The following is a 144,179-nucleotide window of genomic DNA, read 5'->3' as shown; positions in this document are numbered from 1 at the left end:
TCTTGTTCTTGGTTCCCCACGAGGTAGCTTTTGTCCCATTATATTTGGTAGACCCTCCTTGAATACTGTTAATGCTAAGATAGACTACAATAAGGATATTGTTTCTGTTGGTTTAAGGGATATGTCTCATGAGTTTAATTTTGCTAAATTTCGTAGACAACCTCATGATAAAGAATTTCCTAGTAAAGATGAAATTATTGGTCTTTCTTCTATTGCCGTGCCTCCTACTGATCCTTTATAACAATATTTGCTAGACCATGAGAATGATATGTTTATGAATGAAAGAAGGGAAATAGATGAAGTATTCTTTAAAGAGGGACCTATTCTGAAACACAATTTGCCTGCTGAAATCCTAGGGGATCCTCCTCCACCCAAGGGTGATTCCGTGTTTGAGCTTAAACCTTTACCTAATACTCTTAAGTATGCTTATCTTGATGAAAAGGAGATATATCATGTTATTATTAGTGCTAACCTTTCAGAGAAGGAGGAAGAGAAATTATTGAAAACTCTGAAGAAGCACCGTGCTGCTATTGGATACACTCTTGATGATCTTAAGGGCATTAGTCCCACTCTATGTCAACACAAAATAAATTTGGAGAAAGATGCCAAACCAGTTATTGATCACCAACGACGGCTGAATCCTAAGATGAAAGAAGTGGTAAGAAAGGAAATATTAAAGCTCCTTGAGGCAGGTATAATTTATCCCGTTGCTGATAGTCAGTGGGTAAGTCCTGTCCATTGTGTCCCTAAGAAGGGAGGTATTACTGTCGTTCCTAATGATAAAGATGAATTGATTCCACAAAGAATTATTACAGGTTATAGGATGGTAATTGATTTTCGCAAATTAAATAAAGCTACTAAAAATATCATTACCCTTTGCCTTTCATTGATCAAATGCTAGAAAGATTATCCAAACATACACATTTTTGCTTTCTAGATGGTTACTCCGGCTTCTCTCAGATACCTATGTCAGCTGACGATCAAGCAAAGACCACTTTTACTTGCCCTTTCGGTACTTTTGCTTATAGATGTATGCCTTTTGGTTTATGTAATGCACCTGATACCTTTCAAAGATGCATGATGGCTATATTCTCTGACTTTTGTGAAAATATTTGTGAGGTTTTCAAGGATGATTTCTCCATTCATGGATCCTCTTTTGATGATTGCTTGAGCAACCTTGATCGAGTTTTCAGAGATGTGAAGAAACTAATCTTGTCTTGAACTACGAGAAGCGCCACTTTATGGTTAATGAAGGTATTGTCTTGGGGCATAAAATTTCTGAAAGGGGTATTGAAGTTGATAAAGCTAAAGTTGATGCTATTGAAAATATGCTGTGTAACAAGGACATCAAAGGTATAAGAAGTTTCCTTGGTCATGCCGGTTTTTATAGGAGGTTCATTAAGGACTTCTCAAAAATTTCTCGACCTCTGACTAACCTATTACAAATAGATGTCCCTTTTGTCTTTGATGATGACTGTGTAGAAGCATTTGAAATACTTAAGAAAGCTTTGGTTTCTGCACCTATTGTTCAACCTCCTGATTGGAATTTACCTTTTGAAATTATGTGTGATGCTAGTGATTATGCTGTAGGGGCTGTTTTAGGACAAAGAGTTGATAAGAAATTAAATGTTATCCAATATGCTAGTAAAACCCTAGACAGTGCCCAAAGAAATTGTGCTACTACTGAAAAGGAATTTTTAGCAGTTGTATTTGCTTATGATAAGTTCAGACCTTATATTGTTGATTCTAAAGTAATTGTTCACACTGATCATGCTGCTATTAAATATCTTATGGAAAAGAAAGATGCTAAACCTAGACTTATTAGATGGGTTCTCTTGATACAAGAATTTGATTTGCATATTATTGATAGAAAGGGAGCTGAGAACCCCGTTGCAGACAACTTGTCTATGTTAGAGAATGTTCTTGATGACCCACTACCTATTGATGATAGCTTTCCTGATGAACAAGTAAATGTCATAAATGCTTCTCGAACTGCTCCATGGTACGATGATTATGCTAATTATATTGTTGCTAAATTTATACCACCTAGTTTCACATACCAGCAAAAGAAAAAGTTCTTCTATGATTTAAGGCATTACTTTTGGGATGACCCACATCTTTATAAAGAAGGAGTGGATGGTGTTAATAGACGTTGTGTACCTGAGCATGAAAAGGAACATATCCTACGCAAGTGTCACTCCAAAGCCTATTGAGGGCACCATGCTGGAGATAGAACTTCACACAAGATATTGCAATCCGGTTTTTATTGGCCTACTCTCTTCAAGGATGCCCGTAAGTTTGTCTTCTCCTATGATAAATGCCAAAGAATTGGTAATATTAGTAGACATCAAGAAATGCCTATGAATTATTCACTTGTTATTGAACCATTTGATGTTTGGGGATTTGATTATATGGGACCTTTTCCTTCCTCTAATGGGTATACCCATATTTTAGTTGCTGATGATTACGTTACTAAGTGGGTAGAAGCTATTCCAACTAGTAGTGCTGATCATAACACCTCTATTAAGATGCTTAAAGAATTTATTTTTCCAAGGTTTGGAGTCCCTAGATATTTAATGACTAATGGTGGTTCACATTTTATTCATGGTGCCTTTCGTAAAATGCTTGCTAAGTATGATGTTAATCATAGAATTGCATCTCCATATCATCCAGAGTCTAGTGGTCAAGTAGAATTGAGTAATAGAGAGCTCCAATTAATTTTGCAAAAGATTGTTAATAGATCTAGGAAGAATTGGTCCAAGAAACTTGATGATGCATTATGGGCTTATAGAACTGCATATAAAAATCCTATGGGTATGTCTCCTTATAAAATGGTTTATGGAAAAGCATGTCACTTACCTCTTGAACTAGAACATAAGGCATATTGGGCTATTAAAGAGCTCAACTATGACTTCAAATTTGCCAGTGAGAAGAGGTTATTTGACATTAGCTCACTTGATGAATGGAGAACCCAGGCCTATGAAAATGCCAAACTGTTTAAAGAAAAAGTTAAAAGATGGCATGACAAAAGGATACAAAAGCGTGAGTTTAATGTAGGTAATTATGTATTGCTATACAACTCTCGTTTAAGATTTTTTGTAGGAAAACTTCTCTCTAAATGTGAAGGCCCTTACATCATACAGGAGGTCTATCGTTCCAGTGCCATGAAAATCAACAACTTCGAAGGCACAAATCCGAAGGTGGTGAACGGTGATACATCTCCAACGTATCTATAATTTTTTATTGTTCCATGCTATTATATTATCTGTTTTGGATGTTTATGGGCTTTATTATGCACTTTTATATTATTTTTGGGACTAACCTATTAACTCAGAGCCAATTGCCAGTTTCTGTTTTTTCCTTCTTTTAGAGTATCGCAGAAAAGGAAAATCAAACGGAGTCCAATTGACCTGAAACTTCATGGAACTTATTTTTCGACCAGAAGAAGCCCACGGAGTATCGGAGATGGACCATGAGAGTCCCGGGCTGCCCATGAGGGCGGGGGGCCAGCCCACACCCTGGGCGCGCCCCCCTGCCTCGTCGACAGCCCGGAGATCCACCGACGTACTTCTTCCTCCTATATATACCCATATACCCTAAAAACTTCGGAGAGCACAATAGATCGGGAGTTCCACCGCTAGAAGCCTCCGTAGCCACCGAAAGCTAATCTAGACCCGTTCCGGCACCCTGCCAGAGGGGGGGAACCCTCACCGGTGGCCATCTTCATCATCCCGGAGCTCTCCATGATGAGGAGGGAGTAGTTCACCCTCGGGGCTGAGGGTATGTACGAGTAGCTATGTGTTTGATCTCTCTATCTCTCTCGTGTTCTTGAGGTGATACGATCTTGATGTATCGCGATCTTTGCTATTATAGTTGGATCTTATGATGTTTCTCCCCCTCTACTCTCTTGTAATGGATTGAGTTTTCCCTTTGAAGTTATCTTATCGAATTGAGTCTTTAAGGATTTGAGAACACTTGATGTATGTATTGCGTGGGATACCTGTGGTGACAATGGGGTATTCTATTGATCCACTTGATGTATGTTTTGGTGATCAACTTGCGGGTTCCGCCCATGAACCTATGCATAGGGTTTGGCACACGTTTTTGTCTTGATTCTCCGGTAGAAACTTTGGGGCACTCTTTGAAGTACTTTGTGTTGGTTTGAATAGATGAATCTGAGATTGTGTGATGCATATTGTATAATCATACCCGCTGATACTTGAGGTGACATTGGAGTATCTAGGTGACATTAGGGTTTTGGTTGATTTGTGTCTTAAGGTGTTATTTTAGTACGAACTCTGATAGATTGAACGGAAAGAATAGCTTCATGTTATTTTACTACGGACTCTTGAATAGACCGATCAGAAAGGATAACCTTGAGGTGGTTTTGTACCCTACCATAATATCTTCGTTTGTTCTCCGCTATTAGTGACTTTGGAGTGACTCTTTGTTGCATGTTGAGGGATAGTTATATGATCCAATTATGTTATCTTTGTTGAAAGAACTTGGACTAGTGAAAGTATGAACCCTAGGCCTTGTTTCAACGCATTGCAATACCGTTTGTACTCACTTTTATCATTAGTTACCTTGATGTTTTTATATTTTCAGATTACAAAAACCTTTATCTACCATCCATATACCACTTGTATCACCATCTCTTCGCCGAACTAGTGCACCTATACAATTTACCATTGTATTGGGTGTGTTGGGGACACAAGAGACTCTTTCTTATTTGGTTGCAGGGTTGCTTGAGAGAGACCATCTTCATCCTACGCCTCCTACGGATTGATAAACCTTAGGTCATCCACTTGAGGGAAATTTGCCACTGTCCTACAAACCTCTGCACTTGGAGGCCCAACAACGTCTACAAGAAGAAGGTTGTGTAGTAGACATCAAGCTCTTTTCTAGTGCTGTTGCCGGGGAGGTTAGCGCTTGAAGGTATATCTTTAGATCTTGCAATTGAATCTTTTTGTTTCTTGTTTTATCACTAGTTTATCCTATAAAAGAAAATTATAAAAAAATGGAATTGAGGGTACCTCATACGCTTCATCCTTTTAATATATTTCATGAAAATAAGGATTCCGATAATTGTGCTCAAGTGCTAGAAGAAGAATGCATTGGAATGTTTGGCACTAAATATTTGAATGATGAGCATGATTGCAATGTTGTTAGTATGAATTCCTTGACTATCTATGATGCTAATGATATGCAAAGCCACAAGCTTGGGGAAGCTATGTTTGATGAACATGATATTTTTTGTCCCCCAAGTCTTGATGAGAAAATTTATTATGATGAAAGCAAGCCTCCTATTTATGATGATTATATTGATTAAAATGGTTTCGCAGAGGTCATGACTTTATTTAGTGATGAATCCACTATTCTGGAAGAGGTTCCAATTGATTATGAGAACAAAGTTGCTATTGTCGGTGTTCTGGGAACGGGGGTCCCCAGACTTGCCTGCCTGCGGCCTGCGGCGTGGCTCAAGTGGGGGCCCAGTGCGGCCCAGCTTCATCAGCTCAAGCTCAAGACCCTCTCAAGAGGCCAAGCCTTGCGGGGCGGACGATAGGAGGCTTCCTCAGGAGCAGCCTCATCAGGCAGGCTCGCGAGGAGGCCGAGAGATCAAGGCAGGGGCACCTCGCGAGGAGCCCGTGACGCAAGCCATGACGATCGAGATCAGGCGGGCGCCAGGCGGGCGCCGGCCTATGCAGTGTCCTTGTTTCCCCTTCGATGCAAAGGGAACAAGCACAGTCCAAGGCATCGGGCAAAGGTTACCATTCCGGTGCAACGAGACCAAGACCGGCAGAGCGGCAGGACGGAGGTCACCGTGGAGCCCAAGATGGCATCATCACCAGTGCTTTTGGCAGCTGAAGACCACCTTTGGTCAGGATAACTAAAACTAGATGTTCCCCTTCAAAATGGCCAATTGTTGGCGCCCTTCCCGCTCATTATTTGGGAAGAGGACCAGGGCCTCTATAAATAGGACTAGCCCTCGAAGAGAAAAAGGGGAGAGGGAAGAGAAAGAGAGAAAGAGAGATCCGGACCAAGTAGAACACACCGCACCAGCTGAAGAACGCATCTCGCGAGGCTGTTCTCCCCCTATATTGTTCTTCATCGGCCCCTGAGGCAATCCACTACACCACACACTGGAGTAGGGTATTACACCACATCGGTGGCCCGAACCAGTATAAACCTCGTGTGCTTTGTGTGTTCTTCTTTCCAGCCTAGATTTCTTGCGAGCCATAGAAGCGCGAGTCGGTAGGGGAAAGATCTCCGTGCACACCCCAGAGTTCGAACCTTAAGGGTCTGTCGGAACCTGAAATCCGACATTTGGCGCGCCAGGTAGGGGTGCACCGGAATCCTTCTTCCTCTGCGTCATGTTCCGTCGCCTCACCGTTCAGATGTCAAGCGACCCGGCTGCCAACGCCGACCGCTGGGCGGCATGGCCCGCCCACGCCGTGTCGCCGGCTCAGGGCGACCTCAACCTTGCACCTTAGGCAGCCCGCGCTCCGCAGGGCGCTGTGGGGCGCGGGCGACGCGGCCAGACGCCGCCTGCCCTCACACCACGGCAGGTGCGGGCCACAGCAAGGGCCTCAAATCACGCCGCAGCCACAGCGCCGCACACCCGACGGGAACAGGCGAACTCCAGGGCCGCGCTCACGGTGGCCCGAGAGCTGCTACAGTGCCGGCTGCTGGAGGGCGACTGCGACGTGTTGTTGGAGCGAGTAGCCGAGCTCCTGGATGCCGCCGCCTCAGGAGCACCTCCTTTCTGCATCCAGCTGCCGCCCCAGATCCAGGGCGGGCCGTATGGCGGCATTATACATGCTCACACAACTTCAAGCGGACTCCAGGGCCTGTTCAGTGCCAAGCCTCTATCGACACCGGGCGACAAGTCGCGCCGGCCCCATCTCCGGCCAGCGAATGGGTGCACGTCGCGGCCTTCGGCTTCGGCGGACCGCCATGCCATCACCCCCAAGACGACTTTCCAAGCCGGACTGCGTGGCATGCGGGGCGCTATGGCGAGGCCCACGAGGCGGTGGCCCCAGAAGCTTATGTGCCCCGCATGGTGGATTAGGGGTGCGCATTGGAAGAAGATCATGGCTCATTCCTCGGGCCAGGCTGGGGCGAGGAGGCGCCAGAAGCTGAGCTCTTCCAGGAACCCCAAGAGAGCATCGACAACCGCACCGGCGGCAGCAACTATCGGGTACCACTCATTCCTCAGGAGCAAGCTTATGCTAACCATGGGTCGCAGGAGATACAGGTCGTCGCAGCAGATGGCTGCCCCAATGATGCAGCCTCCTATCCCTCAGGAGGAGGGCGCTGGGGGTTGCAGGAGAGGGGCCGAGATCGGGGTTTGCCCCCGCGGCAGTCGGAGCAAGGCGCTCTCAGGAGGTAGGCCCTCTGCCGGGGAGGTGCCCCAGGGCCTGCCCCCGGCAGAGGACCCGTGGTTGTCGGGGGAACCACTGGCGACCGCTCTACCCCATTGGCGTCGTCCTTGGTCTCCGGCCGCCGTCAATGGCGGTAGAGTGAGGCGCAAGGTGGGGCCCTCGTCAGGCGATATGAAGCAAGGCCCAGTGCCCGTGAAGCTCGCCGTCCGTGACACTCTCACGTAATAATGAGTGGGGCTGTACACGCCCCGGAGTCTCCGGAGAGCCGCCCTCGGGCCGCAGTGGCTCCCTCCCACGCCCAGTGGCAGCACCTAGCTCCGCGCTGGTGAGAAGACGTCGAAGACTAGACTAGGTGCCGGACGCGGCCTTTTTCTTTTTGCTTCTTCCTTGTTGACAAGTTTCTTCGGTTTGGATTTAAGTTGGATTTGAGCTCGAGACTTGCGTGTGTTTGGGGAAGGGGTGTTTAGTCTCGTTCGAGCAATCTCTCGTGTTCTGATTTCGGCTTTGCGTCCAAAGTTAGCGTCAACTGCCCCCCCCCCCTCACGAGCCCCTCGCGAGCCGGGCCGGGCCAGGCACGTCTACAGACGGGACCACTGTCACCGCACCCTCTCCGGAGGTTCTCATCGCAGGATCAATAGGATAATCAGAAGACACCCGAGGCGCCGCGGCCCCCAGTTGTCACATCCCTAGTTCTGGCCTGACCTATGCTTGCTTCCATGTGTGCATCATGTTTAAATTCAAATGAAATTTGAATTCAGGAATTTTCAAAAGCCTCAGGAAACCTCTAAAAATAACCAACATTTAAATCTTCTCAAACGAGTCCAAGAAAATGTTCCTGTTATTCCATAGAAATATTGGTAAGAGGTAAAATTCAAACCAATATTTTTGGAGTCACAGAGATATTTATTTTGGCCATTTGAATTAATCCAATAACTATTTGCTTTGGATTTATATTTAATATATATTAAATATGACTCCAATAATTCTGGAAGTTTGTGAGTGGCTTTGTATATATTTTAGCAAGCCACATAAAAACCTACAGAATTTATTAAAATGATTTAGTTGCTAAACTAAATCAAAACAGAGGAAGAAAAAAATAGAAAACAATAAGTAAAAGGAAAGAGCAGAAGAACTACCTGGCGCTCACCTCTCAGCCCACCTGGCGCCACCAACCGGCCCAACACGGCCCAGCCCACCAGGCCTCCTCCTGTCGTCTTCCTCTCCTCGCCCCAAAGCAGCTCGGTGGCGAGCGCCGACGCTGCCCCGGCCACCTCCTGCTTCCCCGGCCACCTCCTGCTTCCCCGGCTCCTCCTAGACGACGCCACGGAGCGCCACGCAGCCCCTGGCTCTCTCTCACTCTCCCCCGGACCTTTCCCCCTTCTCTGCTCTTTTCCCCTCTCGCGCCCGTCGCCACCGACGTCGTTCGCTGCCACCACGCCCACCATGCTCCTGTCGCCTCCCCGTGCAGTCTGCAAGCTCCGCCACCACCCGTTACACCGCCTCGAGCAAGCCCCGAGCGCTCGGACGCCCCAACTCGACCGCCTCGACTCGTCTTCAAGCTTCGGTCGCCGGAGATCGCCATCGCCGTCCCGTCGCCCCAGGCCTTCCCCGAGCACGCCGACCGTCTCATCGTGATCTCCGTGAGCCCCTGCTTCGTTTCCCCCTAACTCCATGTCCGATTTCGAGCTCTAGCCGCCCCCTCCACCGGAGCCGAGACGCTCCGCCGCACGGGCTCGTCGCCGGCGAAGCCCCGGTGACCTTTTGGTCCCACGCGTGCGTCCGTTGCACTCGCAACGTCCCGTAGAGTAAAACTAGTGCGGCAACCGTCTCGTTTGCACACCGTAGCGCCGGTCCCGCGAACCCCCGAGCTCCGGCCGCCGCCTAAGTGGTCGCCGCCGTCGACCCCGGCCTCCCTGTGCCCAGCTGCGTGCGCCCCTAGATGCGCGGGAGCACGGGCTCCCTCTTGGTGCCCTCAGCGCGACCAGCCGCGGGCTGTAGCGCCGTCCCGAGCAACTAATCACCGCATCGTGTCACAGACAGCCGGGCCCCACCGCCTAATCAACCGGCTAACTAAAATAGATTAAGTTTAATCTAATCGCAGTGGCCCCACGCCTCAGTTCTGACCGCGCTGACGTGGCCGTTGACTGGGCCCACACGTCAGCGGCACTAACCAGCCCCAGTCACTGACCAGTGGACCCCGCTGGTCAGGTTTGACCCGGACCAGCCCCTGTTGACCTGCTGACGTCATGCCAACATCATGCTGACGCAGTAAACCCTTTTCTGGATTTTAAATAAATCTAAACGATTTATTTATTTTAGAAAATAGCTAAAACTTCTAAAAATCATAGTAATTCAACCGTGACTCCAAATCAAACAAATTATATATGAAAAATTATCAGAAAAATTCAAGGAATCCATCTGTACCATTTTCATGCATGTTTGAACAATGTTTGTCCTCTGTTTTGGACAAAACAAATAAAGGGCAATTAAATAATCAAATATGGAGTTTGAATTTGAATCTTGTATTCAAACCAACCCCATTTAACTTGTTGCCAGATGCATTAGCCCAAAACACATTCATATTGCCATGTCATGGCATGCATCATATTGTGCATTGCATTGATCGTGTTTCTTCTGTGTTTGCCGGTGTTGTTCCCCCTCAGTAGACGCTATACTGATGATGTGATCGTTGACACTGATGAAGACTCAATGTTATCTTCAGAAGTGCCAGGCAAGCAAACCCCCCCCCCCTTGTTCATTCCGATACAATCCTACTCTCTCGCCCTGCTCTCTTTTACTGCATTAGGACAACAACGAGTCATTTCTTACTTGCTGCGGTAGCTGAACCCCTTTATCCTCTGCATGACCTGTCATTGCCACAGTAAATAGATGAAACCCACTAGTATGAGTAGGAGTTGATTGAGCCCTGTTGTGCCTACTCATTCATGTTTGTTTGTCATGCCTGCTACTGCTTAGAGTTGAGTTAGGTCTGATTCATCGGGGATGAATCAGAGGTGTGTGAACATGTCCTACTGTGTGTGAGCTAAGTGTGTGAACACGATTTGGTAAAAGGTAACGGTGAGAGGCCATGTAGGAGTACATGGTGGGTTGTCTCATTGAAGCCGTCCTTAGGAACTGAGCTCTGTGTTTGTGATCCATGATTTCAGCTACTACCATGCATTGGGCCCTGAAATATGACCCCGCTCGACTTCTTATTCACCCTTGTCCTCTGCCCAGGAGTTGCAAGTAGTTTCTGGTGTTTGTAGTATGCTGGAGGCCGTGCGCAGCGCTGACCGTAGGGGTGGGCTGTGATGCGGTAGGCACGTGGCCGGGTATACCGGGCGCCCGTTTGGTGTCACAGAACCCTGTTCACATCGTTTGGGGCTGTGAGCGAAACTCTGGCCGGATCTCCTCATGGATGGAACCCGAATAGGCGATAAACCTGGACTAGAGACTTGAGTGTTTAGGCAGGTCGTGGTCTACACCCACGTCGGCTTTCGCTTGAAGTCTGCCGAGCACATGTCGGGTGCAGACGCTAAGTGGTGGAAACATGTATGAAGAAGTACACCCCTGCAGGGTTAACATGATCTATTCGAATAGCCGTGTCCGTGGTAAAGGACTTCTGGGTTGCTTATATCAGTTCATAGACAAGTGAAAGTGGATACTCTAAAATACGCAAGATAAGCGTGAGTGCTATGGATGGCGTTCTCGTAGGGAGACGGGAGCGGTTCCATAGTGGTGTATTGGTTGGTGAATATGTGGACTCGTGTGCGCCACCTCAAAAGAGTTGCTTGCATTCATAGTTTAGGATAGCCACCGAGTCAAAGCTGGCTTGCTGCAGTTAAACCCCACCATCCCCTTTGTTGATAATGATGCATATGTAGTTAGTTCTGATGTAAGTCTTGCTGGGTACATTTGTACTCACGTTTGCCTATTTTATGTTTTTGCAGAGAGACGTCAGTCTCGCTAGTAGTTCCGCGTGGTCTTCGACGTTTAGCTTGATACCTCAGCTACGATCTTGTGCCCTCGGCAGGATCTGGTAGATAGTCAAGCTTCTCAGCCTCTTTCATTTATAGCTGTCTGTACTCAGACATGATAGCTTCCGTTTGTGTTTTGACTTGTATGCTCTGAATGTTGGGTCATGAGACCTATGTTTGTAATATCTCGCTCCCCGGAGCCTATTGAATAAAATACTTGAGTCGTAGAGTCATGTTGTGATGCCATGTTGTATTTGCACATATCGAGCATATTGTGTGTATGATATTGAAATGCTTGGTATGTGTGGGATCTGACTATCTAGTTGTTTATCTTTAGTAGCCTCTCTTACCGGGAAATGTCTCCTAGTGCTTCCACTGAGCCATGGTAGCTTGCTACTGCTCCGGAACACTTAGGCTGGCCAGCATGTGTCCTTCTTCGTTCCTGTGTCTGTCCCTTCGGGGAAATGGCACGCGATGAATACCGGAGTCCTGTTAGCCCGCTACAGCCCGGTTCACCGGAGTCCTGCTAGCCCAGTGCTACAGCCTGGATTCACTCGCTGATGACCGACACGTTCGATGCTGGGTCATGGATGCCTGTCCCTGTAAGTTTGTGCCACTTTGGGTTTACGACTAGCCATGTTAGCCCGGGCTCCTTATCATATGGATGCTAGCGACACTATCATATACGTGTGCCAAAAGGCGCAAACGGTCCCGGGCAAAGGTAAGGCGACACCCGTGGGAATACCGTGCGTGAGGCCGCAAAGTGATATGAGGAGTTACATGCTAGATCGATGTGGCATTGAGTCGGGGTCCTGACAGCGTTGGTATCAGAGCCGGACTGCCTGTAGGTTCTCCAAGCCAAACTGGTCGAAGTTGAGTCTAGAAATTCTTTAGTTATATAAGGGAATTGATTGTGGGATGGAACGTAAGGCTCTTTTTACTCCTTATACCTCATGGCCTTCTGATCTGAGTCATCATCTTCTCTTCTACGGGGATTAAGAACTAGGCTATCTCTTCTTTCTATCAGGATCACGTGTTACTAATCCGTAGACTTATAGAATTGTTGGACTTAAGCCTCTGTTCAGTTTCTACTACTTCTGTACGTTAACTGTTGATCTCGAAACCTTGATATTGTGCTTCCGAGTGGTTATGCCACCATTTTTGTGAATGTCTCAAATCTTTTCTGAGCATTTACAGCCGTTATGCCGTCCGAGTCATCCCAGGTTTCTAAATAGTCTGATGCATTTGCAAATCCTTTCTTTCCGTTCCCGATGTCCTTTATGGTCAGAATAAGCACACTAACCGGTGCATTGAGGTAATTATTGCCTTGACATATATGTTGGAGCTATTATTATGACCCTAGGTGTTTTAGGGAGTCACCTAGTAATCTAGCAATGTTTTGTGTTCCCAGTGTGAAGATTCTGGCCATCATTCTCGAAAGCATCTCGTGGTGCTGCTTAGGAGTAGGTATTCTATTCCTGGGTTCTTGAACCCGAGATTCACTCTACTTACTTCATGTTGATAGTGTTGCTAGTTCCTTTAGGAAATTAGTAACTTTTGCATTAGTCCTCGAGGTCCATGGTATTTTCCTTCTTCCAAATACTATGAACCACTTATGGCAGTAGTTTGTTGGATCAAAAGATCATAACAGGAGTGCTCTCGATGGGTTCTCTATTCTATATTGCGACTCTACTAGTTCAACTTTTCTGCATGGGTTATCCGGAAGAAACATGTTGAACTTTGTTCGACATGCTAGTCCATGCATGCACAACTCAGAAAAACATATGTTCCTTTGAGTTGTCCCCCTTTAGTTGTCTTCTGACCGTCGTCTACCAATTGATAGTCAAGAGTATGCATGCATTCGTTCATCGATGCCTATTATTCTTGTGGTCCGTCAAGCCATTCTATTCTGGAATGACTAGGAGAAACAAACTCCAGAACCTGACCCATATCCAGGGTTGGGTCAAAGAAGTTGTGCTCTGCAGATCAAATTGCTAATCCAGCTTTTGTTCTGTTCTACCTTGGAGTATTACCATCTTTTATATCAGGATTATTATAGGAACTGCACACCATCTTATGAACTCTTGGTACAGTGATACTTCTTGCCATCATTGTTCATTCCTCGGTTCCTGTGTTATTGTAACCGGAATGCCGACAAGTGAATCATGGTGTGTGAAATCAATACTGCTAGCAACTCTGTTGCTTGATAGTTAAATGGACGATAACCTCATTCTTAGCGTGTTGATTATTGAATCGTCACCCTAAGGTTGACTGTGCTACCTAGTCCTTATTTCTGGTGCACTCTCCGATCAATGAGTTAGGATAGTGCCAATCCTTGCTTATTTGATCATATCGTCTTGCTCTGGAAAGCGAGATTGTTCTCAAGCTTACTAACATATCGGTGGTTCGTGATTTTCTGAATTCCTTCTCGGAAGTATCACCAGGTTGTCCCCTGACTGTTATGTTGAGCTCGTGAACAAGTTGGTTTTCCAATAAACCACTTTTTCTCCAAGAATCTGTGTTGGATACCCCTGAGCTAGTTTGTTAAGCCAAACAACAACTTGGAGAGTTGGAAGATAAAAGCTTACCTGACTTAGTTCATTTCAAAGGGATACCCTTTGTATGTGTGTGTTGAAGAAAGTTGATATTTCATCGACTGACCCTCGTGATCAGTTAATGGACCTATCATCTTGTCCAACCTTTGATTTGGGTGTGGGCTATCCTCAAATCAAGTCAGAACCAACAATGTTCGTAATGTTGTCTTACTCGTGGTTTTTCCTCGAGCATACACCATTATATTCTTTGGTCTGACCAATACTATCACCTTGTTCACATAGTTATGGAATTCCATCTCCATGGGAATCTGGATGAATTGTTGTAGAGCCCATCGACAACATCCTTGTCTTCTCCATAATTTTGCTGAACATTAAGCTAGTGTTGGAAACTTTTGAAAGCATTTGTTCATGCTAGTTCATGAAGCATATGTTCGGATGTAAGAAGCGACTTCCTCCAGTTCATGTGCATTTGATGCAAGTTGCCGCCGTGGATTCGAGAAAGTCAATGTTGTTTCCTTTGGAATCATCCCAAATCAGTCATGCATACGTGCGAAGTATTCTGTGGTTCGGAGACTTGCAACCTCCATTCTATATGTGTCCCTAGCACACCAAGCCACCGATTGATTTGTTCAAGGTTAATAAGTTCTAAGTGCTAGTCCCGAAGGTACCAGACGGATTTGTACAAAACTTCGATATCCTCGCTGATGGTTCCCCCTCCTGAACTCGGTAGTGTTTTATTATAAGACTACTTTGTGGTCATGCTTGTCTGGGACAACGTGTTCACATGTTTGTAGCAGAACCAGCTCATGTTCTGGAGCTTACTATCGTAGTTCATTCCCCGAGAATCCCGCAACGTCATCTCGTCGATTTGTGTTGCAAACTTTCATTTTTCTTCCTAGACTCGATGAGTCTGGAATATCCTGACACCAACCAGATCTGAATCTCAGGCTGATATGATGGTTTGGAACATTTCCCAAGAACTATAATATCGGTCCCTCGGAAACCGGTAAAGTGGATGTCGTGGCCAACACACCCAGCCGGAAGACCAGTTATTATAATATCTTGATTGAAGAAGTTGGCCACCTGCCCATAAGGATCTCGTAGAACTTATTCTAGTAGTTGTTCCTTATGGATTTTTGTGTTTCCGAAGTCCGACCCTTACTTGATGTTCTAGATACCAGACCATTTCAATAAATGGATTATGCTAGCACATTAAGGAGAGCATTAGAAGCGGAGTGCTAAATGTTTCTCGGTCGATCATCCAGATTATGTTTCCTTGGCCTCGCTAAGGTGAAATCTGGGAAGCTGTTATCTTCCTATGCATCTGCATCGTTCATCACTATCCGTCATGGTAGTATGTTGTGTTGCCAGGATCCTTGACACGGATATTGGTAAAATCTTGATGATTATGGAAATGCTCAAGTTCTTGAGAGCATGCACAAGCGCTAGGTGTTATCATCGACACTAACTGGGATGCTCTCAGTTTCCTCGGCAATGCTATGACCTTTCAAACATTGAATTCACTCTCTATTGTTGGGTTCTTCCCCAGTTACCAGAATCATTCCCAGCATTTGCATTTTGTTCCCAGCTTGCACCGCCAATGTGCCATTCTACCATGGGTCCCTTCCATTTCCGGTGGTAAGCAAATTCATCCATTACGTTGTCTTCAACAAGGTAATTCACATCATCCAAGTCCGAGTATGCCATTCTACCGACCCCCTCCAAACGATCGCTCGAGAATTGCCTTAGGCTGGTTTAGAGTTTCAATGATCTCTGAATCAAAGGTAATTCTTTTTGCCACTTAAGGGGATATATCTACGAGTCACCATCCCTAAGGTGCCTCGTTGTGGTATCATGGCAACTCAACTCCTCGCTACGTTGACAATCGTTTACCACCTTTTAAGTGTGGAATTGTAGTCTACCTGGTAAACCTCCGTCATTTGTTCCACTCCTTTCCGCTAGAGGTGTGCTTCATCTCTCAGCTCAAGAGATGTTGCTATGTCTCATTCCGTGAGTTAATCCTGAGTTGTTCGACCTTCGAGAAGAACGATTCTTTTGGGGTCTTTTCTTCCTCTCGTTGTCATGATAGTTGGAGTTCTCAGAGCAAGACTTCGAGACAATGATGGTGAACGAATCAACGTTCAGTTGAAGTGCAACCTGGATCGTGAAGATTGTGCTAGTTTGCGTTCCCCCTTCACCTTACCCTACGCTTGAATCTCGGGACGAGATTTTTGTTTAGTGGGGGTGAGTTGTCACATCCCTAGTTCTGGCCTGACCTATGCTTGCTTCCATGTGTGCATCATGTTTAAATTCAAATGAAATTTGAATTGAGGAATTTTCAAAAGCCTCAGGAAACCTCTAAAAATAACCAACATTTAAATCTTCTCAAACGAGTCCAAGAAAATGTTCCTGTTATTCCATAGAAATATTGGTAAGAGGTAAAATTCAAACCAATATTTTTGGAGTCACAGAGATATTTATTTTGGCCATTTGAATTAATCCAATAACTATTTGCTTTGGATTTATATTTAATATATATTAAATATGACTCCAATAATTCTGGAAGTTTGTGAGTGGCTTTGTATATATTTTAGCAAGCCACATAAAAACCTACAGAATTTATTAAAATGATTTAGTTGCTAAACTAAATCAAAACAGAGGAAGAAAAAAATAGAAAACAATAAGTAAAAGGAAAGAGCAGAAGAACTACCTGGCGCTCACCTCTCAGCCCACCTGGCGCCACCAACCGGCCCAGCACGGCCCAGCCCACCAGGCCTCCTCCTGTCGTCTTCCTCTCCTCGCCCCAAAGCAGCTCGGTGGCGAGCGCCGACGCTGCCCCGGCCACCTACTGCTTCCCCGGCCACCTCCTGCTTCCACGGATCCTCCTAGACGACGCCACGGAGCACCACGCAGCCCCTGGATCTCTCTCACTCTCCCCCGACCCTTTCCCCCTTCTCTGCTCTTTTCCCCTCTCGCGCCCGTCGCCACCGACGTCGTTCGCTGCCACCACGCCCACCATGCTCCCCTCGCCTCCCCGTGCAGTCTGCAAGCTCCGCCACCGCCCGTTATGCTGCCTCGAGCAAGCCCCGAGCGCTCGGACGCCCCAACTCGACCGCCTCGACTCGTCTTCAAGCTTCGGTCGCCGGAGATCGCCGTCGCCGTCCCGTCGCCCCAGGCCTTCCCCGAGCACGCCGACCGTCTCATCGTGATCTCCGTGAGCCCCTGCTTCGTTTCCCCCTAACTCCATGTCCGATTTCAAGCTCTAGCCGCCCCCACCACCGGAGCCGAGACGCTCCGTCGCACGGGCTCGTCGCCGGCGAAGCCCCGGTGACCTTTTGGTCCCATGCGTGCGTCCGTTGCACTCGCAACGTCCCGTAGAGTAAAACTAGCACGGCAACCATCTCGTTTGCACACCGCAGCGCCGGTCCCGCGAACCCCCGAGCTCCGGCCGCCGCCTAAGTGGTCGCCGCCGTCGACCCCGGCCTCCCTGTGCCCAGCTGCGTGCGCCCCTAGATGCGCGGGAGCACGGGCTCCCTCTTGGTGCCCTCAGCGCGACCAGCCGCGGGCTGTAGCGCCGTCCCGAGCAACTCCGGCGAGGTCTCGCCGATGCCGTCGTCGCCGGCGTCACTTGCTAACGTGGCTGGCTTAATTAGCCACTAATCACCGCATCGTGTCACAGACAGCCGGGCCCCACCGCCTAATCAACCGGCTAACTAAAATAGATTAAGTTTAATCTAATCGCAGTGGCCCCACGCGTCAGTTCTGACCGCGCTGACGTGGCCGTTGACTGGGCCCACACGTCAGCGGCACTAACCAGCCCCAGTCACTGACCAGTGGACCCCGCTGGTCCGGTTTGACCCGGACCAGCCCCTGTTGACCTGCTGACGTCATGCCAACATCATGCTGACGCAGTAAACCCTTTTCTGGATTTTAAATAAATCTAAACGATTTATTTATTTCAGAAAATAGCTAAAACTTCTAAAAATCATAGTAATTCAACCGTGACTCCAAATCAAACAAATTATATATGAAAAATTATCAGAAAAATTCAAGGAATCCATCTGTACCATTTTCATGCATGTTTGAACAATGTTTGTCCTCTGCTTTGGACAAAACAAATAAAGGGCAATTAAATAATCACATATGGAGTTTGAATTTGAATCTTGTATTCCAACCAACCCCATTTAACTTGTTGCCAGATGCATTAGCCCAAAACGCATTCATATTGCCATGTCATAGCATGCATCATATTGTGCATTGCATTGATCATGTTTCTTCTGTGTTTGCCGGTGTTGTTCCCCCTCGGTAGACGCTATACCGATCATGTGATCGTTGACACTGATGAAGACTCAATGTTATCTTCAGAAGTGCCAGGCAAGCAAACCCCCCCCCCCCTTGTTCATTCCGATACAATCCTACTCTCTCGCCCTGCTCTCTTTTACTGCATTAGGACAACAACGAGTCATTTGTTACTTGCTGCAGTAGCTGAACCCCTTTATCCTCTGCATGACCTGTCATTGCCACAGTAAATAGATGAAACCCACTAGTATGAGTAGGAGTTGCTTGAGCCCTGTTGTGCCTACGCATTCATGTTTGTTTGTCATGCCTGCTACTGCTTAGAGTTGAGTCAGGTCTGATTCATCGGGGATGAATCAGAGGTGTGTGAACATGTCCTACTGTGTGTGAGCTAAGTGTGTGAACACGATTTGGTAAAAGGTAAAGGTGAGAGGCGATGTAGGAGTACATGGTGGGTTGTCTCATTGAAGCCGTCCTTAGGAACTGAGCTCTGTGTTTGTGATCCATGATTTCAGCTACTACCATGCATTGGGCCCTGAAATATGACCCCGCTCGACTTCTTATTCACCCTTGTCCTCTGTCCAGGAGTTGCAAGTAGTTTCTAGTGTTTGTAGTATGCTGGAGGCCGTGTGCAGTGCTGACCGTAGGGGTGGGCTGTGATGCGGTAGGCACGTGGCCGGGTATACCGGGCGCCCGTTTGGTGTCACGGAACCCTGTTCACATCATTTGGGGCTGTGAGCGAAACTCCGGCCGGATCTCCTCATGGATGGAACCTGAATAGGCGATAAACCTGGACTAGAGACTTGAGTGTTTAGGCAGGTCGTGGTCTACACCCACGTCGGCTTTCGCTTGAAGTCTGCCGAGCACATGTCGTGTGCAGACGCTAAGTGGTGGAAACATGTATGAAGAAGTACACCCCTGCAGGGTTAACATGATCTATTCAAATAGCCGTGTCCGCGGTAAAGGACTTCTGGGTTGCTTATATCAGTTCATAGACAAGTGAAAGTGGATACTCTAAAATACGCAAGATAAGCGTGAGTGCTATGGATGGCGTTCTCGTAGGGAGACGGGAGCGGTTCCATAGTGGTGTATTGGTTGGTGAATATGTGGACTCGTGTGCGCCACCTCAAAAGAGTTGCTTGCAGTCGTAGTTTAGGATAGCCACCGAGTCAAAGCTGGCTTGCTGCAGTTAAACCCCACCATCCCCTTTGTTGATAATGATGCATATGTAGTTAGTTCTGATGTAAGTCTTGCTGGGTACATTTGTACTCACGTTTGCCTATTTTATGTTTTTGCAGAGAGACGTCAGTCTCGCTAGTAGTTCCGCGTGGTCTTCGACGTTTAGCTTGATACCTCAGCTACGATCTTGTGCCCTCGGCAGGATCTGGTAGATAGTCAGGCTTCTCAGCCTCTTTCATTTATAGTTGTCTGTACTCAGACATGATAGCTTCCGTTTGTGTTTTGACTTGTATGCTCTGAATGTTGGGTCATGAGACCTATGTTTGTAATATCTCGCTCCCCGGAGCCTATTGAATAAAATACTTGAGTCGTAGAGTCATGTTGTGATGCCATGTTGTATTTGCACATATCGAGCATATTGTGTGTATGATATTGAAATGCTTGGTATGTGTGGGATCTGACTATCTAGTTGTTTATCTTTAGTAGCCTCTCTTACCGGGAAATGTCTCCTAGTGCTTCCACTGAGCCATGGTAGCTTGCTACTGCTCTGGAACACTTAGGCTGGCCGGCATGTGCCCTTCTTCGTTCCTGTGTCTGTCCCTTCGGGGAAATGTCACGCGATGAATACCGGAGTCCTGTTAGCCCGCTACAGCCCGGTTCACCGGAGTCCTGCTAGCCCAGTGCTACAGCCTGGATTCACTCGCTGATGACCGACACGTTCGATGCTGGGTCATGGATGCCTGTCCCTGTAAGTTTGTGCCACTTTGGGTTTACGACTAGCCATGTCAGCCCGGGCTCCTTATCATATGGATGCTAGAGACACTATCATATACGTGTGCCAAAAGGCGCAAACGGTCCTGGGCAAAGGTAAGGCGACACCCGTGGGAATACCGTGCGTGAGGCCGCAAAGTGATATGAGGTGTTACATGCTAGATCAATGTGGCATTGAGTCGGGGTCCTGACAGCTCGGGACTCGTCCGAGTCAAAAGGTAAACAAGTCAGCTGACCCATCACCGGGCTAGCTGCTAAGCTCACACGCAACTTTGTTTTTACCAGGGTACTGATCGCAAACCTTTACATGAGGGGCCTCCCCTCCCAAAATGCTCTTACATTCTTCAGGGCCGAGCCCGAACCTTCTTCGTGCAGGGTAAACAGAAGGGACATACGGTCAGTCGGACATATCACTCACCGTGTCTTCTGGGGCACCCCCGGAGGCATCACTGGTGTCGCTGACATCGTCGCCGCCACCGCCAACACCTCCGACAGCGCCAGGATCGTCCACAACGCCGCCTTCATAGGTGGCCACGATCACGCCGTCATCGTCAGACATAAAGGCCCTGACGAGGGTGTCCATGTTGTCCTCCACCCATTGCACCAGGTCGCCCCGGACGGCTATGGGCACGGGTGCGATGGGCGTCGAAGTCGAAGTGGGGGTCCCTGCCCTGCAGATAGCTGAATACACGGGAGAAGGCACGCCTGAGCAAGGCTCAGCTCCTCTCTTCGACAAGCCAACGGGACCTCTCAGAGCGGTACTCCAGAAGCGCCACCACGTCGGTGAAAAACAGGAGGTTGCCGGCGTAGCTGGCCTCATGCAGCTCCTAAGCGGCAGCCTCGCAAATGTTGCCCAAAGCTGTGTTAGCCCTCTCCCTGAGCGTTCGAAGCATGGGGGCATGCACGTGTTCCAGAACCCGCCGCTGACGGATCTCGTCCTCATTCCGCCGCGCGATGGCCTCGGCATCATCAACCCTCTGTTGGAGAAGAAGCAGCTTGCCCCGGGAAGAGGCCAGCTCTGCCTATGCTGTGCCAAGGGCAGCTGCGGATGAGTCCGCACGCCGCATCACTTCAGCCAGTCTGTCCCTGAGGGCCGCAGTCCTACCCTCAGCCTCGGCCCTAATCAGCCCCAACCTCGCTTCGTATTCGCGCTCGAAGGCCGAGCGAGCTTCCTCCACGCGGCGGTCGACCTCTTCCTGTCCCGTACTTCGCGCGCAGCAACGTCATCCTCCGCCTGAGCCACTAGGCGCTCCCTCGTCTCCAACCGCTCAAGGTCAAGGTTGCGCTCGGCGGCCTCCAGCGTCAGTGCCTCCTCGCACTTCAGCAGCTCCACTGTCGATGGAGGCCCCCTTCAGCGACTCAAGGGCCGCCTGGCGCAGTTCCACTTGCTGCTCCAGGGAGTTGCTCCAAGCTTGGAGCTCCCATGCGCGCTCCTCCGCATCTCTACGCCGATGGTCTGCTTCCCGAGCCTCCTCGACGGCCTGGGAGCAGGCCTCCCGCGAAGCCACCAGCGACGCTTCAGCCTTCGCGTTGTCAAGATCACGTTGGTGACGTGGGAGGGCGACGGCTACCTTCAGTTTGCGCCTCTCCTCAGCAAGGCGCAAACCTTCGGCCTCGAGGCGCGCATCCTCGCCAGCAAGCTCTCCCCCGATCTGGCTCACCGCATCTGCCGCCCCCTGGAGAACTCTTGGCGAAGGGCGTGACGCTCCCGAGCGCGCCCGAGCACGTCTTCTGCATCACCCTCTTCCACTGGAGTATGCGGAGGGCCCCAAGGCGGCATGCCCCCTCCCGGCGCGGGGCTGGGGGCTGGCGCCCTAGCCGTCGCCGAAAGGACCCCTTTGGGAATCTAGCATGGCGTCGGTCCACCCACGGAGGAGGAGCTGAAGGCAGACTTCAACCATTCACCCTCTATGATTAGAGGAGGAACGCGGGGCAAGCCGGATGTGCCCTAGGAGGATTCATGAAGAAAGGACAGTGGCCGCGTAGGCTCAAGGTGCCCGGTGGAACGGACCACTCCACCGACCGGTCTAGCTGCGGGGGTGCCACTCGAGCTCGGCGTGCCCAGAGCCAGCGGAGAAGGCGAAGCTTTGGGGGCTGGCTCCCGGGCCGACTCGGCAAATTTGGCAGGACGGGGCCTGAAAGGCCACAATCAGCCGCAGGGATAGTAAAGTAAATGAGCAGAGAAATAAGAGGACTTACTCGTCCATGGAGAAGTACTTCCCACGCTTCAACAAGCGGCAAGGGCGATCGTCGCCACCCAAGGCCTCCTTCCTCTTGCGGAGGGCCTCGAAATTTACATGGAACCAACCTAAGCGCCCGACGCAGGGGTCGGCCTGGGGCGCGGAAGAAGCGTCAAGATGATCAGCGCCGAAGGAGCCGGCCTGGGGGACGCCATCAGGCGTCGCCTCGCGAGGAACGGCCGGGGCCTCGGGAGCCCCGGCCTCAAGAGCCGAGGGCCGCAACTCCGCGCCAGCCGCCGCTCTAGGGCGGGCCTCGGGAGGCACCGCCTTCAGGGCTTCTCGCGGCATCGGCACCTTGACATTAGTCGCCTCAGCTCCCGCCGGTTCTCGTCTCCCCACTCTATCGCCTGAGGAAGGACCACTGTGGACGACAGGGGGAGCAACCACGATGGCTGGGTTCTCACGGGCCCCCGTGAAGCGAGCCGAGCGCAACCCCCACTCGTCGAAGCTAGATATCTGCCTCACAAAATCGGCCCTGCCAGGGCAAAGACACAAAAGGGCACCATCACGCTGAAGGCTGCTTGGGGAAGGATCGCCAGTCAAGACCCTAAGCACCGTCTGCAGCACTTCAGGCGCCAAGTCCTCCTCCTGAAGTCACATGCGGTCTCTATGCCCCGCAAAGTCCCACATCCGGTGAGAGTGGCGCTGGAGAGGAGCAATGCGGCATTGGAGGAACTCCTTCACCACCTTGGGTGCAGTCACATTGAGCACCCTCAAACTCTGGAAGCGGCGCCAGACGAAGGCGAGCCGGGGGCTCGTGAGCATCTCATGGTCCCAGCCTGAGTGGGGAACAACAGGCGAGGTCGGGTGCGAGAGCAGAGGGTTGGGCACTCCGACGTCCACATATAGCCACCGCTCTCCGAACCTGGCCTCAGAAGGAGGAAGGCCAAAGTCGATCCCTGAAGCGTCTGTCTCCGGCACGGCGAAGAAGCCCACGCACCCTGAGCACTGAGTGGGGTCGCTCAAGCGCAAAGAAGAGAAGTGGCGCAGCAGGGCAACGGAAGGAGGAATGCCTACCATTGCCTCGCAAACAAAAGCAAAGACAGCCAGAAGGGTAATGGACTCAGGCCCGAGGTGCATCATGCGGATCTGATAACGGGAGAGCACCGCATTGAAGAAAATGGAAAAGGGGGGAACCAGACCCGCCCACAGGGCATCGACGAAGAATCGGACCTCCGTGACATGCAGGCCAGACTGTGGTCCTGCCGCACTCGTTGAAGATAGTGGCAAGGGCAGAGCGGACCTTGTTCAAGGCTTTAGGATTGAGTATGATCGACCAATCAATGGCGGGGGCCACCACCGGAGGTGCGTGGGGCGAAGGTGCGGGCTTCTTCCCCTTTCCTTTCTTTGTTGGCACCATGGTGACGGAAAGAGGGAAGAGCTCGAGCCGGATTGGTGGCGGAGGTTGGAGCTCGAAGAAGAAGGAAAGGTAGGAGGCGAGCGGGCAGCGGAAAGGGGAACAACTATGTGCAACTACGGGCCTGCTTAGCCGGGCGCGTAACAAGCCGTCGTGGGGAAGCGCAGACGCCCGTGTCCAACCAATTGCCACGCGGCGCCCGAGGTTGTAGGCTATTGGGGCCCACGGCGCTTCGCGCTTGCCCCTTCGCTTCTCTGCTAAGCCAAGCCCGAGCGCGCCTTGGGCCCGGGGGCTACTGTCGGCGATCTAGGAATGGGGGTCCCCAGACTTGCCTGCCTGCGACCTACGGCGTGGCCCGAGTGGGGGCCCAGTGTGGCCCAGCTTCATCAGCTCAAGCTCAAGACCCACGCAAGGGGCCAAGCCTTGTGGGGCAGACGACAGGAGGCTTCCTCAGGAGCAGCCTCATCAGGCAGGCTCGTGAGGAGGCGGAGAGATCAAGGCAGGGGCACCTTGCGAGGAGCCTGTCACATCCCTAACTTCTGGTTTGCTCTGAGCTAGCTAGTCATGTGTTGCATCATGTTTAAATTTTGCCTAAAATTGGAATGGGGATGTTCAAACCCTAGCATTAAATCAACTCAACTAGGGTGAATAAAAATATTTTCAATAAACCCAGAATGCCCTTTAGAAAAGTTCATTATTTTTGTTAAAGGTGAAAACCCCTGCCATCAATGATGCACATATTTCTAGGCCATTCTGGATTTTTGAATTAAATCCTATTTGTATTTGACCTTGGGCATTTAAACACTATAAATAATTTAAATGTTCAAATAAATGTTGGAAATTGTTAAGGGTCACTGAAATAATTCAGAAAGCACCCATAATTGTTTCCAGGATTTTATTAAATGATTTGGTATTTTAAATCAAATCAAAAACAAAATAACAGAAATAGAAAAGAAATAAAAGAGAGAGAGAGAAGGAAGTTACCTGGCGCCCACTCACCTGGTAGCCAGCCGGCCCAGCTCCTGTGCGGCCCAGCCCATCTCCACTCCCCCCCTGTCGTCTTCCTCTGCCAGTAGGCAGAGGCGAGGCGTGGCGCGCGCCCGAGAGGCCCCGGCCACCTCCTGCTTCCCCTGGCCACCTCCTGCTTCCTCCTTGACGCCCCGGTGACGCCACGCGCCTCCCCGACCCCCTCTCGCTCTCCCTCGCCCTCATCCTCTCCCCCTGGACCCCATCCCCTCCTCTGCTCCCCTCTCGCGCACACCACCGAGCGGAGCTCGCCGTCATCGTCGCCGTACCCGTGGCCACCGGCCACCCCACGCCTCACCGACTCCCCAGGAAGCTTTGCCTCGACCTACTCTTCCTCCCCACCGCTCCAAGCAACACTAGGAGCCCTGCAGTGATGCCATCGCCGCCATCTTCACCGACGGGCATCGAAGATCGCCGGCCCGATTCTCCGTCTCCAGGTCGCCCCCGAGCCCACTGAGACGCGCTCTGCAACCACAGTGAGCTCATGGACCGACTCCCCCTCTTCTCCTGCTCACGTTCTTGCTCTAGCCCCGTTCCCCACCTCCGCCGAAGCTCGCCGCCGCCACGGCCGACGAGCTCCATGCTCCTGAGCTCGTCCGCTCGCCCGAGCATCACCAGCGTGCTCGCCGCGCTCCTGTGAACCTGCAGCACCCACGGGTTCTCCCTGTTGTGCACCGTAGCACCGTTTCCGCCAACGCCCGAGGTCCGGCAGCCGCTGAGCTCGTCGCCGGCGAGGATTACGGCCACCCCAGCTCGCCCCGGTTGCACTGTTGGATGCGCGGGATCGCCAGCTTCCCGTAGAGCCCAGCGGCGCCTCAAATGGTTCCCTGTATCGCAATCCCGAGCTACCCCGCCGCTTCTGTCGTCGCCGGCAGGTTTGACCTGATCGGCCCGGGGTTTGACCTCCCCTGACGTGTGGGCCCAGGCGCCTGCTTAATTAGTGTTAGGTTAGTTAGTGTTAATTAATTTAGTTAATTAGGTGAGCCACTAACATGCGGGCCCTGCCCGGCTAACTAAGTTAGTTAGGGCTAATCATATTTAGGTTAGTCACTGACCAGTGGGCCCAATCCAGTTACTTAGGGCTAACTAACTTGGTTAGTTGACTGGGTCACTGACCAGTGGGTCCCACTGGTCAGGTTTGACCTGGTCGACGCCTTTGACCTGCTGACGTCACCCCGGCGTCATGCTGACGCAGTATATGCTTCTGGGATTTTAAATAATTCAGAAATGATTTATTTATTTCAGAAAATGCCCTAAACTTCAATAATTCATAGAAATTCAACCGTAACTCCAAATTAAATAATTTATATATGAAAAATTATCAGAAAAATTCAAGGAATCCATCTGTACCATTTTCATGCATGTTAGAACAACTTATAGATGCTGTTTAGCACAAATCATATAAAGGGCATTTAAATAATCACATATGGAGTTTGAATTTGAATCTTGTATTCAAACCAACTTCATTTAATCTGTTGCTAGTTGCATTAGCTCAAAACACATTCATTTTGCCATGTCATGATGATGCATCATATTGTGCATTGCATTGATTGTGTTCCCTTCTGTGTTGCCGGTATTTGTCCCCTCTCGATAGACGTGATACCGATGATGTGATCGTTGACACTGATGAAGACTCAATGTTATCTTCAGAAGTGCCAGGCAAGCAAAACCCCCTTGTTCATTCCGATACAATCCCACTCTCTCGCTCCTGCTCTCTTTTACTGCATTAGGACAACATCGATTCATCTGTTACTTGCTGCGGTAGCTGAACCCCTTTATCCTCTGCATGACCTGTCATTCCACAGTAAATAGATGAAACCCACTAGCATGAGTAGGAGTTGTTTGAGCCCTGTTGTGCCTACTCATTCATGTTTGTTTGTCATGCCTGCTACTGCTTAGAGTTGAGTCAGGTCTGATTCATCGGGGATGAATCAGAGGCGTGTGAACATGTCCTACTGTGTGTGAGCTAAGTGTGTGAGCACGATTTGGTAAAGGTAGCGGTGAGAGGCCATGTAGGAGTACATGGTGGGTTGTCTCATTGAAGCCGTCCTCAGGAACTGAGTTCTGTGTTTGTGATCCATGATTCAGCTACTACCACGCATTGGGCCCAAAACCAATGGACCCTCTCGGCTTCTTAATCACCCTTGTCCTCTGTCCAGGAGTTGCAAGTAGTTTCTGGTGTTTGTAGTATGCTGGAGGCCGTGCGCAGCGCTGACCGTAGGGGTGGGCTGTGATGCGGTAGGCACGTGGCCGGGTAAACCGGGCGCCCGTTTGGTGTCACGGAACCCTGTTCACATCGTTTGGGGCTGTGAGCGAAACTCCGGCCGGATCTCCTCATGGATGGAACCCGAATAGGCGATAAACCTGGACTAGAGACTCGAGTGTTTAGGCAGGCCGTGAACGACACCCACGTTGGGCTTCCGCTTGAAGGTTGCCGAGTACATGTCGTGTAAACAGCGGTAAGTGGTGAGAGCGTGTGTGAAGAAGTACACCCCTGCAGGGTTAACACCATCTATTCGAATAGCCGTGTCCGCGGAAAAGGACTTCTGGGTTGCTTATATCAGTTCATAGACAAGTGAAAGTGGATACTCTAAAATACGCAAGATAAGCATGAGTGCTATGGATGGCGTTCTCGTAGGGAGACGGGAGTGGATCCATAGTGGTGTATTGATATGGTGAATATGTGGACTCGTGTGCGCCACCTGAAGAGTTACTTGCAATCATAGTTTAGGTTAGCCACTGAGTCAAAGCTGGCTTGCTGTAGTTAAACCCCACCATCCCCTTTGTTGATAATGATGCATATGTAGTTAGTTCTGATGTAAGTCTTGCTAGGTACATTTGTACTCACGTTTGCCTATTTTATGTTTTTGCAGAGAGACTTCGGTCTCGCTAGTAGTTCTGGGTGGACTTCGATGTTTAGCTTGATACCTCAGCTACGATCTTGTGCCCTCGGCAGGATCTGATAGATAGTCAGGCTTCTCAGCCTTTTTCATTTATAGATGTCTGTACTCAGACATGATAGCTTCTGCTTGTGCTTTGATTTGTATGCTCTAAATGTTGGGTCGTGAGACCCCCTGTTTGTAATATCTCGCTCCTCGGAGCCTAATGAATAAATTACTTGAGTCGTAGAGTCATGTTGTGATGCCATGTTGTATTTGCACATATCGAGCATATTGTGTGTATGTTATTGAAATGCTTGGTATGTGTGGGATCTGACTATCTAGTTGTTTATCCTTAGTAGCCTCTCTTACCGGGAAATGTCTCCTAGTGTTTCCACCGAGCCATGGTAGCTTGCTACTGCTCCGGAACACTTAGGCTGGCCGGCATGTGTCCTTCTTCGTTCCTGTGTCTGTCCCTTCGGGGAAATGTCACACATTGAGTACCGGAGGCCTGTTAGCCCGCTACAGCCCGGTTTACCGGAGTCCTGCTAGCCCAGTGCTACAGCCCGGACCCACTTGCTGATGACCGACACGTTCGATGCTGGGTCATGAATGCCTGTCCCTGTAAGTCTGTGCCACTTTGGGTTTACGACTAGCCATGTCAGCCCGGGCTCCTTATCATATGGGTGCTAGCGACACTATCATATACGTGTGTCAAAAGGCGCAAACGGTCCCGGGCAAAGGTAAGGCGACACCCGTGGGAATACCGTGCGTGAGGCCGCAAAGTGATATGAGGTGTTACATGCTAGACCTATGTGGCATCGAGTCGGGGTCCTGACAGCGTTGGTATCAGAGCTTGACTGCCTGTAGGATTACCAAGCCAACTGGTCGAAGTTGAGTCTAGAAATTCTTTAGTTATATAAGGGAATTGATTGTGGGATGGAACGTAAGGCTCTTTTTACTCCTTATACCTCATGGCCTTCTGCTCTGAGTCATCATCTTCTCTTCTACGGGGATTAAGAACTAGGCTATCTCTTATTTCTATCAGGATCACGTGTTACTAATCCGTAGACTTATAAGATTGTTGGATTTAAGCCTCAGTTCAGTTTATACTACCTCTGTATGTTAACTGTTGATCTCGAAACCTTGATATTGTGCTTCTGAGTGGTTATGCCACCATTTTTGTGAATGTCTCAAATCTTTCTGAGCATTTACAGCCGTTATGCTGTCCGAGTCATCTCAGGTCTCTAAATAGTCGGATGCATTTGCAAACCCCTTCCTCATGTTTCCGATGTGCCTTTGGTCAGGTTAATCACACAAATCGGTTAGTTGAGGTACTCCGTTGCCTTAACATATATGTTGGAGCTATTATTATGACCCTAGGTGCCTTAGGGGATCACCTAGTGATCTAGCCATGATTTGTGTCCCAGTGTGATGATTCTGGCCTTTATTCTCGAAAGCATCCCGTGATGCCACTTAGTAGTAGGTATTCTATTCCTGGGTTTTTGAACCCGAGATTCACCCCACTTACTTCATGTTGATAGTAATTGCTAGCTCCCTTAGGTTATTAGTAACTTTTGCATTAGTCCTCGAGGTCCATGGTATTTTTCCTTCTTCCAAATATTATGAACCGTTTATGGCAGAAGTTCTTTGAACCAAAAGATCACAACTAGAGCTCTTGATGAGTTCTCGATTCTATGTTATGACTCTGCCAGTTCTACCTTTCCGCATGGATTATCCGGAAGAATTATGTTGAACTTGGTTCGACATACTAATCTATGCATCCACAACTCAGAAAGTTACATGTTCCTTTGAGTTGTCCCTCTTTAGTTGCCTTCTGACCCTCGTCTATCATTTGATAGTCAAGAGTATGCGTGCGCTCGTTTATCGATGCCTATTACTCTTGTGGTCTGTCAAGCCATTCTATCGCGGAATGACTAGGAGAAACAAACTCCAGTACCTCTTCCATATCTAGGATTGGGTCAATGAAGTTGTGCTCCGCAGAACAAATTGCTAATCCAGCTTTTGCTCTGTTCTACCTTGGAGTATTACCATCTTTTATATCGGGATTGTTATAGGAATTGCACACCATCCTATGAACTCTTGGTACAGTGATACTTCTCGCCATCATTACTCATTCCTTGGTTCCGTGTGGTTATAACCGGAATGTCGACAAGTGAATCGTGATGTGTGAAATCAATACTCCTAGCAACCTTGTTGCTTGGTAGTTAAATGGACAATAACCTCATTCTTAACGTGTTTGTTCTTGAATCATCATTCTAAGATTGATCGTCCTACCTTGTCCATCTTCCTGGTGCACCCTTCGATTGATGAGTTAGGATCTTGTCAAGTCCTCACTCATTTGATCATATCGTCTTGCCCTCAAAAGCGAGATTGTTCTCGAGCTTAGTAACATACCGGTGGTTCGTGATTTTCCGAATATCTTCTCGGAAATATTACCAGGTTGTCCCCTGACTGCTATGTTGAGCTCGTAATCAAGTCGGTTTCTTGTGAACCACCCTTTCTCCAAGAATCTGTGTTGGATATCCCGGAGCTAGTTGGTTAAGCTAGACAACAACTTGGAGAGTTGGAAGATAAAAGCTTGTCTAACTTAGTTCATTTTTCAAAAGGGATATCTTGTGTTTGTGTGTGTTGAAGAAAGATGATATCTTCATCGATTGGTCCCTGTGATCAGTTGCTGGACCTATTGTCTTATCAATCCTTTGATTTGAGTGTAGGCTATCGTCAAATCAAATTAGTACCAACGATATTCATAATGTTGTCTAACTCGTGGTTGATCCCTCGAGCATACACCATTATATCTTTTTGGTATGACCAATGCTATCACCTTGTTCACATAGTTATGGAATTCCATCTCCATGGGAAGCTGGATGAATTGTTGTTGAGCCCATCGACAACATCCTTGTCTTCTCCATAATTTTGCTGAACATTAAGCTAGTGTTGGAAACTTTCGAAAGCATTTTCTTCATGCTAGTTCATGAAGTACTTGTTTGATGAAAGAAGTGACTTCCTCTTATATACGTGCATTTGGTGAAAGTTGCCGCCGTGAATTTGAGAAAGTTAGTTTTGCTTCCTCTGGAATCATCCCAAGTCAGTCATGCATACGTGCGAAGTATTCTGTGGTCTGGAGACTTGCAACCTCCATTCTATATGTGTCCCTAGCACACCAAGCCACTGATTGATTTGTTCAAGGAGAAGAAGTTCCTTCTTAAGAGTATACCTTATGCAAGGACTTCGATATCCTCGATGATGGTTCCCCTCCTGAACTCGGTAGTGTTTTATTATAAGACTACTTTGTGGTCATGCTTGTCTGGGACAACGTGTTCACATGTTTGTAGCAGAACCAGCTCATGTTTTGGAGCTTACTATCGTAGTTCATTCCCCGAGAATCTCGCAACGTTGTCCCGTCGAATTGTGTTGCAAACTTTCATTTATCTTCCTAGACTCGATGAGTCTGGAATATCCTGACACCAACCAGATCTGAATCTCAGGCAGATATGATGGTTGGAACATTTCCCCAAGAACTATAATATTGGTTCCTCGATAACTGGTAAAGTGGATGTCGTGGCCAGCACCACCCAGCCGAAAGACCTATTATTGTAGTATCTTGATTGAAGAAGTTGGCCACCTCCCCATAAGGATTTCGTAGGATTTACCTCCGTAACTGTTCCTTATGGATTCTATTGCTCTCGAAGTCCGACCTTTACTTGATGTTCTAGTTATCAAACCATATCTAGGAATGGGATACTCTAGCACGTCGAGGAGAACATTAGAAGCGGAGTGCTAAATGTCTCTCGGTCGATCATCCAGATTTTGTTTCCTTGGCCCCGCCAAGGGTGAAATCTGAGAAAGTGTTATCTTCCTTTGCATCTGCATCATCCATCATCATTCATCATGGTAGCAAGTTGTGTTGCCAGGATCCTTGACACGGATGTTGGTAAAACCTTGATGAATATGGAAATGCTCAAGTTCTTGAGAGCACGCACAAGCGCTAGGTGTTATCATAGACACTAATTGGGATGCTCTCAGTTTCCTCGGCAATGCTATGATCTTTTCAAACAGTGAATTCACTCTCTATTGTTGGGTTCTTCCCCAGTTACCAGAATCTTTCCCAGCATTTGCATTTTGTTCTCAGCTTGCACTGCCAATGTGCCATTCTACCATGGGTCTCTTCCATTTCCGATGATAAGCAAATTCATCCATTACGTTGTCTTCAACAAGGTAATCCACATCATCCATTCTGGCCCGAGTATGCCATTCTACCGACCCCCTCCAAACGATCGCTCGAGAATTGCCTTAGGCTGGTTTAAAGAGTTTCAATGATCTTTGAATCAAAGGTAATTCTTTTTGCCACTTAAGGGGATATTTCTACGAGTCACCTTCCCTAAGGTGCATCATTATGGTATCATGGCAATTCAACTCCTTGCTACGTTGACAACCGATCACCACATTCTTAAGTCTGGAATTGTTGCCTACCTAGTAAACCTTCGTCATCCGTTTCACTCCATCCCTCTAGATGTATGCTTCGTGTCTCAGATCAAGAGATGTTGCTATGACTCACTTTGTGAGCTGAACCTAAGTTGATTGATCTTCGAGAAGATCGATTCTTCCGGAATTGTCCTTTTCCTCTTGCTGTCATGCTAGTTGGAGTTCTCAGAACAAGACGACAAGACAAAGATGGTGATTGAATCAACACTCTTATGAAGTGCACCCTGGATCGTGAAGATTATACTAGTTTGCGTTTCCCCTTTCATCTTACCCTACGCTTGAATCTCGAGACGAGATTCTTGTTTAGTGGGGGTGAGTTGTCACATCCCTAACTTCTGGTTTGCTCTGAGCTAGCTAGTCATGTGTTGCATCATGTTTAAATTTTGCCTAAAATTGGAATGGGGATGTTCAAACCCTAGCATTAAATCAACTCAACTAGGGTGAATAAAAATATTTTCAATAAACCCAGAATGCCCTTTAGAAAAGTTCATTATTTTTGTTAAAGGTGAAAACCCCTGCCATCAATGATGCACATATTTCTAGGCCATTCTGGATTTTTGAATTAAATCCTATTGTATTTGACCTTGGGCATTTAAACACTATAAATAATTTAAATGTTCAAATAAATGTTGGAAATTGTTAAGGGTCACTGAAATAATTCAGAAAGCACCCATAATTGTTTCCAGGATTTTATTAAATGATTTGGTATTTTAAATCAAATCAAAAACAAAATAACAGAAATAGAAAAGAAATAAAAGAGAGAGAGAGAAGGAAGTTACCTGGCGCCCACTCACCTGGTAGCCAGCCGGCCCAGCTCCTGTGCGGCCCAGCCCATCTCCACTCCCCCCTGTCGTCTTCCTCTGCCAGTAGGCAGAGGCGAGGCGTGGCGCGCGCCCGAGAGGCCTCGGCCACCTCCTGCTTCCCCTGGCCACCTCCTGCTTCCTCCTCGACGCCCCGGTGACGCCACGCGCCTCCCCGACCCCCTCTCGCTCTCCCTCGCCCTCATCCTCTCCCCCTGGACCCCATCCCCTCCTCTGCTCCCCTCTCGCGCACACCACCGAGCGGAGCTCGCCGTCATCGTCGCCGTACCCGTGGCCACCGGCCACCCCACGCCTCACCGACTCCCCAGGAAGCTCTGCCTCGACCTACTCTTCCTCCCCACCACTCCAAGCAACACCAGGAGCCCTGCAGTGACGCCATCGCCGCCATCTTCACCGACGGGCATCGAAGATCGCCGGCCCGATTCTCCGTCTCCAGGTCGCCCCGAGCCCACTGAGACGCGCTCTGCAACCACAGTGAGCTCATGGACCGACTCCCCCTCTTCTCCTGCTCGCGTTCTTGCTCTAGCCCCGTTCCCCACCTCCACCGAAGCTCGCCGCCGCCACGGCCGATGAGCTCCATGCTCCTGAGCTCGTCCGCTCGCCCGAGCATCACCAGCGTGCTCGCCGCGCTCCTGTGAACCTGCAGCACCCACGGGTTCTCCTTGTTGTGCACCGTAGCACCGTTTCCGCCAACGCCTGAGGTCCGGCAGCCGCTGAGCTCGTCGCCGGCGAGGATTACGGCCACCCCAGCTCGCCCCGGTTGCACTGTTGGATGCGCGGGATCGCCAGCTTCCCGTAGAGCCCAGCGGCGCCTCGAATGGTTCCCTGTATCGCAATCCCGAGCCGCCCCGCCGCTTCTGTCGTCGCCGGCGACATGTCGCCGGCAGGTTTGACCTGATCGGCCCGGGGTTTGACCTCCCCTGACGTGTGGGCCCAGGCGTCTGCTTAATTAGTGTTAGGTTAGTTAGTGTTAATTAATTTAGTTAATTAGGTGAGCCACTGACATGCGGGCCCCGCCCGGCTAACTAAGTTAGTTAGAGCTAATCATATTTAGGTTAGTCACTGACTAGTGGGCCCAATCCAGTTAGTTAGGGCTAACTAATTTGGTTAGTTGACTGGGTCACTGACCAGTGGGTCCCACTGGTCAGGTTTGACCTGGTCGACGTGTGTGTGAACATGTCCTACTGTGTGTGAGCTAAGTGTGTGAACACGATTTGGTAAAGGTAGCGGTGAGAGGCCATGTAGGAGTACATGGTGGGTTGTCTCATTGAAGCCGTCCTCAGGAACTGAGTTCTGTGTTTGTGATCCATGATTCAGCTACTACCACGCATTGGGCCCGAAACCAATGGACCCTCTCGGCTTCTTAATCACCCTTGTCCTCTGTCCAGGAGTTGCAAGTAGTTTCTGGTGTTTGTAGTATGCTGGAGGCCGTGCGCAGCGCTGACCGTAGGGGTGGGCTGTGATGCGGTAGGCACGTGGCCGGGTAAACCGGGCGCCCGTTTGGTGTCACGGAACCCTGTTCACATCGTTTGGGGCTGTGAGCGAAACTCCGGCCGGATCTCCTCATGGATGGAACCCGAATAGGCGATAAACCTGGACTAGAGACTCGAGTGTTTAGGCAGGCCGTGGCCGACACCCACGTTGGGCTTCCGCTTGAAGGTTGCCGAGTACATGTCATGTAAACGGCGGTAAGTGGTGAGAGTGTGTGTGAAGAAGTACACCCCTGCAGGGTTAACACCATCTATTCGAATAGCCGTGTCCGCGGAAAAGGACTTCTGGGTTGCTTATATCAGTTCGTAGACAAGTGAAAGTGGATACTCTAAAATACGCAAGATAAGCGTGAGTGCTATGGATGGCGTTCTCGTAGGGAGACGGGAGTGGATCCATAGTGGTGTATTGATATGGTGAATATGTGGACTCGTGTGCGCCACCTGAAGAGTTACTTGCAATCATAGTTTAGGTTAGCCACTGAGTCAAAGCTGGCTTGCTGCAGTTAAACCCCACCATCCCCTTTGTTGATAATGATGCATATCTAGTTAGTTCTGATGTAAGTCTTGCTAGGTACATTTGTACTCACGTTTGCCTATTTTATGTTTTTGCAGAGAGACTTCGGTCTCGCTAGTAGTTCCGCGTGGACTTCGACGTTTAGCTTGATACCTCAGCTACGATCTTGTGCCCTCGGCAGGATCTGATAGATAGTCAGGCTTCTCAGCCTTTTTCATTTATAGATGTCTGTACTCAGACATGATAGCTTCCGCTTGTGCTTTGATTTGTATGCTCTGAATGTTGGGTCGTGAGACCCCCTGTTTGTAATATCTCGCTCCTCGGAGCCTAATGAATAAATTACTTGAGTCGTAGAGTCATGTTGTGATGCCATGTTGTATTTGCACATATCGAGCATATTGTGTGTATGTTATTGAAATGCTTGGTATGTGTGGGATCTGACTATCTAGTTGTTTATCCTTAGTAGCCTCTCTTACCAGGAAATGTCTCCTAGTGTTTCCACCGAGCCATGGTAGCTTGCTACTGCTCCGGAACACTTAGGCTGGCCGGCATGTGTCCTTCTTCGTTCCTGTGTCTGTCCCTTCGGGGAAATGTCACGCATTGAGTACCGGAGGCCTGTTAGCCCACTACTGCCCGGTTTACCGGAGTCCTGCTAGCCCAGTGCTACAGCCCGGACCCACTTGCTGATGACCGACATGTTCGATGCTGGGTCATGAATGCCTGTCCCTGTAAGTCTGTGCCACTTTGGGTTTACGACTAGCCATGTCAGCCCGGGCTCCTTATCATATGGGTGCTAGCGACACTATCATATACGTGTGCCAAAAGGCGCAAACGGTCCCGGGCAAAGGTAAGGCGACACCCGTGGGAATACCGTGCATGAGGCCGCAAAGTGATATGAGGTGTTACATGCTAGACCTATGTGGCATCGAGTCGGGGTCCTGACAGAGCCCGTGACGCAAGCCATGACGATCGAGATCAGGCGGGCGCCGGCCTGTGCAGTGTCCTTGTTTCCCCTTCGGTGCAAAGGGAACAAGCACAGTCCAAGGCATCGGGCAAAGGTTACCATTCCGGTGCAACAAGACCAAGACTGGCAGAGCAGCAAGACGGAGGTCACCGTGGAGCCCAAGACGGCGTCATCACCAGTGCTTTTTGCAGCCGAAGACCACCTTTGGTCAGGATAACTTGTACTAGATGTCCCCCTTCAAAATGGCCAATTGGTGGCGCCCTTCCCGCTCATTATTTGGGAAGCGGACCAGGGCCTCTATAAATAGGACTAGCCCCCGAAAAGAAAAAGGGGAGAGGGAAGAGAAAGAGAGAAAGAGAGATCCGTACCAACTAGAACACACCGCACCATCTCAAGAACACCTCTCACGAGGCCGTTCTTCCCCTCTATTGTTCTTCATCGGCCCCTGAGGCAATCCACTACACCACACACTGGAGTAGGGTATTACACCACATCGGTGGCCCGAACCAGTATAAACCTCGTGTGCTTTGTGTGTTCTTCTTTCCAGCCTAGATTTCTTGCGAGCCATAGAAGCGCGATTCGGTAGGGGAAAGATCTCCGTGCGCACCCCAGAGTTCAAACCTTAAGGGTCTGCTGGAACCCGAAATCTGACAGCTATCTATGATGATTATTGTGATGACTTGTATGCTATAAAGAATAATGATATCCATGAAACTTGTCATCATGATTTTAGTTTTCAATTGGATTATGCCTCACATGATAATTATTTTGTTGAGTTTGCTCCCACTATTATTCATGAGAAGAATTTTGCTTGTGTGGAGAGTAATAAAATTTCTATGCTTGTAGATAATGAAAAGAATGACTTAGGTGCTGGCTATATTGTTGAATTCATTCATGATGCTACTGAAAATTATTATGAGGGAGGAACTTATGCTTGTAGGAATTGCAATAATATCAAGTTTCCTCTCTATGTGCTTAAAGTTTTGAAGTTATGCTTGTTTTGCCCTCCTATGCTAGTTGATTATTGTTCCCATAAGTTGTTTGCTCACAAAATCTCTATGCATAGGAAGTGGGTTAGACTTAAATGTGCTAGTCATATTCTTCATGATGCTCTCTTTATGTTACAATTCTTATCTTTTATGTGAGCATCGTTGAAATCATCATGCCTAGCTAGGGGCATTAAACGATATCGCTTGTTGGGAGGCCACCCAATTTTATTTTTGTTCCTTGCTTTTTGTTCCCGTTTAGTAATAAATGATTCGTCTAGACATCTATTTAGATGTGGTTTTATGCTTTAATTAGTGTTTGTGCCAAGTAGAACCTTTGGGAAGACTTGGGGAAAGTCGTTGTGATCATGCTGTAAAAAAAAGAAACTTTAGCGCTCACGAGATTAGCTGCCATTTTTTATTGGAGAGTGCTATTTAGTTAATTATTTTTGCAGATGATTAATATATAAATTACTCACGTCCAGAAATTTATTTCATAATTTTTGGGGTTCCATAAGTATACGTTTGACACAGATTACTACAGACTGTTCTGTTTTTGACAGATTCTGTTTTTCGTGTGTTGTTTGCTTATTTTAATGAATCTATGGCTAGTAAAAGAGTTTATAAACCATAGAGAAATTTTAATACAGTAGTTTTAACACCAATATAAATCAATAATGAGTTCATTAAAGTACCTTGAAGTGGTGTTTTCTTTTTTTTCGCTAACGGAGCTCACGAGATTTTGTATTTTGAGTTTTGTGTTGTGAAGTTTTCATGTTTTGGGTTAAGTTTTGATGGATTATGGAACAAGGAGTGGCAAGAGCCTAAGCTTGGGGATGCCCAAGGCACCCCAAGGTAATATTAAAGTACAACCAAAAGCCTAAGCTTGGGGATGCCCCGGAAGGCATACCCTCTTTCGTCTTCGTTCATCGGTAACTTTACCCAGAGCTATATTTTTATTTACCACATGATATGTGTTTTGCTTGGAGCGTCATTTTATTTTATTTAGTTTTGCTTGCTGTTTGAATAAAAATACCAAGATCTGAAATTCTTAAATGTTAGAGAGTCTTCACATAGTTGCATAATTATTCGACTACTCATTGATCTTCACTTATATCTTTTGGAGTAGTTTGTCATTTGCTCTAGTGCTTCACTTATATATTTTTACAGCACGATGGTGGTTTTTATTTTATACAAATAGATGAACTCTCATGCATCACTTATATTATTTTGAGAGTCTTAACAGCATGGTAATTTGCTTTGGTTAAGAATTTAGTCCTAATATGATGGGCATCCAAGAGGGATAGAATAAAAACTATCATATAAAGTGCATTGAATACTATGAGAAGTTTGATACTTGATAATTGTTTTGAGATATGGAGATGGTGATATTAGAGTCATGCTAGTTGAGTAGTTGTGAATTTGAGAAATACTTGTGTTGAAGTTTGTGATTCCCGTAGCATGCACGTATGGTGAACCGTTATGTGACGAAGTCGGAGCATGATTTATTTATTGATTGTCTTCCTTATGAGTGGCGGTCGGGGACGAGCGATGGTCTTTTCCTACCAATCTACCCCCCTAGGAGCATGCGCGTAATACTTTGTTTCGATAACTAATAGATTTTTGCAATAAGTATGTGAGTTCTTTATGACTAATGTTGAGTCCATGGATTATACGCACTCTCACCCTTCCACCATTGCTAGCCTCTCTAATACCACACACCTTTCGCCGGTATCATACACCCACCATATACCTTCCTCCAAACAGCCACCATACATACCTATCATGGCATTTCCATAGCCATTTCGAGATATATTGCCATGCAACTTACCATTGTTCCATTTATTATGACACGCTCCATCATTGTCATATTGCTTTGCATGATCATGTAGTTGACATCGTATTTGTGGCAAAGCCACCGTTCATAATTCTTCCATACATGTCACTCTTGATTCATTGCACATCCCGGTACACCGCCGGAGGCATTCACATAGAGTCATTTTTTGTTCTAGTATCGAGTTGTAATCATTGAGTTGTCAATAAATAGAAGTGTGATGATCATCATTCATAGAGTATTGTCCCAAAAAAAGTGAAAGGCCAAAAAAAGAAGGCCCAAAAAAGGGACAATACTACTATCCTTTTTCCGCACTTGTGCTTCAAAGTAGCACCATGATCTTCATGATAGATAGTCTCCTATGTTATCACTTTCATATACTAGTGGGAATTTTTCATTATAGAACTTGGCTTGTATATTCCAATGATGGGCTTCCTCAAAATGCCCTAGGTCTTCGTGAGCAAGCGATTTGGATGCACACCCACTTAGTTCCTTTTGTTGAGCTTTCATATACTTATAGCTCTAGTGCATCTGTTGCATGGCAATCCCTACTCACTCACATTGATATCTATTAATGGGCATCTCCATTGCCCGTTGATACGCCTAGTTGATGTGAGACTATCTTCTCCCTTTTTGTCTTCTCCACAACCATCATTCTATTCCACATATAGTGCTATGTCCATGGCTCACGCTCATGTATTGCGTGAAGATTGAAAAGGTTTGAGAACACCAAAAGTATGAAACAATTGCTTGGCTTGTCATCGGGGTTGTGCATGATTTAAACACTTTGTGTGGTGAAGATGGAGCATAGCCAGACTATATGATTTTGTAGGGATAACTTTCTTTGGCCATGTTATTTTGAACATACATAGTTGCTTAGTTAGTATGCTTTTGTCTTGAATCTTATGGATCTAAATATTCTTGCCACAATAGAGAAGATTACATTGATAAATATGTTAGGTAGCATTCCACAACAAAAATTCTATTTTTATCATTTACCTACTTGAGGACGAGCATGAATTAAGCTTGGGGATGCTGATACGTCTCCAATGTATCTATACTTTTTTATTGTTCCATGCTATTATGTTATCTGTTTTGGATGTTTATGGGCTTTATTATGCACTTTTATATTATTTTTGGCACTAACCTATTAACTCAAAGCCCAGTGCGAGTTTCTGTTTTTCCTTGTTTAGAGTATCGCAGAAAAGGAAAATCAAACGGAGTCCAATTGACCTGAAACTTCACGGAACTTATTTTTGGACCAGAAGAAGCCCACGAAGTATCAGAGATGGACCAGGAGAGTCCCGGGCTGCCCACGAGGGTGGGGGGCGCACCCACCCCCTGGGCGCGCCCCCTGCCTTGTCGACAGACCGGAGATCCACCGATGTACTTCTTCCTCCTATATATACCCATATACCCTAAAAACTTTGGAGAGCACAATAGATCGGCAGTTCCGCTGCCGGAAGCCTCCATAGCCACCAAAAGAGAATCTAGACTCGTTCCGGCACCCTGCCGGAGGGGGGAACCCTCACCGGTGGCCATCTTAATCATCCCTGCGCTCTCCCTAACGAGGTGGGAGTAGTTCACCCTCGGGGCTGAGGCTATGTACGAGTAGCTATGTGTTTGATCTCTCTCTCTCTCTCTCTCGTGTTATTGAGGTGATACGATCTTGATGTATTGCGAGCTTTGCTACTATTGTTGGATCTTATGATGCTTCTCCCCCTCTACTCTCTTGTAATGGATTGAGTTTTCCCTTTGAAGTTATCTTATCGGATTGAGTCTTTAATGATTTGAGAACACTTGATGTATGTCTTGCGTGGGATACCCGTGGTGACAATGGGGTATTCTATTGATCCACTTGATGTATGTTTTGGTGATCAAGTTGCGGGTTCCTCCCATGAACCTATGCATAGGGGTTGGCACACATTTTCGTCTTGATTCTCTAGTAGAAACTTTGGGGCACTCTTTGAAGTACTTTGTGTTTGTTTGAATAGATGAATATGAGATTGTGTGATGCATATCGTATAATCATACCCACGGGTACTTGACGTGACATTGGAGTATCTAGGTGACATTAGGGTTTTGGTTGATTTGTGTCTTAAGGTGTTATTTTAGTACGAACTCTATGATAAATTGAATGGAAAGAATAGCTTCATGTTATTTCACTACGGATTCTTCAATAGATCGATCAGAAAGGATAACTTTGAGGTGGTTTCGTACCCTACCATAATCTCTTCGTTTGTTCTCCGCTATTAGTGACTTTAGAGTGACTCTTTGTTGCATGTTGAGGGATAGTTATATGATCCAATTATGTTATTATTGTTGAGAGAACTTGCACTAGTGATTGTATGAACCCAAGGCCTTGTTTCAACGCATTGCAATACTTTCCGCGTCCTGGGAACGGGGGTCCCCAGACTTGCTTGCCTGCGGCCCGCGGCATGGCTGAGCCAGCAGGCCGTACGACCCATCTTCACCTACAAGGCATCCAAGACCCTCGCGAGGAGGACGACACGAGACCTCCTTTGGAGCGGCCTAGCCAGGCAGGCTCACGAGGAGCGGAGATTTCAAGGCGAGGCGAACCTCACGAGGCTCTCGTGACATGAGCCATGACGATCGACACTAGGCGGGCGCCAGGCGGGCGCCAGCGCGCGCAGCGTCCTTGTTTCCTATTTGGTGCTAAGGAAACTAGTGCAAGCGAGGAGTACCGAGGCATCAGGCAAAGGTTGCCATTTTGGTGCAACAATACCAAGACCAGAAGGACGACAAGATGGAGGCCATCGTGGAGCCCAAGACGGCGTCACCACCAGAGCATTTCGCAGGTGCAGACCACCTTTTGTCAGGATGGCTTTTACTAGCTGTCCCCTTCAAATTAGCCCGCTATTGTTGGCTTCCTTCCCGCTCAATATTTGGGAAGAGGACCAGGGCCTCTATAAGTAGGACTAGCCACCATCGGGGGTGGGGAGACGGCATCTTAGATCACTCTCTCATCCACACAAATTAGCCACGCACAACAACACCTCAACCTCAGGAGACTGTTCTTCCCCTTTTATTGTTCATCATCAGCCCAAGAGGCAATCCACCACCACCACACTGGAGTAGGGTGTTACACCACAATGGTGGCCCGAACCAGTATAAATCCCGTGTCTTTCTGTGTTGCGAGTTCGTTGAGTTTGTCCGCGAGATCTTAGCGAGCTAGGGCGTAGATCGGTAGGAAGGAAAGACTTCATGCGCACCCCGGTGTTCGAACCTTAAGGGTTTGCTAGAACCCCACATCCGACATTTGGCGCGCCAGGTAGGGGTGTGCCGAAGCTTTCCTTCCGTCAGTTCGTCGCTCCACCGCTCCATCGTCTTCATGGCGCATGCTCACCGCGCTCGAGCTAAGCGCTAGGCTTCTATCACCGCCCGCGTTGCTCAGATAACCCCCATCGGCGGGCCACCATGTCGTTCTCCATCTCCCGCCGCCAACGCTGCCACCAGCCCAGTGGGGAACGAGCAGCAAGCGTCTTTGCTGCATCCTTCAGTGTGGCAGGATGGCCGCACCGCCACTCCATCGCTGGCCCCAGCCGGTTCTTCGTCTCACGCACACCACGCTCCCATGGAGGCGCGGGCCGCACTCCTCTCTGCAAACAAGCTCCTGCGCTACCGCCCAGTCGACGACCTCTACGAGGAGTAGCTCACCGCGTCACCGAGCTCGTCCGCGTCGTAGGGGGCTCCCCGGCGCCTTCCCTCTCTCGGCCTCACCCTCAGCCAGCCACGGGCGATGAGGCCCGAGGCACGCCTCCACCACCCCAGCCCAAAGCCGGTGCCTTGGCACCAAGGCGTGCGGCCTCGTGATGCGATCCACCACGACCGGTGCCCACGCACGAAGAGAGAAGCTGCCAAGAAATCCCACGGCCGTGAGAAGCTGCACCCACGCTTCCCGTGCCGCCTCGTCAAGACCGCGCGCCGCTTGCGGCGGCGCCGCGGACCTCGACAAGACCAAGCTCCACCTCCGATGTGGGCCCCAGTAACCATGGCCGGCTACCGCGCCTTCACCCCCGAGCTCCGCAGCGTCGCATGGGCAGGCAAGTTCAGGCCGGATCTGCCTCCTCGCTACGACGGCACCACCGACCCCGTAGTGTTCCTGCAGCTCTACAAACTGAGCATCGAAGCAGCCAACGGTGATGAGAAAGTCATGGCGAACTGGTTTCTCATGGCTCTCAAGGATGCGGCCCGCACCTGGCTCCTGAACTTGCAACACGGCTCGATCTCCTCCTGGGACGATATGCGTGAACGCTTCGTCGCCAACTTCTAGGGCACTCGCGACTGCCCGCCGGCCGCGACCAACCTGTGCCGCATCGAGCAACAACCAGGGGAGACCCTCCAGAAATACATCCAACGCTTCAACAACACCCGCTTCAAGATCCCCAAGGTCATGGATGAGGCCATCATCTCCGCGTTCTCCGACGGCGTCCGTGATGTCAAGATGAAGGAAGAGCTCGCCATCCACGAGGAGCTCTGCACGTCTCAGGAGCTGTTGAACCTGGAGACCAAGTGCACAAGAGCTGAGGAGGGGCGCCTTTCCCTCCTTGAGCTGCCAGCCACATGCATAGAGGAGAAGAAAGCCAAGGCCAAGGACGTGAAGCACAAGGAAGCGGTAGTGCTAGCTGTGGAGCCCGACACCAAATGGGGCAGAGATCAGCCCGAGTCATCCAAGAATAGCTGACAGTTCTGCGCCTTGCACAAACCGAACACCCACAACACCAGCGACCGCCAAGAGCTCCGAGCCCTACACGAGGGACGCTACGGTCGACGCCCCGAGCGTGCCGACCAGGGCTACGACCATGGACGAGGACGTGGAGGCGGACATTGGGACGATCGCGGCCCGCGCCAGGAATGGCGCGACAGGCCTCGTGAGGACCACTGGTAGGACCATCCTCCCGAGGGGCCCTGGAGGGACCAGCCTCATGAGGATCGCCCCCAAGGCAACACCGGTCTTCCTCCACTGCCGCCACCAAGAAGGAACGACGGCCATCATCAGGACGAGGGGGCTGGGTGCTTCCAGGAGCCACATGCAATCGCCTGCATCTTGGACGGTGCCCAGGCCCCATCCTCTCAGCGCATCTTCAAACGATTCGCTCGCGAGGTGAACGCGGCGCTCCCCAAGCTTGAGGCCGCGCGCCCGCTCAAGTGGTCCCAGTACACCATCACTTTCAACTCGGCAGATTAGCTCAAGTGCACGGCCACCTCCTGCGTCCTCCCAATGTTGTGTTACCTAGTCATCAGCAATGTGCAGGTTTCAAAGACTCTGATCGACAGCGGTGCATGACTCAATGTCCTGTCCGTTGACACTTTCGACAACCTCCAAGTGCCATATGAGCAGCTCCAGCCTACCAAAGCTTTCTCGGGAGTGACCGACGGCTCCACCACACCGATAGGCAGGTCCGCCTGCCTGTCACCTTCGGCACATGCGACAACTACTGCACTGAGCTCATCGACTTCGACGTCGCGCACATCCGCCTGCCATACAACACCATCCTTGGGTATCCGGCCCTGGCGAGGTTAATGGAGGTCACCCACCACGGCTACAACGTCCTCAAGATGCCTGGAAGTGGTGGGGTCATCACGGTCCCGTGTGAAGAGAGGAATGAGGTGTGCTCCCTCGAGCGTGCCTTCCAAGCTGCAGCAATCGACGACCCCGACAGCAGAAGTGAGGGTCCTCCGGAGGCCATTCCCAAGAAGAAGCAGCCGCGCCACGCAGGACCTCAGGAGGATGGCGTCGCAGCAGGAGCCTCGTCAGGATCAGCGTCCGTCCCAGGGGCGCCTCCCTCCATCGCATAGGAAGGCGCGCCCGGTGCCCTCCTCGGGCAGGGCTCGGGGCCTCTCTTTTGGAGGGCCTCAGACCTTGCCCACCTCATGAGGGAGGTTCTTGGGTACCACTTGGAGGCATGCTACGCGACATGTTTTCCTCAGGAGAACATCAGGCAAGGGGTGCCCACCACTCAGGAGTTCATCACCAAGACCACACAGGAACTGCAAGATGCAAGAGCCATGTGCGGCGATAGCCGCTCACAGGGCACGGCTCACCACCTAGGCGAGGGTGTCGAGCTGTGTGTCTGCATTGACATTCCAGGGCTCAACAGGGCCGCGTCTCAGGAGCGTTTCTGGCCTTCACATGTGGGCCGTTGCGGAGGCCCGCCACACAGCTACGTTCTGATGCCCCTCGGCTTGCCAAGCGTGGCATCGGCCTATCAGCGCGCCATGCCGCGTGACCTGGCGTCTCAAGAGGCCAGGTACCACGTCGTCCTGGAGGGAATAGAGACAGTCTTCAGGGAGCCTCCTGAGCCCCCAGAACCTCCCGAGGCTCAGGGCTCCGGTGGCTCATGAGGAGTCATTTCTTCGACGCACGCCTTCAGCTGCACCAACTCTACTTCAGCTACAGAACCAGGTGACATCTTCCAAGCTCGTTAAGCTTGAAGCGCCCCTTGTGCTGCATCATTCCCAGGTCGTGTGGGTTCGTCCCTACGGCATGCATCCCATTTGCTTATGTCTTTAGCTTACCTTGCTGGGGGGCCCCTCGGGCTGCATCATCCCTAAGCCCCTCAGGCCGGACCTAGTGGCATGTATCTTCCTGCATTTACCCAAGCTGATATGCCTTCCCTGCTTAACCTGCCTACGATCATCATCTGCTTGATCATCACCTCCCACAGGGCCTCCTCACAGGCACGATGCTGGTGCATGGGTCCGTCCCTGCCACGTCGAGAAACCTGAGCGGTCGAGCTCTAGCTCGCAGCACGCCCCGCGCACGTCACCTCACCAGGCCCTCAGTGCCTTCATTTTATCTAGACCAACCAACGGCAGGCTGACGGCTAAAACGGCAAACCCTGTTCTTCTTGTGCCTGTTCACAGGGATCCCGCGGGAAGGATATCAGGCGGCACCGCAAGTGTCCTTTTCTCTCGTGCAATTTGCTTGCGCGTTAAAAGGGGGGCTCCTGAGCATCGCGACTCAGGAGCTCTTACTGGCTCTCCAGCCCTCACCCATGGCCTTGACCACGGCATTGCGACCTGGCATACCAGCGGCGGCTGAGCTCCCACGAGGGCCGGGACCTGAGGACGTAGAGCACTAAGGAGAGCATGGGAGGAGGGAAACTTGTATGGGCCGGCCAGGCTATGCCGCACAAGTTGGCGCGCAGCCCCAGTGCAACGTCAGGAATCGTCATGAAGTTCGCAAGATAAGTCTCACCCTCAGATCGGCTAAATGTCTGGGCCTTATGGACACTCACGCCTTGCCGCAATCCCGTTGTGGCCACGTCAACTCTCTTTCTTCCCAAACCATGGCCGCTTGAGCGCTAAGGGGGACCTCCCGAGAATCGCACCTCAGGGGCTCTTACTGGACCTTGGGCCGCACACCTCCTGGCCTTGACTACGGCACGCGACCTGGCATACCAGCGACGGCTATAGCCTGCCTGGGGACCGGGACCTATTGGCGTAGAGCAACAATCTATCACGAGGAAAGAAAGGGGGGACCGAGCCTTAACGGGACGCGCATTCATCAACTCTTCATAACACGGAAGAAAAGCACAAAAGACATTACAGACCCTTACATGCCACCACGGGGCGCTTCATGATTCTTCGCAGGAAACAAAAGCTAAAACTGAGGAGGATCCTATCTACACCCCCCGTGGCAGACGCCATCATCAACAGTGGGCCACAGGAGGCCGGTGCCAACCCCATCCAGATCGGCGGCGGCGGCCGGACGCGGCAGAACTGCTCCGAGCGCGGCGAGAGTTCAGGGGCACGTAGCTGTCGTCGCTCGTCTCCAGAGTCTCGTAGAGCTCAGGGGAGCTGCTGGACTCCCAAGGGCTACTGCTGCTGGAGTGGTCACGAGCGGAGCGCGCATCAGCCTCACGCCCCTCTCCAGAGCAGCACTCCAGGCGGCGGCCCTCGACATCGAAGCCCTTGAAGAAGAGCGTGGAGATGCCTTCGTACTCAAGATGGATCGCAAGGGCGCCCCTCACATGGCAGACCCGCGCGATCTCGCCCCAGGCACGGGTCATGAAGATCTTGCCGGAGGGGACCACTTCGATCTCCACTCCAGTCGCAGGAGCACCGCTGTCGGAGTAATGGGCCACGGGTAGGCCAACTCGAGCCCCATAACCTTTCAAGACATCGGGGCAGGCTGTGCCCCTCAAGACCACAGGGCAAAGAGCCGCCTCCTGGGGAGTCTACGGCAAGGCGGCCGACTGCCCGCTCACCGCTGAGTCCCAGGGGCGACTTCCAGAGAAGCCGGCTTTGGGGAGTCGGCCGGCGACTCCAACAAACCGTGACCTCACCGAGGGGGACGGGGCAGGGGCGTGGCTACAATGAAGCCCACTCCCCGCCCCTTACCAAGGGCAGGCATGGCTACAGCACGCCGTACTTGGGAAGATCTCCCTGCGGCGTGGCACTGTTGCCCGGCCGGCCCTGACATCAGCACCATTGTACCTGGTCCTACGCCCACGACGGATTGTCTGTATGGCCTGGAGGCAGCGGGGCCCACCAGTCAGCGAGACCTCGGGAGACGGCGGGAGAGCCACCAGTCGGACCCATCGGGAGTCGGCCCGGGGGAGTCGGCCGAGCCCTCCCCCGAGGCCCACGTGCCATTAATGAAGAAGAGATGGGGAGTGGCCACAGTGATCGCCCGCCAGGCGACGGGGCTGTTGCCACGACCCCATGACCAAGCTTGCGTTATCAGGAGCACGGCTACAGTAATCAGCAGCCGGCAAGACCCGCCCGCGGCGGACGCGGCCTGTCGGCTCCATAACAGACCAGTCGGCAGGCCCCAGTAGTCGGCGGAGAAGTCGGAGGTCGGAGGCATTGACGGCTGGGCCCGCGCCCAGTAGAATTACCCTTGTACCCTTGGGGGGTAGGCCTATATAAACCCCCCAGGGCACCCATGCAAAGAGTTGGATCCCAGTAGTTCTACACCACACCAGATAGAAGGAGAGAGCTAGCCTTGCCCTCTTCTACCACCAGACGCAACTCAAGGAGCAACTGTGTAAACACTTGACCATAGTGATCATGCGCAGACCCCGCAGAGCAGTAGTAGGGGTATTATCTCCCCGGAGAGCCCCGAAGCTGGGTAAGATTCGCCGGCGTGCATGTCTTCAGCTCATCCCGTTTCCAGACACCGGCGACGTTCTACTCGTCCCCACGATGATAAGCCATCCGTTGGCATATGTCGCACCAAACCCCCGACATTTGGCGCCCACCATGGGGCCTGGTGCACTGCCGTCCGGAGATCTGTTATGGACGGGAACCCTTTTCCTCCCTGGCAAGCGCAGCCAGCCAGGCACGCCAGATGAAGTTTGCGTCGACGCGCTGCGCGGCGTTGAGATCGCCTGCGCAGCCAGCTCCTTGGCCAAACTTGTCGGCAAGGTCCGCCTCTCCGACAAACCTGCGTCCGACGCAGGCGCAGGCGGCCCGAAAACCTCCTCGTGGGCCTCCTCAATCAACTCCACCTTTCCGGCAAGCCTGCCGTAGACTTGGAGTCTGTAGGCTCCACCAACCCGATGCTGGTCGACTCCGACACCGCGTCGGTCGACGCGTTCCCCACCAACATGGTGGTCTACGACAAACCTCTCCCCCACGCGGAGAGCGATGGAAGCACCGTCACTGAGGTGCTGGTCATCAGTCATGACGAGTTCCCTGGCGAAGGGGCGCCCGACTCACTCGGCGCGGCGCTGCAAGATCTAGCTGCGCCCATTCCGGAAGATGCTGACGCAGAGACGTTAGAAGCGCGCCGCCTTCAGCTTGTTGAAGGCGCGAAGAAGCTGGCCAGCATGAGACGCTTGTCAGAAGCTTACCAGCGGGAGATGGATCGCGCTGTTGGCGGCTCGCCGGCCCCGACAGGTCCCAGCCGCCTTGGCGCGGTTCAGCAGCGCGGCGTAGCCATCGCCAGCCTGTTTGGGGCTAGCCGCCCCATGTATGCCATGCCAGCGGAGAACATTCGAGCCGCCCAGGCAGCGGCGGATGAGCTGGACAATTTCGAGGGCGAAGAGCGCCGCCTCATGATGGAGCGAGTCCAGCGGCTCCTCGACGCGGCCGCCGCGCAGAACAAGGCCGGATGCCGCACGGAGGCGCCGCAGCGGCCAAACGACGACCCACACCAAGATCAAGGCACGACGTCTCGGACGCCGACTGGCGGTGCCCGAGGAAGAAAGGACAAGGAGCCGGCTGTCAGCCACAGTCGGACTCGGATTACCATAGAGCGCGACCGAGATGTCCGCCCGAGAGCAGTGGAACAACGGGACGACTGTCCGCCTCCCCCTCCCCGCAAGGAGAGGCAAGTCTCCCTGCCGCCTGTTGACCATCCAACTCTCGGTGACCGCCTTGGCCGCCGAGAGGGAGTTGGAGAGAATGACGCCCGCCACCGGATCGACCGACTTCACCGGTCCCTGGCGCTGGAGGAAGAAGACGAGCTGGGTCCGCCTTGTTTCGGGCCCCGCATTCGGGACGAGCCCTTTCCCAGAGGGTTCACGCTCCCAAGAGACACACCCAAGTATACCGGCTCCGTGAAACCGGAAGACTGGCTAGTCGACTACTCCACGGCTGTCAGCATAGCAAACGGCAACAAGCATGTCGCCGTAAAGTACGTTCCGCTCATGCTCCAGGGCACGGCCCGGACATGGCTGAACAGCCTAAAGCCCCGCAGCATCAACAGCTAGGTCGACTTCACCGAAGCGTTCGTCCGCAATTTCACTAGCACGTACAAGCGTCCTCCCAAGCCTCGTCAGCTCTCCTTGTGCGTGCAAGGTCTTGACGAGTCGACCCGCGACTACCTCACGCATTGGGCTGAGCTCTGGAACTCCTGCGAGGGTGTACACGAGGTGCAGGCCATCGAGTACTTCACAGCCGGGTGCCGAGAAGGCACCCTCCTCAAGCACAAGCTCCTCTACGACGAGCTAGAAACCCTCGACGAGCTGCTGATCATAGCGGACAAGTACGCTACGGCCGACTCCTCCATGAAGATGGAAATTCAAATCAGCACGGCTAGCAAAGTAGCTCCTCAGGCTCCAAGAACTCCAGCCGCAGACGCCGGCCAGCGACAACAGCAGGGCGACAACAAGCGCAAGGCCCCGCAGCCGGCTTCCAGCAGCCGGCAGGTCGTGACCGTTGAAGCCCAGCAGCCAGAAGAGCAGCCTCCGCCCAAGCGACAGAAAGGCGGCAAGCCGAACTGGTTGCCGGCCTTCTCCTACGAGCAGACCTTGGATGGACCTTGCAAGTTCCACAGCGGCGCGAAGCCGTCGAATCACACCACCCGGAAGTGCCACTGGCTCACCAAAATCGCCAAGGGAGACGGCCTCCTGCCACCCCCGCCTGCTGGGCAGCCGCCTCCGCCCCAGCAGCCGGCAGTCAGGCCAGTCGGCGCAGTACAAGACGAATACCCTGAAGAGCATGGAGCCTACATGGTGTTCACCAGTGTGGCTGATGATCGACGCAGCAGGCGGCTGTAGCGACAAGAGGTGAACACAGTAGCCTCAGAGACGCCAGAGTTCATGCACTGGTCTGAGAGGCCCATCAGCTAGAGCAGGGCTGACCACCCAGAAGTGATGCCGAGTCCGGGCTCCTACGCCTTGGTCCTGGACGCCACCTTTGCCATGGACAAATGGGCCGCGCGTTTCTCGCGAGTTCTGATAGATGGAGGCAGCAGAATCAATATCCTGTACAAGGACACCATGGAGAAGTTAGGAATGAAGCAGAGACAGCTTCAGAACAGCCGGACTGTGTTCCACGGCATTGTTCTTGGGCTTTCCTGCTCACCAATCGGCAAGATCCTTATTGACGTCCTCTTTGGGGACAAAGATCACTTCCGAAGAGAGTATGTTTGGTTTGAGGTAGTGGACCTTGAGAGCCCATACCATGCGCTACTTGGCCGGCCCGCCTTGGCCAAGTTCATGGCGGTCCCCCACTACGCCTACCTCAAGATGAAGATGCCCAGCTCCAGGGGAATTCTGACTGTGGCCGGCGACTACCGGAAGTCGTCCGCTTGCGCGGCCGAGAGTAGTCGGCTGGCCGAGTCCCTGGTGATTGCAGCCGAGAAGCGACTCCTTGAGCGAGTTGTGTCGATGGCCGGCAAGCAGCCGGAGATATCGCCCGACCCGAAGGAGTCGGAAGCCGAAGATTCGTTCAAGCTGGCCAAAGAGACAAAGACGATACCCTTGGATCTGGAGCGCCCAGAGAGATACGCCGTCGTAGGTGCAAACCTCGACAGCAAATAGGAAGGCGAGCTCGTCGATTTCCTCCATGAGAATCGGGACATCTTCGCATGGTCTCCCAAGGACATGCCAGGTGTACCGACGGATTTCGCCGAGCACAATTTACACATCCGATCTGATGCAAAGCCGGTCAGGTAGCTCCTGCGCCGCTTATCAGAAGAGAAGAGAAGAGTTATCGGAGAAGAGATAGCCCGACTCCTAGCAGCCGGCTTCATTATGGAAGTTTTCTTCCCGGAGTGGCTGGCAAATCCGGTCCTGGTGCTAAAGAAGAACAAGCAATGGCGAATGTGTATTGACTACACGAGCCTCAACAAGGCCTGCCCCAAGGACCCATTTGCTCTACCAAGAATTGAACAGGTGATAGACTCCACAACCGGATGCGAGTTGTTGAGCTTCTTGGATGCATACTCAGGATATCACCAGATCAAGCTGAATCCGGCTGACAGATTAAAGACCGCCTTCATCACGCCATTTGGAGCATTCTGCTACCTCACCATGACGTTCGGCTTAAGGAATGCCGGCGCCACCTTTTAGCGTTGCGTGCAGAAGTGCCTCCTCAAGCAGCTCGGCAGGAACGCCCACGTTTACGTGGACGACGTGGTGGTGAAGACGGAAAAGCAAGGAACACTGCTGGAAGACCTCAAGGAGACCTTTCAGAACCTACGCCGGTTCCAAATCAAGCTCAACCCCGAGAAGTGTGTCTTCGGAGTACCAGCCGGCCAGCTGCTAGGTTTCCTGGTCTCTGAACGCGGCATAGAATGCAACCCAGTAAAAATTAAGGCCATTGAGAGAATGGAGGTACCTAGCCGACTGCTGGATGTGCAGAAGTTCACCGGCTGCTTGGCGTCCATCAGCCGATTCATCAGTCGGCTGGGCGAGAAAGCTCTCCCCTTATACCAACTCATGAAGAAGACCACTTTTTTTGAGTGGAACCATAAGGTGGACGAAGCTTTCCACCAGTTGAAGAAGATGCTGACTACTCCACCTGTCCTGGCAGCTCCGACTCCCAAGGAACCTATGCTCCTGTACATCGCCGCCACCAGCCGAGTAGTCAGCACAGTCATTGTAGTACAGCGCAAGGAGGAAGGCAAGGCGCTACCGGTCCAGAGACCAGTATATTATCGGAGCGAGGTACTGTCGACCTCCAAGCAGAACTACCCCCACTACTAGAAGATGTGCTATGGCGTGCACTTTGCTGCCAAGAAATTGAAGCCTTACTTTCAAGAGCATCCAATCACAGTGGTCTGCACGGCTCCACTTGCCGAGATCATCGGTAGCAGAGATGCCTCTGGTTGGGTGGCCAAGTGGGCCATAGAGCTGGCTCCTTACACCATCTACTACCAGCCCCGCACCGCTATCAAATCACAAGCACTGGCCGACTTCCTCGTCGACTGGGCCAAGACCCAGTACCTGCCTCCAGCGCCTGACTCCACCCATTGGTGGATGCACTTCGACGGCTCCAAGATGCGCACCGGCTTGGGAGCCGGCGTTGTCCTCACCTCTCCCAAAGGCGACAAGCTCAAATATGCACTGCAAATCCATTTTGCCGCCTGCAACAATGTGGCCGAGTACGAGGCGCTCATTCACGGGCTTCGGCTTGCCAAAGAGCTTGGCGTCCGCCGGATCTTGTGTTATGGTGACTCGGACTTAGTGGTCCAGTAGTCATCTGGCGACTGGGACGCGAAAGACGCAAACATGGTGAGCTACCGTTTCCTCGTGCAGCAACTCAACGGGTATTTCGAAGGGTGCGAGTTCCTCCATGTGCCAAGAAACGACAACGACCAAGCAGACGCCTTGGCATGAATCGGCTCTACCCGCCAAGCAATACCATCTGGTGTCGCCCTTCAATGCCTCCTCAAGCCGTCTGTCAAGCCTTCACCAGAATCAGACTCCATTTTTGTGCCGAATCCTCCCGAAGACGGCGGATCCGACTCCAGAGCTCTGGCAGTCGGAACGGGGACTTTGGCGGGCGACTTCAAAGCTGCCACAGTCGAGCCTGGCCTAGGGATTGCGGTGACGGACTCGAAGATTCCAGAACTCGGCCCAAGGACCGCGCTAGTCGGCCTGGGGACTTCATCAGCCCAGCAAGCGGCTGTTGACTCCAGCCCGCCGCCTCCCAGCCCAGCCGCCCTCGTCCAAGTCGTAGTTCTGGTAGTCGAAGAAATAGCAGCACCCTCATGGGCCCAGCCCATCCTCAAATTCCTGGTGAACAAAGAGCTACCAACTGATGAGACGTCAGCTCGGCAAGTACAACGCCGGGCGGCAGCCTATACCATAATCAACAGAGAGCTGGTCAGGCGCAGCGTCACTGGTGTCTACCAGCGCTGCGTAGAGCCAGAGCAAGGCCAGGCGATCCTCAAAGACATCCATCAAGGCGAATGCGGCCACCATGCGGCTTCAAGAGCACTCGCCGCCAAAGCTTTTCGGCTCTGTTTCTTTTGGCCAACTGCCTTGGAAGAGGCCAAGGAGTTGGTCCAAAAATGTAAAGGGTGCCAGAAGTTCAGCTTCAAGCCGCACCAGCCGGCTTCCGGGCTCAAGACCATCCCCATTGCTTGGCCTTTCGCAGTTTGGGGTCTAGACATGGTGGGACCATTCAAGACAGCACGAGGTGGTCTAACTCACCTACTTGTCGCAGTGGACAAGTTCACCAAGTGGGTGGAAATGAAGCCAATTAAGAAACTGAATGGTCCGACTGCCGTGACCTTCATCACTGATATCACAATTCGGTACGGCATACCACACAACATCATCACCGACAACGGCACAAATTTTGCCAAAGGTGCCTTGGCCCATTTCTGCGCAACACAGGGCATCCGACTGGACCTAGCGTCCGTCGCCCACCCGCAGTCAAATGGCCAAGTGGAGCGAGCAAATGGCCTCATCTTGTCTGGCATCAAGCCTTGATTCAGCGGCCCTGTGCCGCCTCCTCGCACCCACCCAATAGGTGCGGCGCTCGTCGCTTCGGCGTATGGAGCCGCCGAGCTGGCGGTGCCGGCTTCCAGGGGGCGGGGTGCCGAAGTCGCCTTCTCCAGACGACGGTGCGCTGGTGAGCCGACCTGGAGGATTAGCCTCGCCACGACCTCGTCTTCGGTCGGCGGCACCGGAGGGTCCACTGGCTGCTCGCCTTGCACGCCTTCAGACGGCGGCGGAGGCGGCGGCGGAACGTTCGCACCCGGAGTAGAGGGCTCGCCGCCTTCCCTCTCCTCGACGAGGTTCTCCCTGCCGGCTTCTCCAGTCTGCCCCGTGAACTCCGGGGGCAAAGGCGCAGAGTTCAGCAGGGTAACAAGCAAGGCCGACTGGCGGCATGTGGCTTCCTTAGCCTGCTGCTTCGCCACCGCGGCGGCTTAGGCCTCCGCTAGTTTTTTCTTAGCGGAGGCCTCCGCCCTGTCGGCCTCCGCCTTCTCCAGGCGGAGGGCTTCTTCTTCGTTGCGCTTCTCCTGCGCATTCCGGTCCGTCGCCTCCCGGAGGTCGGCAGCGGGGTCTATCCGCCGAGTGGTGGCGGGCGTCTCCGCGGACTCCATGACGGAGCCGGCGGTGACCCGCTCAAGAGAGAGGGGAGCCCTGAAGAAAGAGGGGCGAGCAGGGACTCAGACAAAACACGAAGAAATAATAAACTTTGAAGACAGAATACTTACGCAGAGATCAACGGCGACTTCTTCACTTCCTTACGGAAGCGGATGGCCTTCGCGGCTGCCTCGTCCCGCCGGGTCGCCGCAGCCGAGCCCTTGAGCTTCTTCGGCCGGCTGCCGAACAAAGTCGGCACAGCCCGGCGCTTCTTCCCGCCGCCTGGAGCGCCTGACGTGGTAGAAGAGCCCGCGCCCGGCTGCCTGGCTCCTGGCCGATGGCGAGGGGCGACTCCTCCCTCGACGTCGTCTTTAGCCTAGTCGGCGAAGGTAGCCGAGGGCCTGAAGTTGCCTGTCGTCCCTCCTCCTCCCTCGGTGTCGTCTTCCAGAGCCGCCGCCCCCAGATCGGGGTCATCGACGTCGCTGTCCGCCCGGTCGGCGACAAACTCACGGGCCGGCCCCGAGGTGTCGGCTGGTGGGTGAAGAAGGGGATTCTAACCAAAGCCGACTGATCAGAACAAAACTCGGCAAGAAGAAGACAATCCAAAGAACGAAAAGAAAGGCAACTCACCACAGGCGGCGGGTTGGCGCGAGAGTATGGCTCCTTGCCGAATCGCCAGTCCTCCGGGAGCCTGCTATCCGAGAGGTAGTTCACCATAAGGGCCACCTCTTCGTGAGGCATGTCCTTGGTGCACATCCGACTCGGGTCGCGGCCCCCGCTCATCTGGCATATCATGTGAGGGCGGCCCTGGAGTGGGAGAACTCGACGCGAGACGAAGGCGGCCAGCAGGTCCGGACCAGTCAGACCCTCCGACTGCGTCAGCACTCGGAGTTGCGTGATGGCGCCGGCTCCCGCAGGCGTCAGTGACCTGGCCCGGTACGACCAGTTGGGCAGTCTGCCAGCTGGCGGACCGGCTTCGAAAGCCGGTAGATTGACCCAGTCGCCCCTCGTGGCGATGTTCCTGACGTAGAAGTAGGACCTCTGCCACATCTTCACTGACTTCAACAGCGAGATGGAGGGGAAGTGGTTGTCGGCTCCTGTCCTTCACACGGCGATGAAGGTGCCGCACTGAGCCGGCACGCCCGCGGCTTGGGTGCCGAGCTTGGAGAAGAAGAACTCCCCCAGAGCTCAAGGGTGGGGAGGACTCCGAGGAAGCCTTCGCACAGAGCCACGAAGGTGGACAGTAGCACCACTGTGTTGGGGGTGAGGTGGTGCGGCTGGAGGCCGTAGAACTCCATGAACGACCGGAAAAAGCTGCTCGCCGGCAGCCCCAGCCCGCGCAGGCTTTGCAAGCGGAAGATGACTCGCTCGCCCTCCTGCGGGGCGGGGGAAATCTCCCCCGCCGGCGCAAGATGCACCCGCACGCGATCTTCGTCGGGAAGTCGATGGGTCCGGCGGAGGAACTCGATATGGTCTTCGTGGACTTCGGAGCCGTCCCAGGTGGCGGAGCGCACTGGGGGAGGCGCGGCGGCGGAGGAAGAACTCATCACGAGCTATCACCACAACGTTCACCGGAGCCTGGGCATGCGGCGGAGCGAGAAGAGAAGAGGAAGCAGGAGAGCGAGGAGCTGCGAGGAGGAAGAAAGCAAGGGGTAGTGGGAAGGAGGGGCGCGCGTGCCCCCCTCTTCCCCCTACTTATAGCCCCATGGGCTGCGAAGCCGAGTGGGCGGACGTGGGGATTTACTGCGCCCGGAACCCCACGACCCCCACGATCCACGTAAAGTTACTGCGCGCAGTAACTTCACGGGAATCCCAACCGTCCACCGCGGCCGCAGCGGATCCGCTCGGGCGCCGAGGCACGGTAGTGGCGGGCCCCGCCTACGGGCCTGTCCCGTCGCGCGCGTGGGATGGCAGGACGGCCTGGGCACGTGCCCTCGCGTGACAGGCCAAGAACGGGCGGCGGCCTGGAAGCTTAGCTAGCACGCCACTTGAAATCACGCCGTGACGTTCGAACTACTGAGCAAGTCGGAATTGAGTGAGTCCGAGTTAGGCGAGTCCGACTCCTTCTAGTCAGCCCGGCAGAAGTCAATCAAGACCATGTGTTGAGCACCCGGAAAGGGAAACTGCTGAGGCTTCTCGGCCGATCGTCCGCGTCGCCTCACCAGCTTCGGGGACTACTGTCGGAGTAATGGGCGACAGGTAGGCCAACCCGAGCCCCATAACATTTCAAGACATCGGGGCAGGCTACGCCCCTCAAGACCACAGGGCGAAGAGCCGCCTCCTGGGGAGTCTACGGCAAGGCGGCCGACTGCCCGCTCACGGCCGAGTCCTAGGGGCGACTTCCAGAGAAGCCGACTTTGGGGAGTCGGCCGGCGACTCCAACAAACCGTGACCTCACCGAGGGGGACGGGGCAGGGGCGTGGCTACAATGAAGCCCACTCCCCACCCCTTACCAAGGGCAGGCATGGCTACAGCACGCCGTACTTGGGAAGATCTCCCTACGGCGTGGCACTATTGCCCGGCCGGCCCTGACATCAGCACCACTGTACCTGGTCCTGCGCCCACGACGGCTTGTCTGTACGGCCTGGAGGCAGCGGGGCCCACCAGTCAGCGAGACCTCGGGAGACGGCGGGAGAACCACCAGTCGGACCTGTCGGGAGTCAGCCCAGGGGAGTCGGCCGAGCCCTCCACCGAGGCCCACGCGCCATTAATCAAGAAGAGATGGGGAGTGGCCACAGTGATCGCCCGCCAGGCGCCGGGGCTGTTGCCACGACCCCATGACCAAGCTTGCGTCATCAGGAGCACGGTTACAGTAATCAGCAGCCGGCAAGACCCACCCGCAACGGACGCGGCCTGTCGGCTCCATACCAGACCAGTCGGTGGGGCCCACCAGTCGGCGGGCCCCAGCAGTCGGCGGAGAAGTCGGAGGTCGGAGGCACTGACGGCTGGGCCCGCGCCCAGTCGAATTACCCTTGTACCCCTGGGGGGTAGGCCTATATAAACCCCCAGGGCACCCATGCAAAGGGTTGGATCCCAGTAGTTCTACACCACACCAGATAGAAGGAGAGAGCTAGCCTTGCCCTCTTCTACCACCAGACGCAGCTCAAGGCGCAACTGTGTAAACACTTGACCATAGTGATCAAGCGCAGACCCCGCAGAGCAGCAGTAGGGGTATTATCTCCCCGTAGAGCCCCGAAGCTAGGTAAGATTCGCCGGCGTGCATGTCTTCGCCTCATCCCGTTTCCAGGCACCGGTGACGTTCTACTCGCCCCCACCATGATAAGCCATCCGTTGGCATATGTCGCACCAAACCCCCGACAACCGCAGTCGGCGTGCTACAACCAGAGCTCGAGAGGCCCCCTCAGCGGCACCACGTCGGAGAAGAACCGCGGGAAGCGGATGCAAGAGCTTGGCGGCATCGGTGCCCACAACACCGATGAGTATGAATATAGATTCAAGAGGATGAGTTTGGCTGGAGATTTAAGGATACCGGAGACCCGATCATCCTTCTATGATGGTGAGCCTATGCCTTGGAAGAGTGACGACAAGCCTACATCATCAACAACTCCATCTCCTTCACCGGCAAAAGAGACATAATCACATGGGTCAGGGCACTCCCCTTGGCAACTGCCAAGCTTGGGGGAGTGCCCCGGTATCGTATCACCATCAAAACTTTTGGTAATATATTGATCTAGTAGAATAAAGTTTTAGTATGATCTAGTTGTGAGTTTTGCTTTATGATCCTTCTATGTAATCGAGTCCGTGAGCTATATATAATAAAGATTAGTGTTGAGTCAAGGGCTTGATTACCTTGCTATGATCTTGAGGGAATAAAATAAAAGAGAAGAAATAAAAAGAAATAAAGAGATTATATGGATCTTATGGAGACTAATGAGCTCACATATAAAGAGTATGATGAATAAAAGTTGTTGAGAGTTGACAAACATAGTTTTGGTCATCGTTGCAATTAATAGGAAATAATAAAGAAAGATAGGTCTTCACATATAAATATACTATCTTGGACATCTTTTATGATTTTGAGCACTCATTAAAGTATGATATGCTAAAGAGTTGACATTGGACAAGGAAGACAACGTAATGTGTTATGTTTTCTTACATCTGAGATAAATTATATTGTCATGGATCATCCTACATATTGGGCTTTCCTTTCACTCTCATGCTAGACAATTTCTTTGCACCAAGTAGAGATACTACTTGTGCTTCCAAATATCCCTAAAGCCGTTGTCGGTGTCAAAACCGGCGGATCTCGAGTAGGGGATCCCGAACCGTGCATCTAGGATCGATGGTAACAGGAGACAGGGGACACAATGTTTACCCAGGTTCGGGCCCTATCTATGGAGGTAATACCCTACGTCCTGCTTGATTGATATTGATGAATATGGGTGTTACAAGAGTTGATCTACCATGAGATTGTAATGGCTAAACCCTAGAAGCCTTGCCTGGCTTCAATGACGAGGAGTTCGGCGCACAGATTGTCTTCGGCGTTGCAAGGTGGGTTCCCTTTTATTGAACTTCAAGATAGTCTTCGGATGCGATGATAGTATCCGGACCTGTCACACACACCATACATCACCGTAGAGAGAATATATATTTTTACACGAGTCTAATCCGCTGACAGCTTTTACAATATGACATCACGTCTATCAGGTCATAATTTCGGACCATTTTTTTTCTGCCGCTCCACGTTTCGAGATGTGGTTGCCATTGGCACGTCTTGTCGAAGCCGAGATCATGCCCCCTTACTATGGGATTCTCATAAATACGGGCGTGGGTGACCCAATCGTGCCGTTAGCACGGCCCTTGGGAATAGGTGAGTTTAAGGCGAGTGGGGAGACGCTTGATATTCACGGCCTTTATAAGGGGATAAGGATTCCCTTTCCTTCAACCACACCTCAGCTCCTCCTTAGTCCTTCCGTCCCTGAGCTCCAGCACCCAAGCTTCTAGCTTTTCCCTCAATCGAGAAAGCACTCAGAAAATGTCCGGATCCGGAGCTGGGGGTAAGTGGATGGCCTCCTCTGTCAGGAAGAAGGATATCAAGGCGCTCCGGGTGGCCGGATATCTGGCCAAGGAGATCGCTCACCGACTCCCGAATAAGGGACAGATCGTCCCTACTCCAGAGCCCCACGAGAGGGTTGTGTTTCTCACACACTTTGTCCGCGGGCTGGGCCTCCCTCTCCACCCCTTCGTCTGCGGACTAATGTTTTACTACGGGCTAGACTTTCATGACCTAGCCCCCAACTTCATCCTCAACATCACGACATTCATTGTTGTGTGCGAGGCCTTCCTCCGCATCCTCAACGTGAAGCCGAAGGTGGTGAGCGGCCAACAAGCAGAGTGCGGAGGCGCCATGGTGGGCAAGATGCCCAACGTTACTTGGACCTAAGGCTCGTTCGCGGAGACGGTGAAAGGGTGGCAATCGGGGTGGTTCTATATCACCGAGCCACGCGACGCCAACGGGGTGGCGGCCCCTGAATTCAGATCTGGATTCCCGATGTGGCTCACCTCCTGGCAAGAGAGGGGCCTGACCTGGGGTCCCTCGGAGGAGCTGACTCGGCTCCAGACGTGTGTCCAAAACATGATGGATAGGAAGATCAAACTCGTCAACGTGGTCCAGGTCATGCTCATTCGCCGGGTCCTTCCGTGCCAATGCCTGGCTTGCTATCTATGGGAGTACGATCCAGCCAAGCACCAGATGCTACTAGAGCTCTTCGGCACGACGCACGAAGAAATCTGGAAGGTGCTCTTCAAGGCTGGTGAGATGCCACTGCCCACGACCGAAGATCGTGGGCTTAGCTTAAAACGCCAGGCTAACCCGGTGAGGTCTTTTAATGTTTTTAAGGCGTACCCTTTACCTGCATATTTTGAGAAAAAGCCTAAGCTTTTCTACCCGTGTTTTCAGGCCTGGGTCAAGATAGCGGAGGGGATTAACAGTCGGCTCCGCTGCCCGAAGACCAAGAATTCCCATTATTGAAGAAAATGCTTTTTCCAAGAAAGCGGCCAAAGGCGCTTCGGACGTGATGTCCGACGATGAGGCTTCTTCTTCGTCCGCCGACGACGATGACGAAGAGGAAGAAGAAAGCGACTCCCCACCTGAAGTGGGGAGGAAGAAGAGAGCGGCCCCCGCAGATCCAGAGGCGAAAGCGCCTAAGAGGGTTAGGGATTCCCACGCGGACAACTCTGTGTGGGATGTTGACAGCAGTCCGGAGCGACCTCGCCAGACCAAGCCTCCGGTCACCTCGTAAGTACCAGGATCCGAAAACGTCTAGCCTTCCCGGTTTGTAATATTGATACACATTAAACCTTGTTATTGCAGTTCAGCACGCGATGGCTCCCCGCGATCCTCGTCAGAGGGATCGCTAGACTCAAAGGAGATGGCTAGCATGTCTCCGCCACCTGTTCATTCTGTCTCTCCCAAGGGTGACGACGAGGTGGTGTCGCAAAAGACCGTCCCCAACCGGGGGGGGGGGGCTTCCGGAGACCATCGGGGTGGTGCCCCGGGACGATTCCTCAATTGCCCCGGGCGCATGGGGGAAAAAGCCCCTTTGGGGACTGGCGACGGGGCTAGGTTCCCTTTGGACCTAGGCCGGATACCATTCCAGAGACCTATAATGCTCTGGAGTCCAGCGAACGGCATGCCCCGAAAGGAGGGAATGTGCCTGTTCCGCCGGTGACCTCTATCCAAATAGAGGCACCGGATAACCTGCTGGAGGCGCTACGAGGTGCCTCTATTGTGGATGCACACCACACCCTTATGGGCACGGTAATAGAGAAGGTCCAGTTCGTGAAAAGCAGACTGACCAAAGCATGCACTAGCCTTCTATCAGGCTTTGAGGTAAGTAATGCGTTTGTAGGAAGAATATCATAGTATAGACAGTAGCTCCTGATGCTCTATTTAGTGTTCAGAAAGAAAAAGCCGAACAGAGGATCAAAAAGAAATATCGCATGAGTCTAACATAAGTTGTCTTTGTGAATAAGCAGGTGTCGCTACAGGTTGCCACCGCTCATGCTGTAGAGGTCTTCGGACTGAAGCGGAAACTGGAGCGGGCTGAGGAAGAGCTCGGCCTCGTAAAGAAGCAGCTAGAGGATAGCAGAGGTATGTGCTGACATGCTGGTACCTTTTTAAGAAAAAATGAATAGTCCATCCAGACTGAGTTGTCATGACCTTTACTAGGGGCTACGACCGAGGTGGCAGCCCTCAAGAAGGCCTTGGCCGAGACCGAGGACAAGGCGGCCAAGGAACGTGCCCAGGCACGAGTCCCAGGTCGGCGAGGTCCAGCAACAGCTCCAGGACGTGATCAAGAGATTTGAGTCCTTGGAGCGCGATTGTAAAGCCCAAGAGTCCGAACTGGCGAAGGCCCACCGAAGCGCATAGGATGCACGAGCCGAAGCCCAAAACGCCCTCCAGGAAATTCAGGCGGCCAAGGAGATTGCGGCGGGTAATTCTTTCTCCATGCAAAGCAAGTATGTAAAAGAAACATTCCATGTACTCAAGGTTGTGAGAATCGTGATTTTGAATCGGATTGGAGCTCCGATGGTAGGATCATAAATCATAGAATCTTCACTATCAGGATCATAGAAACGTATATTCTATGAAGTAAAATCGTAGAATTGGAGGGGTTGGTTTGGATCGTAAAGTCATAGAATCATATAATAGAATCGCGATTCTGACAACCTTGCATGTACTTATCCGAATTCGGGTTTTCCAGGGGCATTTGCGGATCTACCGCGCAGTATATCGGATGCTGCCGAGCATTACAGAGCCGAAGAAGGGATGTTTACGGAGAAGCTATTATGGTTCCAGTATCTTGGACCCGAACATCCATTGCCCTTCATCGACCAGCTGAAGCAGTTGGTCGAGCTACACAAGTTGGTAGAGCTAGCCATGAAGGACCTGATAGTCCGACTGTGGCCTGCCGAGCCTGTACCTAGCAGTTATTTCGGACTTGTTAAGCGGCTTGTAAATGCTTGTCCACGGCTCGAAACCGTGAAGTGGTCGGTCTGCATTGAAGGTGCGCGTGTGGCCTTTGCCTGCGTCAAGACGCATTGGGCAAAGTTGGATGCCAAAAAGCTGATAACCGAGGGGCCGCCGAAGGGCAAGGAGCATCATCGACCCTAGCTCTATTTTGATGGCGTCCTGGAGGGGTCCCACCATGTGGCGGAACAATGTTCGAAGGATATCATTTTCCCATGAGAACATTTGTGTTATCATGTCCTGTAATATGGAACAATGATGTTATGTATTATAATGCTTGTGATTTACATTTTACCTCCTGTGCGGCCGTTTATGAAATCTGAGGGTTGACCAGTCGTCGGCTTCTGCCCCTACGTAGATAGTACGAGGGTGTTCGGGATAAATCTAAACAGTCGTTACTCCGCAATCTGGTCCTTAAAGGAGGCGTTTAGCGCAACAAACAAGGCATTCAGACTATGCGGCCTTTACCGCCTCACTTAGCGTCTTAGCCATAGGACTTTGACAATTGAAAAGGTTGGCGAAGCCCCTGGTATTCGTAAGGCCGAACTAGGGGCGTCATACACTACTAATCGGAGGGACCGATTCTTTGCACGAAGCGGAAAAAATCTGTAAGAATTTGGAACCTCTCGAACAGCTGACCGGCTCTCGCCGCATCATGACAGTCAGTTTTCGGCTTTCTCTACTGAGGTGCTCGTCGGGAAGAACTGGGACACAATCGCAGTAGTTCTCCCTTTACTACCCTAGCCGATATAGCTGAACATAAGGTAGTAAGCATAGGAGCCGGGCAACCCAACTATTGCCCAAAGACATGATTCTGAGCCGATGCATATAATGCTAGAAGTTTGGGGTGCCGAACTATACTGAAAAAGTGTTCAGGCTTTTATTGCCGTAGAACGGGGTGTAATGAAGCCCCTGTCATAGTGATACATACCATAGTGTACCATGTAATAAGTAATATGCACAAATGTGAGGAAACAGGAAAGATTAAGTAAAAAGCTGACGCCACCATTTATTCATCATTGTGCTGTAATTGGTACGTCGAGGTGTACTTTGTGCCAGTAATGTGATAAGCAGGTAAAGCTTTTTAACATGTCACAACCAAGGGCGAGCTACGTGCAGGTATGTAAAAAAAGTATGGCAATCGTTAATAGAGACCACCTGGGGATTCCCTTGTATGTCAGAGCTTCTTGCCTCCTTGGTGTGTTCTGCAAGCGTGTCGTCCATATAGACCTCGAAAAGAGAAAAGACCCATGATAATAAAAAGAAAAAATAAAGGCATGCGAGTCTTAGGGTCGGTCAAGCCGCACTATGGATCGTGTTGGGTTTTGGGTTCCGACAGAACCTTGAGGTTCGAACACTAGGGTGCGCACGGAGATCTCTCCCCTACCGATCTACGTCTGATCCTCTCGTGCGAACTAAGATGAAAATGATGAAAAACACAAGAGACACGGGGTTTATACTGGTTCGGGCCACCATTGTGGTGTAATACCCTACTCCAGTGTGTGGTGTGGTGGATTGCCTCTGGGCCTCTCCCCAAAAAATGAGCGGGAAGGGCGCCAATAATTAGCCATTTCGAAGGGGAAGATCTAGTAGAAGTTATCCTGACCAAAGGTGGTCTTCGGCTGCCAAAAGCACTGGCGATGACGCCGTCTTGGGCTCCACGGTGACCTCCGTCCTGCCGTCCGGCTGGTCTTGCTCTCGTTGCACCAGAATGGTAACCTTTGCCTGATGCCTTGGCCTGTGCTTGCCCCCTTTGCACCAAAGGGGAAACAAGGACACTGCACAGGCTGGCGCCCGCCTGGCGCCCGCTTGGTCTCGATCGTCATGGCTTGCGTCACGGGTTCCTCGCGAGGTACCCCTGCCTGGATCTCTCCGCCTCCTCGCGAGCCTGCCTGATGAGGTTGCCTCTGAGGAAGCTTCCTGTCATCCGCCCCGCGAGGCTTGGCCCCTCGCGAGGGTCTTTGAGCTTGAGCTGATGAAGATGGGTCGCGCTGGGCCCTTGCTTGAGCCACGCCGCAGGCCGCAGGCAGGCAAGTCTGGGGACCCCCGTTCCTAGAACGCCGACAGTAGCCCGCGGGCCCAAGGCACGTACGGGCCTGGCTTCGCAGAGAAGTGAAGGGGCAAGCGCGAAGCGTCGTGGGCCCTAACAGCCTGCGGCCTTGGGCGCCGTGTGGCGGTTGATTGGGCGTGGGTGTCTGCACTTCCCACGATGCCTTGCTGCGCGCCCGGCTAAGCGGACCCGTAGTTGCACACAGTTGTTCGTCCTTTGGCCACCCGCTCGCCTCCTACCTTTCCTCTTCTCCGAGCTCCAACCTCCACCGCCAATCCAGCCCGAGCTCTTCCCCTTCCCCAACTCCATGGCACCGACAAAGAAGGGAAGGGGGAAGAAGCCCGCGCCTTCGTCCTGCGCACCTCCAGCGGCGGCCCCCGCCGTCGATCGATCAATCATACTCAACCTGGAAGCCTTGGACAAGGTCCACTCCGCCCTCGCTTCCATCTTCAACGAGTGCGGCCGGACCACAGTTTGGTCCGCATCCCGCACCTTTCTTGCTAGGACCGTCACGGAGGTCCGATTCTTCGCCGATGCCCTATGGGCGGGTCTGGTTCCGTCCTTTTCTGCTTTCTTCAATGTTGTGCTCTCCCATTATCAGATCCACATGATGCACCTCGGGTCGGAGTCCATTACCCTCTTGGCCGTCTTTGCTTTCGTGTGCGAGGCGATGATAGGCATCCCTCCTTCTGTTGCTCTGCTGCGACTCTTCTTCTCTTTGCGCCTGAGTGATCCCACTCAGTGCTCGGGGTGTGTAAGCTTCTTTGCTGTGCCCGAGACGGCTGCTTCAGGGATTGGCTTCGGCCTTCCGCCTTCTCAGGCCAGGTTCAGAGAGCGGTGGTTGTACGTGGATGTCGGGGTGCCTAGCCCCTTGCTCTCGTACCCGACCTTGCCTGCTTTTCCCATCCCAGGCTGGGGTCATGAACCGCTCGCGAGCCCCCGGCTCGCTTTCGTCTGGCGCCGCTTCGAAAGTTTGAGAGCGCACAATCAGGTCCCGCCTTGCTGAGTCCGTCGAGTCGACCCAGGAGCCAGCCCCAGCAGCTTCGCCCCCTTTGCTGGCTCCGGGTCCGCCGAGCTCAGGTGGCACCCTCGCCGCTGGACCGGTTGGTGGAGTGATCTGTTCCATAGGGCGCCTCGAGCTTGCTCGCCCGATGCCCTTTCTTCGCAAGTCTTCTTGGGGCACGCCAGGCTTCCTCGTGCCCCTTCTCTGGTCATAGAAGGCGAATGACTGAGGTCCGTCCTTGGCTCCTCCTCCATGGGTGGATCGACACCGGGCCGGACTCTCAGGGTGGTCCATCCGGCGATGGCTGTGGCGGCAGCCCCCTGCCCCACGCCTGGAGGGGGCTTACCGTCCTAGGGCCCTCTGCATGCTCCAGCGGAAGAAGGTGGTGTGGAAGAGGTGCTCAGGCGTGCTCGGGAGCGTCGTGCCCTTCGTGAAGAGCTCCTCCAGGGGGCGGCGGATGCGGTGAGCCGAATCGGGGCACAACTTGCTGACGAGGATGCGTGCCTTGAGGCCAAAGGTTTGTGCCTTGTTGAGGAGAAGTGCAAACTAAAGGTTGCTATAGCCCTCGCGCGTCATCAACGTGATCTTGACAACGCGAAGGCTAAGGCGTCGCTGGCAGCTTCGCGGGAGGCCTGCTCCCTGGCCGTTGAGGAGGCTCGGGAGGTAGACCGGCGGTGCAAGGATGCGGAGGAGCACGCACGGGAGCTCCAAGCCTGGAGCAACTCCCTAGAGCAGCAAGTGGAATTGCGCCAGGCGGCCCTTGAGTCGATGGGGGCGGCCTCTGTCGACCGGGTGGAGCTTCTGAAGCGTGAGGAGGTGCTGACGCTGGAGGCTGCCGAGCGCAACCTTGACCTTGAGCGGTTGGAGACGAGGGAGCGCCTGGTGGCCCAGGCGGAGGATGACGTTGCCGCGCGCGAAGCCCGAGCCCAGGAAGAAGTCGATCACCGTGTGGTGGAAGCTCGCTCGGTCCTCGAGCGCGACCAAGGGACGAGGTTGGGGCTAATCAAGGCCGAGGCCGAGGGCAGGACCGCAGCCCTCAGGGCCAAACTGACCGAAGCAACGCGGCGTGAGGACTCCTCCGCAGCCGCCCTCGGCGCGGCGCAGGCAGAGCTGTCCTCTTCCTGGGCCCGAGCAGCTTCTTCTTCAACAGAGGGTCGATGACGCCGAGGCCGTCGCGTAGCAAAGTGAGGACGAGCTCCGTCGGCGGCGGGTTCTGGAGGATGTGCATGCCCCCATGCTTCAAACGGTCCGAGAGAGGGCCAACACAGCTTTGGGCTATGTCTGCGAGGCTGCTGCTAGGGAGCCGCACGAGGTTAACTACGCCGGCAACCTCCAATTTTTCACTGATGTGGTGACGCTTCTGGAGAACCGGTCCGAGAGGTCCCGCTGGCTTGTCGAAGAGAGGAGCCGAGCCTTGCTCGGGCGTGCCTTCTCCCATGTCTTCAGCTATCTGCAGGATAGGGACCCCACTTTGACTTCGACGTTGCCATCGCACCCGTGCCCATTGCCGTCCGAGGTGACCTGGCGCGGTGGGTGGAGGACAATGTGGATGCCCTCGTCAGGGCCTTCGCGTCTGCTGACGACGACGTGGTTGTGGTCGCCAATGAAGGCGACGTTGTGGACGATCCTGGCGATGATGGGGATGCTGGCGGCGGTGGTGACAATGTCGACGATGCCAGTGACGCTTCCGAGGGCGCCCCGGAAGACGTGGTGAGTGATATGTCCGACTAACCTCATGTCTCCGCAGTTTATCCTGCATGAAGAAGACTCGGGCTTGGCCCTGAAGAATATAAGATCATTTTGGGAGGGGAGGCCCCTCATGTAAAGATTTGTAATCCGTACTATGGTGAGCACAACATTATGCGTGAGTTTAGTCGCTAGCCCGGTGATTGTTCGGTTGATTCGTTTACCTTCCGGCCCTGGCGTGCCCAGAGCGAGCCTGCAGGGGGATGCTACGCCTTCGGCGTCCCTCGATTAACCTGCTGATCCTATGACGAGGACCTCCGGAGAGGGTGCGGAGATAGTGGTCCTGGCTATAGGCGTGCCTGGCCCGACCCGGCTCACGAGGGGCTCGTGAGGGGGCAGCTGACGCTAGCTTGGGGCGTAAATCCGAAACCAGAACGCGAGAGATTGCTCAAACAAGACTAAACACCCCCTCCCCGAATGCACGCAAGCTTCAAACTCAAATCCAACTTAAATCCAAACCAAAGAAACTTGCTGACAAGGAAGAAGCAAAAAAGCAAAAAGGCGGAAGAAAAACAAAAAAGCCGCGTCCGGCGCCTAGTCTAGTCTTCAACGTCTTCTCACCAGCGCGGAGCTAAGTGCTGCCACTGGGCGTGGGCGGGAGCCCCAGGGCCTGAGGCTAGCGCTCTTGAGACTCCGGGGCGTGTACAACCCCACTCATTATTACGTGAGAGTGTCACGGGGTAGCGAGCTTCACATGCACTAGGCCTTCTTCACGGGTACTGGCCTTACTTCATATCACCAGACAAGGGCCCCGCCTTGCGCCTCACTCTGCCGCCATTGACGGCGACCGGAAACCAAGGACGACGCCAATGGGGTAGAGCGGTCGCTAGCGGTTCCCCCGACGACCACGGGTCCTCCGCCGGGGGCAGGCCATGGGGCACCTCCCCGGCAGAGGGCCTACCTTCGGAGAACATCTTGACCCGACCGCTGCAAGGGGGAGCCCGGATCTCGGCCCCTTTCCTGCAGCCCCTGCACCCTCCTCCCGAGGGATAAGAGGCTGCAACATTGGGGCAGCCATCTACTGCGGCGACCTGTACCTCCTGCGACCCATGGTTAGCGTAATCTTGCTCCCGAGGGATGAGTGGTACCCGATAGTTGCGCTGTCCGCGCGATTGTCGATGCTCTCTTGGGGTTCCTGAAAGAGCTTGGCTTCTGGCGCCTGCTCGTCCCAGCCGTGCCCGAGGAACGAGCCGTGACCTTTTCCATCTCGCGTCCTTGATCCACCATGCGGGGTACGTAGGCCTCCGGGGCGACCACCTCGTGGACCTCGCTGTAGCGCTCCGCATGCCATGCAGTCTGGCTTGGGGCGTCGCCTTGTATGTGATGACGCGGTGGTCCGCCGAGGCCAAAGGCCGCGGCGCGCATCCCTTTGTTGGCCTGGGGAAGGGCCCACGCGATCTGCCGCCCGGTGCCGGCGGAGGTGTTGGCGCTGGACCGGCCCTGGGGCCTGCCTGAAATCGCGTGGGCGCGCATAATGCCGTCGTGCGACCTGTCCTGGATCTGGGGCGGCAGTTGGATGCAGAAGGGGGGCGCTCCCGACGCGGCGGCGTCCAGGAGCTCGGCCACTCGCTCCAACAACACATCGCGGCCGGCTTCCAGCAAGCGGCACCGTAGTAGCTCTCGGGCCACCATGAGCGTGGCCCTGGAGTTTGCCTGCTCCCGTCGGGTGTATGGCGCCGTGGCAGTGGCGTGGTTCAAGGCCCTTGCTGTGGCCCGCACCTGTCGTGGCGTGAGGGCAGGCGGCGTCTGGCCGCGTCGCCCGCGCCCTGCAGCGCCCTGTGGAGCGTGAGCTGCCTGAGGCGCAAGGTTGAGGTCGCCCTGAGACGGCGACCCGGCATGGGCGGACCACGCCGCCTAGCGGTTGGCGTTGGCAGCCAGGTTGCTTGACATCTGGGTGGAGAAGCGGCGGAACGTGACACGGAGGAAGGAGCACTCCGGCACACCCCTACCTGGCACGCCAAATGTCGGGTTTCGGGTTCCGGCAGACCCTTGAGGTCCGAACACTGGAGTTCGCGTGGAGATCTCTCCGCTACCGATCTACGTCTGATCCTCTCGTGCGAACTAAGATGAAAATGATGAACAACACAAGAGACACGAGGTTTATACTGGTTCGGGCCACCGTTGTGGTGTAATACCCTACTCTAGTGTGTGGTGTGGTGGATTGCCTCTAGGGCTGATGATGGACAGTACAAGGGAAGAACAGCCTCGCGAGAGGTGTTCTTGAGCCGGTGCGATGAACTGCTAGGGTGAGTTCAGTCGCCTCTCTCTCTCGGCTGGGGTTCTACCAGATCTTTCCCCGGGGGTCTCCTGGGGTGTCTACCTGTCTCTACTCTGTGGTGGCTAGCTCTATTAATATAGGCCCTGGCCTCTCCCCAAATAATGAGCGGGAAGGGCGCCAACAATTGGCCATTTCGAAGGGGAACATCTAGTACAAGTTATCCTGACCAAAGGTGGTCTTTGGGTGCCAAAAGCACTGGCGATGACGCCGTCTTGGGCTCCACGGTGACCTCCGTCCTGCCGTCCGGCTAGTCTTGGTCTCGTTGCACCGGAATGGTAACCTTTGCCTGATGCCTTGGCCAGTGGTTGCCCCCTTTGCACCAAAGGGGAAACAAGGACACTGCGCAGGCTGGCGCCCGCCTGGCGCCCGCCTGGTCTCGATCGTCATGGCTTGCGTCACGGGTTCCTCGCGAGGTACCCCTGCGTTGATCTCTCCGCCTCCTCGCGAGCCTGCCTGATGAGGCTGCCTCTGAGGAAGCTTCCTGTCGTCCGCCTCGCGAGGCTTGAGCCCTCGCGAGGGTCTTTGAGCCTGAGCTGATGAAGATGGGCCGCGCTGGGCCCCGCTTGAGCCACACCGCAGGCAGGCAAGTCTGGGGACCCCCGTTGCTAGAACGCCGACGGATCGCGCGCGACTTATGACTCCATCAGTACCCATGAGGTTTTGAGTGCGTAATTATGTACGCGCGGCACGGATGCCCTTTCCTCCTCGGGGCTGGGACGGAGGCCGAATTAACTAATTTAGCTCTTGACGAACCGAGCTGCCCTTTTGCAGTGTAGTCCGGACCTTCTTGACGATGTCCAGGGGTTCGGCGGCCGGATTATGGTGCCGCTTGAGAAGGCCGCTTTGTACTTCTGCAGCTAGGGCTGCGGTATGTTCCTCTGTGCGGAGGGAACGTTCCGTGTTTCCATTTACTGTAATGATGCCGCATGGACCGGGCATCTTGAGCTTGAGATAAGCATAATGCGGCGTCGCGTTGAATTTAGCAAATGCGATTCGTCAGAGCAGTGCATGATAGCCGCTGCAGAAGGGGACGATATCCAAGATTAGCTCTTCCCTTTGGAAGTTATGCGGGGAACCGAAGACCACCTCCAGCATGATCAAGCCCGTACAGCGGGCTTCTATACCTGGTATAACTCCTTTACAGGTAGTTATCATGGGCTTGATTCGTGAGGGATTAATGCCCATTTTGCGTACTGTATCCTGATAGAGCAGGTTGAGGCTGCTACCACCGTCCATTAGGACTTGTGTCATGTGAAATCCGTCGATGATTGGGTCCAGTACCAATGCGGCCGAACCGCCATGACAAATGCTAGTTGGGTGATCACTACGATCAAAGGTGATCGGGAATGGCGACCATGGGTTGAACTTTGGGGCGACTGGCTCTACCACGTAAACGTCCCTAAGTGTGCGCTTGCGCTCCCTTTTAGGGATGTGTGTAGCATATATCATATTCACCATTTTGACTTGAGGCGGGAATTTCTTCTGCCGCCCAGTGTTCCGCTGCCGAGGCTCCTCATTTTCGTCCTCGCTCTGCGATTCCCCTTCCATGTTTCCGCTATTTACCTTGCTGGCTTGCTTAAGGACCCATCAATCTCAGTTAGTATGGTTGGCCGGTTTGTCTAGGGTGCCATGTATCTGGCAAGGACTATGGTGTTATCGGTGTTATCGCCATTGCTTCATCATTTGTGCCTGTTGCACCAGAGCTTGCTGGTGCTATTTTTGGCCTCGGAGGGGCCTGCTTCGTTGGTTGTGTTTGTACTGCGAGCCAGCCAGCTATCTTCTCCCGCGCAAAAGTGGGTCATAAGTACCATGAGTGCTACCATGGATCGTGGCTTTTCTTGGTCGAGGTGGCGGGCTAGCCATTTGTCACGGATGTTGTGTTTAAAGGCCGCTAGGGCTTCAGCATCCGGACAATCAATGATCTGGTTCCTTTTGGTTAGGAACCTAGTCCAGATTTTTCTGGCCGATTCTCTAGGTTGTTGAACTATGTGGCTTAGGTCATCGGCATCGGGTGGCCGGACATACGTACCTTGGAAGTTGTCGAGGAAGGCTTCTTCCAAGCCCTCCCAGCTGCCGATGGAATTTTCAGGTAGGCTGTTCAGCCAGTGGCGAGTTGGTCCTTTGAGCTTTAATGGGAGGTATTTGATAGCATGGAGGTCATCTCCTTGGGCCATGTGGATGTGGAGAATAAAATCTTCGACCCACACTGCGGGGTCGGTTGTTCCGTCGTATGATTCAATATGGACGTGCTTGAACCCCTCGGGGAATTCGTGATCTAGCACCTCATCTGTGAAGCAGAGAGGGTGTGCGGCGCCTCTATATTGGGCTGCATCACGGCGCACCTCTGATGGAGTGCGTCTGCGGTTATCGGCCCGGGTGTGACTAGGTTTGTCACGCCCGAATAGGTAGCTGTCATCCCGAGTCAGGAAGCGTCCTCGCGATCCGTAGATTCATCTGTTGTGTCATGCTCTGCTGTCCAGCTCCTGCCGAAGGTCGTATGTATGGTCTCGTGCCGTTTTGTCCCTGTTTTTGCGAGGTGGTGGGTGGGCTGTTATTCAGCCTGAGTTTCCGCTTTATCCAGACCGTGGGGTGGTCGGTCCGCCGCACTATCCCGACCGTGTGGTGGTCGGTCCGCATTGCGTGAGGGAGGTATGGGATTTGGTGCCTCCTCATCGAACTGTGGTAGCAGTCTATGCTTTGGTTAACTCTTGACTTGGCGCACGAGGTTGTATTCTTCGGTTGCCAGGACATCAGTCCACCTGTCAATGAGCAAGTTTTGATCAGCCTGGAGCTGTTGTTGTTCCTTTTTCAGGCTTCTGGCGGTAGTTATTAGCTGGCGCTTGAAGCGTTCCTGCTCTCGGGGTGCCTCAGGCACGATGAAATCCTCGCTGCTGATGCTCTCCTCATCTTCGGAGACTGGACGATAACTATCATCATCCGAGTTATTGGGCGTGGCTTGTTTATTAGGGTCATCTTGCCCGTTGTCTTGTTCCTCCTGTTCGGATGCGGCTCCAACAGGGTCTTCATTGTTTTCGGCGTTGCCTGGAGTACCATTTTCTCTCTTGCCAGTGTTGTCATTTTTTGAGCGACAAGGCTTAGAGCGGTGTTTGGAGCGCCGGCGCTTGGACTGTGTCTCAGAAGGTTTATTCACGACTGGATCCCCTTTGTCATCGTCGCTAGCTTCTTTAGGTGTGTCGACCATGTACACATCATATGAAGAGGTGGCCGTCCAACGTCTAGTGAACGGCGGGTCTTGTCCTTGCTCCATGTCGGCATCGTCGTCCATACCGTCGATGTCTTCGGAGCCGTAATCCAGCATGCCGGTTAAATCATCGACAGTGGCTATGAAGTGGGTGGCGGGTGGGAAACAAAATTTCCCATCATCAGCCTCTGGCTCGAACCGAACATAGTTCGGCTGTGAGTCCTTCTCCAAGGACAAGTTCTTTAAAGAGTTTAGCACATCACCCAAGGGCCAGTGCTGGAAGATGTCTGCGGTGCTAAATTTGAAAATCGATAACCGATCCAGGTCGGTGTCCGCAGGCGTACCCGATTTGGAACTCATAGCCGGAGACGAGTCGGAAGTTCCATTGACGTAGATATCGCGGGGTGCCGAGTCCGTGTGCGGATCCAACGCCAGGGACTCTGTGGCTTCGGATGGCATGATTTGCTCCAGTTCTAAGGCCGTTGAAGTAGCAGGGACCATCCGCTGGATGTGATCCGGTGACAGATTTTGGTCATGTTCATCGGAGCGATGGGGAGCGATCAATGCGGTCTCAAATCCATTGAAGATCAAGTCTCCACGGATATCCGCGACATAGTTCAAGCTTCCAAACCTGACCTGGTGGCTAGGGACGTAGCTATCGATCTGCTCCAGATGGCCAAGCGAGTTGGCCCGTAGTATGAAGCCGCCGAACACGAAAATCTGTCCGGGGAGGAAGGTTTCTCCTTGGACAGTGTCGCTATAGACGATTGAAGGAGCCATCGAACCTTTCGTGGATGGTATAGTGGAACTCTGAATTAAAGGACCAATATCGATGTCAAAACCGGTGGATCTCGGGTAGGGGGTCCCGAACTGTGCGTCTAGGATCGATGGTAATAGGAGACAGGGGACAAAATGTTTACCCAGGTTTGGGCCCTCTCTATGGAGGTAATACCCTACATCCTGCTTGATTGATATTGATGATATGGGTGTTACAAGAGTTGATCTACCACGAGATCGTAATGGCTAAACCCTAGAAGCCTAGCCTATATGACTATGGTAACACTACAAAAAAATACACTTCTGTGATGATACGTGTTTGTCATAGTAGGTCGCGTTTTTTGTCATGCATGTACATCCATGACAAATTTATGACAGAATCAAGATAGTCATACATGTGCTGTCGTAGAAGTGTTCCATGACATTACCAAAATTATCATCATGGAAGTGTCCACTTCCATGACGATAAATCGCGTGTCAGAGAAATGCTTTCGTTCAAGGCATCAGGCAAAGGTTACCATTCCGGTGCAACGAGACCAAGACCGGCAGAGCGGCAGGATGGAGGTCACCGTGGAGCCCAAGACGGCGTCATCACCAGTGCTTTTGGCAGCTGAAGACCACCTTTGGTCACGATAACTTGTACTAGATGTTCCCCTTCAAAATGGCCAATTGTTGGCGCCCTTCCCGCTCATTATTTGGGAAGAGGACCAGGGCCCCTATAAATAGGACTAGCCCCCGAAGAAAAAAAGGGGAGAGGGAAGAGAAAGAGAGAAAGAGAGATCCAGACCAAGTAGAACACACCGCACCAGCTGAAGAACGCATCTCGCGAGGCTGTTCTCCCCCTATATTGTTCTTCATCGGCCCCTGAGGCAATCCACTACACCACACACTGGAGTAGGGTATTACACCACATCGGTGGCCCGAACCAGTATAAACCTCGTGTGCTTTGTGTGTTCTTCTTTTCAGCCTAGATTTCTTGCGAGCCATAGAAGCGCGAGTCGGTAGGGGAAAGATCTCCGTGCACACCCCAGAGTTCGAACCTTAAGGGTCTGCCGGAACCCGAAATCCGACATTTGGCGCGCCAGGTAGGGGTGCGCCGGAATCCTTCTTCCTCCGCATCACGTTCCGTCGCCTCGCCGTTCAGATGTCAAGCGACCCGGCTGCCAACGCCGACCGCTGGGCGACGTGGCCCGCCCATGCCGTGTCGCAGGCTCAGGGCGACCTCAACCTTGCGCCTTAGGCAGCCCGCGCTCCGCAGGGCGCTGTGGGGTGCGGGCGACGCGGCCAGACGCCGCCTGCCCTCACACCACGGCAGGTGCGGGCCGCAGCAAGGGCCTCAAACCACGCCGCAGCCATAGCACCGCACACCCGACGGGAACAGGCGAACTCCAGGGCCGCGCTCACGGTGGCCCGAGAGCTGCTACAGTGCCGGCTGCTGGAGGGCGGCCGCGACGTGTTGTTGGAGCGAGTAGCCGAGCTCCTGGACGCCGCCGCCTCAGGAGCACCTCCTTTCTGCGTCCAGCTGCCGCCCCAGATCCAGGGCGGGCCGTATGGCGGCATTATACGTGCTCACACAACTTCAAGCGGACTCCAGGGCCTGTTCAGCGCCAAGCCTCTGTCGACACCGGGCGACAAGTCGCGCCGGCCCCATCTCCGGCCAGCGAATGGGTGCACGCCGCGGCCTTCGGCTTCGGCGGACCGCCACGCCTTCACCTCCAAGACGACTTTCCAAGCCGGACTGCGTGGCATGCGGGGCACTACGGCGAGGCCCACGAGGCGGTGGCCCCAGAAGCTTATGTGCCCCGCATGGTGGATCAGGGGTGCGCATTGGAAGAAGATCTTGGCTCATTCCTCGGGCCAGGCTAGGGCGAGGAGGCGCCAGAAGATGAGCTCTTCCAGGAACCCCAAGAGAGCCTCGACAACCGCACCGGCGGCAGCAACTATCGGGTACCACTCATTCCTCAGGAGCAAGCTTATGCTAACCATGGGTCGCAGGAGATACAGGTCATCGCAGCAGATGGCTGCCCCAATGCTGCAGCCTCCTATCCCTCAGGAGGAGGCCGCTGGGGGTTGCAGGAGAGGGGCCGAGATCCGGGTTCGCCCCCGCGGCAGTCGGAGCAAGGCGCTCTCAGGAGGTAGGCCCTCTGCCGGGGAGGTGCCCCAGGGCCTGCCCCCGGCAGAGGACCCTTGGTTGTCAGGGGAACCGCTGGCGACCGCTCTACCCCATTGGTGTCGTCCTTGGTCTTCGGCCACCGTCAATGGCGGTAGATTGAGGCGCAAGGCGGGGCCCTCGTTAGGCGATATGAAGCAAGGCCCAGTGCCTGTGAAGCTCGCCGTCCGTGACACTCTCACGTAATAATGATTGGGGATGTACACGCCCCGGAGTCTCCGAAGAGCCGCCCTCGGGCCGCGGGGGCTCCCGCCCACGCCCAGTGGCCGCACCTAGCTCCGCACTGGTGAGAAGACGTCGAAGACTAGACTAGGTGCCGGACGCGGCCTTTTGCTTTTCGCTTCTTCCTTGTTGACAAGTTTCTTCGGTTTGGATTTAAGTTGGATTTGAGCTCGAGACTTGCGTGTGTTTGGGGAAGGGGTGTTTAGTCTCGTTCGAGCAATCTCTCGTGTTCTGATTTCGGCTTTGCGTCCAAAGTTAGCGTCAACTGCCCCCCCCCTCACGAGCCCCTCGCAAGCCGGGCCGGGCTAGGCACGTCTACAGACGGGACCACTGTCACCGCAGCCTCTCCGAAGGTTCTCATTGCAGGATCAACAGGATAATCAGAAGACACCCGAGGCGCCGCAGCCCCCGCTCGGGACTCGTCAGAGTCAAAAGGTAAACAAGTCAGCTGACCCATCACCGGGCTAGCTGCTAAGCTCAGACGCAACTTTGTTTTTACCAGGGTACTGATCGCAAACCTTTACATGAGGGGCCTCCCCTCCCAAAATGCTCTTACATTCTTCAGGGCCGAGCCCGAACCTTCTTCGTGCAGGGTAAACAGAAGGGACATACGGTCAGTCGGACATATCACTCACCGCGTCTTCTGGGGCACCCCCGGAGGCATCACTAGTGTCGCTGACATCGTCGTCGCCACCGCCAACACCTCCGACAGCGCCAGGCTCGTCCACAACGCCGCCTTCATTGGCGTCCACGATCACGCCGTCATCGTCAGACGTAAAGGCCCTGACGAGGGCGTCCATGTTGTCCTCCACCCATTGCACCAGGTCACCCCGGACGGCTATGGGCATGGGTGCGATGGCAGCGTCGAAGTCGAAGTGGGGGTCCCTGCCCTGCAGATAGCTGAAGACACGGGAGAAGGCACGCCTGAGAAAGGCTCGGCTCCTTTCTTCGACAAGCCAATGGGACCTCTCAGAGTGGTTCTCCAGAAGCGCCACCACGTCGGTGAAAAACAGGAGGTTGCCGGCGTAGCTGGCCTCATGCAGCTCCTTAGCGGCAGCCTCGCAAATGTTGCCCAAAGCTGTGTTAGCCCTCTCCCTGAGCGTTCGAAGCATGGGGGCATGCACGTGTTCTAGAACCCGCTGCTGATGGGTCTCGTCCTCATTCCGCCGCGCGATGGCCTCGGCATCATCAACCCTCTGTTGGAGAAGATGCAGCTTGGCCCGGGAAGAGGCCAGCTCTGCCTGCGCTGTGCCAAGGGCAGCTGCGGATGAGTCCGCACGCCGCGTCACTTCAGCCAGTCTGTCCCTGAGGGCCGTAGTCCTACCCTCAGCCTCGGCCCTGATCAGCCCCAACCTCGCTTCGTATTCGCGCTCGAAGGCCGAGCGAGCTTCCTCCACGCGGCGGTCGACCTTTTCCTGGGCCCGTACTTCACGCGCAGCAACGTCATCCTCCGCCTGAGCCACTAGGCACTCCCTCGTCTCCAACCGCTCAAGGTCAAGGTTGCTCTCGGCGGCCTCCAGCGTCAGCGCCTCCTCGCACTTCAGCAGCTCCACTCGGTCGATGGAGGCCCCCTTCAGCGACTCAAGGGCCGCCTGGCGCAGTTCCACTTGCTGCTCCAGGGAGTTGCTCCAGGCTTGGAGCTCCCATGCGCGCTCCTCTGCATCTCTACGCCGATGGTCTGCTTCCCGAGCCTCCTCGACGGCCTGGGAGCAGGCCTCCCGCGAAGCAACCAGCGACGCTTCAGCCTTCGCATTGTCAAGATCACGTTGGTGACATGCGAGGGCGACGGCTACCTTCAGTTTGCGCCTCTCCTCAGCAAGGCGCAAACCTTCGGCCTCGAGGCGCGCATCCTCGCCAGCAAGCTCTCCCCCGATCTGGCTCACCGCATCCGCCGCCCCCTGGAGGAACTCTTGGTGAAGGGCGCGACGCTCCCGAGCGCGCCCGAGCACGTCTTCTACATCACCCTCTTCCACTAGAGTATGTGGAGGGCCCTGAGGCGGCATGCCCCCTCCCGGCGCGGGGCTGGGGGCTGGCGCCCTAGCCGTCACCGAAAGGACCCCTTTGGGAATCTAGCATGGCGTCGGTCCACCCACGGAGGAGGAGCTGAAGGCAGACTTCAACCATTCACCCTCTATGATTAGAGGAGGAATGCGGGGCAAGCCAGATGTGCCCCAGGAGGATTCATGAAGAAAGGACAGCGGTCGCGTAGGCTCAAGGTGCCCGGTGGAACGAACCACTCCACCGACCGGTCTAGCTGCGGGGGTGCCGCTCGAGCTCGGCGTGCCCAGAGCCAGCGGAGAATGCGAAGCTTTGGGGGCTGGCTCCTGGGCCAACTCGGCGAATTTGGTAGGACGGGGCCTGAAAGGCCACAATCAGCCGCAGGGATAGTAAAGTAAATGAGAAGAGAAAGAAGAGGACTTACTCGTCCATGGCGAAGTACTTCCCGTGCTTCAACAAGCGGCAAGGGCGGTCGTCGCCACCCAAGGCCTCCTTCCTCTTGCGGAGGGCCTCGAAATCTACATGGAACCAACCTAAGCGCCCGACGCAGGGGTCGGCCTGGGGCGCGGAAGAAGCGTCAAGATGATCAACGCCGAAGGAGCCGGCCTGGGGGACGCCATCAGGCGTCGCCTCGCGAGGAACGGCCGGGGCCTCGGGAGCCCCAGCCTCAAGAGCCGAGGGCCGCAACTCCGCGCCAGCCGCCGCTCTAGGGCGGGCCTCGGGAGGCACCGCCTTCAGGGCTTCTCGCGGCATTGGCACCTCGACATTAGTCGCCTCAGCTCCCGCCGGTTCTCGTCTCCCCACTCTATCGCCTGAGGAAGGACCACTGTGGACGACAGGGGGAGCAACCACGGTGGATGGGTTCTCGCGGGGCCCCGTGAAGCCAGCCGGGCGCAACCCCCACTCGTCGAAGCTAGGCATCTGCCTCACAAAATCGGCCCTGCCAGGGCAAAGACACAAAATGGCACCATCACGCCGAAGGCTGCTTGGGGAACGATCGCCAGTCAAGACCCTAAGCACTGTCTGCAGCACTTCAGGCGCCAAGCCCTCCTCCTGAAGTCGCATGCGGTCTCTATGCCCCGCAAAGTCCCACATCCGGTGAGAATGGCGCTGGAGAGGAGCAATGCGGCATTGGAGGAACTCTTTCACCACCTTGGGTGCAGTCACATTGAGCACCCTCAAACTCTGGAAGCGGCGCCAGACGAAGGCGAGCCGGGGGCTCGTGAGCATCTCATGGTCCCAGCCCGAGTGGGGAACAACAGGCGAGGTCGGGTGCGAGAGCAGAGGGTTGGGCACTCCGACGTCCACATATAGCCACCGCTCTCTGAACCTGGCCTCAGAAGGAGGAAGGCCGAAGTCGATCCCTGAAGCGTCTGTCTCCGGCACGGCGAAGAAGCCCACGCACCCTGAGCACTGAGTGGGGTCGCTCAAGCGCAAAGAAAAGAAGTGGCGCAGCAGGGCAACGGAAGGAGGAATGCCTACCATTGCCTCGCAAACAAAGCAAAGACAGCCAGAAGGGTAATGGACTCAGGCCCGAGGTGCATCATGCGGATCTGATAATGGGAGAGCACCACATTGAAGAAAGTGGAAAAGGGGGGAACCAGACCCGCCCACAGGGCATCGACGAAGAATCGGACCTCCATGACAATCCTATCAAGGGAGGCATGGGACGCAGGCCAGACTGTGGTCCTGCCGCACTCGTTGAAGATAGTGGCAAGGGCAGAGCGGACCTTGTTCAAGGCTTTAGGATTGAGTATGATCGACCAATCAACGGCGGGGGCCACCACCGGAGGTGCGCGGGGTGAAGGCGCGGGCTTCTTCCCCTTTCCTTTCTTTGTTGGCACCATGGTGATGGAAAGAGGGAAGAGCTCGAGCCAGATTGGTGGCGGAGGTTGGAGCTCGAAGAAGTAGGAAAGGTAGGAGGCGAGCGACCAGCGGAAAGGGGAACAACTGTGTGCAACTACGGGCCTGCTTAGCCGGGCGCGTAACAAGGCTCGTGGGGAAGCGCAGACGCCCATGACCAACCAATCGCCACGCGGCGCCCGAGGCCGCAGGCTATTGGGGCCCACGGCGCTTCGCGCTTGCCCCTTCGCTTCTCTGCTAAGCCAAGCTCGGGCGCGCCTTGGGCCCGGGGGCTACTGTCGGCGTTCTGGGAACGGGGGTCCCCAGACTTGCCTGCCTGCGGCCTACGGCGTGGCCTGAGTGGGGGCCCAGTGTGGCCCAGCTTCATCAGCTCAAGCTCAAGACCCACGCAAGGGGCCAAGCCTTGTGGGGCGGACGACAGGAGGCTTCCTCAGGAGCAGCCTCATCAGGCAGGCTCCCGAGGAGGCGGAGAGATCAAGGCAGGGGCACCTCGCGAGGAGCCCGTGACGCAAGCCACGACGATCGAGATCAGGCGGGCGCCAGGCGGGCGCCAGGCGGGCGCCGGCTTGTGCAGTGTCCTTGTTTCCCCTTCGGTGCAAAGGGAACAAGCACAGTCCAAGGCATCGAGCAAAGGTTACCATTCCGGTGCAACGAGACCAAGACCGGCAGAGCGGCAGGATGGAGGTCACCGTGGAGCCCAAGACGGCGTCATCACCAGTGCTTTTGGCAGCCGAAGACCACCTTTGGTCAGGATAACTTGTACTAGATGTCCCCCTTCAAAATGGCCAATTGTTGGCGCCCTTCCCACTCATTATTTGGGAAGAGTACCAGGGCCTCTATAAATAGGACTAGCCCCCGAAGAGAAAAAGGGGAGAGGGAAGAGAAAGAGAGAAAGAGAGATCCGTACCAAGTAGAACACACCGCACCATCTCAAGAACACCTCTCACGAGGCCGTTCTTCCCCTGTATTGTTCTTCATCGGCCCCTGAGGCAATCCACTACACCACACACTGGAGTAGGGTATTACACCACATCGGTGGCCCGAACCAGTATAAACCTCGTGTGCTTTGTGTGTTCTTCTTTCCAGCCTAGATTTCTTGCAAGCCATAGAAGCGTGAGTCGGTAGGGGAAAGATCTCCGTGCGCACCCCAGAGTTCAAACCTTAAGGGTCTGCCGGAACCCGAAATCCGACAGCTATCTATGATGATTATTGTGATGACTTGTATGCTATAAAGAATAATGATATCCATGAAACTTGTCATCATGATTTTAGTTTTCAATTGGATTATGCCTCACATGATAATTATTTTGTTGAGTTTGCTCCCACTATTATTCATGAGAAGAATTTTGCTTGTGTGGAGAGTAATAAAATTTCTATGCTTGTAGATAATGAAAAGAATGACTTAGGTGCTGGTTATATTGTTGAATTCATTCATGATGCTACTGAAAATTATTATGAGGGAGGAACTTATGCTTGTAGGAATTGCAATAATATCAAGTTTCCTCTCTATGTGCTTAAAGTTTTGAAGTTATGCTTGTTTTGCCCTCCTATGCTAGTTGATTATTGTTCCCATAAGTTGTTTCCTCACAAAATCTCTATGCATAGGAAGTGGGTTAGACTTAAATGTGCTAGTCATATTCTTCATGATGCTCTCTTTATGTTACAATTCTTATTTTTTATGTGAGCATCGTTGAAATCATCATGCCTAGATAGGGGCGTTAAACGATATCGCTTGTTGGGAGGCCACCCAATTTTATTTTTGTTACTTGCTTTTTGTTCCCGTTTAGTAATAAATAATTCATCTAGACATCTATTTAGATGTGGTTTTATGCTTTAATTAGTGTTTGTGCCAAGTAGAACCTTTGGGAAGACTTGGGGAAAGTCTTTGTGATCATGCTGTAAAAAAACAAACTTTAGCGCTCACGAGATTAGCTGCCATTTTTTATTGGAGAGTGCTATTTAGTTAATTATTTTTGAAGATGATTAATATATAAATTACTCACGTCCAGAAATTTATTATATAATTTTTGGGGTTCCATAAGGATACGTTTGACACAGATTACTACAGACTGTTCTGTTTTTGACAGATTCTGTTTTTCGTGTGTTGTTTGCTTATTTTAATGAATCTATGGCTAGTAATAGAGTTTATAAAACATAGAGAAATTTTAATACAGTAGTTTTAACACCAATATAAATCAAGAATGAGTTCATTAAAGTAACTTGAAGTGGTGTTTTCTTTTTTTTCGCTAACGGGGCTCACGAGATTTTCTATTTTGAGTTTTGTGTTGTGAAGTTTTCATGTTTTGGGTTAAGTTTTGATGGATTATGGAACAAGGAGTGGCAAGATCCTAAGCTTGGGGATGCCCAAGGCACCCCAAGGTAATATTAAAGTACAACCAAAAGCCTAAGCTTGGGGATGCCCCGGAAGGCATACCCTCTTTCGTCTTCGTTCATCGGTAACTTTACCCGGAGCTATATTTTTATTTACCACATGATATGTGTTTTGCTTGGAGCGTCATTTTATTTTATTTAGTTTTGCTTGCTGTTTGAATAAAAATACCAAGATCTGAAATTCTTAAATGTTAGAGAGTCTTCACATAGTTGCATAATTATTCGACTACTCATTGATCTTCACTTATATCTTTTGGAGTAGTTTGTCATTTGCTCTAGTGCTTCACTTATATATTTTTACAGCACGATGGTGGTTTTTATTTTATATAAATAGATGAACTCCCATGCATCACTTATATTATTTTGAGAGTCTTAACAGCATGGTAATTTGCTTTGGTTAAGAATTTAGTCCTAATATGATGGGCATCCAAGAGGGATATAATAAAAACTATCATATAAAGTGCATTGAATACTATGAGAAGTTTGATACTTGATAATTGTTTTGAGATATGGAGATGGTGATATTAGAGTCATTCTAGTTGAGTAGTTGTGAATTTGAGAAATACTTGTGTTGAAGTTTGTGATTCCCGTAGCATGCACGTATGGTGAACCGTTATGTGACGAAGTCGGAGCATGATTTATTTATTGATTGTCTTCCTTATGAGTGGCGGTCGGGGACGAGCGATGGTCTTTTCCTACCAATCTATCCCCCTAGGAGCATGCGCGTAATACTTTGTTTCGATAACTAATAGATTTTTGCAATAAGTATGTGAGTTCTTTATGACTAATGTTGAGTCCATGGATTATACGCACTCTCACCCTTCCACCATTGCTAGCCTCTCTAATACCACACACCTTTCGCCGGTATCATACACCCACCATATACCTTCCTCCAAACAGCCACCATACATACCTATCATGGCATTTCCATAGCCATTTCGAGATATATTGCCATGCAACTTACCATTATTCCATTTATTATGACACGCTCCATCATTGTCATATTGCTTTGCATGATCATGTAGTTGACATCATATTTGTGGCAAAGCCACCGTTCATAATTCTTCCATACATGTCACTCTTGATTCATTGCACATCCCGGTACACCGCCGGAGGCATTCACATAGAGTCATTTTTTGTTCTAGTATCGAGTTGTAATCATTGAGTTGTCAATAAATAGAAGTGTGATGATCATCATTCATAGAGTATTGTCCCAAAAAAAGTGAAAGGCCAAAAAAAGAAGGCCCAAAAAAGGGACAATACTACTATCCTTTTTCCGCACTTGTGCTTCGAAGTAGCACCATGATCTTCATGATAGATAGTCTCCTATGTTATCACTTTCATATACTAGTGGGAATTTTTCATTATAGAACTTGGCTTGTATATTCCAATGATGGGCTTCCTCAAAATGCCCTAGGTCTTCGTGAGCAAGCGATTTGGATGAACACCCACTTAGTTCCTTTTGTTGAGCTTTCATATACTTATAGCTCTAGTGCATCTGTTGCATGGAAATCCCTACTCACTCACATTGATATCTATTAATGGGCATCTCCATAGCCCGTTGATACGCCTAGTTGATGTGAGACTATCTTCTCCCTTTTTGTCTTCTCCACAACCATCATTCTATTCCACATATAGTGCTATGTCCATGGCTCACGCTCATGTATTGCGTGAAGATTGAAAAGGTTTGAGAACACCAAAAGTATGAAACAATTGCTTGGCTTGTCATCGGGGTTGTGCATGATTATATACTTTGTGTGGTGAAGATGGAGCATAGCCAGACTATATGATTTTGTAGGGATAACTTTCTTTGGCCATGTTATTTTGAACATACATAATTGCTTAGTTAGTATGCTTTTGTCTTGAATCTTATGGATCTAAATATTCTTGCCACAATAGAGAAGATTACATTGATAAATATGTTAGGTAGCATTCCACAACAAAAATTCTATTTTTATCATTTACCTACTTGAGGACGAGCATGAATTAAGCTTGGGGATGCTGATACGTCTCCAATGTATCTATACTTTTTTATTGTTCCATGCTATTATGTTATCTGTTTTGGATGTTTATGGGCTTTATTATGCACTTTTATATTATTTTTGGCACTAACCTATTAACTCAAAGCCCAGTGCGAGTTTCTGTTTTTCCTTGTTTAGAGTATCACAGAAAAGGAAAATCAAACGGAGTCCAATTGACCTGAAACTTCACGGAAATTATTTTTGGACCTGAAGAAGCCCACGGAGTATCGGAGATGGACCAGGAGAGTCCCGGGCTGCCCACGAGGGTGGGGGGCGCGCCCACCCCCCTGGGCGTGCCCCCTGCCTCGTCGACAGCCCGGAGATCCACCGATGTACTTCTTCCTCCTATATATACCCATATAGCCTAAAAACTTTGGAGAGCACAATAGATCGGCAGTTCCGCTGCCGGAAGCCTCCGTAGCCACCAAAAGCGAATCTAGACTCGTTCTGGCACCCTGCCGGAGGGGGGAACCCTCACCAGTGGCCATCTTCATCATCCCTGCGCTCTCCCTAACGAGGAGGGAGTAGTTCACCCTCGGGGCTGAGGGTATGTATGAGTAGCTATGTGTTTGATCTCTCTCTCTCTCTCGTGTTCTTGAGGTGATACGATCTTGATGTATTGCGAGCTTTGCTACTATTGTTGGATCTTATGATGTTTCTCCCCTCTACTCTCTTGTAATGGATTGAGTTTTCCCTTTGAAGTTATCTTATCGGATTGAGTCTTTAAGGATTTGAGAACACTTGATGTATGTCTTGCGTGGGATACCCGTGGTGACAATGGGGTATTCTATTGATCCACTTGATGTCTGTTTTGGTGATCAAGTTGCGGGTTCCTCCCATGAACCTATGCATAGGGGTTGGCACACGTTTTCGTCTTGATTCTCCAGTAGAAACTTTGGGGCACTCTTTGAAGTACTTTGTGTTGGTTTGAATAGATGAATATGAGATTGTGTGATGCATATCGTATAATCATACCCACGGATACTTGAGGTGACATTGGAGTATCTAGGTGACATTAGGGTTTTGGTTGATTTGTGTCTTAAGGTGTTATTTTAGTACGAACTCTATGATAGATTGAATGGAAAGAATAGCTTCATGTTATTTCACTACGGATTCTTCAATAGATCGATCAGAAAGGATAACTTTGAGGTGGTTTCGTACCCTACCTAATCTCTTCGTTTGTTCTCTGCTATTAGTGACTTTAGAGTGACTCTTTGTTGCATGTTGAGGGATAGTTATATGATCCAATTATGTTATTATTGTTGAGAGAACTTGCACTAGTGATTGTATGAACCCTAGGCCTTGTTTCAACGCATTTCAATACTGTCGGCGTCCTGGGAACGGGAGTCCCCAGACTTGCTTGCCTGCGGCCCACGGCATGGCTGTGCCAGCAGGCCGTATGACCCATCTTCACCTACAAGGCATCCAAGACACTCGCGAGGAGGATGACACGAGACCTCCTCTGGAGCGGCCTAGCCAGGCAGGCTCACGAGGAGTGGAGATTTCAAGGTGAGGCGAACCTCACGAGGCTCTCGTGACATGAGCCATGACGATCGACACCAGGCGGGCGCCAGCGTGCGCAGCGTCCTTGTTTCCTCTTTGGTGCTAAGGAAACTAGCGCAAGCGAGGAGTACCGAGGCATCAGGCAAAGGTTGCCATTTTGGTGCAACAATACCAAGACCAGAAGGACGACAAGATGGAGGCCATCGTGGAGCCCAAGACGGCGTCACCACCAGAGCATTTCGCAGGTGCAGACCACCTTTTGTCAGGATGGCTTTTACTAGCCGTCCCCTTCAAATTAGCCCGCTATTGTTGGCTTCCTTCCCGCTCAATATTTGGGAAGAGGACCAGGGCCTCTATAAGTAGGACTAGCCACCATCGGGGGTGGGGAGACGGAATCTTAGATCACTCTCTCATCCACACAAATTAGCCATGCACAAGAACACCTCAACCTCAGGAGACTGTTCTTCCCCTTGTATTGTTCATCATCAGCCCAAGAGGCAATCCACCACCACCACACTGGAGTAGGGTGTTACACCACAACGGTGGCCCGAACCAGTATAAATCCCGTGTCTTTCTGTGTTGTGAATTCGTTGAGTTTATCCGCGAGATCTTAGCGAGCTAGGGCGTAGATCGGTAGGAAGGAAAGACTTCGTGCGCACCCCGGTGTTCGAACCTTAAGGGTTTGCTAGAACCCCACATCCGACATTTGGCGCGCCAGGTAGGGGTGTGCCGAAGCTTTCCTTCCGTAAGTTCATCACTCCATCGCTCCATCGTCTTCATGGCGCATGCTCACCGCGCTCGAGCTAAGCGCCAGGCTGCTATCACCGCCGCGTTGCTCAGACAACCCCCATCGGCGGGCCACCATGTCGTTCTCCATCCCCCGCCGCCAACGTTGCCACCAGCCCATTGGCACCAAGGCGTGCGGCCTCGTGATGCGATCCACCACGACCGGTGCCCACGCACGAAGAGAGAAGCTGCCAAGAAATCCCACGGCCGCGAGAAGCTGCACCCGCGCTTCCCGTGCCGCCTCGTCAAGACCGCGCGCCGCTTGCGGCGGCGCCGCGCGGACCTCGACAAGACCAAGCTCCACCTCCTATGTGGGCCCCAGTAACCACGGCCGGCTACCGCGCCTTCACCCCGAGCTCCGTAGCATCGCATGGGCAGGCAAGTTCAAGCCGGATCTGCCTCCTTGCTACGACGGCACCACCGACCCCGTAGAGTTCCTGCAGCTCTACAAGCTGAGCATCGAAGCAGCCAACGGCGATGACAAAGTCATGGCGAACTGGTTTGTCATGGCTCTCGAGGATGCGGCCCGCACCTGGCTCCTGAACTTGCAGCACGGCTCGATCTGCTCCTGGGACGATATGCGTGACCGCTTCGATGCCAACTTCTAGGGCACTCGCGACCGCCCGCCGGCCGCGACCGACCTTGCCGCATCGAGCAACAACTAGGGGAGACCCTCCAGAAATACATCCAACGCTTCAACAACACCCGCTTCAAGATCCCCAAGGTCACGGATGAGGCCATCATCTCCGTGTTCTCCGACGGCGTCCGTGATGTCAAGATGAAGGAAGAGCTCGCCATCCACGAGGAGCTCTGCACGTCTCAGGAGATGTTGAACCTGGAGACCAAGTGCACAAGAGCTGAGGAGGGGCGTCTTTCCCTCCTTGAGCTGCCAGCCACATGCATAGAGGACAAGAAAGCCAAGGCCAAGGACGTGAAGCACAAGGAAGCGGTAGTGCTAGCTGTGGAGCCCGACACCAAATGGGGTAGAGATCAGCCCGAGTCATCCAAGAACAGCTGACCGTTCTGCGCCTTGCACAAACCGAACACCCACAACACCAGCGACTGCCAAGAGCTCCGAGCCCTACACGAGGGACGCTACGGTCGATGCCCCGAGCGTGGCGACCAGGGCTACGACCGTGGACGAGGACGTGGAGGCGAACGTTGGGACGACCGCGGCCTGCGCCAGGAATGGCGCGACAGGCCTCGTGAGGACCACTGGTAGGACCATCCTCCCGAGGGGCCCTGGAGGGACCAGCCTCGTGAGGATCGCCCCCAAGGCAACACCGGTCTTCCTCCACTACCGCCACCAAGAAGGAATGACGACCATCATCAGGACAAGGGGGCTGGGTGCATCCAGGAGCCGCATGCAATCGCCTGCATCTTGGGCGGTGCCCAGGCCCAATCCTCTCAGCGCATCTTCAAACGATTCGCTCGCGAGGTGAACGCGGTGCTCCCCAAGCTTGAGGCCGCGCGCCTGCTCAAGTGGTCCCAGTACACCATCACTTTCAACTCGGCAGATCAGCTCAAGTGCACGGCCACCTCCTGCGTCCTCCCAATGTTGTGTTCCCCAGTCATCAGCAATGTGCAGGTTTCAAAGACTCTGATCAACGGCGGTGCATGACTCAATGTCCTGTCCGTCGACACTTTCGACAACCTCCAAGTGCCATATGAGCAGCTCTAGCCTACCAAACCTTTCTCAGGAGTGACCGACGGCTCCACCACACCGATAGGCAGGTCCGCCTGCCTGTCACCTTCGGCACATGCGACAACTACTGCACTGAGCTCATCGACTTTGACATCGCTCACATCCGCCTGCCATACAACGCCATCCTTGGGTATCCGGCCCTGGCGAGGTTCATGGCGGTCACCCACCACGGCTACAACGTCCTCAAGATGCCTGGAAGTGGTGGGGTCATCATGGTCCCGTGTTAAGAGAGGAATGAGGTGTGCTCCCTCGAGCGTGCCTTCCAAGCTGCAGCAATCGACGACCCCGACAGCAGAAGTGAGGGTCCTCTGGAGGCCATTCCCAAGAAGAAGCAACCGTGCCACGCAGGACCTCAGGAGGATGGCGTCACAGCAGGAGCCTCGTCAGGATCAGCATCCGTCCCAGGGGCACCTCCCTCCATCGCATAGGAAGGCGCGCCTGGCGCCCTCCTTGGGCAGGGCTCGGGGGCTCTCTTTTGGAGGGCCTCAGACCTTGCCCACCTCATGAGGGAGGTTCTTGGGTACCACTTGGAGGCGTGCTACGCGACGTGTTTTCCTCAGGAGAACATCGGGCAAGGGGTGCCCGCCACTCAGGAGTTCATCGCCAAGACCACACAGGAACTGCAAGACGCAAGAGCCATGCGTGGCGATAGCCGCTCATAGGGCGCGGCTCACCACCTAGGCGAGGGTGTCGAGCTGTGTGTCTGCATCGACATTCCAGGGCTCAACAGGGCCGCGTCTCAGGACCATTTCTGGCCTTCACATGTGGGCCTTTGCGGAGGCCCGCCACACAGCTACGTTCACATGCCCCTCGGCTTGCCGAGCATGGCATCGGCCTATCAGCGCGCCATGCCGCGTGACCTAGCGTCTCAAGAGGCCAGGTACCGCGTCGTCCTGGAGGGAATAGAGACAGTCTTTAGGGAGCCTCCTGAGCCCCCAGAACCTCCCGAGGCTCAGGGCTCCGGTGGCTCATGAGGAGTCATTTCTTCGACGCACGCCTTCAGCTGCACCAACTCTACTTCAGCAACAGAACCAGGTGACATCTTCCAAGCTCGTTAAGCTGGGAGCGCTCCTTGTGCTGCATCATTCCCAGGTCGTGTGGGTTCGTCCCTACGGCATGCATCCCATTTGATTATGTCTTTAGCTTACCTTGCTGGGGGGCCCCTCGGGCTGCATCATCCCTAAGCCCCTCAGGCCGGACCCAGTGGCATGTATCTTCCTGCATTTACCCAAGCTGATATGCCTTCCCTGCTTAACCTGCCTACGATCATCATCTGCTTGATCATCGCCTCCCACAGGGCCTCCTCACAGGCACGACGTTGGTGCATGGGTCCGTCCCTGCCACGTCGACAAACCTGAGCGGTCGAGCTCTGGCTCGCGGCACGCCCCGCGCACCTCACCTCACCAGGCCCTCAGTGCCTTCATTTTATCCAGACCAACCAACGGCAGGCTGACGGCTAAAACGGCAAACCATGTTCTTCTTGTGCCTGTTTACAGGGATCCTGCGGGAAGGATATCAGGCGGCACCGTGAGTCTCCTTTTCTCTCGTGCAATTCGCTTGCGCGTTAAAAGGGGGGCTCCTGAGCATCGCGACTCAGGAGCTCTTACTGGCTCTCCAGCCCTCACCCATGGCCTTGACCACGGCATTGCGACTTGGCATACCAGCGGCGGCTGAGCTCGCACGAGGGCCGGGACCTGAGGACGTAGAGCACTAAGGAGAGCATGGGAGGAGGGAAACTTGTATGGGCCGGCCAGGCTATGCCGCACAAGTTGGCGCGCAGCCCCAGCGCAACGTCAGGAATCGTCATGAAGTTCGCAAGATAAGTCTCGCCCTCGGATCGGCTAAATGTCTGGGCCTTATGGACACTCACGCCTTGCCGCAATCCCATTGTGGCCACGTCAACTCCCTTTCTTCCCTAACCATGGCCGCTTGAGCGCTAAGGGGGACCTCCCGAGCATCGCGCCTCAGGGGCTCTTACTGGACCTCGGGCCGCACACCTCCTGGCCTTGACTACGACACGCGACCTGGCATACCAGCGACGGCTGTAGCCTGCCTGGGGACTGGGACCTATCGGCGTAGAGCAACAATCTATCACGAGGAAAGAAAGGGGGGACCGAGCCTTAACGGGACACAGATTCATCAACTCTTCATAACACGGAAGAAAAGCACAAAAGACATTACAGACCCTTACATGCCCCCACGGGGCACTTCATGATTCTTCGCAGGAAACAAAAGCTGAAACTGAGGAGGATCCTATCTACACCCCCCGTGGCAGACGCCATCATCAACAGTGGGCCACGGGAGGCTGGTGTCAACCCCATACAAGGGAGCTACTGGACTCCCAAGGGCTGCTGCTGCTGGAGTGGTCATGAGCGGAGCGCGCATCAGCCTCACGCCCCTCTCCGGAGCAGCACTCCAGGCGGCGGCCCTCGACATCCAAGACCTTGAAGAAGAGCGTGGAGACGCCATCGTACTCAAGATGGATCGCAAGGGCGCCCCTCACAAGGCAGACCCGCGCGATCTCGCCCCAGGCACAGGTCATGAAGATCTTGCTGGAGGGGACCACTTCGATCTCCACTCCAGTCGCAGGAGCACCGCTGTCAGAGTAATGGGCCACGGGTAGGCCAACTCGAGCCCCATAACCTTTCAAGACATCGGGGCACGCTGCGCCCCTCAAGACCACAGGGCAAAGAGCCGCCTCCTGGGGAGTCTACGGCAAGGCGGCCGACTGCCCGCTCAAGGCCGAGTCCCAGGGGCAACTTCCAGAGAAGCCGGCTTTGGGGAGTCGGCCGACGACTCCAACAAACCGTGACCTCACCGAGGGGGACGGGGCAGGGGCATGGCTACAATGAAGCCCACTCCCCGCCCCTTACCAAGGGCAGGCATGGCTACAGCACGCCGTACTTGGGAAGATCTCCCTGCGGCGTGGCACTGTTGCCCGGCCGGCCCTGACATCAGCACCATTGTACCTGGTCCTGCGCCCACGACGGCTTGTCTGTACGGCCTGGAGGCAGCGGGGCCCACCAGTCAGCGAGACCTCGGGAGACGGCGGGAGAGCCGCCAGTCGGACCCATTGGGATTCGGCCCGGGGGAGTCGGCCGAGCCCTCCCCCGGGGCCCACGCGCCATTAATCAAGAAGAGATGGGGAGTGGCCACAGTGATCGCCCGCCAGGCGGCGGGGCTGTTGCCACGACCCCATGACCAAGCTTGCGTTATCAGGAGCATGGCTACAGTAATCAGCAGCCGGCAAGACCCGCCCACGACGGACGCGGCCTGTCGGCTCCGTAACAGACTAGTCGGCAGGCCCTAGCAGTCGGCGGAGAAGTCGGAGGTCGGAGGCACTGACGGCTGGGCCCCTGGGGGTAGGCCTATATAAACCCCCCAGGGCACCCATGCAAAGAGTTGGATCCCAGTAGTTCTACACCACACCAGATAGAAGGAGAGAGCTAGCCTTGCCCTCTTCTACCACCAGACGCAACTCAAGGAGCAACTGTGTAAACACTTGACCATAGTGATCATGCGCAGACCCCGCAGAGCAGCAGTAGGGGTATTATCTCCCCGGAGAGCCCCGAAGCTGGGTAAGATTCGCCGGCGTCCATGTCTTTGCCTCATCCCGTTTCCAGGCACAACGACGTTCTACTCGCCCCCACCATGATAAGCCATCCGTTGGCATATGTCGCACCAAACCCCCGACGTTTGGCGCCCACCATGGGGCCTGGTGCACTGCCGTCCAGACATCTGTTATGGACGGGAACCCTTTTCCTCCCTGGCGAGCGCAGCCAGCCAGGCACGCCAGATGAAGTTTGCGTCGACGCGCTGCGCAGCGTTGAGATCGCCTGCGCAGCCAGCTCCTTGGCCAAACTTGTCGGCAAGGTCCGCCTCTCCGACGAACCTGCGTCCGAAGCAGGCGCAGGCGGCCCGAAAACCTCCTCGTGGGCCTCCTCAATCAACTCCGCGTTTCCGGCAAGCCTGCCGTAGACTTGGAGTCCGTAGGCTCCACCGACCCGATGCTGGTCGACTCCGACACCGCGTCGGTCGACACGTTCCCCACCAACGTGGTGGTCTACGACAAACCTCTCCACCACGCGAAGAGCGACGGAAGCACCGTCATTGAGGTGCTGGTCATCAGTCATGACGAGTTCCCTGGCGAAGGGGTGCCCGACTCACTCGGCGCGGCGTTGCAAGACCTAGCTGCGCCCATTCCGGAAGATGCTGACGCAGAGACGTTAGAAGCGCGCCGCCTTCAGCTTGTTGAAGGCGCGAAGAAGATGGCCAGCATGAGACGCTTGTCAGAAGCTTACCAGCGGGAGATGGATCGCGCTATTGGCGGCTCGCCGGCCCCGGCAGGTCCCAGCCGCCTTGGCACGGTTCAGCAGCGCGGCGTAGCCATCGCCAGCCTGTTTGGGGCTAGCCGCCCCGTGTATGCCATGCCAGCGGAGAACATCCGAGCCGCCCAGGCAGCGCGGATGAGCTGGACAATTTCGAGGGCGAAGAGCGCCGCCTCATGATGGAGCGAGTCCAGCGGCTCCTCGACGCGGCCGCCGCGCAGAACGAGGCCGGCTGCCGCACGGAGGCGCCGCAGCGGCCAAACGACGACCCGCACCAAGATCAAGGCACGACGTCTCGGAAGCCGACTGGCGGTGCCCGAGGAAGAAAGGACAAGGAGCCGGCTGTCAGCCACAGTCGGACTCGGATTACCATAGAGCGCGACCGAGACGTCCGCCCGAGAGTAGTGGAACAACGGGACGACTGTCCGCCTCCCCCTCCCCACAAGGAGAGGCGAGTCTCCCTGCCGCCTATTGACCATCCAACTCTCAGTGACCGCCTTGGCCGCCGAGAGGGAGTTGGAGAGAATGACGCCCGCCATCGGATCGACCGACTTCACCGGTCCCTGGCGCTGGAAGAAGAAGACGAGCTGGGTCCGCCTTGTTTCGGGCCCCGCATTCGGGACGAGCCCTTTCCCAAAGGGTTCACGCTCCCAAGAGACACGCCCAAGTATACCGGCTCCGTGAAGCCGGAAGACTGGCTAGTCGACTACTCCATGGCTGTCAGCATAGCAAACGGCAACAAGCGTGTCGCCGTAAAGTACGTTCCGCTCATGCTCCAGGGCACGGCCCGGACATGGCTGAATAGCCCAAAGCCCCGCAGCATCAACAGCTGGGTCGACTTCACCGAAGCGTTCGTCCGCAATTTCACTAGCACGTACAAGCGTCCTCCCAAGCCTCGTCAACTCTCCTTGTTTGTGCAAGGTCCTGACGAGTCGACCCGTGACTACCTCACGCGTTGGGCTGAGCTCTGGAACTCCTGCGAGGGCGTACACGAGGTGCAGGTGTCAGGACCCCGACTCAATGCCACATCAATCTAGCATGTAACACCTCATATCTCTTTGCGGCCTCACGCACGGTATTCCCACGGGTGTCGCCTTACCTTTGCCCGGGACCATTTGCGCCTTTTGGCTCACGTATATGACAGTGTCGCTAGCATCCATATGATAAGGAGCCCGGGCTGACATGGCTAGTCGTAAACCCAAAGCGGCACAGACTTACAGGGACAGGCATCCATGACCCAGCATCGAACGTGTCGGTCATCAGCGAGTGAATCCAGGCTGTAGCACTGGGCTAGCAGGACTCCGGTGAACCGGGCTGTAGCGGGCTAACAGGACTCCGGTATTCACCGCATGACATTTCCCCGAAGGGACAAACACAGGAACGAAGAAGGACACATGCCGGCCAGCCTAAGTGTTCCGGAGCAGTAGCAAGCTACCATGGCTCGGTGGAAACACTAGGAGACATTTCCCCGTAAGAGAGGCTACTAAAGATAAACAACTAGATGGTCAGATCCCACACATACCAAGCATTTCAATAACATACACACAATATGCTCGATATGTGCAAATACAACATGGCATCACAACATGACTCTATGACTCAAGTAATCTATTCAATAGGCTCCGAGGAGCGAGATATTACAAACATGGGTCTCATGACCCAACAATCAGAGCATACAAATCAAAGCACAAGCGGAAGCTATCATGTCTGAGTACAGACATCTATAAATGAAAAAGGCTGAGAAGCCTGACTATCGATCAGATCCTGCCGAGGGCACAAGATCGTAGCTGAGGTAACAAGCTAAACGTCGAAGTCCACGTGGAACTACTAGTGAGACTGAAGTCTCTCTGCAAAAACATAAAATAGGCAAACGTGAGTACAAATGTACCCAGCAAGACTTACATCAGAACTAACTACATATGCATCATTTCAACAAAGGGATGGTGGGGTTTAACTGCAGCAAGCCAGCTTTGACTCGGTGGCTATCCTAAACTACGACTGCAAGTAACTCTTTTGAGGTGGCGCACACGAGTCCACATATTCACCATATCAATACACCACTATGGATCCGCTCCCGTCTCCCTACGAGAACGCCATCCATAGCACTCACGCTTATCTTGCGCATTTTAAAGTATCCACTTTCACTTGTCTATGAACTGATATAAGCAACCCAGAAGTCCTTTTCCGCGGACACGGCTATTCGAATAGATGATGTTAACCCTGCAGGGGTGTACTTCTTCATACATGTTTCCACCACTTAGCGTCTGCACACGACATGTGCTCGGCAGACTTCAAGCGAAAGCCGACGTGGGTGTAGACCACGACCTACCTAAACACTCAAGTCTCTAGTCCAGGTTTATCGCCTATTCGGGTTCCATCCATGAGGAGATCCGGCCGGAGTTTCGCTCACAGCCCCAAACGATGTGAACAGGGTTCCCGAGATACCAAACGGGCATCCGGTACACCGTGCCACGTACCTACCGCATCACAGCCCACCCCTACGGTCAGCGCTGTCCACGGCCTCCAGTAAGCTACAAACACCAGAAACTACTTGCAACTCCTGGACAGAGGACTAGGGTGAATAAGAAGTCGAGCGGGGTCATATTTCAGGGCCCAATGTATGGTAGTAGCTGAATCATGGATCACAAACACAGAACTCAGTTCCTGAGGACGGCTGCAATGAGACAACCCACCATGTACTCCTACATGGCCTCTCACCGCTACCTTTACCAAATCGTGTTCACACACTTAGCTCACACACAGTAGGACATGTTCACACGCCTCTGATTCATCCCCGATGAATCAGACCTGACTCAACTCTAAGCAGTAGCAGGCATGACAAACAAGCATGAATGAGTAGGCACAACAGGGCTCAAACAATTCCTACTCATACTAGTGGGTTTCATCTATTTACTGTGGAATGACAGGTCATGCAAAGGATAAAGGGGTTCAGCTACCGCAGCAAGTAACAGATGAATCGTTGTTGTCCTAATGCAGTAAAAGAGAGCAGGAGCGAGAGAGTAGGATTGTATCGGAATGAACAAGGGGGTTTTGCTTGCCTGGCACTTCTGAAGATAACATTGAGTCTTCATCAGTGTCAACGATCACATCATCGGTATCACGTCTATCGGAAGGGGACAAATACCGGCAACACAGAAGGGAGCACAATCAATGCAATGCACAATATGATGCATGATCATGACATGGCAAAATGAATGTGTTTTGGGCTAATGCAACTAAAACCAGATTAAATGAAGTTGGTTTGAATATAAAATTCAAATTCAAACTCCATATGTGATTAAATAAATGCCCTTTAATTGATTTGTGCTAAACAGCACCTATAAGTTGTTCTAACATGCATGAAAATGGTACAGATGGATTCCTTGAATTTTTCTGATAATTTTTCATATATAAATTATTTAATTTGGAGTTACGGTTAATTTTCTATGAATTTTAGAAGTTTATACAATTTTCTGGAATTTCAGAATTAAATTAAATCCAGAAAATGAGTTATGACATCAGCACTGCGTCATGCTTGCGTCAGCAAGTCAACAGGGCTGCCCCGGGTCAAACCTGACGTGTGGGGGCCACACGTCAGTGACACAGGTTAGACAGGGGGGTTAGTTTAATTTAATTAAAGATTAGGGCACTAGGGCCCACATGTCAGTGGCTCTGGGGTTAGATTAGGTGGTGATTAGCTTAAGCTAATCACCTGATGGCGGGGGCCCACCTGTCAGTGTTAGCAGAGGGGGTAGTTAAGATAAAATAGTTAAACTAATTAACAGGGGGGGGCTGGCCCCACCTGTCATCGACCCAGAGAGGGGGGGGGGGTCCCGCCGTGGTCAACGTGGTCAGACCCACCGGCGGCTTGACGCCGGCGAGGCCAGACGCGGTGGTGCGCGTCGGAAACCAACTACAGGGGCTCTTTTGGCGCGCAGGAAGCAGCTACGGGGAGAGGGTGGAGTGGCGCATCCAACGGTGGCGGTGGCGGAGGCTGGGGTGGCCGGAGCTGCCGGCGGCGACCTCTTTTGCGGCTGCCGGAGTTCGGGCAATCTCGGGGTCGGGGTTAGGGAGCACGGCAGGAGGAGCTGGGGCGTGCTACGGACTCCTGAGATCATGGTGAGCACGTCAGTGGGCTCGGATACGAGCTGGGGTGGCTGTGGCCACGGCCACGCCATGGCCGGCGGCGAGAGATTCTCGGGCAAAGTGGTGGGGCTAGCTAGAGAGGGAGGTGGGGCACGGGGAGAGGGGGAATCGGGTCGAGGGCTCACCGCGGTTCTTCTGGTGCTGCTGGCGAGGCAGGGGAGGCACGGGGTCCGGCGAATCGACGGAGGGGAGCTTCGGTGGCCGGCGACGGAACGGCGATGGTGGCGGCGTTGCAGGGCTTCCGGAGGGCCGTGGGTCGGTGGGGAGGAAGGAGGGGGTCGAGGCGGAGCTCGTGGGTGTGTCGGAGAGGCTAGGGGTGGCCGGTGGCCACGAGAGAGCTCGTCGGCGGCGGCGGGTGTGTTCGGTGGCTGCGCGCGAGAGAGCCAGAGGAGGAGAGGAGCTCGGGGAGAGAGTGAGAGGCCTGGGGGGGGGTGCGTGGCGTCGCGGACGGGGTCCAGGGCAACGAGAGGAAGCAGGAGGTGGCTAGGGGGGAAGCAGGAGGTGGCCGAGGCAGCGTCGGCGAGCGCCACGCCTCGCCTCTGTTCGTCCTCCTGGCAGAGGAGGAAGAGGACAAAGGAGGAGGAGGTGGGCTGGGCCGGCTGGGGGGGAGCTGGGCCGGTGATGGCGCCAGGTAAGGTTTCTCTTCCCTTTTTTTCTATTTTGTTTCTCTTTTCTATTTCTGTAGTTTTGTTTCTGATTTAGTTTATAGCACAAATCATTTTAATAAATCCTGCAAATAATTGTGGCCATTAAATGAATTATTACAGAGGCCCTTAACTATTTTCAGAATTGTTGGAGCATTTAAAAATATTAATAGTATTTAAATGCCCCAATTCAAATACAATATGGATTATTCAAAAATCCATAATGGCCCAAAAATATTGGCATCATTTTTGGTAGAGGCTTTTCACCTTTGTCAAAAATCATGAACATTTTTGAAAGCCCTTTGGACTTACTTGAAAATATTTTAGGTGAACCTAGTGAATTCCTTTAATGCTAGGGTTTGAGCAATCCCCATTTCAAGTTCATTCAAAAGTTAAACATGATGCACACATGAGGTCTAGCCTAGTGCATACCAGAAGCTAGGGATGTGACAACTCACCCCCACTAAACAAGAATCTCGTCTCGAGATTCGAGCGTAGGGTAGGATGAAGGGGAAAACGCAAACTAGTACAATCTTTCCAATCCAGGGTGCACTTCAAATGAACGTTGATTTGAACACCATCTTTGTCTTGATGTCTTGCTTCGAGAACTTCAGCTAATCATGACAAGAAGGGGAAAGGGAAACTCTAGAAGGGTCGATCTTCTCGAAGATCGAACAACTCACGGAATGAGACATAGGACCATCTCTCGGGTTGAGACACGAGATACACATCGAGAGGGGTGGAAGAAACGGATGACGAAGGTTCACTAGGTGGACAACAATTTCACACTTAAGAAGGTGGTAAACGATTGTCAACGTAACGAGGAGTTGAGTTGCCATGATACCATAACGAAACATCCTGGAGGAGGGTGATTCGTAGATTATTACCTTAAGTGGCAAAAAGAATTACTTTTGATTCAGAGATCATTGAAACTCTTTAAACCAGCCTAAGACAATTCTCGAGCGATCGTTTGGAGGGGGTCGGTAGAATGGCATACTCGGACTTGGATGATGTGGATTACCTTGTTGAAGACAACGTAATGGATGAATTTGCTTATCACCGGAAATGGAAGAGACCCATGGTAGAATGGCACATTGGCGGTGCAAGCTAGGAACAAAATGCAAATGCTGGGAATGATTCTGGTAACTGGGGAGAACCCAACAATAGAGAGTGAATTCACTGTTTGAATAGATCATAGCATTGCCGAGGGAACTGAGAGCAAACCCAGCTAGTGCCGATGATAACACGTAGCGCTTGTGCGTGCTCTCAAGAACTTGAGCATTTCCATATTCATCAAGGTTTTACCAACATCCGTGTCAAGGATCCTGGCAACACAACTTGCTACCATGATGAATGATGATGGATGATGCAGATGCAAAGGAAGATAACACCTTCTCAAATTTCACCCCTGGCGGGGCCAAGGAGATAAAATCTGGATGATCGACCGAGAGACATTTAGCACTCCGCTTCTAATGTTCTCCTTGATGTGCTAGTATAACCCATTCATAGATATGGTTTGATATCTAAAACATCAAGTAAAAGGTCGGACTTCGGGAACACAAAAATCCATAGGGGCAACTAGGGAGTAAATCCTACGAAATCCCTATGGGGAGGTGGCCAACTTCCTCAATCAAGATATTATAATAACAGGTCTTCCGGCTGGGTGTGTTGACCACGACATCCACATTACCGGTTTCGAGGGACCGATATTATAGTTCTTGGGAAATGTTCCAACCATCATATCTGCCTGAGATTCAGATCTGGTTGGTGTCAGGATATTCCAGACTCATCGAGTCTAGGAAGAAAAATGAAAGTTTGCAACACAAATCGACGAGATGACGTTGCGGGATTCTCGGGAGATGAACTACGATAGCAAGCTCCAAAACATGAGCTGGTTCTGCTACAAACATGTGAACACGTTGTCCTAGACAAAACATTATCACATGGTAGTCTTACAACAAAACACTACCGAGTTCAGGTGGGGAACCATAATCGAGGACATTGAAGTCCTTGCATAAGGCATGCTCTTAAGAAGGAACTTCTTCTCCTTGAACAAATCGATCAGTGGCTTGGTGTGCTCGGAACACATATGGAATGAAGGTTGCAAGTCTCCAGACCACAGAATACTTCGCACATGTGCATGACTGACTTGCGATGATTTCAGAGGAAGCAACATTGACTTTCTCGAGTCCACGGCGGCAACTTGCATCAAATGCACATGAACTAGAGGAAGTCACTTCTTACATCCGAACATATGCTTCATGAGCTAGCATGAACAAATGCTTTCAAAAGTTTCCAACACTAGCTTAATGTTCAGCAAAATTATGAAGAAGACAAGGATGTTGTCAATGGGCACAACAACAATTCATCTGGGTTTCCTTTTAAAAGGAATTCCATAGTTAAGTGAACAAGTGATAGCATTGGTCAGACCCAAAAGATATAATGGTGTATGCTCGAGGGATCAACCACGAGTAAGACAACATTACGAATATCGTTGGTTCTGGTCTTATTGGATGATAGCCCATACTCAATCAAAGGTTTGGGTAAGATAATAGATCCAACAATTGTTCACAAGGACCAATTGATGAAGATATCATCTTTCTTCAACACACACTACACAAGATTATCCCTTTGGAACGAACTAAGTCAGGCAAGCTTTTATCCTCCAACTCTCCAAGTTGTTGTTTAGCTTATCCAACTAGCTCAGGGTATCCAACACGGATTCTTGGAGAAGGGTTGGTTTACAGGAATAAACCAACTTGATCACGAACTCAACATAGCGGTCAGGTGACAACCTGGTAGTACTTCCGAGAAGATCTTCGGAAAATCACGAACCACCGGTATGTTACTAATCTCGAGAACAATCTTGCTTTTCATGGCAAGACGATATGATCAATAGAGCAAGGATTTGAAATAATCCTAACTCATCGATCGAGGAGTGAACCAGGAGAATGGACTAGGTAGCATGATCAACCTTAGAATGATGATTCAAAACCAACACGCTAAGAATGAAATTATTATCCTTTAACTACCAAGCAACGAGGTTGCTGGGAGTATTGATTTCACACATCACAATTCATTTGTCGGTATTCCGGTTGCATCAACACGAGGGCCGAGGAATGAACAGTGATGGCAAGAAGTATCACTGTACCAAGAGTTCATGGGATGGTGTGCAATTCCTATAACAATCCCGATATAAAGATGGTAATACTCCAAGGTAGAACAGAACAAAAGCTGGATTAGCAATTTGATCTGCGGAGCACAACTTCTTTGACCCAATCCTGGATATGGAAGAGGTACTGGAGTTTGTTTCTCCTAGTCATTCTGCGATAGAATGGCTTGACGGACCACAAGAGTAATAGGCATCGATAAACGAACGCACGCATACTCTTGACTATCAATTGATAGACGAAGGTCAGTAGACAACTAAAGAGGGACAACTCAAAGGAACACACGATTTTCTGAGTTGTGGATGCATGGTTTGGCATGTCGAACGAATTCAACATTTCTTCCAGATAACCCATGCAGAGAGGTAGGACTGGCAGAGTCACGATTTATGAATGGAGATCTCCTCAAGAGTACTCTAATTGTGATCTTTTGATCCAATAAACATCTGCCATAAGCGGTTCATAGTATTTGAAAGAAGGAAATACCACGGACCTCGAGGACTATCGCAAAGTTACTAATATCCTGAAGGAACTAGCAAACACTATCAACATGAAGTAAGTAGAGTGAATCTCAGGTTCAAGAACCCAGGAACAGAATACCTATTACTAAGTAGCATCACGGGATGCTTTCGAGAATGATGGCCAGAATCATCACACTGGGAACACAAATCATGGCTAAATTACTAGATGATCCCCTGAGACACCTAGGGTCATAATAATTATTCCAACATAAAGGTCGAGGCAGTAGAATACCTCAACTCAACAATTAGTGTGATTGAGCTGGCATAAAGGAGCATCGAAACCAGAGGGAAAGGATTTTGCAAATGCATCAGACTATTTAGAAATCTGGAATGACTCGGACAGCATAACGGCTGTAAATGCTCAGAAAAGATTTGAGACATTCACAAAAATGGTGGCATAACCACTCAGAAGCACAATATCAAGGTTTCGAGATCAACAATTAACATATGGAGGTAGTAGGAACTGAACTCAAGCTTAAATCCAACAATCTTATAAGTCTACGAATTAGTAACGCGTGATCCTGATAGAAAGAAGAGATAGCCTAGTTCCTTAACCCCGTAGGAAAGATAAGATAACTCAGATCAGAAGGCATGAGGTATAAGGAGTAAAAAGAGCCTTACGTTCCATCCCACAATCAATTCCCTTATATAACTAAAGAATTCCTAGACTCAACTTCGACCAGTTTGGCTTGGTAATCCTACAGGCAGTCAAGCTCTGATACCAACGCTGTCAGGACCCCGACTCAATGCCACATCGATCTAGCATGTAACACCTCATATCACTTTGCGGCCTCACGCACGGTATTCCCACGGGTGTCGCCTTACCTTTGCCCGGGACCGTTTGCGCCTTTTGGCTCACGTATATGACAGTGTCGCTAGCATCCATATGATAAGGAGCCCGGGCTGACATGGCTAGTCGTAAACCCAAAGCGGCACAGACTTATAGGGACAGGCATCCATGACCCAGCATCGAACGTGTCGGTCATCAGCGAGTGAATCCAGGCTGTAGCACTGGGCTAGCAGGACTCCGGTGAACCGGGCTGTAGCGGGCTAACAGGACTCCGGTATTCACCACGTGACATTTCCCCGAAGGGACAGACACAGGAACGAAGAAGGACACATGCCGGCCAGCCTAAGTGTTCCAGAGCAGTAGCAAGCTACCATGGCTCGGTGGAAACACTAGGAGACATTTCCCCGTAAGAGAGGCTACTAAAGATAAACAACTAGATGGTCAGATCCCACACATACCAAGCATTTCAATAACATACACACAATATGCTCGATATGTGCAAATACAACATGGCATCACAACATGACTCTATGACTCAAGTAATCTATTCAATAGGCTCCGAGGAGCGAGATATTACAATCATGGGTCTCATGACCCAACAATCAGAGCATACAAATCAAAGCACAAGCGGAAGCTATCATGTCTGAGTACAGACATCTATAAATGAAAAAGGCTGAGAAGCCTGACTATCTATCAGATCCTGCCGAGGGCACAAGATCGTAGCTGAGGTAACAAGCTAAACGTCGAAGTCCACGTGGAACTACTAGTGAGACTGAAGTCTCTCTGCAAAAACATAAAATAGGCAAACGTGAGTACAAATGTACCCAGCAAGACTTACATCAGAACTAACTACATATGCATCATTTCAACAAGGGATGGTGGGGTTTAACTGCAGCAAGCCAGCTTTGACTCGGTGGCTATCCTAAACTACGACTGCAAGTAACTCTTTTGAGGTGGCGCACACGAGTCCACATATTCACCATATCAATACACCACTATGGATCCGCTCCCGTCTCCCTACGAGAACGCCATCCATAGCACTCACGCTTATCTTGCGCATTTTAAAGTATCCACTTTCACTTGTCTATGAACTGATATAAGCAACCCAGAAGTCCTTTTCCGCGGACACGGCTATTCGAATAGATGATGTTAACCCTGCAGGGGTGTACTTCTTCATACATGTTTCCACCACTTAGCGTCTGCACACGACATGTGCTCGGCAGACTTCAAGCGAAAGCCGACGTGGGTGTAGACCACGACCTACCTAAACACTCAAGTCTCTAGTCCAGGTTTATCGCCTATTCGGGTTCCATCCATGAGGAGATCCGGCCGGAGTTTCGCTCACAGCCCCAAACGATGTGAACAGGGTTCCCGAGATACCAAACGGGCATCCGGTACACCGTGCCACGTACCTACCGCATCACAGCCCACCCCTACGGTCAGCGCTGTCCACGGCCTCCAGTAAGCTACAAACACCAGAAACTACTTGCAACTCCTGGACAGAGGACTAGGGTGAATAAGAAGTCGAGCGGGGTCATATTTCAGGGCCCAATGTATGGTAGTAGCTGAATCATGGATCACAAACACAGAACTCAGTTCCTGAGGACGGCTGCAATGAGACAACCCACCATGTACTCCTACATGGCCTCTCACCGCTACCTTTACCAAATCGTGTTCACACACTTAGCTCACACACAGTAGGACATGTTCACACGCCTCTGATTCATCCCCGATGAATCAGACCTGACTCAACTCTAAGCAGTAGCAGGCATGACAAACAAGCATGAATGAGTAGGCACAACAGGGCTCAAACAATTCCTACTCATACTAGTGGGTTTCATCTATTTACTGTGGAATGACAGGTCATGCAAAGGATAAAGGGGTTCAGCTACCGCAGCAAGTAACAGATGAATCGTTGTTGTCCTAATGCAGTAAAAGAGAGCAGGAGCGAGAGAGTAGGATTGTATCGGAATGAACAAGGGGGTTTTGCTTGCCTGGCACTTCTGAAGATAACATTGAGTCTTCATCAGTGTCAACGATCACATCATCGGTATCACGTCTATCGGAGGGGACAAATACCGGCAACACAGAAGGGAACACAATCAATGCAATGCACAATATGATGCATGATCATGACATGGCAAAATGAATGTGTTTTGGGCTAATGCAACTAAAACCAGATTAAATGAAGTTGGTTTGAATATAAAATTCAAATTCAAACTCCATATGTGATTAATAAATGCCCTTTAATTGATTTGTGCTAAACAGCACCTATAAGTTGTTCTAACATGCATGAAAATGGTACAGATGGATTCCTTAAATTTTTCTGATAATTTTTCATATATAAATTATTTAATTTGGAGTTACGGTTAATTTTCTATGAATTTTGGAAGTTTTAGGCATTTTTCTGGAATTTCAGAATTAATTAAATCCAGAAAATGAGTTATGACATCAGCACTGCGTCATGCTTGCATCAGCAAGTCAACAGGGCTGCCCCGGGTCAAACCTGACGTGTGGGGGCCACACGTCAGTGACACAGGTTAGACAGGGGGGTTAGTTTAATTTAATTAAAGATTAGGGCACTAGGGCCCACATGTCAGTGGCTCTGGGGTTAGATTAGGTGGTGATTAGCTTAAGCTAATCACCTGATGGCGGGGGCCCACCTGTCAGTGTCAGCAGAGGGGGTAGTTAAGATAAAATAGTTAAACTAATTAACAGGGGGGGGCTGGCCCCACCTGTCATCGACCCAGAGAGGGGGGGGGTCCCGCCGTGGTCAACGTGGTCAGACCCACCGGCGGCTTGACGCCGGCGAGGCCAGACGCGGTGGTGCGCGTCGGAAACCAACTACAGGGGCTCTTTTGGCGCGCAGGAAGCAGCTACGGGGAGAGGGTGGAGTGGCGCATCCAACGGTGGCGGTGGCGGAGGCTGGGGTGGCCGGAGCTGCCGGCGGCGACCTCTTTTGCGGCTGCCGGAGTTCGGGCAATCTCGGGGTCGGGGTTAGGGAGCACGGCAGGAGGAGCTGGGGCGTGCTACGGACTCCTGAGATCATGGTGAGCACGTCAGTGGGCTCGGATACGAGCTGGGGTGGCTGTGGCCACGGCCACGCCATGGCCGGCGGCGAGAGATTCTCGGGCAAAGTGGTGGGGCTAGCTAGAGAGGGAGGTGGGGCACGGGGAGAGGGGGAATCGGGTCGAGGGCTCACCGCGGTTCTTCTGGTGCTGCTGGCGAGGCAGGGGAGGCACGGGGTCCGGCGAATCGACGGAGGGGAGCTTCGGTGGCCGGCGACGGAACGGCGATGGTGGCGGCGTTGCAGGGCTTCCGGAGGGCCGTGGGTCGGTGGGGAGGAAGGAGGGGGTCGAGGCGGAGCTCGTGGGTGTGTCGGAGAGGCTAGGGGTGGCCGGTGGCCACGAGAGAGCTCGTCGGCGGCGGCGGGTGTGTTCGGTGGCTGCGCGCGAGAGAGCCAGAGGAGGAGAGGAGCTCGGGGAGAGAGTGAGAGGCCTGGGGGGGTGCGTGGCGTCGCGGACGGGGTCCAGGGCAACGAGAGGAAGCAGGAGGTGGCTAGGGGGGGAAGCAGGAGGTGGCCGAGGCAGCGTCGGCGAGCGCCACGCCTCGCCTCTGTTCGTCCTCCTGGCAGAGGAGGAGAGGACAAAGGAGGAGGAGGTGGGCTGGGCCGGCTGGGGGGGGAGCTGGGCCGGTGGTGGCGCCAGGTAAGGTTTCTCTTCCCTTTTTTTCTATTTTGTTTCTCTTTTCTATTTCTGTAGTTTTGTTTCTGATTTAGTTTATAGCACAAATCATTTTAATAAATCCTGCAAATAATTGTGGCCATTAAATGAATTATTACAGAGGCCCTTAACTATTTTCAGAATTGTTGGAGCATTTAAAAATATTAATAGTATTTAAATGCCCCAATTCAAATACAATATGGATTATTCAAAAATCCATAATGGCCCAAAAATATTGGCATCATTTTTGGTAGAGGCTTTTCACCTTTGTCAAAAATCATGAACATTTTTGAAAGCCCTTTGGACTTACTTGAAAATATTTTAGGTGAACCTAGTGAATTCCTTTAATGCTAGGGTTTGAGCAATCCCCATTTCAAGTTCATTCAAAAGTTAAACATGATGCACACATGAGGTCTAGCCTAGTGCATACCAGAAGCTAGGGATGTGACAGCAGGCCATTGAGTACTTCACAGCCGGGTGCCGAGAAGGCACCCTCCTCAAGCACAAGCTCCTCTGCGACGAGCTAGAAACCCTCGACGAGCTGCTGATCATAGCGGACAAGTACGCTACGGCCGACTCCTCCATGAAGATGGAAATTCAAATCAGCACGGCTGGCAAAGTAGCTCCTCAGGCTCCAAGAACTCCAGCCGCAGACGCCGGCCAGCAACAACAGCAGGGCGACAACAAGCGCAAGGCCCCGCAGCCGGCTTCCAGCAGCCGGCAGGTCGCGACCGTTGAAGCCCAGCAGCCAGAAGAGCACCCTCCGCCCAAGCGATAGAAAGGCGGCAAGCCGAACTGGTTGCCGGCCTTCTCCTACGAGCACACCTTGGATGGACCTTGCAAGTTCCACAGTGGTGCGAAGCCGTCGAATCACACCACCCGGAAGTGCCATTGGCTCACCAGAATCGCCAAGGGAGACGGCCTCCTGCCACCCCCGCCTGCTGGGCAGCCGCCTCCGCGCCAGCAGCTGGCAGTCAGGCCAGTCGGCGCAGTACAAGACGAATACCCTGAAGAGCATGGAGCCTACGTGGTGTTCACCAGTGTGGCTGATGATCGACGCAGCAGGCGGCTGTAGCGACAAGAGGTGAACATAGTAGCCTCAGAGACGCCAGAGTTCATGCACTGGTCTGAGAGGCCCATCAGCTGGAGCAGGGCTGACCACCCAGAAGTGATGCCAAGTCCGGGCTCCTACGCCTTGGTCCTAGACGCCACCTTTGCCATGGACAAACGGGCCACGCGTTTCTCGCGAGTTCTGATAGATGGAGGCAGCAGAATCAATATCCTGTACAAGGACACCATGGAGAAGTTAGGAATCAAGCAGAGACAGCTTCAGAACAGCCGGACTGTGTTCCACGGCATTGTTCCTGGGCTTTCCTGCTCACCAATCGACAAGATCCTTATTGACGTCCTCTTTGGGGACAAAGATCACTTCCGAAGAGAGTCTGTTTGGTTTGAGGTAGTGGACCTTGAGAGCCCATACCATGCGCTCCTTGGCCGGCCCGCCTTGGCCAAGTTCATGGCGGTCCCCCACTACGCCTACCTCAAGATGAAGATGCCCAGCTCCAGGGGAATTCTGACTGTGGCCGGCGACTACCGGAAGTCGTCCGCTTGCGCGGCCGAGAGTAGTCGGCTGGCCGAGTCCCTGGTGATTGCAGCTGAGAAGCGACTCCTTGAGCGAGTTGTGGCGATGGCCGGCAAGCAGCCGGAGATATCTCCCGACCCGAAGGAGTCGGAAGCCGAAGATTCATTCAAGCCGGCCAAAGAGACAAAGACGATACCCTTGGATCCGGAGCGCCCAGAGAGATACGCCGTCGTAGGTGCAAACCTCGACAGCAAATAGGAAGGCGAGCTCGTCGATTTCCTCCATGAGAATCGGGACATCTTCGCATGGTCTCCCAAGGACATGCCAGGTGTACCGACGGATTTCGCCGAGCACAAGTTACACGTCCGATCTGATGCAAAGCCGGTCAGGCAGCCCCTGCGCCGCTTATCAGAAGAGAAGAGAAGAGTTATCGGAGAAGAGATAGCCCGACTCCTAGCAGCCGGCTTCATTATGGAAGTTTTCTTCCCGGAGTGGCTGGCAAATCCGGTCCTGGTGCTAAAGAAGAACAAGCAATGGCGAATGTGTATTGACTACACGAGCCTCAACAAGGCCTGCCCCAAGGACCCATTTGCTCTACCAAGAATTGACCAGGTGATAGACTCCACAGCCGGATGCGAGTTGTTGAGCTTCTTGGATGCATACTCAGGATATCACCAGATCAAGCTGAATCCGGCTGACAGATTGAAGACCGCCTTCATCACGCCGTTTGGAGCATTCTGCTACCTCACCATGACGTTCGGCTTAAGGAATGCCGGCGCCACCTTTCAGCGTTGCATGCAGAAGTGCCTCCTCAAGCAGCTCGGCAGGAACGCCCACGTTTACGTGGACGACGTGGTGGTGAAGACGGAAAAGCGAGGAACACTGCTGGAAGACCTCAAGGAGACCTTTGAGAACCTGCGCCGGTTCCAGATCAAGCTCAACCCCGAGAAGTGTGTCTTCGGAGTACCAGCCGGCCAGCTGCTAGGTTTCCTGGTCTCTGAACGCGGCATAGAATGCAACCCAGTAAAAATCAAGGCCATCGAGAGAATGGAGGTACCCAGCCGACTGCTGGATGTGCAGAAGTTCACCGGCTGCTTGGCGTCCATCAGCCGATTCATCAGTCGGCTGGGCGAGAAAGCTCTCCCCTTATACCAACTCATGAAGAAGACCACTTTTTTCGAGTGGAACCATAAGGCGGACGAAGCTTTCCACCAGTTGAAGAAGATGCTGACTACTCCACCCGTCCTGGCGGCTCCGACTCCCAAGGAACCTATGCTCCTGTACATCGCCGCCACCAGCCGAGTAGTCAGCACAGTCATTGTAGTAGAGCGCAAGGAGGAAGGCAAGGCGCTACCTGTCCAGAGACCAGTATATTACCTGAGCGAGGTACTGTCGACCTCCAAGCAGAACTACCCCCACTACCAGAAGATGTGCTATGGCGTGCACTTTGCTGCCAAGAAATTGAAGCCTTACTTTCAAGAGCATCCAATCACAGTGGTCTGCACGGCTCCACTTGCCGAGATCATCGGTAGCCGAGATGCCTCTGGTCGAGTGGCCAAGTGGGCCATAGAGCTGGCTCCTTACACCATCTACTACCAGCCCCGCACCGCTATCAAATCACAAGCACTGGCCGACTTCCTCGTCGACTGGGCCGAGACCCAGTACCTGCCTCCAGCGCCTGACTCCACCCATTGGCGGATGCACTTCGACGGCTCCAAGATGCGCACCGGCTTGGGAGCCGGCGTCGTCCTCACCTCTCCCAAAGGCGACAAGCTCAAATATGCACTGCAAATCCATTTTGCCGCCTCCAACAACGTGGCCGAGTACGAGGCGCTCATTCACGGGCTCCGGCTTGCCAAAGAACTTGGCATCCGCCGGATCTTGTGTTATGGCGACTCGGACTTAGTGGTCCAGCAGTCATCTGGCGACTGGGACGCGAAAGACGCAAACATGGCGAGCTACCGTTTCCTCGTGCAGCAACTCAGCGGGTATTTCGAAGGGTGCGAGTTCCTCCATGTGCCAAGAAACGACAACGACCAAGCAGACGCCTTGGCACGAATCGGCTCTACCCGCCAAGCAATACCATCTGGCGTCGCCCTTCAACGCCTCCTCAAGCCGTCTGTCAAGCCTTCACCAGAATCAGACTCCATTTTTGTGCCGGCTCCTCCCGAAGACGGCGGATCCGACTCCAGAGCTCCGGCAGTCGGAACGGGGACTTTGGCGGGCGACTCCAAAGCTGCCACAGTCGAGCCCGGCCCGGGGACTGCGGTGACGGACTCGAAGATTCCAGAACTCGGCCCAAGGACCGCGCCAGTCGGCCTGGGGACTTCATCAGCCCAGCAAGCGGCTGTTGACTCCAGCCCGCCGCCTCCCAGCCCAGCCGCCCTCGTCCAAGTCGCAGTTCTGGTAGTCGAAGAAATAGCAGCACCCTCATGGGCCCAGCCCATCCTCAAATTCCTGGTGAACAAAGAGCTACCAACTGATGAGACCTCAGCTCGGCAAGTACAACGCCGGGCGGCAGCCTATACCATAATCAACAGAGAGCTGGTCAGGCGCAGCGTCACTGGTGTCTACCAGCGCTGCGTAGAGCCAGAGCAAGGCCAGGCGATCCTCAAAGACATCCATCAAGGCGAATGCGGCCACCATGCGGCTTTAAGAGCACTCACCGCCAAAGCTTTTCAGCTCTGTTTCTTTTGGCCAACTGCCTTGGAAGAGGCCAAGGAGTTGGTCCAAAAATGTAAAGGGTGCCCGAAGTTCAGCTCCAAGCCACACCAGCCGGCTTCCGCGCTCAAGACCATCCCCATTGCTTGGCCTTTTGTAGTTTGGGGTCTAGACATGGTGGGACCATTCAAGACAGCACGAGGTGGTCTAACTCACCTACTTGTCGCAGTGGACAAGTTCACCAAGTGGGTGGAAGTGAAGGCAATTAAGAAACTGAACGGTCCGACTGCCATGACCTTCATCACTGATATCACAATTCGGTACGGCATACCACACAACATCATCACCAACAACGGCACAAATTTTGCCAAAGGCACCTTGGCCCGTTTCTGCGCAACACAGGGCATCCGACTGGACCTAGCGTCCGTCGCCCGCCCGCAGTCAAATGGCCAAGTGGAGCGAGCAAATGGCCTCATCCTGTCCGGCATCAAGCCTTGATTGATCGAGCCTCTGGAGTGTCCAGCAGGCTGCTGGCTCGACGAGCTGCCAGCCGTCCTCTTGAGTCTGCGCACGACTCCAAACAAGTCAACCGGCTTCACGCCCTTCTTCCTCCTCTACGGTGCCGAAGCCGTCATCCCAACGGACATAGAGTTCGACTCCCCACGAGTCACCATGTACACCAAGGAGGAAGCAGAAGAAGCACGACAAGACGGTCCAGCATCTACCAGCAGAGCGTGCGCCGATATGCTGGAAGAGGGCCGGCTATTGGCACTCAGTCGGTCCAGCATCTACCAGCAGAGCCTGCGCCGATACCACAACAGGAAGGTCAGGCCAAGATCTTTCCAAGAAGGCGACCTTGTGCTCCGGCTGATCCAGCGAACAGCCGGCCAGCACAAGCTGTCGCCGCCTTGGGAAGGACCTTTCATCATCATCAAAGTACTAGGCAACGATTCCTACTACCTGATAAACGTTCAGAAGCCCCGAGCACGCAAGAGGGACGACTCCGGCAAGGAGACAGAGCGGCCATGGAAGGCAAATCTTCTCTGAAGATTTTACAGTTGATGATGTATGTACCACGCTACCTTTTGTATTAAAGTACCAAGACTTCGGGCCCCCCGAGACGTGCTCGGGGACTGCCCTCTTTTGTCTGTATGATAAAAATTGTGCCTACAAATATGTTACTCTTTGTCATGCCGCTTGGCATCAGGCTCGACAACTCGGCCCGCGGACTTGCCGCCTTGCACTATGAAATGCTTCCTGCAGCCGGACAAGTAGTGTGTAACACCTAAGCCGTCTTCTGTCAGAAGCCGCAGCTCGCAGAGCGACTGTACGGTGGGCAGAGGTAAGGTAGAATGGGTGCTCGCACGAAAAATGGCTAAGGACTCAAAGCGTAAAACATAGCTCAAGACGGCTTCCAGCCTTTCTCGCAAACCAACTCTCAGACAGTCGGATTGTCGTTTTCTATCCAACTTGCTCAAACAATCTTGAAATCGGCTAAGTACTTGCTTTCCCAAAGTAGCCTAGCACTTGATCCAGCAACAGTCCGCAGAGCAGCTGTCCGATTGGCAAGGCAGGCAACTAAGAGAAAGCGGCAAAGGAAAACAGCCAAAAGAACAATGAGCAAGAAAAGATATATATATATATATATATATATATATATATATATATATATATATAACATAGGCCCTTGGCCGAATTGTCGAGTAGAGGTTCAAAATACACCCCGCGGGTGGAATTGTGCGAATTAACAAGTTCTTCAAAAGACTACTGAAGCAGATAAAACAAAAGACACAGCGGCAGCTTAGGAGGCGGCAGACGGATTCGGGGGTCGGAGGAGGCGCCAGCGTCAGGCGTCGGGGCGGTCGGCCGGCTAGTCTCGGCTTGATCGCCTCCGGCAGCAGTCGGGTCGGTCGCACGCGGCTCGTTGCTGGAGGCGCGGTCGGGCTGAGGCTGGCCGTCTGCTCCGTCTTCTGGTGCCTCCGCCTCGCCCTCATCCTCCGCCTCGTCCTCCTCCTCGACGCTGGAGCCAATCACCTCCGCCGAGTCTTCGCCGTAGTCTGGGTTCATCCCAAACCACTCCGGCGGTACCTCCTCGCCGTCTTCAGACCGCTCGGGGACAAAGATGCTCGTGTCGGTGTACTCGGTGATCGCCGCAGCACGCTTGACGAGGGCGTCTTCCGCAGCCGCCAGCTCCGGCTGGGCCTCCGACCGAAGCGTGGCCAACCGGTCTAGATCCAGCCCCGGGTACCACGCCTTGACGAACTCCAAGGCCCGGCGCGCTCCAGCCCGGGCCGAAGAGCCCTTCCAGGCCTCGAGGCGACCAGCCGCGACCTCCAACCAGTTGGCCGTCAGGCTGGGGGTGCGCGGAGCCTGCATATCCGGCCAAAGAGCAGAAATCGCCTAGGCACCGACGCGCTGAAGCCGGCGCAGCATTCGGTGAGATGGCCGGAGGCGAGCCTCGATGCTCAAGATGTGCTCATCAAGAGTTCGGGGGGCATCGGCGGCGATCTCCGCGCCCTCCGCCCTCCGACTTTCACGATCGGCCTCGATGGCTTGGATAGCGGCCTGCGACTGCCCAGGGAAGAAGTCTGCAAAAGACACGAAGAAACGAAAAAGCAAGTCAAAAACCAGGAGTCGGCACGATCTAAGTCGGCAGCTCGAAGAAAGAAAATAAAGAGACTCACCATCAACGATGTCTTCAATCTCGTGGAAGCCGGAGGACAGCAGCGCCTCCTTGTCAGACCAGGAGGAGCGCTCGCTCGCGAACTCGGCCAAGAGGGCGGTTTCCGTCTCCTCCGCCTCCCTCTGCGACTTCGCAAGCAGCTCCTTCTGCTCTGCCAACTGAGTGGCCAGCAGATCGCGCTCTGTGGCGAGCCTGCTGCACTCCTCCCCTTTGGCGAGCAGGGCGGAGTTGGCTTCGCTCAGCTGCTGTTGAAGAGCAGCGTTGGCTCCTGAAGGAAAGGAAGAAAGACAACAGTCGTCAATAAAGTAGGTCGCCGGGGAGATCCGGCCCGACTGCTCAGCAGTCGGCCCGAATCTCGGGGACTACAGCCCGCGGGTGCGCTAGCGCGCCCCCGCAGAGAAGAAAAAAGAGGGAAGGACTTACTCCGGCTCTCCGCCAAGTCGGCGGTCCGCTTGCCCAGCTCTTCAACATTACGGTTGAAGGCAGTGACGCGGAGGTTGTGGTAATCCTGCAACAAGCATTTCAGACAAAGTTAGTACCCAGAAGTTCATCAATTGGAGTTCCGGGCCGCCTGCTCAGCAGCCGGCCTGAAACTCGGGGACTACACCCAGTGGGTGCGCTGGCGCGCCCCCATAGAGAGGAACAAGAAAAACAAAGGCCCAAAAAAAACATACCTGGACGGCTGCCCGCGACGCTAGGAACGCCTTGGTGCAACTCTGGAGGGCGTCGCCCTCAGCGCGGAGCTTCGCCTGGACGTCCAGGAGCGCCCGGTTCAGCGGCCCTGTGCCGCCTCCTCGCACCCACCCAATAGGTGCGGCGCTCGTCGCTTCGGCGTCTGGAGCCGCCGAGCTGGCGGTGCCGGCTTCCAGGGGGCGGGGTGCCGAAGTCGCCTTCTCCAGACGACGGCGCGCTGGCGAGCCGACCTGGAGGAGTAGCCTCGCCACGGCCTCGTCTTCGGTCGGCGGCACCGGAGGGTCCGCTGGCTGCTCGCCTTGCACGCCTTCAGACGGCGGCGGAGGCGGCGGCGGAACGTTCGCGCCCGGAGTAGAGGGCTCGCCGCCTTCCCTCTCCTCGACGAGGTTCTCCCCGCCGGCTTCTCCAGTCTGCCCCGTGAACTCCGGGGGCGGCGGCGCAGAGTTCAGCGGGGTAACAAGCAAGGCCGACTGGCGGCGTGCGGCTTCCTCAGCCTGCTGCTTCGCCGCGGCGGCGGCTTCGGCCTCCGCTAGTTTTTTCTTAGCGGAGGCCTCCGCCCTGTCGGCCTCCGCCTTCTCCAGGCGGAGGGCTTCTTCTTCGTTGCGCTTCTCCTGCGCATTCCGCTCCGTCGCCTCCGGAGGTCGGCAGCGGGGTCTATCCGCCGAGTGGTGGCGGGCGTCTCCGCTGACCCCATGACGGAGGCGGCGGCGACCCGCTCAAGAGAGAGGGGAGCCCTGAAGAAAGAGGGGCGAGCAGAGACTCAGACAAAACACGAAGAAAGAATAAACTTTGAAGACAGAATACTTACGCAGAGACCAACGGCGGCTTCTTCACTTCCTTACGGAAGCGGATGGCCTTCGCGGCTGCCTCGTCCCGCCGGGTCGCCGCAGCCGAGCCCTTGGGCTTCTTCGGCCGGCTGCCGAACAAAGTCGGCACAGCCCGGCGCTTCTTCCCGCCGCCTGGAGCGCCCGACGCGGCAGAAGAGCCCGCGCCCGGCTGGCTGGCTCCTGGCCGATGGCGAGGGGCGACTCCTCCCTCGGCGTCGTCTTCAGGCCAGTCGGCGAAGGTAGCCGAGGGCCTGAAGTCGCCTGTCGTCCCTCCTCCTCCCTCGGCGTCGTCTTCCAGAGCCGCCGCCCCCAGATCGGGGTCGTCGACGTCGCTCTCCGCCCGGTCGGCGACGAACTCACGGGCCGGCCCCGAGGTGCCGGCTGGTGGGTGAAGAAGGGGATTCTAACCAAAGCCGACTGATCAGAACAAAACTCGGCAAGAAGAAGACAATCCAAAGAAAGAAAAGAAAGGCGACTCACCACGGGCGGGGGGTTGGCGCGGGAGTATGGCTCCTTGCCGAATCGCCAGTCCTCCGGGAGCCTGCTGTCCGAGAGGTAGTTCACCATAAGGGCCACCTCTTCGTGAGGCATGTCCTTGGTGCACATCCGACTCGGGTCGCGGCCCCCGCTCATCTGGCATATCATGTGAGGGCGGCCTTGGAGTGGGAGAACTCGGCGCGAGACGAAGGCGGCCAGCAGGTCCGGACCAGTCAGACCCTCCGACTGCGTCAGCACTCGGAGTCGCGTGATGGCGCCGGCTCCCGCAGGCGTCAGCGACCTGGCCCGGTACGACCAGTTGGGCAGTCTGCCAGCCGGCGGGCCGGCTTCGAAAGCCGGCAGATTGACCCAGTCGCCCCTCGTGGCGACGTTCCTGACGTAGAAGTAGGACCTCTGCCACATCTTCACCGACTTCAACAGCGAGATGGAGGGGAAGTGGTTGTCGGCTCCTGTCCTTCGCACGGCGATGAAGGCGCCGCACTGAGCCGGCACGCCCGCGGCCTGGGTGCCGAGCTTGGAGAAGAAGAACTCCCCCAGAGCTCGAGGGTGGGGAGGACTCCGAGGAAGCCTTCGCACAGAGCCACGAAGGCGGACAGCAGCACCACTGTGTTGGGGGTGAGGTGGTGCGGCTGGAGGCCGTAGAACTCCATGAACGACCGGAAAAAGCTGCTCGCCGGCAGCCCCAGCCTGCGCAGGCAGTGCGAGCGGAAGATGACCCGCTCGCCCTCCTGCGGAGTGGGGGAAATCTCCCCCGCCGGCGCAAGACGCACCTGCACGCGATCTTCGCCGGGAAGCCGACGGGTCCGGCGGAGGAACTCGATATGGTCTTCGTGGACTTCGGAGCCGTCCCAGGTGCCGGAGCGCACTGGGGGAGGCGCGGCAGCGGAGGAAGAACTCATCGCGAGCTGTCACCGCAGCGTTCGCCGGAGCCTGGGCGTGCGGCGGAGCGAAGAAGAGAAGAGGAAGCAGGAGAGCGAGGAGCTGCGAGGAGGAAGAAAGCAAGGGGTAGTGGGAAGGAGGGGCGCGCGTGCCCCCCTCTTCCCCCTACTTATAGCCCCGTGGGCTGCGAAGCCGAGGGGGCGGACGTGGGGATTTACTGCGCCCGCAACCCCACGACCCCCACGATCCACGTAAAGTTACTGCGCGCAGTAACTTCACGGGAATCCCAACCGTCCACCGGGGCCGCAGCGGATCCGCTCGGGCGCCGAGGCGCGGTAGTGGCGGGCCCCGCCTACGGGCCTGTCCCGTCGCGCGCGTGGGCTGGCAGGACGGCCTGGCCACGTGCCCTCGCGTGACAGGCCAAGAACGGGCGGCGGCCTGGAAGCTTAGCTAGCACGCCACTTGAAATCCCGCCGCGACGTTCGAACTACTGAGCAAGTCGGAATTGAGTGAGTCCGAGTTGGGCGAGTCCGACTCCTTCTAGTCAGCCCGGCAGAAGTCAATCAAGACCATGTGTTGAGCACCCGGAAAGAGAAACTGCTGAGGCTTCTCGGCCGATCGTCCGCGGCGCCTCACCAGCTTCGGGGACTACTGTCGGAGTAATGGGCCACGGGTAGGCCAACCCGAGCCCCATAACCTTTCAAGACATCGGGGCAGGCTGCGCCCCTCAAGACCACAGGGCGAAGAGCCGCCTCCTGGGGAGTCTACGGCAAGGCGGCCGACTGCCCGCTCACGGCCGAGTCCCAGGGGCGACTTCCAGAGAAGCCGGCTTTGGGGAGTCGGCCGGCGACTCCAACAAACCGTGACCTCATCGAAGGGGACGGGGCAGGGGCGTGGCTACAATGAAGCCCACTCCCCGCCCCTTACCAAGGGCAGGCATGGCTACAGCACGCCGTACTTGGGAAGATCTCCCTGCGGCGTGGCACTGTTGCCCGGCCGGCCCTGACATCAGCACCACTGTACCGGGTCCTGCGCCCACGACGGCTTGTCTGTACGGCCTGGAGGCAGCGGGGCCCACCAGTCAGCGAGACCTCGGGAGACGGCGGGAGAACCGCCAGTCGGACCCGTCGGGAGTCGGCCCGGGGGAGTCGGCCGAGCCCTCCCCCGGGGCCCACGCGCCATTAATCAAGAAGAGATGGGGAGTGGCCACAGTGATCGCCCGCCAGGCGGCGGGGCTGTTGCCACGACCCCATGACCAAGCTTGCGTCATCAGGAGCACGGCTACAGTAATCAGCAGCCGGCAAGACCCGCCCGCGGCGGACGCGGCCTGTCGGCTCCGTACCAGACCAGTCGGCGGGCCCACCAGTCGGCGGGCCCCAGCAGTCGGCGGAGAAGTCGGAGGTCGGAGGCACTGACGGCTGGGCCCGCGCCCAGTCGAATTACCATTGTACCCCTGGGGGGTAGGCCTATATAAACCCCCCAGGGCACCCATGCAAAGGGTTGGATCCCAGTAGTTCTATACCATACCAGATAGAAGGAGAGAGCTAGCCTTGCCCTCTCCTACCACCAGACACAGCTCAAGGAGCAACCGTGTAAACACTTGACCATAGTGATCATGCGGAGACCCCGCAGAGCAGCAGTAGGGGTATTATCTCCCCGTAGAGCCCCGAAGCTAGGTAAGATTCGCCGGCGTGCATGTCTTCGCCTCATCCCGTTTCCAGGCACCGGTGACGTTCTACTCGCCCCCACCATGATAAGCCATCTGTTGGCATATGTCGCACCAAACCCCCGACAACCGCAGTCGGCGTGCTGCAACTAGAGCTCGAGAGGCCCCCTCAGCGGCACCACGTCGGAGAAGAACAGCTGGAAGCGGATGCAAGAGCTTGGCGGCATCGGTGCCCACAACACCAGCTCACGCGAGGAGTCCGTGACATGGATTCCGGGGGCGACGGCGCGCGTCGCCGTGGTGCGGCGACCCCGAACGCGGCACCGGTGGCGCTGTTCGTCACCCCGCCCTCCTGAGCCCTCAGCTTGGGCGTACAGGGGTAGCGGATACCCTGGAGGAGGCCGCTCGCGGCAAGGCCTGACCACCACCTGCATCGCCGCTTCTTCACAGCAGTGGGTCGACCTCTTCTTCAGCGGGAGTTGCTCTGGGACTTCCCGGGGGGCTTTCCCCTTTTCATCGGTGGAGAACCTTCTGATAGGCGCCATTCGTGCTAGCAGTGGAGCGAGGAAGAAGAAGCAGCACACGAGGAAGAGATGGGAGATGGGGGCTCCACCCCCACCCCATTTATAGCAAAATAAGGCCAACCGACACCTCCCACGACCGCAGGTAATGATGGTTTCCCTTGCATGGCGCAGGGACTCGTCAAGTCGAGCAGTTGTCGAGGCAGTGTGGGGAAGCGGAGACGCCCATGACCAATCAACCGCCACGGGTCAACCAAGGCTGCAGGCTTTGGAGGCCCGCGGTGCTCCATGCTTGGCCCTTGGCTTCGTTGTGAAGCCAAGCCCGAGCGCACCTTGGGACCGGGGGCTACTGTCGGTGTCCTGGGAACGGGGGTCCCCAGACTTGCCTGCCTGCGGCCTGTGGCGTGGCTGAGCCGGCAGGCTGTACGACCCATCTTCACCTACAAGGCATCCAAGACCCTCGCCGGGGGCCAAGCCTCGCGAGGAGGACGACACGAGACCTCCTCTGGAGCAGCCTAGTCAGGTAGGCTCACGAGGAGCGGAGATATCAAGGCGAGGCGAACCTCACGAGGCTCTCGTGACATGAGCGATGACGATCGACACCAGGCGGGTGCTAGGCGGGCGCCAGCGTGCGCAGCATCCTTGTTTCCTCTTTGGTGCTAAGGAAACTAGTGCAGGCGAGGAGTACCGAGGCATCAGGCAAAGGTTGCCATTTTGGTGCAACAAGACCAAGACCAGAAGGACAGCAAGACAGAGGCCATCGTGGAGCCCAAGACGGCGTCACCACCAGAGCCTTTCACAGGCGCAGACCACCTTTTGTCAGGATGGCTTGTACTAGCTGTCCCCCTTCAAATTAGCCCGCCGTTGTTGGCTCCCTTCCCGCTCAATATTTGGGAAGGGGACTAGGGCCTCTATAAGTAGGACTAGCCACCATCGGGGGCGGGGAGATGACATCTTAGATCACTCTCTCACCCACACAAATTAGCCACGCACAAGAACACCTCAACCTTAGGAGGCTGTTCTTCCCCTTGTATTGTTCATCATCAGCCCAAGAGGCAATCCACCACCACCACACTGGAGTAGGGTGTTACACCACAACTGTGGCCCGAAACAATATAAATCCTGTGTCTTTCTGTGTTGCGAGCTCATCGAGTTCGTCCACGAGATCTTAGCGAGCTAGGGCGTAGATCAGTAGGAGGGAAAGACTTCGCGCGCACCCCAGTGTTCGAACCTTAAGGGTTTGCCGGAACCCCACATCCGAAAAATACCGTTTGTGCTCACTTTTATCATTAGTTACCTTGCTGTTTTTATATTTTCAGATTACAAAAAACTTTATCTACCATCCATATACCACTTGTATCACCATCTCTTCGCCGAACTAGTGTACCTATACAATTTACCATTGTATTGGGTGTGTTGGGGACACAAGAGACTCTTTCTTATTTGGTTGCAGGGTTGCTTGAGAGAGACCATCTTCATCCTACGCCTCCTACGGATTGATAAACCTTAGTTCATCCACTTGAGGGAAATTTGCTACTGTCCTACAAACCTCTGTACTTGGAGGCCCAACAGCGTCTACAAGAAGAAGGTTGTGTAGTAGACATCAAACGATCAAAGAATCGAACATTATATCTCAGGTAATCCCATAAATGTTGAAACTAATATTATTGAAACCGTAACCCCGGAGGAATACATAAGGGACACTTTCCGGAACGTTTCACACTCCGAAAAGGAATAGGTACGTGGTACGGTAAGTAAACCGACTCCAAAACAGTTCTAATGGCAATTTTTCTCTGTTTTGGAATATTTAAGAAAATAGGAAAATAAGAAGCAGACCGGAAAGTACACGGGCCTTCCATGAGGGTGGAGGGTGCGCCCTACCCCCTGGGCACGCCCCCTGCCTCGTGGGCACCTCGTGTGCTCTTCGGACTCCGTTTTCTTGCACGATACCTCTTTTGGTAGGTAAAAATTCATTATATAATCTCCTAAAGGTTTTAACCACCGTATCACGCAAATATCCCCTATTTTTGTTTCGAGCTATTTTCTGACAGATCTAGGTCGCCATGTCGTCTTCAAGTGCCCCCAAGGACAAGTTCTTCGAGAAGGTCATCAACCCCTACCTCGCGGAGGTGCTGCAACACCCTCAAACCATTGAGATGCGTGAGGGGTTGTTGCACATACGCGATGTTGAGGGACCAAGAGGACCAGAAGCGTTGAAACAAGGCTCAAGGCAATGGGGCAACAAGTTTTCAAGTGTCAGGAGATGGTGGAGCATGGACTCGACTCCAATCACATAATGATCACGGAGTTCACCAACAACCACAAACTGGACGTCAAGGACATTGGGGAGGCCATGTTCAAGCTTCATGAGAAAATCGAGCACCTCCAAGCCCAGATCTATGACCTACAAAATCAAAACTGTGAGTATGAATATAGATTCAAGAGGATGAGTTTGGCTGGAGATTTAAGGATACCGGAGACCCGATCATCCTTCTATGATGGTGAGCCTATGCCTTGGAAGAGGGACGACAAGCCTACATCATCAACAACTCCATCTCCTTCACCGGCAAAAGACACATAATCACATCGGTAAGGGCACTCCCATTGGCAACTGCCAAGCTTGGGGGAGTGCCCCGGTATCGTGTCACCATCAAAACTTTTGGTAATATATTGATCTAGTAGAATAAAGTTTTAGTATGATCTAGTTGTGAGTTTTGCTTTATGATCCTTCTATGTAATCGAGTCCGTGAGCTATATATAATAAAGATTACTGTTGAGTCAAGGGCTTGATTACCTTGCTATGATCTTGAGGGAATAAAATAAAAGAGAAGAAATAAAAAGAAATAAAGAGATCATATGGATCTTATGGAGAGTAATGAGCTCACATATAAAGAGTATGATGAATAAAAGTTGTTGAGAGTTGACAAACATAGTTTTGGTCATCGTTGCAATTAATAGGAATTAATAAAGAAAGAGAGGTCTTCACATATAAATATACTATCTTGGACATCTTTTATGATTTTGAGCACTCATTAAAGTATGATATGCTAAAGAGTTGACATTGGACAAGGAAGACAACGTAATGTGTTATGTTTTCTTACATCTGAGATAAATTATATTGTCATGGATCATCCTACATATTGGGCTTTCCTTTCACTCTCATGCTAGACAATTTCTTTGCACCAAGTAGAGATACTACTTGTGCTTCCAAATATCCCTAAAGCCGTTGTCGGTGTCAAAACCGGCGGATCTCGAGTAGGGGATCCCGAACTATGCGTCTAGGATCGATGGTAACAGGAGACAGGGGACACAATGTTTACCCAGGTTCGGGCCCTATATATGGAGGTAATCCCCTACGTCCTGCTTGATTGATATTGATGAATATGGGTGTTACAAGAGTTTATCTACCATGAGATCGTAATGGCTAAACCCTAGAAGCCTTGCCTGTATGACTATGGTAAGGAATGTGTCCTTTCCGGACTATCCCCTCCGGTTTATATAGACACCAAAGGGATCTAGGGTTTACATAGAGTCGGTTACATAAGAATGAATCTTCATAGTTGGTTACCAAGCTTGCCTTCCATGCCAAGGAGAGTCCAATCCGGACTCAGGTATAGTCTTCGGTCTTCATGTCTACACAGACCAACAGTCCGGCCCATGGATAACAGGCTGGACACCCGAGGACCCCTTAGTTCAGGACTCCCTTAGTAGCCTCTAAACCTGGCTTCAATGACGAGGAGTTCGGCGCGCAGATTGTCTTCGGCATTGCAAGGCGGGTTCCCTTTTATTCGAACTTCAAGATAGTCTTCGGATGCGATGATAGTATCCGAACCTGTCACACACACCATACATAACCGTAGAGAGAATATATATTTTTACATGAGTCTAATCCGCTGACAGCTTTTACAATATGATATCACGTCTGTCCGGTCATAATTTCGGACCATTTTTTGTCTACCGCTCCATGTTTCGAGATGTGGTTGCCATTGGCACGTCTTGTCGAAGCAGAGATCATGCCCCTTATTATGGGATTCTCATCAATACAGGCGTGGGTGGCCCAATCATGCTGTTAGCACGACCCTTGGGAATAGGTGAGTTTAAGGCGAGTGGGGAGACGCTTGATATTCACGGCCTTTATAAGGGGATAAGGATTCCCTTTCCTTCAACCACACCTCAGCTCCTCCTTAGTCCTTCCGTCCTTGAGCTCCAGCGCCCAAGCTTCTAGCTTTTCCCTCAATCGAGAAAGCACTCAGAAAATGTCTGGATCCGGAGCTGGGGGTAAGTGGATGGCCTCCTCTGTCAGGAAGAAGGATATCAAGGCGCTCCGGGAGGCTGGATATCTGGCCAAGGAGATTGCTCACCGACTCCCGGATAAGGGACAGATCGTCCCTACTCCAGAGCCCCACGAGAGGGTTGTGTTTCTCACACACTTTGTCCGCGGGCTGGGCCTCCCTCTCCACCTCTTCTTCCGTGGACTGACGTTTTACTACGGGCTAGACTTTCATGACCTAGCCCCCAACTTCATCCTCAACATAACGACATTCATTGTTGTGTGCGAGGCCTTCCTCCGCATCCTCAACGTGAAGCCGAAGGTGGTGAGCGGCCAACAAGCAGAGTGCGGAGGCGCCATGGTGGGCAAGATGCCCAACGTTACTTGGACCTAAGGCTCGTTCGCGGAGACGGTGAAAGGGTGGCAATCGGGGTGGTTCTATATCACCGAGCCACGCGACGCCAACTGGGTGGCGGCCCCTGAATTCAGATCTGGATTCCCGATGTGGCTCACCTCCTGGCAAGAGAGGGGCCTGACCTGGGGTCCCTCGGAGGAGCTGACTCGGCTCCAGACGTGTGTCCAAAACATGATGGATAGGAAGATCAAACTCGTCAACGTGGTCCAGGTCATGCTCATTCGCCGGGTCCTTCCGTGCCAATGCCTGGCTTGCTATCTATGGGAGTACGATCCAGCCAAGCACCAGACGCTACTAGAGCTCTTCGGCACGACGCACGAAGAAATCTGGAAGGTGCTCTTCAAGGCCGGTGAGACGCCACTGCCCATGACCGAAGATCGTGGGCTTAGCTTAAAACGCCAGGCTAACCCGGTGAGGTCTTTTAATGTTTTTAAGGCGTACCCTTTACCTGCATATTTTGAGAAAAAGCCTAAGCTTTTCTACCCGTCTTTTCAGGCCTGGGTCAAGATAGCGGAGGGGATTAACTGTCCGGCTCTGCTGCCCGAAGACCAAGAATTCCCATTATTGAAGAAAATGCTTTTTCCAAGAAAGCGGCCAAAGGCGCTTCAGACGTGATGTCCGACGATGAGGCTTCTTCTTCGTCCGCCGACGACGATGATGAAGAGGAAGAAGAAAGCGACTCCCCACCTGAAGTGGGGAGGAAGAAGACAGCGGCCCCCGCAGATCCAGAGGCGAAAGCGCCTAAGAGGGTTAGGGGTTCCCACGCGAACAACTCTGTGTGGGATGTTGACAGCAGTCCGGAGCGACCTCGCCGGACCAAGCCTCCGGCCGCCTCGTAAGTACCAGGATCCGAAAATGTCTAGCCTTCCCGGTTTGTAATATTGATACACCTTAAACCTTGTTATTGCAGTTCAGCACGTGATGGCTCCCCGCGATCCTCGTCAGAGTGATCGCTAGACTCAAAGGAGATGGCTAGCATGTCTCCGCCACCTGCTCATTCCGTCTCTCCCAAGGGTGACGACAAGGTGGTGTCGCAAAAGACCGTCCCCAACCGGGGAGGCTTCCGGAGATCATCGGGGTGGTGCCCCGGGACGATTCCTCAATTGCCCCGGACGCATGGGGCAAAAAGCCCCTGTGGGGACTAGCGACGGGGCCAGGTTCCCTTTGGACCTAAGCCGGATACCATTCCGGAGACCTATAATGCTCTGGAGTCCAGCGAACGGCATGCCCCGAAAGGAGGGAATGTGCCTGTTCCGCCGGTGACCTCTATCCAACTAGAGGCACCGAATAACCTGCTGGAGGCGCTACGAGGTGCCTCTATTGTGGATGCACACCACACCCTTATGGGCACGGTAATAGAGAAGATCCAGTTTGTGAAAAGCAGACTGACCAAAGCATGCACTAGCCTTCTATCAGGCTTTGAGGTAAGTAATGCGTTTGTAGGAAGAATATCATAGTATAGACAGTAGCTCCTGATGCTCTATTTAGTGTTCAGAAAGAAAAAGCCGAACAGAGGATCAAAAAGAAATATCGCATGAGTCTAACATAAGTTGTCTTTGTGAATAAGCAGGTGTCGCTACAGGCTGCCACCGCTCATGGTGTACAGGTCTCCGGACTGAAGCGGAAACTGGAGCGGGCTGAGGAAGAGCTCGGCCTCGTAAAGAAGCAGCTAGAGGATAGCAAAGGTATGTGCTGACATGCTGGTACCTTTTTAAGAAAAAATGAATAGTCCATCCAGACTGAGTTGTCATGACCTTTACTAGGGGCTACGACCGAGGTGGCAGCCCTCAAGAAGGCCTTGGCCGAGGCCGAGGACAAGGCGGCCAAGAAACATGCCCAAGCACGAGTCCCAGGTCGGCGAGGTGCAGCAATAGCTCCAGGACGCGATCAAGAGATTTGAGTCCTTGGAGCGCGATTGTGAAGCCCAAGAGTCCGAACTAGCAAAGGCCCACCGAAGCGCACAGGATGCACGAGCCGAAGCCCAGAACGCCCTCCAGGAAATTCAGGCAGCCAAGGAGATTGCGGTGGGTAATTCTTTCACCATGCAAAGAAAGTATGTAAAAGAAACGTTCCATGTACTCAAGGTTGTCAGAATCATGATTTTGAATCGGATTGGAGCTCCGATGGTAGGATCATAAATCGTATAATCTTCACTATCAGGATCGTAGAAACGTAGATTCTATGAAGTAAAATCGTAGAATCGGAGGGGTTGGTTTGGATCGTAAAGTCGTAGAATCATATAACAGAATCGCGATTCTGACAACCTTGCATGTACTTATCCGAATTCGGGTTTTCCAGGGGCATTTCCGGATCTACCGCTCAGTATATCGGATGCTGCCGAGCATTACATGGCCGAAGAAGGAATGTCTACGGAGAAGCTATTCTGGTCCCAGTATCTTGGACCCGAACATCCATTGCCCTTCATCGACCAGCTGAAGCAGTTGGTCGAGCTACACAAGTCGGTAGAGCTAGCCATGAAGGACCTGATAGTCCGACTGTGGCCTGCCGAGCCTGTACCTAGAAGTTATTTTGGACTTGTTAAGCGGCTTGTAAATGCTTGTCCGCGGCTCGAAACCATGAAGTGGTCGGTCTGCATTGAAGGTGCGCGTATGGCCTTTGCCCGCGTCAAGATGCATTGGGCAAAGCTGGATGCCAAAAAGCTGATAACCGAGGGGCCACCGAAGGGCGAGGAGCATCATCGACCCGAGCTCTATTTTGATGGCGTCCTGGAGGGGTCCCACCATGTGGCAGAACAATGTTCGAAGGATATCATTTTCCCATGAGAACATTTGTATTATCCTGTCCTGTAATATGGAACAATGATGTTATGTATTATAATGCTTGTGATTTACATTTTATCTCCTGTGCGTCCGTTTATGAAATCTGAGGGTTGACCAGTCGTTGGCTTCTGCCCCTACGTACATAGTACGAGGGTGTTTGGGATAAATCTAAACACTCGTTACTCCGCATTCTCGTCCTTAAAGGAGGCGTTTAGCGCAACAAACAAGGCATTCAGACTATGCGGCCTTTACCGCCCTCACTTAGCGTCTTAGCCATAGGACTTTGACAATTGAAAAGGTTGGCGAAGCCCCTGGTATTCGGAAGGCCGAACTAGGGGTGTTATACACTACTAATCGGAGGGACCGATTCTTCGCACGAAGCGGAAAAAATCTGTAACGATTTGGAACCTCTCGAACAGCTGACCGGCTCTCGCCGCATCATGACAGTCAGTTTTCGGCTTTCTCTACTGAGGTGCTCGTCCAGAAGAACTGGGACACAATCGCAGTAGTTCTCCCTTTACTACCCTAGCCGATATAGCTGAACATAAGGTAGTAAGCATAGGAGCCGGGCAACCCAACTATTGACCAAAGACATGATTCTGAGCCTATGCATATAATGCTATAAGTTCGGGGTGCCGAACTATACTGAAAAAGTGTTCAGGCTTTTTTTGCCGTAGAACGGGGTGTAATGAAGCCCCTGTCACAGTGATACATACCATAGTGTACCATGTAATAAGTAATATGCACACATGTGAGGAAACAGGAAAGATTAAGTAAAAAGCTGACGCCACCATTTATTCATCATTGTGGTGTAATTGGTACGTCGAGGCGTACTTTGTGCGAGTAATGTGATAAGCAGGTAAAGCTTTTTAACATGTCGCAACCAAGGGCGAGCTACGTGCAGGTATGTAAAAAAAGTATGGCAATCGTTAATAGAGACCACCTGGGGATTCCCTTGTATGTCGGAGCTTCTTGCCTCCCTGGTGTGTTCTGCAAGTGGGTCGTCCATATAGATCTCGAAAAGAGAAAAGACCCATGATAATAAAAAGAAAAAATAAAGGCATGCGAATCTCAGGGTCGGTCAAGCCGCACTGTGGATCGTGTCGGGTTTTGGGTTTCGACAGAACCTTGAGGTTCGAACACTAGGGTGCGCGCGGAGATCTCTCCCCTACCGATCTACGTCTGATCCTCTCGTGCGAACTAAGATGAAAATGATGAAAAACACAAGAGACACGGGGTTTATACTGGTTCGGGCCACCATTGTGGTGTAATACCCTACTCCAGTGTGTGGTGTGGTGGATTGCCTCTGGGCTGATGATGGACAGTACAAGGGAAGAACAGCCTCGCGAGAGGTGTTCTTGAGCCGGTGCGATGAACTACTAGGGTGAGTCCAGTCGCCTCTCTCTCTCTGCTGGGGCTCTACCAGATCTTTCCCCGGGGATCTCCTGGGGTGTCTACCTGTCTCTACTCTGTGGTGGCTAGCTCTATTTATAGAGGCCCTTGGCCTCTCCCCAAATAATGAGCGGGAAGGGCGCCAACAATTAGCCATTTCGAAGGGGAAGATCTAGTAGAAGTTATCCTGACCAAAGGTGGTCTTCGGCTGCCAAAAGCATTGGCGATGACGCCGTCTTGGGCTCCACGGTGACCTCCGTCCTGCCGTCCGGCTGGTCTTGCTCTCGTTGCACCGGAATGGTAACCTTTGCCTGATGCCTTGGCCTGTGCTTGCCCCCTTTGCACCAAAGGGGAAACAAGGACAGTGCGCAGGCCGGCGCCCGCCTAGCGCCCGCCTGGTCTCGATCGTCATGGCTTGCGTCACGGGTTCCTCGCGAGGTACCCCTGCCTGGATCTCTCCGCCTCCTCGCGAGCCTGCCTGATGAGGCTGCCTCTGAGGAAGCTTCCTGTCGTCCGCCCCGCGAGGTTTGGCCCCTCGCGAGGGTCTTTGAGCTTGAGCTGATGAAGATGGGCCGCGCTGGGCCCTTGCTTGAGCCACGCCGCAGGCCGCAGGCAGGCAAGTCTGGGGACCCCCGTTCCTAGAACGCCGACAGTAGCCCCCGGGCCCAAGGCGCGTGCGGGCTTGGCTTAGCAGAGAAGTGAAGGGGCAAGCGCGAAGCGTCGTGGGCCCTAACAGCCTGTGGCCTTGGGCGCCACGTGGCGGTTGATTGGGCGTGGGCGTCTGCACTTCCCACGACGCCTTGCTGCGCGCCCGGCTAAGCGGACCCGTAGTTGCACACAGTTGTTCGTCCTTTGGCCACCCGCTCGCCTCCTACCTTTCCTCTTCTCCGAGCTCCAACCTCTGCCGCCAATCCTGCCCGAGCTCTTCCCCTTCCCCAACGCCATGGCGCCGACAAAGAAGGGAAGGGGGAAGAAGCCCGCGCCTTCGTCCTGCGCACCTCCAGCGGCGGCCCCCGCCGTCGATCGGTCAATCATACTCAACCTGGAAGCCTTGGACAAGGTCCACTCCGCCCTCGCTTCCATCTTCAACGAGTGCGGCCGGACCACAGTTTGGTCCGCATCCCGCACCTTTCTTGCTAGGACCGTCACGGAAGTCCGATTCTTCGCCGATGCCCTATGGGCGGGTCTGGTTCCCTCCTTTTCTGCTTTCTTCAATGTTGTGCTCTCCCATTATCAGATCTACATGATGCACCTCGGGTTGGATTCCATTACCCTCTTGGCCGTCTTTGCTTTCGTGTGCGAGGCGATGATAGGCATCCCTCCTTCTGTTGCTCTGCCGCGACAATTCTTCTCTTTGCGCCTGAGCGATCCCACTCAGTGCTCGGGGTGTGTAAGCTTCTTCGCTGTGCCCGAGACGGCTGCTTCAGGGATTGACTTCGGCCTTCCGCCTTCTCAGGCCAGGTTCAGAGAGCGGTGGCTGTACGTGGATGTCGGGGTGCCTAGCCCCTTGCTCTCGTACCCGACCTTGCCTGCTGTTCCCAACCCAGGCTGGGGTCATGAACTGCTCGCGAGCCCCCGGCTCGCTTTCGTCTGGCGCCGCTTCGAAAGTTTGAGGGCGCACAATGTGACAGCGCCCAAGGTGGCGAGGGAGTTTCTTCTATGTCTCATTGCTCCTCTCCAGTGCCACTCTCGCCGGATGTGTGACTTTGTGGGGCCCGGAGACCGCATGCGGCTTCAGGAGGAGGATTTGGTGCCCGAAGTGCTATGGACAGTGCTTCAGGTCTTGACTGGTGACCCTTCCCCAAGCAGCCTACGGAGCGGTGGCATCCTTCTGTACCTTTGTTCCGGCAAGGCCGATTTCGTGAAGCAGATGCCCAGCTTCGACGAGTGGGGGCTGCGCCCGGCTGGCCTCACGGGGCCACGCGAGAACCCAGTTGTCGTGGTTGCTACACCCGCCGCCCACAGCGGTCCCTCCCCAAGAGGCAGAGTGGGAAGAGAGCCGGCGGGCCTCACGGTGGCACCGTGTGAAGCCTCGAAGGCGGCATCCCCTGAGGCCCGCCCTGGTGCGGCGATTGATGCAGGGTTTTGGCCTTCGGCTCCTGAGGCCGGGGCTCCTGAGCCCCTAGCCGTTCTTGGCGAGGTGACGCCCGACGGTACCCCCAAAGCTGACTCCTCCGGCACCGACAATCCTGAGGCTTCTTCTGCGCCCCAGGCCGACCCCCGCCCCAGGCGCTTGGGTCGGTTTCGTGTAGACTTCAAGGCCCTTCGCAAGAGGAAGGAGGCCTCAGGCGGCAGCGACCGCCCTTGCCGCTTGTTGAAGCGCAGGAAGTACTTTGCCATGGACGAGTAAGCCTTCTTCTTTCCCTGCTCACTTGCTCTGTTATCCTTGTGGCTGACCGTGGCCCTTCAGGTCCCGCCTTGCTGAGTCCGTCGAGTCGACCCAGGAGCCAGCCCCAGCAACTTTGCCCCTTTGCTGGCTCTGGGTCCGCCGAGCTCAGGTGGCGCCCTCGCCGCTGGACCGGTTGGTGGAGTGATCTTCTTCATAGGGCGCCTCGAGCTTGCTTGCCCGATGCCCTTTCTTCGCGAGTCTTCTTGGGGCACGTCAGGCTTCCCCGTGCCCCTTCTCTGGTCATAGAAGGCGAATGACTGAGGTCCGTCCTTGGCTCCTCCTCCATGGGTGGATCGACACCGGGCCGGACTCTCAGGGTGGTCCATCCGGCGATGGCTGTGGCGGCAGCCCCCTGCCCCATGCCTGGAGGGGGCTTACCGTCCTAGGGCCCTCTGCATGCTCCAGCGGAAGAAGGTGGTGTGGAAGAGGTGCTCTGGCGTGCTCGGGAGCGTCGTGCCCTTCGTGAAGAGCTCCTCCAGGGGGCGGCGGATGCGGTGAGCCGAATCGGGGCACAACTTGCTGACGAGGATGCGTGCCTTGAGGCCAAAGGTTTGTGCCTTGTTGAGGAGAAGTGCAAACTAAAGGTTGCTATAGCCCTCGCGCGTCATCAACGTGATCTTGACAACGCGAAGGCTAAGGCGTCGCTGGCAGCTTCGCGGGAGGCCTGCTCCCTGGCCGTTGAGGAGGCTCGGGAGGTAGACCGGCGGTGCAAGGATGCGGAGGAGCACGCACGGGAGCTCCAAGCCTGGAGCAACTCCCTAGAGCAGCAAGTGGAATTGCGCCAGGCGGCCCTTGAGTCGATGGGGGCGGCCTCTGTCGACCGGGTGGAGCTTCTGAAGCGTGAGGAGGTGCTGACGCTGGAGGCTGCCGAGCGCAACCTTGACCTTGAGCGGTTGGAGACGAGGGAGCGCCTGGTGGCCCAGGCGGAGGATGACGTTGCCGCGCGCGAAGCCCGAGCCCAGGAAGAAGTCGATCACCGTGTGGTGGAAGCTCGCTCGGTCCTCGAGCGCGACCAAGGGACGAGGTTGGGGCTAATCAAGGCCGAGGCCGAGGGCAGGACCGCAGCCCTCAGGGCCAAACTGACCGAAGCAACGCGGCGTGAGGACTCCTCCGCAGCCGCCCTCGGCGCGGCGCAGGCAGAGCTGTCCTCTTCCTGGGCCGAGCAGCTTCTTCTTCAACAGAGGGTCGATGACGCCGAGGCCGTCGCGTAGCAAAGTGAGGACGAGCTCCGTCGGCGGAGGGTTCTGGAGCATGTGCATGCCCCCATGCTTCAAACGGTCCGAGAGAGGGCCAACACAGCTTTGGGCTATGTCTGCGAGGCTGCTGCTAGGGAGCCGCACGAGGTTAACTACACCGGCAACCTCCAATTTTTCACTGATGTGGTGACGCTTCTAGAGAACCGGTCCGAGAGGTCCCGCTGGCTTGTCGAAGAGAGGAGCCGAGCCTTGCTCGGGCGTGCCTTCTCCCGTGTCTTTAGCTATCTGCAGGATAGGGACCCCACTTTGACTTCGACGTTGCCATCGCACCCGTGCCCATTGCCGTCCGAGGTGACCTGGCGCGGTGGGTGGAGGACAACGTGGACGCCCTCGTCAGGGCCTTCGCGTCTGATGACGACGGCGTGGTCGTGGTCGCCAATGAAGGCGACATTGTGGACGATCCTGGCGATGATGGGGATGCTGGCGGCGGTGGTGACAATGTCAACGACGCCAGTGACGCTTCCGAGGGCACCCCGGAAGACGTGGTGAGTGATATGTCCGACTAACCGCATGTCTCCGCGGTTTATCCTACATGAAGAAGACTCGGGCTTGGCCCTGAAGAATATAAGAGCATTTTGGGAGGGGAGGCCCCTCATGTAAAGATTTGTAATCCGTACTCTGGTGAGCACAATGTTATGCGTGAGTTTAGTCGCTAGCCCGGTGATTGTTCGGTTGATTCGTTTACCTTCTGGCCCTGGCGTGCCCAGAGTGGGCCTGCAGGGGGATGCTACGCCTTCGGAGTCCCTCAATTAACCTGCTGATCCTATGACGAGGACCTCCGGAGAGGGTGCGGAGACAGTGGTCCTGGCTGTAGGCGTGCCTGGCCCAACCCAGCTCACGAGGGGCTCGTGAGGGGGCAGCTGACGCTAGCTTGGGGCGTAAATCCGAAACCAAAACGCGAGAGATTGCTCAAATGAGACTAAACACCCCCTCCCCGAGTGCACGCAAGCTTCAAACTCAAATCCAACTTAAATCCAAACCAAAGAAACTTGCTGACAAGGAAGAAGCAAAAAAGCAAAAAGGCGGAAGAAAAACAAAAAAGCCGCATCCGGCGCCTAGTCTAGTCTTCGACGTCTTCTCACCAGCGCGGAGCTAAGTGCTGCCACTGGGCGTGAGCGGGAGCCCCAGGGCCTGAGGCCGGCGCTCCAGAGACTCCGGGGCGTGTACAACCCCACTCATTATTACGTGAGAATGTCACGGGGTGGCGAGCTTCACAGGCACTGGGCCTTCTTCACAGGTACTGGCCTTACTTCATATCGCCAGACAAGGGCCCCGCCTTGCGCCTCACTCTGCCGCCATTGACGGCGACCGGAAACCAAGGACGACGCCAATGGGGTAGAGCGGTCGCTAGCGGTTCCCCTGACGACCACGGGTCCTCCGCCGGGGGCAGGCCATGGGGCACCTCCCCGGCAGAGGGCCTACCTCCGGAGAACATCTTGACCCGACCACCGCGAGGGGGAGCCCGGATCTCGGCCCCTTTCCTGCAGCCCCCTGCACCCTCCTCCCGAGGGATAAGAGGCTGCAACGTTGGGGAAGCCATCTACTGCGGCGACCTGTACCTCCTGTGACCCATGGTTAGCGTAAGCTTGCTCCCGAGGGATGAGTGGTACCCGATAGTTGCACTGTCCGCGCGATTGTCGATGCTCTCTTGGGGTTCCTGAAAGAGCTCGGCTTCTGGCACCTCCTCGTCCCAGCCGTGCCCGAGGAACGAGCCGTGACCTTTTCCAGCTCGCGCCCTTGATCCACCATGCGGGGTACGTAGGCCTCCGGGGCGACCACCTCATGGACCTCGCTGTAGCGCTCCGCATGCCACGCAGTCTGGCTTGGGGCGTCGCCTTGTATGTGATGACGCGGTGGTCCGCCGAGGCCAAAGGCCACGGCGCGCATCCCTTCTTTGGCCTGGGGAAGGGCCCGCACGATCTGCCGCCCGGTGCCGGCGGAGGTGTTGGCGCTGGACCGGCCCTGGGGCCCGCCTGAAATCGCGTGGGCGCGCATAATGCCATCGTGCGACCTGTCCTGGATCTGAGGCGACAGCTGGATGTAGAAGGGGGGCGCTCCCGAGGCGGCGGCGTCCAGGAGCTCGGCCACTCGCTCCAACAACATATCGCGGCCGGCTTCCAGCAAGCGGCACCGTAGTAGCTCCCGGGCCACCATGAGCGTGGCCCTGGAGTTTGCCTGCTCCCGTCGGGTGTATGGCGCCGTGGCAGTGGCGTGGTTCAAGGCCCTTGCTGTGGCCCGCACCTGTCGTGGCGTGAGGGCAGGCGGCGTCTGGCCGCGTCGCCCGCGCCCTGCAGCGCCCTGTGGAGCGTGAGCTGCCTGAGGCGCAAGGTTGAGGTCACCCTGAGACGGCGACCCGACATGGGCGGGCCACGCCGCCCAGCGGTTGGCATTGGCAGCCAGGTTGGTTGACATCTGGGTGGAGAAGCGGCGGAACATGACGCGGAGGAAGGAGCACTCCGGCACACCCCTACCTGGCACGCCAAATGTCGGGTTTCGGGTTCCGGCAGACCCTTGAGGTCCGAACACTGGGGTTCGCGTGGAGATCTCTCCGCTACCGATCTACGTCTGATCCTCTCGTGCGAACTAAGATGAAAATGATGAACAACACAAGAGACACGAGGTTTATACTGGTTCGGACCACCGTTGTGGTGTAATACCCTACTCTAGTGTGTGGTGTGGTGGATTGCCTCTGGGCTAATGATGGACAGTACAAGGGAAGAACAGCCTAGCGAGAGGTGTTCTTGAGCCGGTGCAATGAACTGCTAGGGTGAGTTCAGTCGCCTCTCTCTCTCGGCTGGGGTTCTACCAGATCTTTCCCCGGGGGTCTCCTGGGGTGTCTACCTGTCTCTACTCTATGGTGGCTAGCTCTATTTATAGAGGCCTTGGGCCTCTCCCCAAATAATGAGCGGGAAGGGCGCCAACAATTGGCCATTTCAAAGGGGAACATCTAGTACAAGTTATCCTGACCAAAGGTGGTCTTCGGGTGCCAAAAGCACTGGTGATGACGCCGTCTTGGGCTCCACGGTGACCTCCGTCCTGCCGTCCGGCTAGTCTTGGTATCGTTGCATCGGAATGGTAACCTTTGCCTGATGCCTTGGCCAGTGCTTGCCCCCTTTGCACCAAAGGGGAAACATGGACACTGCGCAGGCCGGCGCCCGCCTGGTCTTGATCGTCATGGCTTGCGTCACGGGTTCCTCGCGAGGTACCCCTGCGTTGATCTCTCTGCCTCCTCGCGAGCCTGCCTGGTGAGGCTGCCTCTGAGGAAGCTTCCTGTCGTCCGCCTCGCGAGGCTTGAGCCCTCGCGAGGGTCTTTGAGCCTGAGCTGATGAAGATGGGCCGCGCTGGGCCCCGCTTGAGCCACGCCGCAGGCAGGCAAGTCTGGGGACCCCCGTTCCCAGAACGCCGACAGATCGCGAGTGATTTATGCCTCCATTAGTACCCATGAGGTTTTGAGTGCGTAATTATGTACGCGCGGCACGGATGCCCTTTCCTCCTCGGGGCTGGGACGGAGGCCGAATTAACTAATTTAGCTCTTGACGAACCAAGCTGCCCTTTTGTAGTGTAGTCCGGACCTTCTTGATGATGTCCAGGGGTTCGGCGGCCGGATTATGGTGCCGCTTGAGAAGGCCGCTCTGTACTTCTGCAGCTAGGGCTGCGGTATGTTCCTCTGTGCGGAGGGAACGTTCCATGTTTCCATTTACTGTAATGATGCCGCATGGACCGGGCATCTTGAGCTTGAGATAAGCATAATGCGGCGTCGCGTTGAATTTAGCGAATGCGGTTCGTTAGAGCAGTGCGTGATAGCCGCTGCAGAAGGGGACGATATCAAAGATTAGCTCTTCGCTTTGGAAGTTATGCGGGGAACCGAAGACCACCTCCAGCATGATCAAGCCCGTACAGCGGGCTTCTATACCTAGTATAACTCCTTTAAAGGTAGTTATCATGGGCTTGATTCGTGAGGGATTAATGCCCATTTTGCGTACTGTATCCTGATAGAGCAGGTTGAGGCTGCTACCACCGTCCATTAGGACTTGTGTCATGTCAAATTCGTCGATGATTGGGTCCAGTACCAATGCGGCCGAACCGCCATGACAGATGCTAGTTGGGTGATCACTACGATCAAAGGTGATCGGGAATGGCGACCATGGGTTGAACTTTGGGGCGACTGGCTATACCGCGTAAACGTCCCTAAGTGCGTGTTTGCGCTCCCTTTTAGGGATGTGTGTAGCGTATATCATATTCACTGTTTTGACTTGAGGCGGGAATTTCTTCTGCCGCCCAGTGTTCCGCTGCCGAGGCTCCTCATTTTCGTCCTCGCTCTGCGATTCCCCTTCCATGTTTCCGCTATTTACCTTGCTGGCTTGCTTAAGGACCCAGCAATCTCGGTTAGTATGGTTGGCCGGTTTGTCTAGGGTGCCATGTATCTGGCAAGGACTATGGTGTTATCGGTGTTATCGCCATTGCTTCATCATTTGTGCCTGTTGCACCAGAGCTTGCTGGTGCTATTTTTGGCCTCGGAGGGGCCTGCTTCGTTGGTTGTGTTTGTACTGTGAGCCAGCCAGCTATCTTCTCCCGTGCAAAAGTGGGTCATAAGTGCCATGAGGGCTGCCATTGATCGTGGCTTTTCTTGGTCGAGGTGGCGGGCTAGCCATTCGTCACGGATGCTGTGATTAAAGGCCGCTAGGGCTTCAACATCCGGACAGTCAATGATCTGGTTCTTTTTTGTTACGAACCTAGTCCAAATTTTTCTGGCCGATTCTCTAGGTTGTTGAACTATGTGGCTTAGGTCATCGGCATCGGGTGGCCGGACATACATACCTTGGAAGTTGTTGAGGAAGGCTTCTTCCAAGCCCTCCCAGCTGCCGATGGAATTTTCAAGCAGGTTGTTCAGCCAGTGGCGAGTTGGTCCTTTGAGCTTTAATGGGAGGTATTTGATAGCGTGGAGGTCATCTCCTTGGGCCATGTGGATGTGGAGAATAAAATCTTCGACCCACACTGCGGGGTCGGTTGTTCCGTCGTATGATTCAATATTGACGGGCTTGAACCCCTCGGGGAATACGTGATCCAGCACCTCATCTGTGAAGCAGAGAGGGTGTGCGGCGCCTCTATATTGGGCCGCATCACGGCGCACCTCTGATGGAGTGCGTCTGCGGTTATCGGCCTGGGTGTGACTAGGTTTGTCATGCCCGAATAGGTAGCCGTCATCCTGAGTCAGGAAGCGTCCTCGCGATCCGTAGATTCATCTGCTGTGTCATGCTCTGCTGTCCAGCTCCTGCCGAAGGTCGTATGTATGGTCCCGAGCCGTTTTGTCCCTGTTTTTGCGAGGTGGTGGGTAGGCTGTTGTTCAGTCCGCTTTATCCCGACCGTGGGGTGGTCGGTCCGCCGCACTATCCCGACCATGTGGTGGTCGGTCCGCATTGCGTGAGGGAGGTATGGGATTTGGTGCCTCCTCATCGAACTGTGGTAGCAGTCTATGCTTTGGTTAACTCTTGACTTGGCGCACGAGGTTGTATTCTTCGGTTGCCAGGACATCAGTCCACCTGTCAATGAGCAAGTTTTGATCAGCCTAGAGCTGTTGTTGTTCCTTTTTCAGGCTTCTGGCGGTAGCTATTAGCTGGCACTTGAAGCGTTCCTGCTCTCGGGGTGCCTCAGGCACGATGTAACCCTCGCTGCTGATGCTCTCCTCATCTTCGGAGACTGGACGATAACTATCATCATCCGAGTTATTGGGCGTGGCTTGTTTATCAGGGTCATCTTGCCCGTTGTCTTGTTCCTCCTGTTCGGATGCGGCTCCAACAGGGTCTTCATTGTTTTCGGCGTTGCCTGGAGTACCATTTTCTCTGTTGCCAGTGTTGTCATTTTTTGAGCGACGAGGCTTAGAGCGGTGTTTGGGGCGCCGGCGCTTGGACTGTGTCTCAGAAGGTTTATCCGCGACTGGATCCCCTTTGTCATCGTCGCTAGCTTATTTAGGTGTGTCGACCATGTACACATCATATGAAGAGGTGGCCGTCCAATGTCCAGTGAACGGCGGGTCTTGTCCTTGCTCCATGTCGGCATCGTCATCCATACCGTCGATGTCTTCGGAGCCGTAATTGAGCACGCCGGTTAAATCATTGACAGTGGCTATGAAGTGGGTGGCGGGTGGGAAACAAAATTTACCATCATCAGCCTCTGGCTCGAACCGAACATAGTTCGGCTGTGAGACCTTCTCCAAGGACAAGTTCTTTAAAGAGTTTAGCACATCACCCAAGGGCCAGTGATGGAAGATGTCTGCGATGCTAAATTTGAAAATCGATAACCGATCCAGCTCGGTGTCCGCAGGCGTACCCGATTTGGAACTCATAGCCGGAGACAAGTCGGAAGTTCCATTGACGTAGATATCGCGGGGTGCCGAGTCCATGTGTAGATCCAACGCCGGGGACTCTGTGGCTTCGGATGGCATGATTTTCTCCAGTTCTAAGGCCGTTGCAGTAGCAGGGACCATCCGCTGGATGTGATCCGGTGACAGATTTTGGTCATGTTCATCGGAGCGAGGGGGAGCGATCACTGCGGTCTCAAATCCATTGAAGATGAAGTCTCCACGGATATCCGTGACATAGTTCAAGCTTCCAAACCTGACCTGGTGGCTAGGGGCGTAGCTATCGATCTGCTCCAGATGGCCAAGCGAGTTGGCCCGTAGTACGAAGCCGCCGAACACGAAAATCTGTCCGGGGAGGAAGGTTTCTCCTTGGACAGCGTCGCTATAGACGATTGAAGGAGCCATCGAACCTTTCGTGGATGGTATAGTGGAACTCTGAATTAAAGGACCAATATCGGTGTCAAAACCGGTGGATCTCGGGTAGGGGGTCCCGAACTGCGCATCTAGGATCGATGGTAATAGGAGACAGGGGATAAAATGTTTACCCAGGTTCGGGCCCTCTCTATGGAGGTAATACCCTAAATCCTGCTTGATTGATATTGATGATATGGGTGTTACAAGAGTTGATCTACCACGAGATCGTAATGGCTAAACCCTAGAAGCCTAGCCTATATGACTATGGTAACACTACAAAAAAAATAGACTTCTGTGATGATACGTGTTTGTCATAGTAGGTCGCGTTTTTTGTCATGCATGTACATCCATGACAAATTTATGACAGAATCAATATAGTCATACATGTGCTGTCGTAGAAGTGTTCCATGACATTACCAAAATTATCATCATGGAAGTGTCCACTTCCATGACGATAAATCGCGCGTCAGAGAAATGCTTTCGTCAAGGGTGACCGACACGTGGCATCCACCGTAACGGAACGCCGTTAAGCTATCGGGTCGGGTTTTGGATCCGATAACCCGTTAACAGCCCCGACCAATGGGAAATTTCCACGTGTAAAATTCTTATTGGCCGGACGAAAAATGTGTCAGCTCGTCAGTGGGTCAGATAGGCGCCTATGATATGTCGACACATGGCACGGCCCAACAGTGGCCCATTTCTATGAAAAGGCCGGCCCGTTTGACTTGGTCAAAAGGTGGCGGGTCGGCCCATGGAAAGCCTATTAACGGCCTGTTCACAGCTAGCCCATTTACAACACGCTAACCCAAGGCCCATTAAGCCCTATCTGAATTAGGCCCAGTAGCCTCATCTGGGCAATCCAATATGATTCCAGCCCGTTTTCACTTTTGGCCCATGTATGGCCCATGACGTCTTTTCGGCCCATATGAGGCCCTATGTAACTCTTGGCCTATTAACGGCCCGTGGTGAAACTGGCTCGTAATGAACAGTGTATCACTTTACACCCATTAACGGCCCATGGTGAAACTGGCCCGTAATGAATAGTGTATCACTTTATACCCATTAACGGCTCGTTATTCTGCTGGGCCGTTTCCAGCCCATGTTATCTTTCGGCCTTCTCAGAGCCCATTTATTCTTGGGCTCAATTCCAGCATTCATTTACTTATGGCCCGTTACTGTCATTTTCTGCTTGTGTGCCAAATTTAGCCCATGGTTACAGTCGGCCCGTTTGTGGTCCGTTAATACATTGGGCTGTTTTCATAGCATCATTAAATACGCCCTATTAACGATGACCCGTTATGGTCGGCCCATGAACGGACGATTCCAACTCTAGCCCGTTTACGGCCATAATGCGGCCTGTTATTGGCCCATGTTTGGCCAATCGATCATACGGCCCGTATAAGGCCCATTGATGATACGGCCCGTAGAAGGCCCATTGTTTCTACCGCCCGTAGAAGGCCAACTGTTTCTACGGCCCGTAGAAGGCCCACTGTTTCTACGGCCCGTAGGAGGCCCAGTGTCACTACAGTAAATATTAGCCCATGGTTATTGTGGCCTAGTTTTAAAAAATAGGTTATTGCAGCCACTAGTTAACCGCGGAAAAAGAACTGCAATGACTACAAGCAAACAAATAAACAAGACAACAAGGAAATAAATAAGCAAGCAACTAACGCTAGGATATCACGGCTATTACACATATTACATCCACTGGGCATCAAAGTTCGCCACCTGTGCAAATATAGGGAACAAAACAGCATATCATATACACTGGCCGTCAAAATTGGCCACGAGTGCAAATAAACGCGGCAGCAAAACAAGAGCATAACTGAAACAACTTTAGAAGAGCTCAAGAAATATTATCCTGGGTATCCACCATGCTGGCAATAAGCTTAGCAAGTTGATTAGCTTTGTCCTGTTTGGCGCTAAAATCCTCCAATGCTTGCTATTGCACCAGAAAGTATGCATCTGAATTCTCCAGGGACTTCCGCAGTCCTTCCGCTTCTTGTCGCAGCACAGCTGATCGATGTCTTTCAGCTTGTAGTTGAGACTCAAGAAACCGAACTGATTCAGACAGTGAGTTTGAATAGCTTGTGCAAGCGGTAGTGCCTAGTAACTCCAACACTAAACCAAGACAGGGTGTGTCACTATCCTGAACCTTATCTGCATTACTTCCTTTACCGTTGCTTAATAAGGCACTCTTCCCCAATAGTCTGTCAGCATTCTGAAAGAAGAAACAAGCAGACACATAACAAGTTTAGCATGTACTAGTATATGAAACTCATTTCGGTGAACCAGTTCATCAGTAAGGTGGACAGGATTAAACTACCAAGTCTTCTATTGCCAAGTACTAGTACAAAATAAAAGCATCAAACAAACATATATCTATGTCCTATGGTAGCAATGGAATCTTAAATTAGAACAGTTGTTCTTCAGGTTTAGGCACTTTTTCTACATGAACAGAGTACAGTAAGATGCAAGAATATAATACTTAAAAATAGAAATGAGCTCATAGACCTTACCACATTCTTGGTTCGGGACCAGTACAGAACAAGGCGTTCCCGGTCATCATCCAATAAATGTGTCTCAGGAGAACGTAAGGGAGTTTGATGTGTTTCTTTGCCGGTGAAGTACGTTTTCTTCAGGTAATTCCGGTAATGCCACCAAGCATTCTTGAAGATAGCAGAGGTATTAGCACAGGTTACCTCATCCTGAGTTTCCAAATCGGTCCTTCTCTATAGATAAAAATGGAATAATTTGTTGTATTATAACCATCATGGAGGTAGGATGTATGGGACGAAGCAAAGTAATTGCCATGAATAACATTACTTACACATAACTCCTAGACAAACACCTGCAACTGGCATTTTCCTTCATCTTCAGTATAATATTTCCAAGATGGGAAGATACGCACATATGATTTAACAACATCAAATGCGATAGATGCTAAACTACGACTAGCTGGTTGTGCTTCCTCCACAGGAATAGGCATACTAACTGGTGGAGTTGGGGTTCGCCGTGATAGTACTGGCCCTTTGGGCACTAGAGCTGCCTTACTAACTGCTCTTGTTTGGGAGCTCTGTGGTGGAGATGGTGCTGTGTCAACAGGAACTGGGTTACTATCGGCTGGGGTTGGGGTTAGATTGGGTGAAGTTGGTTCTCTGTCCATCGTAGTAGGGGTACAATCTGCGAGAGTTTGGGTTATGTGTGGTAGGGCTGGTTATTGTGCATGTACAACCGGGGTGCTATCTCCACCAAGAGGTAGCACTATTTTATTTGAAGACCGTGTTTTTAGTCCGCTAGATACTGGCATCACCCGCTCCAATTCGAATGGCTGATAAACAGGAAACATAGTTGAATGTATAGACATTGTATGAGAGACAGATGCAATAGATAGTGTGGAAAAAAGAGGGCATGAAATAGTTGACATGTATATTCTTTAACTAAAACGAATAGCATGACATAATTTCACATATATGAACATAATTCAAAGATATGATGAATAACTAAACAAGATCGCAGGACATAATTCACCTACATGTTATCTAAGTAATTAGGATTGCATCATTTAATTCACATATGTGATTTATATGCTAAACAGAGGGCATTCGATATGATGTCTGAACTAAGAACATGGTGTTGAATATTGTGTATATGATGTCTAAACTATGCAATGCAAGACACCGTATGCATGATATCAGCAGTATAACCGTGCCAAGTTAGAGCATACACCTCAGTGGGGGAATAGGACTGGTCATCTATCTCTGAATCCATCTCTGAGGAGCTATCGGGACCCAACAAGAGATCTGCTTCAACAGGTAGCACTGTCTTCTCTGAAGGCCTTGTTTTCACTCCAGATTTTTCCATCTCCCACCCAAATGGCTGATTCACAGGAAGAGTAGTTTAATGTACAAACATTGTTGACAAATGGAAATGTAATGAAGAAAAGGATGGGCAAGATATCATTCAAATATATTATGCCTAGTTAAACAGGATGGCATTGCACATTTCACATATATTATGGCTGGCTAAAAGACATGAGACTGCATAATTCCCATATATGGTATAGAAACTAAACAGGTGGCATTACAGAACATGTCTAAACTAAGCAGATGACATATATGATGTCAAAAGTAGGCACTGCAAGGCAACATATGCATGATATGACTAACATCATCATGCCAAGGTAGAGCAAACACCTTGGGGGGTAAATAGGAGTGGTCAGTGGCATCCGAATCTGCCTCAGAACAGATATCTTCCTCTGGATTACAATCTGGAGAGGGGTGGGGAGGGTTTGCCATTGAACCCACCATGGATCGATGTCTGCATGACATTGTATTGCCGCGCAAAACTCTTCTCTTTTTCTCTACATGTTCAACATGACTGTGTATAACATCTGACATGCATACGAAAAAAATATGGTGAGATTATGTAAGGAGAGCATGCAGAAATTTAGAGTGATGGTAACAACCAGTGGATCGATGTTTTTCCATTGAACCAAAATAGCCCTAATGGATCGACGTGAATGTATAGTAATAAGTGATGCAACAAGTGTACAACCTCGTTGCCGTAGCCGTATCGACCTCAGCATCATTGGGTTGGTCGCTGAAGCAGTTGAGGCAGAGGTGGCTGTCGCAGGTGTGGAGGAAGATCTGAGGAATCTGTAGACGGCTTCCAGGGCACTGCTCTGTTGTGATGGATCGTTCTGTCGTTGGAGCAGCTCCGGTGAGCCGTAAGACGTCAAGGCTGAAGCAGCACAAGACAGACATCGTCAATCTCAAGTGGGATTCTAATAGCATCTCCAATAGATGATGTAAAATGGATGTAAAATTAACATCACCAAAAACCACCTGACTACAACAGATTAGGTAAAAACTGTTGACTCTGAACTTAACTGCCGGAACTGAAATTTACTGTGGAATCTGAATGCTACTATCAAAACTGAATGCAATGGTAGCAGAGAGGCACTTGACATGTAGTTTAGGGAGGGCCTGCAGTTCATCTTCAACCTGCACCCCCCTGAGCCGCTAGCCACCACTGGCCGAACCGCCGGCCCCAGGGCCGCCTCGCCGCCCCAAAACAACTCGCCATCGCCGCCCCGGCCAGCCCTCTAGGCCCCCCGCCACCCCCACCCTGAACCCTAAGATAGATAGTGGGGTACCTCTCCGGCGAGCCCCCGTCCCCGCTGCGGGTGGTTCTTCATTAACTCTAGCGAGCCCCCCAACCCCTGAAAATCGACTGACCCAAAAGTCGATTCAGTCGACTGAAGTGTGGCTTAATCGGAGCAGAGCAGCAGCACGAGTGAGGGGGAGAGCAACAGCAGCAGCAGCTGGGCGAGCGAGCAATCGAGCGAGAGCCGAAGCAGCAGCAGCAGATCCGGCTGGTATGGACGCCGCCGCCGCCGAAGGGGCCTTGCACTAGGGGAGAGCCGCTGTGGAGATGTCGCCCGCGGCGCCGGCTTCAAGGTAGCCGCTCCACGGGGGTGCGGGATGGAGCACCGTCGGTGCCGGGAGGTTGAGTTAAGGAGAAGGTGTGATGCGATGAACCTCTTTGGTTGCGCCGAGTAGGCCTCGGCTTCGTCCGAGGACTCGGTGAGGATGCTGCGTTTCCAGTGGAGCGGGTTAAGGCGACGCTGTGGGGATGGAGCAGCCGCGATAGACGAGGCGATCATCGGAGCAGGTCCTTGGAGGTGGAGGACGGGGCGGCTGAACCGGCGGGACGGCGAGATGGACGACAGATCCTCATCCGGGGAGGTGGACGAGGGACGTCGAGCTGTTGCGGTGGACAACGTCGTCGGGGAAGAGGCTCCGGCTGGGCAGCGGTGACGTGGCAGACGGAGGAGGGTGGGGTTTCGCGGCTGGAGCGGAGAGGTTATGGCGGCCTGGGATTTCGAATGGCGAAAAGGGGGCGATGGGAGGGGGTGAAGCATGACTTAGGAACACGCTTGTCCAAAATGTAGGGTGTGTTACAAAAGTACCCCCCACCGATTTGAACTAGTGGCACTTTTGGCTCAGGGTTAGAAGGGGGATTTCACGTGTCGGGATTTGGCAGCTGGAGGGAGTTTTTGCGCACATTATAATTTCGGGATAGCAAGGCGCGGGTTGTGAAGGTGCCAGTTTTGGGAGCACGATATCTGAATTTTCGGGATATAACAAGACGCGGGTTGAATTTTAGGGACAAGCCTAACGTGTAGTAATATTGTACTTGTACGTACCAAATCAATTCGCACTTCCCTCAACCAAAAAGAAAATGAAAAAATAAAACTATTCACACCACACAAAGAGAGAGTCTTGCCCCATTTTACTATACAAATGCTATTCAAAGCTACTCCCTCCTTCCATCTATATAGGGCCTAATGCATTTTTCGATGCTAACTTTGACCAAATATTAGAGCAATGATATATGACATGAAACTTACACAAAGCACACCGTTAAATTCGTCTGTGAAAGGTTCTTTCAATGATATAATTTTCACATTGTGCATGTCATGTACTATTAATCTTGTCAATAGTTAAAGGCGGTCTTAAAAATCTCATTACGCCCTATATAGATGGAAGGAGGGAGTATGAATCCATGTTATGTCCGATTAAATTTTTTCGCTTGCTATATAATGCATGTAACCTACTCATACCAACATTTTGGTGCATTCCAAATGTCTATACTACCGCTGCAATTCGAACTAAATTTGAATTTGTTTCTCTATTTCAATAAGAATCTACAATCATGATTGTTGCCAACTTCAACCATCATAGTTTCCTTGCTATCCGCCAGATATAAATCAGACAGCCTATAATGCAAGATGGCAGGCAGACCATCATCAACAACTCCGTTTTTTATAAGAGTAGAGATAAAATATATTAAATGTAGTATACCATGTTCACAACCACACCATGTGTATCACCGTTATATATATTCACACATCCGTTGGTTTGAAACACTATGATAAATTCTTCAAATATCCGAATTCGCTTTTTATAATGAAGTATATATGATCTCTATTCGTCTTTTACACCCACACAACCCTCTTATCTTTGTAGCTAGCGCTAACTTTCTCTTGTGCACGCACACACCCGCATCCCTCTCACCCTCCCTCAGCATTCTCTAGCTCCATCGCGCAAATTCGTCTTTTCACTTTAGGTCGTTCACCCACGGTGTGTGTAGGCCCCCCTATCTCCTTCTTTATGGCACACATCGATCGATATGCCTCTCTAGCCAGGTGTGCCTAGCACAAACACAAGCTTCCCCTCTTCTCTTGTCACCGTCCATGCCTCACTCCCACCACTCTTTTCATCGTTCTCGTACTCGCACACTCCTCCCCCTTGATATAGTATGCCTCTCGTACCACCTCC

Source organism: Triticum aestivum, chromosome 4A (genome assembly GCF_018294505.1).
Source record: "Triticum aestivum cultivar Chinese Spring chromosome 4A, IWGSC CS RefSeq v2.1, whole genome shotgun sequence".
NCBI classification, from domain to species: domain Eukaryota; kingdom Viridiplantae; phylum Streptophyta; class Magnoliopsida; order Poales; family Poaceae; genus Triticum; species Triticum aestivum.
The sequence above is the reverse complement of the archived record's forward strand: the minus strand, read 5'-3'. Positions refer to the sequence as shown.